Source organism: Aulonocara stuartgranti (assembly GCF_965226115.1).
Source record: "Aulonocara stuartgranti genome assembly, chromosome: 4".
NCBI classification, from domain to species: domain Eukaryota; kingdom Metazoa; phylum Chordata; class Actinopteri; order Cichliformes; family Cichlidae; genus Aulonocara; species Aulonocara stuartgranti.
This window is the reverse complement of record NC_138942.1, coordinates 27,460,427-27,582,322: the sequence shown is the minus strand read 5'-3', so window position 1 is coordinate 27,582,322 and position 121,896 is coordinate 27,460,427. Positions and strand designations below refer to the sequence as shown.

Genomic DNA, 121,896 nt, shown 5'->3' with positions numbered 1-121,896 from the left:
TGCACAACAGCCCTGTGGAAAATATTTAACTTGCTGAGCATAAAAGAAGATATGCAAACACTATAAAGGCTGACATCCACCCTCGACCCATGTCTCTGCTTATATTTGAGACACACGTTCTTAGTACATATATAATCTATACATTGTTCCATAGGGGTTCCCTCTAAAAAAACAAACAAAAAAGCAGCCAAACAGAAACCCTTCATTACGAGCGAGATCTGTGTGTGTTGTGGGCCTGCAAAGGGGAAATCGGGAGGCTTTTTGGCTCGCCCAGACCATCACAGAGGCCAGGCTGGGTATGTTTTACTGATCCTGTATTTAACTAAGACCCAAAGTATTGTTATTCACTCTCCGGTTTCATCTGCGTCTGTCGTAAAAAAGAGGAGGGAGAAAGAAAGGGAATACTGGACCACTGGTAGGAATTCTGAATTTACTGGCATTCCAGTGTTTTACTGTTAGTTGTGCTTCATTAGTCCAAAAACTGTAATAAAGAGGTGATTTTTTTCATTACTGGCTTGTAGGGCTTTCTCCACTTTGATTGTGGACATTTATGGATCAGATGTCATGTTTAGCAGCTTATGTTTAGTTTCACTGACTCACCTCTTTCTACTGTGTTTCCTGTGGCTCGTACAGGATAGATGCGTGTGAAAGTATTATCGCAGTACAGTATCCTTGCAAACACAACCAGCAGAACAGGTCAGGTCTTTGGCACTCGTAGCATTGATAACCTGGTGAACACAGGAACTGAATTGCTCAACGTTTTCTAGGTGCTTGTGTTTTTATTGGCTGACACGCGTCAAACCTCTGGAAACTATTAAAACCAGCTCGGCCTGCCTCGCAGACGATCACACAAGTGTGCGCTCACTCACACGTACTGTAGACACATAGCGAAACACCCCGTGTTTCACAGTGTGAGAGCTGAGGTATCGAGCGTGTCCGCCGGCTGAGCGCTTAACTCGCGCCCCCAGTGTGATTTTGATGTAGCGACGAGCTCGACTTCACTTTTATCTGCAGCACAGCCAACTCAGTTCGCACACCCACACACACAGAGACACACACTTACACACATAAACAGACTGATGTCACGGCCAATGCCAGTTCTTACAAAAAGAAACTCAACCAAGCAGTGAGTAAAACCTTCACTCTAAACATTCCACTGAAATTACCCCCAAGCCACAATTACTGTCAAGTAATCTTTTGTAAACTTTTGTAGCAACTGAGGATTTTATTTTATCTGAAAAAAGCGAAAAGACCAGAAGAGCCCAAAACCAACAGTGAATTTATCCTCCTAAATGAGCCAAACTGAGCGTGATATATTACTTCTCTGCACCACAGGACTTCGTTCTTTTTAACAAACTATTAAAAATGAATCAGTGAGTCACATCATTTCACTAAGTGACTGCAGTTTACTTTCACTCAGTCACACATGTTTCTTCCCACTGCTGTCTTTTTCTGCAGCTGAAAATAGTCCCCAACTTTCTTCCCTCTGCAAAGCAAATGATGCTTTTTTACAGGAAAAACTGAAAGAATAAACAGTCATCAAGTGAGCTAAGGGTTGGAGGACGTGTCTGCATTAGAGAGTTTGCATGACCTGGAGTTTTACATTTGATTTTACATTATAAACTCTTTAACTGAAAGCAGAAGTTATTAAAACTCCAAATGTACGGTGGAATAAATGTAATTCAGTGTTATCTGGTCTTGATGAAGTTGGGATCTTATGAGCTGGAACTTTAACGAGCATGAAATGCAGCTGTCAAGTTTCAAATCTGAGCTTTTCATCTCTACTCAGACTCTGATTTTACTCTTCTAGCAGGAAATATGCAGGGCTGCAAAATATGGTTACGTGTTTTTGAAAGTATATTAAAAAAAACCCTTCACCAAAACCAGGCAGCTCACAAGGATTGCATTTAGTATAGATTCATTTGGTTTTGGTTTTTCATTTGGTTGGTTTGTTTTTTTTAACTTACTTTAAGACGTTAGCAATGCAGTAAAAATCAAGTAAGAGTAGCATGACTGATGTTTACTTTGAATACATATAGAGGAGGACGCATGTTGGAGCATATGATTATTTAGGGGTAGGAATTTGTATTGATTTTTAAAAAGGCTGGACATGAATGACTTGAGTTTGTTATATGATATTATACTACAGTATATTTCTAACTTGGCACCTCATTCTTTTTCTCTTAAACATACTTTCTTTAAACACAACACATTCTAGGTTCAACTTGAAAGAAAGGCAGATGTGAAATGTTAAAGTGAGGTCAGAGGTCAAAGGTAACATGATATTTGGATGCGAATTATATGAGATTTAGAGTCTGCATATAGCAGTGTTATTTCCTAAATGTTGCCAGTTCAAACAAAAACAGCATCATTTTAAAGATAAAAACCATTTTATGAAAGTTTGACCTTATTTGACCTTGAAGGAGAGGTCAGATGACATCATAATTTAAATCTTTATATGGTACATTCAACATGTTGACAATATAAGCCACACTATATACATTACTTGAATCATAGTTTATAAGGCCTTTTGTCCGTTTTGGACCAATAATCATTAAGTTGACTTTAAAGACATTGGTGGATGTAAACCGAATTTGAATGGACTGTTGAAATGACTCTAGCAATAAATAACATCTTTATGTTTTTAAAAATTTTAAAAACATTTCATCATCATGTCAATAATATGTTTTTTCACATGTCAGGTTCAACATACGTAACAGTCACCAAGGTTTTCTCCTACATTGTTAAATAAAGTGTTATATTTTCTAAAAATGTTCTATATTATCTCTTTTTTATATAGATTTTTAAAAATTTATTCCATAAGGAAGAAAAAGTCAAGTATACTATATGATATTACCATAAAATGATAAGTAGACAAATGTTACAGAATGATTAAAACTCATATAAACATAGTACATAGGTGCACACAGGTACATATCCTTGGAGTACCAGTCTTCTTTATTTTTTAAAGCTTGGATTCAGCAAAACAAAATCTATAAAAAATGGCACATTTTATTTGCTGACCAATGATATCAGGTTAGCATAGTTCAGTCCCTTCCAATATTATTATCTGCGATGATGACTCGATTGTTGTAACTGTCTCCAAAACATTTCTAATGTAGTGTAGTTAATGCAGTTTTAGAAAAGGCAAAACAATCATAGGTGTCAGAAGTGAGATGTTGGTATGTGTCTAAGCTTCTGCTTCGTCAATTTTTAAACACTTTTGAAAAACAGCTTGGTGCAAAAATGTTTTCTATTTATAGATTTTCAACACCTGCTGCCATTAGCTTTCTGCTATCACACCCATGCTAATCCAGATCACTGAGCTACATCTCTCAACCATGTTTGTGCTGTTAGTGCCGTTCATAGCATTTTAATTATCTGACAAATAATATGGCCTAATGTGTGCTGCAGCCCATCCAAAAGGCAAGAAGAAGGTCTGGTGAGAGAAATTATGGTATTCTGACTTTGTTTCTTTGATTAGTAGATATGTGAATTTGTGCAATATACTCAAGTTAATGGATGTATCTAGCTAACTAATACCTCCACACTCCTAGCATTAGCTGATAACGTAGCACGGCATCTTCTGGTCTAAATATGGTCCAAAAAAAGCACTCACTCAAAAGAGATCAGAAACATTACATTTACAGTACATTTAGGCTGTGGCCATTTCTTCTGTGTATAAATCTGTTTCTTCTGCATTTAAAAACATTTCTGTGAACACTATATTTTTACATATTTAAATATTATCAGCACTTAGCAATAAAAGTTTATGGGTTAAACAAATACTGATATCTGTATTTTACATTTTTACCTCCCAGTCACCCAAACACTCTGAGTGCATCTATTTAATTTAGACGATGTTACGACCCGGCTCAGCTAGGCGAGAGGGGAGGTAACATAAATGAGCCCAAAGCCAGTAAGGTCAGATTAAAAAACTTAAGGTTTATTACTGAAACTAAAAACCATTAGTGAAGCGAATCACTAGGCAAGTAAATAAAGCCAATGTACTCTCACATGCTCAAGCAACACGTTCAAATACCAAGAACACTACTCATAAGGGCTGTAAAAAAAGTATAATATGGGTTGATGAGTCACTGGCGCTCACCTGTGACCATTGACATCAATACTGAGGTGAGTTTTTGAGGATCTCCTCAACTTTTCTGTTTGTAAGCGTTCCTGTGTTTGTTGTTGTTAGCATCAGTTAGCCTCTGTTAGCTACTGTTAGCTGGTGCAACTTTTAGGACATTCAAGAAGCTGGCATAATGTTAGCTTATAACCAGCTGTTGTTGTTGTTAGCCGCCTCATTGTCAGCTGTCAAGAGATGGGAGTGTCACATGTTTAAACTGCTGACAATAAGTAATTGTATGTTAATGCACATTTTTGTGTGTTAGAGCCCAGATTTTAGGCTTGAGGTGAGGACAAAGAGGATGACGTTTTATCCAGACCCCTGTCGCGTTGTGTCTTTCCTCCATGTTCCCACTTATCTGATGAAGCGGACCCCTTATCAGATGATAAAACACAGGTGTGATCCTTCATATCTTATCGGATGATGAATTAAAAATGAACGCCTATGAGTTTTTTCTCCTTTGGAAATGTCTAGCCATGTATGTAAAACATGAGTCTGAAGGGTGATGCCGATCTCAACCACAGTATTCAAAACAGCAGGGCAAGATGGCGGCTTCCCTGTACCAGTGTCCACTCCACAAGTTCATCCTATAGAAGGAAGACGTAATTACACAGTAATCTGTGTATATTTATGAGTACTACATTCTTTTTTCTATAAATAACCTCAAAACCTGGTGCTTTAAGAGTCAAAAATATGGAGTCCACAAACTTAATGGGTGACAGTAGTTTTGTCCATCGTTTAAACACCATCTATGTTTGTGTCTATGTTATGGCTTGTTTCAACATAACATAGACACAAAATCGTGTGAACTGGATAAAAAAAAAAATTGAGAAATTTACTAAAATTAGATATATCAAATGTGCTTTTTGACTGGCACTACACTTTGATAGACTACTGGCCTCTTGTGATACATAGTTTCAAGCAGTAGGTTTAAACAGTTGTCCCAAATTCCTGTCAGGGATACATGTTTTGTGACTCTGGACAGTGTAACAGTGACGGGGAACAACACATGGTGACAAGCGGACCTCATCCTACTGGTTTGAGTAGTGGCTGTATAACTGCAGGCTGTGAAGTTACGTGAGGTATCCCCCTACAAAAAAAACAGACCAAGCAGGAAGTGGGATATTTTCTTTCCAGTCTAATGTGTAACCCTTGGGGCTGAATAACTGTTGCATTACATGAGAACATCTGATGCTATACACACACCTCAGCCTCCAGTCTAATTTCCCAGAGAGTCAAAATTCCCCCAAAACTAGCTCATCTGGACACGTTAATAGCAAATAGCCACAACTCCAAGCAGTCATATTGTGTTACATATTTTTGTTGATATTCCCTGGAAACTGATGACTTTGTGATGAGTCTCATCCTACTGTAGTGTTTATTATGATGAGCTGTCTAACATCAAGACAGAGCTGTGCCATTGCTGGAGAAAGTAATTTATTTAAACACATGGTTGCTGTTACTATTATCGTGATTAGCCCCAGAGATTTACTGTTCTTTAGTCGAGTTTTTGGAAATGGCCCCAGTGTCCTCGTCTTGTATCAATTCAAGCCAATTATTCCCCAATCCCTTTCCCACTGTCCTCGCTATGAGTCACATGTTTATGCATGATTCTCTCACCAGTTTTAGGCAGATGCTGCCCTTAATCACTATAAACAGATCATTGCGGTGTTCAAGCTGAATGAGGTTTATAGATCAGATCGGATGGGTTTGTTTAAAATACAAGGTTTTATTGCAGAGCTTATGTGGGAGATGATTGAGCTAAGCAGGAAGGATGGGGAGCTGGGTTTTAGTTCTGTTTGGATACCTGCGGTTTTAATGAGATGATCCTGCCTCCAGCCAGCTCAGTCAGTCATAGCTCCCGCTGTCATGTGTGCGTTGTTAGGATTTACGTGTTCTGGCCGACAACGCAAAAAGCAGCAACGTCTGGACAGCACATGTAGCTTCTCTGGGGAAGAACTGAGCAGCGCGTACTGGTACATGTACTTTTTTCTCTTCAAAGCTTACAGGTCATTGGTCACGATTCTCCCAAGGCCTTGTCGCACACACAGATTTTTTCCCCCAGTGAACTACAAATATTTGACCCACTTACTCCCCTGTGCTCCCCTTAACATTAACTGTCACAGTATTGGTATCTGTGGTAGGAAATGAGCAGCTCGGTAATTAATGCTGTACACTAGGGCTTGTCAAAGGAGTCATAAAACATCCATAAATCAGTGAGACTGGGTGAAATGCACCTTAGGTAAGAAAGTGTTTGAAGGACTGTTTCACTGCTGCTTTTCCTGGCGTCAAATCTTATTTGTCTTTGTGCTTAACACAAGTTCTCCCTTTTTACAGGAGAGGATTCGATCTAAAAGTAATTCTTTGGTTATAGGTTGCTATAACTGCTTACTGCAAGTCTTTGTATCTGAGTAAGGATACCGTCTTGCTGAGAGGTTGGATAACAAAATTGACACCACTTGCATGTGTGTGTGTGAGTGTGTGTGATAGAAAGGGTGTTTGTAGCTAATTAGTTTAATTTTCAGAATTGGAGGGAGGAAGCTAAATTGGAGGGAGATGAACAATGACAACTTTAGTAGCAACAAAGAAAACATTGCCCCAAAAAATGATAAATAATTCACAAACTGGTCTCATCTGGCCATTATAACCACCGACAAGGAAACAAGAGAGTGGAACACATCCTGACTTCATGCAGGATATGTGAAGAAGAAAAAAGAAGGGTCTGCCAAGGTTAGGATGAGTCCAGGCCAACATTAGAGATTTACTGGGTATGAGAACTCAGCTGCAGGAAGAAAATGCATATCTAGGTTTTTGTAAGCAACCGCAGTAATTACAAGACTTCAGTGCAATTAGACAACAGCGTATATTGTGCATAATTATGGACGGCTTAAACAACTAAAAGAAGGAGGCAGTACTTCAGCTTAAAAAGAAAGCAGCTGCTGTGAAACCTCAAAGAAGATGTTGGTTTAGATTAACATAAACATTAAAAAAAGAAAAAATCAAGTAACTTCACACTTTCTTATGCAGCCGCAAAGGGATTTATGTCTCCTCCTAAGATCAAACCTGGGATCTATTGTATGCTAGGCAAATGTGAAGACCACTGCACTATGGAGCCACTAACAACTCTGAGTTGTAATTATTTTTGAGAAATATAAGAACGATTTTTCGATTTCAAAATCAAAAGCCAGTGAAACCCCAACTGGCCTCCAACTGGTAATGACATTGCAAGTCTCATTTGTACTTTGCTTCCAATTCTAATGAGAAAATGCTACCATGCTAACATTAAGATGATAAAAAAAATATATAAACTGATAAACATCTGTATGTTAGACAGTGCAGGACATGCGGATTGTTGGTATGACAAAAAAGGATGCAAGCAGAGGTGAAAGGGGGCCCGACTGACCCGGACTGGAATTTTTAGCGTTGCTTCCAGTGACAGCATGGAGATACAAAAAGAAAAAACATCCTTTCATTGTTTAGATGTAAATAAAGTTGCAGTTGCGGTACTTCGGTATTTAGCTAGTGGTACAGAAGAGGAGCAAGCAATGTTTTTTTAAGTGACAGGTAATTAGTTTTTTTTTCCAGTGGATGAGAGAGTTGCTTCCCTCCTCCTTTGAATTGGAGAATGGGTCATCACTGTCGTTTGTGCTTGTGCACCAAATGATGTGCAGAGTACCCAGCTTTCCTGGAGTCACTGTGTAGGGCGCTGAAGGGTTCGCCATCTGGTGACTCCATGATCCTACTGGGTATTTAAAAGTGTATGTGGCACCAGTACACCCTAGGTCACAGGCCTGGAAAATATAAATATGTACTGAGGTTGGACTAGGAGTGCCTGGCAGAGGCCTTGGTACACCAGATCTTCACCTCCAGCAGAACTTAGACAGATTTCTTAGGGAGGCTGAGGACATTGAGTCCAGATAGACCGTTTTCTGCACCTCCATTGTTGAGACTTCTGCACAGAGCTGCAGCTGCAATGTGGTTGGTGTGTGCTGGGTGGTAACCCCCAAACCAGATGATGGACATTGGAAGTGAACTAGTGTAACCAATTCCATCACACACCAGAAGGACTGTTATCAGGCTTGGTTTTCCTGTGGGACTCCTAACAGGTACTAACAGACCAAGCAGAGCACAGCTCTGGTGGTAGCTGAAGCACAGTCTTGGGTGTAGCAGGAGGTTGGTGAAGCCAAGAAATAAGCCTTTTGTAGCCCGGTGGCGCCAGTGTTCGGCAGCCTCGCCTCTGTCAGTGCGCCCCAGGGTGGCTGTGGCTACAATGTAGCTTGCCATCACCAGTCTGTGAATGTGTGTGTGAATGGGTGGATGACTGAATGTGTAAAGCGCTTTGGGGTCCTTAGGGACTAGTAAAGCGCTATACAAATACAGGCCATTTACCATTTTTACCATTTGTATGGCCTCAAACTGATGTTGGCAAAATATCAGGTGACTCAGAAGAGGAATTGGTGCTCCACTCACACAGGGTATGCAGTGCAAAGTGCAACTCCTTAGTGGCATGGCCCCTCGGGTGTATGAGATTTACCCTGACTTCCTTAAGGCCCTGAATTTTTTAAGGCTGTCTTTGTTGACATGCCTCTGCAACACTGCATGAAAGTATGGGGCGGATTCTCTGAACTAGCAAACTGAGGTGGTGGTTTCCATTTTTTAGAAGGGGGATTGGGGATGCACTTCAACTATAGGACCCCACGACTCAGCCTGCCTAGAAGGAGGCAACGAATTGGACTCCAAAAATAACTGCTCATTGTTCTGTAACCAATTCTGTAAAACTAAAATTAAAAAATTAAAGTAATTATTGTGGACATGATTTCTAGGCAGAATGAAGTGGTGGAAGACTTCCACTATGGTGGCCTCAGAATCTCATCTCGCCTTTTTGCAGATCATGTGATTCTGTTGGCTTCATCAAGGGGTGGCCTCCAGCTCACACTAAAGTTTGCAGCCGGGTGTGAAGTGGTGGGAGTGAGAATTAACATCTTTAAACCTGAGGCCATGGACCTTAACAGGAAAAGGGTGGAGTGCTCATTCTGGGTCTGGGATGAGTTGCTAACCCAAGCAGAGGAGTATAATTATCCCAGTGTATTGTTCAGGAGTGAGGGGGAGAGGGGATATTGCTAGACAGACTGGGATAGATCTTTTCACCAGTCTGTAGGATAGAATGATAAAGAAAGGTCTGAGAGTAAAATTGAAGCTGTTTCTCCAAAAGGTGGCTGGTCTCTTCCTTAGATACAGTGGGGCAAAAAAGTATTTAGTCAGCCACCGATTATGCAAGTTCCCCCACCTAAAATGATGACAGAGGTCAGTAATTTGCACCAGAGGTACACTTCAACTGTGAGAGACAGAATGTGAAAAAAAAATCCATGAATTCACATGGTAGGATTTGTAAAGAATTTATTCTTAAATCAGGGTGGAAAATAAATATTTTGTCACCTCAAACAAGGAAAATCTCTGGCTCTCACAGACCTGTAACGTCTTCTGTAAGAAGCTTTTCTGTCCCCCACTCGTTACCTGTATGAATGGCACCTGTTTGAACTCATCATCTGTACAAAAGACACCTGTCCACAGCCTCAAACAGTCAGACTCCAAACTCCGCCATGGCCAAGACCAAAGAGCTTTCGAAGGACACCAGGAAAAGTATTGTAGACCTGCACCAGACTGGGAAGAGTGAATCTACAATAGGCAAGCAGCTTGGTGTGAACAAATCAACTGTAGGAGCAATCATCAGAAAATGGAAGCCATACAAGACCACTGATAATCTCCCTCGATCTGGGGCTCCACGCAAGATCTCATCCCGTGGGGTCAAAATGATCATGAGAACGGTGAGCAAAGATCCCAGAACCACACGGGGGGACCTGGTGAATGACCTGCAGAGAGCTGGGACCAAAGTAACAAAGGTCACCATCAGTAACACACTACAACGGCAGGGAATCAAATCCCGCAGTGCCAGACGTGTTCCGCTGCTGAAGCCAGTGCACGTCCAGGCCCGTCTGAAGTTTGCCAGAGAGCACATGGATGATACAGCAGAGGATTGGGAGAATGTCATGTGGTCAGATGAAACCAAAGTAGAACTTTTTGGTATAAACTCAACTCGTCGTGTTTGGAGGAAGAAGAATACTGAGTTGCATCCCAAGAACACCATACCTACTGTGAAGCATGGGGGTGGAAACATCATGCTATGGGGCTGTTTTTCTGCCAAGGGGACAGGACGACTGATCCGTGTTAAGGACAGAATGAATGGGGCCATGTATCGTGAGATTTTGAGCCAAAACCTCCTTCCATCAGTGAGAACTTTGAAGATGAAACGAGGCTGGGTCTTCCAACATGACAATGATCCAAAACACCCCGCCCGGGCAACAAAGGAGTGGCTCCGTAAGAAGCATCTGAAAGTCCTGGAGTGGCCTAGCCAGTCTCCAGACCTCAACCCCATAGAAAATCTGTGGCGGGAGTTGAAAGTCCGTGTTGCTCGGCGACAGCCCCAAAACATCACTGCTCTCAAGAAGATCTGCATGGAGGAATGGGCCAAAATACCAGCTACTGTGTGTGCAAACCTGGTAAAGACCTATAGTAAACGTTTGACCTCTGTTATTGCCAACAAAGGTTGTGTTACAAAGTATTGAGTTGTATTTTTGTTATTGACCAAATACTTATTTTCCACCCTGATTTACAAATAAATTCTTTACAAATCCTACCATGTGGATTCATGGATTTTTTTTTCACATTCTGTCTCTCACAGTTGAAGTGTACCTCTGGTGCAAATTACTGACCTCTGTCATCATTTTAGGTGGGGGAACTTGCATAATCGGTGGCTGACTAAATACTTTTTTGCCCCACTGTATAGGATAAAGAGTTCAGTCATTAGGGAAGGGCTGAGAGTAGAGCCAAGAGCTCCACATTGAAAGGAGCCAGTTGAGGTGATTCAGGTCTCTGACAAGGATGCTGGGAGGAGGCCCCCAGGGTACACGAGGACAAGAGATTGAAGACTGAAGAGATTAGATCTTTTGGCTGGCCTGGGAAACATTCTGTGTTCTTGGATAAGCTGGAGGAGATCTGCAACACATCCGATTATATTTACGGTGATGATGCTGATTAGATTCACTTGTATACTACCTTTCATACCAGCTTTATAGTCTCTAGGGGCTGGAGATCAGCCATATAGCTCGTGACACATTCTGTCTTGTTGTGTTTGGGGTCATTGTCCTGTTGAAAAATTAATTACACAAACCAGATAGGATGGCATGTCGCTGCAGGACGCTGTGGTAGCCATGCTGATTCAGTGTGCCTTTAGTTTTGAATAAATCCACAACAGTGTCACCAGCAAACTACCCCCACACCAACACACCTCCTCCTCCATGCTTCACGGTGAGAACCATGCATGTAGAGACCATGTGTTCGCACAAAGACACAGTGGGTGGAACCAAGATCTCAAGTTTGGACTAAAGACCAAAGCACAGATTTTCACTGGTCTCATCTCCATTCTTTGTGTTTTTTGGTCCAAACAAATCTCTTCTGCTTGTTGCTTTTCCTTAGTCATGGTTTCTTAGCAGCGATTTAACCATAAATGCTTGATTCATACAATCTCCTCTGAACAGTTGATGTAGAGATGTGTCTGCTGCTGGAAGTCTGCGTGACATTTATCTCGGCTCTAATCGGAGGTGCTGTTAACTTGTGATTTCCGAGGCTACTCTGAGGACTCTAAAATATGAGACATATTTAGAGTCATCAATTTTTCCTGTGCAAAGATAAGATACACCTTTATTAGTCCCACACCTGGGAAATTTGTTGTGTGACAGTAGAAAATGGACAGGGCAAAGTTACGGCAGCAAAAATTAAGATAAACAATGGAACAGAATAACAGAAAAGAATAACCTACTATATAAAATAGAATAAAATACTATGTTGTCAGAAAAATTACACTTAGTGGTATTGCACGTGTGTGTGTGTGTGTGTGGATGTGTGTGTGTGGGTGGGTGTGTCTGTCTGCACGTGTTAGGTCAACTGCAAAGTCTTTGTTGTGGAGTCTGACAGCTGATGGAAGAAAAGATCTATCTATCTATCTATCTATCTATCTATCTATCTATCTATCTATCTATCTATCTATCTATCTATCTATCTATCTATCTATCTATCTATCTATCTATCTATCTATCTATCTATCTATCTATCTATCTATCTATATACATATATACATATATATATACACATATGCTGAGGCTGCATCCTCTGCATATATTTCTAGCAGCTCCTGCCTCGTGGATTGCTAGATGATTACACCAAATAATGTGGTTGAATGACATCAGACAAAGCCTTTCTCATTTCAGCTTGTGCAGATAAAGAACGTTTCTAATTTTCTCTAATTTCATGTTTGCTCAGTAATTAGAGTTGCTGATTACCCAGCGTGGGCCAAAAACTTAGTTACACTTAAATGCACTTAAATGCCTCTGCTGTAGAAAAACTTCCCTTTCCTTTTTCAGCTAAAGAAAAGTCATAAACCACAAAGGGGAGAGCTGCTGTGAACAACCAGTAAACCCTTATGGAATCAGACCTGCAAAACATTTTGGAAATTTGCAAGCTGTGGCCTGGGCATTTCCTCAGGAAACTATGGCAGGGAGCCTGAGGGTGGGCCATTTTTGCTGTTTTGTGGTTTTACACAATGCATGCATCTACAGCGTGTATTTCTGTAAGTGAGGAAATAGATGCAAAATACAAATCTAGACCACACTGGGGTTTGCCTTTTTTTTTTGTATTTATTTTGGGTTTTTTTAAACAAAAAAGTGTCTGTTTTGTATTTTTAAATACACACCTTTTAACTTCTCTTGTCAAACTTCACCTCTGAGGAACTGCAGAACAGGAATAGGACTTTCACACATCCCTCAGACCCAGTCTTATACGATCTTCTACACCATTCAATCTATTTTAGGTGGTGAAATGAGCTTCCCATTTTTATTTGTCTTCCTTCACCAACAGGCACAGCAGCTTCATAAATGGGACGTGCCCTCTGAGAAACAGGGGAAGAGCACCGTAACTTTAATCGCCACACACACAAACACATAGAGGCCTACACACACACACACACACACACACACACACACACACACACACACACACACAAAACTGCACACACTTTTTTAGTACCAGACAGGCTTCACCGATTGCCAATGAGTCACAAACGGGTGCCACAGTGAGCACAGACAATGGCACAGTTACAATTACTGGACTGAAATGTGTAATGGCAGGCGCACCTGCAAAAAGCAAAGAGCCATGTGAACCAGGCCACTGCCAGAAAACAAAGAGGGGATTTGTTCTTTTTTTCCACTCTTCTATCTTTTCTTTGTTCCAGTAAAGAACAAAAACAAGAGCGTTTCTGCGTAGGGTGAAACATTGACACTGTGCAGCAGCTGTGGCGCAGATCGGCTCTGACCTACACATAAACCTTCACGTTTAGATTTCAACTCTCACCACAATTCTCTGTCATCCTGCATCGTCCCTGTTATGTAGGACACATGCAGCATTAACTAACTAATGCTTCCACTTTCACACACTGAATCAGAAAGTGAAGAAAAAAAAGAAGAGGTAGAGAAACACTAGTGAGCGCTATCAAGGATTCAGTGACACAGGTTAGACGAGTTCAAGGTGGATGACTCAGGGCTATCAACAGATTAAGAGTTCATTTTAAAGTCATCATCGCAGCAATTTACTAAATCTGTACAAACCTGATGCTTCCTTTACATTTCTTGGGTTTTAAGTTAATCTACATCTAAAAATAACAAACCATTTGCAGTAAGTTGTGCTCTCCTGCTCATTAAAAAAAAAAAAGCACGGTTATAACAGGCTACAGTGCTTGATGGAGCTTAGGGGAAGCCCTTTCGTAAGTTTTGGAGGCCAGCGGCTGAGTAACAATCATCGAACCTGACAGGCCTCTCCGGAGTGTTTCTGGGTGGAGCAGATGTATGGTTGTTGCACAGCACGAAGCATCACACTTAGTCCAACACTCAGATTCACAGTTGTGTTTAATAAAAAAAAAAAAAAGGTGTGAACGCTCTTTTGCATGCAGCCATTTCTATATTAATGCAACACTTAACACCAGGCCTGTTTCTAGGTCATGAGGTTTGTGATCTGACTTTTATTTACCAGAATTAAGTATATGGGCTTCTTAAGCAGAAAATTCAAAAAGAACTGTTAAGATAAACTTTGTTTTACCTCGGATGTGAGCCAAAACAATAGAATGGGAACACATAAGCGTGAGACTATCTTACAAAGTTAAAAAGCTTTCGCTTTATTTCACTGTTAGATGTGCCAGCGTGGCCAGTATGTAGGACGTATGTATGTTCTCAAATGGTAAATGTAGTTTGTAGATCAGCAGCAGCGTTATCAGTTGAAAGTTTCCTGTTGTTTTCTCCCTTTTGATGTATTTCCTCTGTGCCATTCACGTTTGAGCTTCATTGTCCTGCAGTTAATGTGCTCTTTTGCTGAGATGTGTTGACCTAAATAGATTGTTGTGAAATTGTTCTTAGGTATCCGAGAAGTAGCAAAGTCATGTCTTACCGGCTGATTGCCAATAAAGAAAACTGGTAAAATGAAATTTATTTGTTGTTTTGTTGTTATTGTTGTTGTTGTTGTTGTTTATGTGTGTGTGTTTTGTGAAACTCAATTTAAAACACATATTTCTTTTTAAAACAGACTGATACTAAAAGAAGCTACAACCTTTGAAAATTCACCATCCACAGCATTCAGTAAAACTCATGTTATAAAATAAAATAAAACTAGACCTCAGTTAGTTCTTTAGCTAACAATGTCTTTGTAAACAGAAGATTTTCACTTTCCCTTAAAGGGAAAGGACAAGAACAAGGACTAGCAGATGTTTTTCATGATCACTATGTTAAATGTCTAAAAAAAACGAACTAGCATAGAGCTGCTAACATTGCTATAAGCCCAGACAGCATCAAGGATAAACTTGTCCTGTTTCTAGGTAAATAATACACGACTTCTTTAAGTGTGTGTGTCTGTTTTTAAGAGAAACATCCTCCAAAAAATGTTATTTTATGATAAACTACTTAACCTTGGAAGTAATGTGTTGATTTTTAAGCTAGTTAGCTTGAGCTAAGTTGAGCTGCTAAAGCTTTTTTTTACTTTTATCAATTTCTCACACTTTTGCTCGTGTTTGTCTTGTTTTAGAGGAGTTAAAAAAACAAAACATGTTCTTATATCATACAAATTACACCTCACAGGAAACCTGTCATTTGAACTGGTTATTGTCTGACTAGTTAAAAGATATTAAGCTAATGCAACTTTTGCGATTAACATGAACTTGAAATGGTAGCATCTCTTCTGAAGTAACCAGCTGTAAGTGTGTTAATGTTCTTCTGACTGGCAGCTTTGGCGAAACTAAAAGCTAGCCGTCGCGGTTTTCTGGGCTGTGTCACAGATGTCGTTCTCATCACTTAACACCAGCGTTTGGAGCCTTGCTTATAACTCAAAGATGCTTCTTTAGACCCAAAGTACAACTCTTTACTGCTAAGATGACAGAGAGGGTTATTCCTAAAACTCTCAGTGATCATCAGAACAGAGGTTTAGCAAACAGTCAGCAAATGTCATCACTGCACATAACTGTAGATTTTTATTTAGTTGTCAATATTCTATATGAACAAATGCCCGACAATAGCACGCTGACTAACAAAGCAGCAAAGTTAGTCATTTGACAGCCCAAATATCTCCCATAAAGCTCAGTGGTTACAAGAAGACACAACCTGAGAGAACTGTACCCTCCTCCACGTTTTCTCAGGCTGCCATCAAAGCTATTTAAAGGTTCCCACACACAGTGCAGTCCTGGCTTTCTTTGGCCTCTTCAAACACAGCTCGCTTTTCTATTCTTATTCTGCTGTTAGATTGTAACTCTTCATTCGTCTCACAGGGTGAAGTTAAAGTTAAAAAACAAAACAAAGGATACCTCGTGACCTTTTTTACTTGCATTTCCCAACAGAAAAATTTGTTTTAGTTGATATTTGAATCATTTCTGACTTCTCAGTGTCTGACTCAAATTTGAGTATAACAACATGAATGCAGTTCAGAGAATTCATGAATTTTTAGTCTTAAAACTGTTTAAAAACTGTTTGTTCTTGTTTTGTTTAACATATATATGTCTGTAGAAATTCCAAAACTTGTAAACATCTTTTCCTCCTGTCACATTGTCTGTTCTGTGCACAGCTGGAGCCTCCGTGTCTGTTTTCATTGTGTCGGAGAATTCCAGTGTTGAGGCTACGAGTGCGCTTTTCCTGGCTCTTCACGCTTTCCTCCCGAAGAATCGGAGAAGGTACCAAGCGTCATTCTGCCACCAGTGCACTCCACTCTAAGGTGGGTGTGCCTGTTTTATTTTCCCATGACATCACTGTTTTGTTTTTTGCTGTTGATGTGCTGTTTTGGAACACTGTGCATGTCTGGACAACAAGTTACCTCCCTGAAGGAAATATGGCCGTGCTCCAGGACTATATATTACTTGGAAATGGCAAATCTGCATGCATGTTTGTTTGTAAAAAAGTCCTTATGCATGCATGAAACTCTGATGTCAGGAGTTGTTAACTTAACTTAGAGCAACTTCCTTTTTAATGCAAATCCTAATTTTGTATCTATGGTTTGCAGCGCTCTATTTTTGCATATAAAACCTCACTTTTATTTTACCACTCAAAAAAGTTTCCCATGATCACTTAGGTTGTGTTTCTTTCTCTTTTGATGCCTTTTGTTTCAGTGGGCATTAAAAACATTTTCACCAAAAGACCAAACCTGTCCCTTCCGGTGCTATCCACCGGTCTGTGTCGAGAACAGCAGCAGACAGTAATGGGTGGTTAACCACATAAGGGTTCACACTTTGCAGTAAATTGCTGTAAATCAGCAGACCTTAGAATTACCCACTCAGTACAAATTAAATCAAGTATAATGATTCAGAGGACACATATTTAACCTTCCAGAGTCATGCACACACCACCCCCACCTCTCCTTTAACCCTTTTGCTATTTTTCCAACTAATTATGACTAAAACGCTGCTTTCCTTGGGATTTTGGAAACAGTCCAATGGGATTTTTACAAGTCCCCATGAAAGACAAGAAGTGAAATGAAAAGGAAGTAACACAACTTGCCATGCATTTTGACAGGAAGTCATTATTTACTAGTTTTGGTCTGCGTGTGTGGGGGGTAGGAATGACGTGGGTGTCGCTTAACCCACTTGATTTTACTGCTGATACATTTGATCTTAAAAAAATCCCCTTGTAATGGACTGGCTGCTTCCACGGTAGAGGAGCTCTTTCTCTTTCTCTCTTCTCCCTCATGCAACGACGACTGGCTGCTGGCCTGATGGACATGATGGAGAGCAAACACCGGCCAAATCCCCTTACACAATGTTGCAATTCCCTCAGTGTTTGTGGTATTAACCAGAATCACTTGAAAAGCAATTAAGACTGCATTGTTTCACAGAGTGATACCACTGGCATGCCTTGTGTGTCTAGACACAGAGATAGAGCTATCTAAATTACTGCCTGATTTCTTGTGAAGAAGAGAGTGGGATTCCTGAGCCCTATTGTTTTGGAGGACAGTCCAAGGCCTTGATGTGGGCTCTGGGAGCAGATAAAATACCTAGAGACGGATGTCTGTGTGCTCATTTATTGAAAGCAGTTGAGGAAACATATGGGCTCTCTGACCAGCGATGAGCCCCCATGGTTTCCTCTGATTGCACAGGAAACGGGGCCGGTACATACTGTAAGAGCTGCTTATTCAAAATTCACAAGTGCTATTCGGCACCGTGACTGACAAAAGTCTGTGTGCGCGTGCAGAAGCCACAGAGGCAGGGAGTGTAAACAGTTTGGAAGTCTGCGGCCTGAGGTCAACCAGGATCAAGGCGAGTCCTTAAAAAGCCCGTAAACAGTCAGAGTAGGTTTGTTTTCAGCTTGTGTCCAAACAACGAATGACGCGGCAGCTGGGAAACTGAATTTGATTCATCATCCGCGTGACGCAGTGAGACGAGCTTGAGCTTAAGAGCGAGGGGACGTTACTGGACAGACCTAAGAATAGGGGCCCGACAAAAGCGCATCATCCAAGAAAACAACCCGAAAAACACCCACAGCTTGTTTGTTTATTGAGTAAAATAGCAGCTTAATCTTTCTCACGGAGGAAGCGCTCATTCTTATCATCACTCTATCAGCTAAGCATCTATGGAGAGGAAAGGGATCTCCTTTGCACTTTCACACCTTAAATTAAATCAGAAGGCTTTTGAAGACTCGTGGCCAAACCGGGAGTGAGAAAAAACGAGCCTGGCTGCCCTTGTACCCATTACCCCACGCCTCCCACACACATACACTCATAGCCCCTTATCACAGTTTGTCATCGAACACTCATATCCTCACATTGTCCCAGAGGAAAGCTGACCTCCCAGCTGTAGATATAAACTCGATCCAGCCCTCGTGTTCCCCATCATCCTCCTCCTCCCTCTAATGAAGAACAGCCACAGGGTGACAGGGCACGAACGCTGCACTCTGAGGCAAAAAGCTGTTTTCGGCCTCTAAAAAGTGGGCTTTCCAAAGATCTAAAAAAAAAAAAAAGAGCTAGCCTTCCCCAGCCCAAACTAATGTTTTCCTCAGACTTGGGATGCAGCTGTGGCCTTGCGTGACGTCCACGAGGAGGGGATCGACGGGAAGGTTGTGAGGTCAGCAGAGGGCGTTCGCATAGGCACCGGCCCAAGTCTGGAGAAAACACTCCTCTTGTCACCGTGGAGATGGAGCGAGAGACTCACCTCTTTCTTTCTTTCACTATCTGTGTGGTTTCACTCGATGTGTTTGGCTTCACTGCTTTTGTTCTTTTGCTCGGAAGTTTACTGTGAGCTCTCGGTAATCCATCACTGCTTTTATCGACAGATGCGATCGTTCACTGATTAAAGCAGCGCTGCAGGCGGCTCATAATGAGCTCACATTCAGTTCAGTGATATCCGAGGGCAGTGATATCAGAGTGTGTTAGTTGACGCCATACTTCTTTTTTATTTTTTTTTATTTGTGATCGCGGCATTCGAGGTGAAAGCAGATGCTTGTATTCCTCCTAGTTGAGTCTTAAAAGGAGCATGTATGCATTTGTGTGTTTAAATACACCACACACACACTTGCTTATTTACGACTAACTTTACTTGTTAAGACAGTTAGTCCTCTTCGCTCTAGCTTTACACGAGCACAGCTAAACACACCATGCCCTGCAAACCCTGCTGAGTCCTGTGGTTAGCATTGTGGTAAGTGTGGGGCCAGCTGGCAAGGCTATCACGTGGGCATCTTTTGCTGGAATCATATTTGGGTCATTTCTTGGTAACAGCTGATAGCTGATACCCCTCATGTTTATTTTAATTTTACTTATTAGCACCACAAATTGCTGATATTGTAGATATCGGTGTGATACAATGGTTTCTTGAGCCCCTAGATTCTGGTGTTCTAGAGATGCAGATCATGCCATACACACAAATGCAGGAAGTAGTATACAAGCATTAAATGTGAGTATGTGTTGGGACTGAATTAAACTTTCTCAAAATTTAACTGAAGGTATCATAGAAAGAACAGACACAAAAAAGGACAATTTGTTTGTGATTAAAAAACATTACAAATATGTATACATAGTATAGGGAGAGGGAATGTAGCCCTAGTTATTATATACTATCCTTTAAAATGAAATTTTGAATGAAATGTTTTGGGGGGTTTAAAGTTATTTAATACAGTTTTATATAAAACTGGATATTGTTCAGATAATTTAATCAAATATCAGAGTTAGGTTGATTTGGTCAAGTATTTATATCCATAACCTATTTTTCAGCTGACCAGTATTTTTAGGTACTGCATGCCAGCACTTTACTCCTTGTAGGTCACTGCTTGGCAGCCAGTTTTCACTCATTTATATCAACAGTTTCACTGCTTTCCTGCTCACATGCACAAAGGTCATATCTTTTAGGCTGTCATGTGACAGTTAAATGGAAAGATTGTGATTAATGCCTCGGTAAAAAGGAAACTTAAATTTCTTACGGAAACGCTGTGATAATAATAAAATATTTGTTTAAATGATAGCATCCTTCTGAGTCTTTTTTATTTTTTTTTTTGGTAGGTACATTTTGCATCTCTATCACATGCAGGCATTCACGTTATTTTGCAAAGAGCGCAGTGATAAGAATACATTTACTGTACATGTGAAACTTTGTGTGTTTGTTTGTGTTTGTGTTCAAAACGTGTCTGCGCAGGACGGGCAGACTGTGGGTTCGCAGCTTTCTTGTGAACCACTCGTCCGACAGTGTGAGTTACCATTTGTCACAGGAAATGAAAGGCAAAAAAATAAATAAATAAATAAACAAAAAAATCATAGTGTGAATTAAAAAAAATGTCCTGACTACACAATTCTTTTTTCACAGCCTTTCTAAGGCCTGTTTGTCTGTTTCGGTTTTAGGGTTAAAATCATACGTCTTGTTATGGTTAGTGGAAGGGTTTTAAGACTTAGCTGTAAGCTGGTTGGTAGAGTTTAGAGGTAACAGACTTTGGGAAAACACTGGAACCACAGCAGAGCTTTAGCCAAAATGTGAGAACCGCTTGTTGAGAAGACCTTAAATTTAACAGGTACGAGCACGCAGGGTTGAGGTTCTCTTAATTTACTGTAAACCTGTATTTTTCATTTCTTCTGGGGAGACTCTGCAGACCTGGTGATTCCTGATAAGATAAGTCAGCTAGCTGCAAACAAGTCATGCTTCTCTTCCAGCAGGGCGTCTGCATCTTCACTATCACTCCTCTTGTCTTATATCATAGTTTCCCACGGATCGTGGGACTTAACAGGACTCTGTGCTTGCTAAATATGGGGATTACATTCTAAAGTAAACCGTGGTTGATTAATGCTCAGTGGAAGGCCGAGAGATTACCAAGGCCGCTATCTACGAGGAAAACAATGAGATAAAGACACAAAGAACAAGAAACAGAGCAACGGTGTGAATGGTGTCAAAAAGATATGTGCGCACTTACTTTCTGCCTGTAGTTATTTTTTTCTCAAGTGATGTAAGACCTGGCCTCGCACTGTATTTGGATTCCCATCATCATAGTTGTGATATTAACAGACCCGATGTTTCTTCTTTATAAGAAAATGCATTTTGGGGAATAGCTGATGCCTGTGAGATGTTAATACATCAGACTGTGGGAACCTGTGTGTGCCTGAATCATAGCATTATGATATTAGACATCAACAGCTGAGTAATAAGTGACAGCTAAGACGTGGCAGATGTGGCCTTGTAGAAAAATGTCCTTGTGTGAACTACTCACACCCCAGTAAGATTCCTAAAACTGAGTTAAAAACAGCTGTACTGTATTCAGAGTTGTCTTGCAGAAACTGTGGGGGCATGAGGAGCACGAGGTGGGGTATGACCCAGATTTGTGCTTCAGCTTCAATCACATGTCAACTTTCAGCCACAATTCTCAGATTCAGAAATACAAACAGTGTGCCACTTTGCTTTGCGGTTTGCTTCTGAAGGTGGCAAGGCTGTCGCCCAGTCTTGTTTTTACTCTTAAGTATCTCCGTTTAACTTTTTTTTTTCCATTTCATACTTTCTCTTTGTGCGCGTTCGCACCTGCTGTTGTGTGAATGCTCTGTGGTTTTCAGAACAAGACGAAGAAGAGACGCTAGAATGCAGGATGCAGGAAATTTCCATGAGCTGATTAAATATTCTCACATCATTGTCGTGTGCCTTCCTCTTCCCTTCCATGAGGCTGTTTAGTGTATATTCCAGACAGTCAATTGGGAGTTGGGTGTTTTTTGGAGACTATTTTGTTTTGCACTTCTGCAGTAGATAGAGTGGGAGGGGGGTGGGGGTGGGGGGTTGCTGTGGCACGATTGTTTGTGCTGGATATTTGAATAAATTTTGGACAAAACTAGAGAGAGAGCAGAGAAGAAGTTAATCCATGTCCAGAAGTGAGCATGCCAAATCTTATCCCTAAGCAAATAATTCAACAGCATAAATTTAGGCCTCAACAAAGGCCTCAGTCAAAATCTATATGACTGTAAGGCTGATTTGGAGCCAAAAATGATTTATCTTTCTATAATATACAATAAGCTATCAAAACATTGCAAATGTATGATCAGTAACACAGTGTTTCTATCTGCTAACAATTCAATAATAGCAGCAGTTTCTAACAGTTCACGTTACTTGTTTGTTAGGAGACATTTGTTTCCAGATAAACGTTCAATAGTTACACTTTTTCTTTAAGTCATCTTGTGGGTTTGAGCTTTTTTTTTTTTTTTACATCTTTACTGTTGATATTGTGTCTCCTGCTTGGTTTAAAGCCAAAATTCAATCCAAAAGTTTTCTTTAAAAAGGTATAAAAAGCATAAAAACTCAAAACTGCAGTGGCCCTAAGAGGTCAAAAACACTGCAACTTAAGAAAAAGAAATTAGAAAGAGACATAGAAATAGAAGGAAAGCTATTGAAAAAAAATCCACTGCACAATAAAACACATTAAAACTGAATAAAACACAATAGAAACAAACAAACAAAAAACCTGGGACACTTAAAAGTAGCAGAGAATTATATATATAATATTATGATTATTCATATAATACTGTAGATGCATGTTTGCTGTTCCACAGCTATTACCTCACCAAAGACAGTTCAGTTGAGGTTTGTTTGTTTATTTCCATTTTGTGTTATTAATTTAATTCAACTTTCATTTTGCAGTGTTTTTCTATTTTCTGTCCTTTGACCTTTCGGGGCCACCGTGCAAAACAAAACAGAGTCACGGGGAACTACAGAACTGACTGATCATTTTCTGTAGGCTTACTGAGAAGCTGAGAAAGTTGGCCCTTTCTCAATATTCACAGTCACAGTCATTGCATGCCCACTGATTAGCACTACTTTAATGTTAAACAAAAGACAAAGAAAACAACAGTGTACAGTTTATCTGGCTATATCTGGTAAATAAGGCCTTTGCAGACATCATTTCATATGTGACGCATATGTGAATGAGCTCCGCGGCCACTCTCGCTTCTCTCTCGGCTTCATCAGCTTGGTTCTTAATTTGGAACAATATTAAAGTATTTATCTATTAGGCATTTTTGACATTTCCAGGAAGAGAGCTCACTGTCCCTGAGCCTGTGTGCAAGAGGCAGCTGTTGCAACACTGTGCAGCACAGACACGCATACACACATAGACACACACACACACATAGACCACTCTTTCTCACCAACATGCTATCTTTGCCAGTAAGTCTATTTTGCTGCACTGTTGAGAACCTTATGAGAACAAATCCACATATCAACCGAACTTTACATAAATAAGGTCATCTCCGCTGGAAGAAAGGAATGGCAGACACAATCTGTCAGCTTCATCTGCAAATCATTAACCTCTTTTTCTTTTCTTTTTTTAAACATCAGTTGTTCCAGTATTGGGTCCCACAGTACTGTTGTGCCAGTGCTAAGCTGGCACTTAATCAGCCCTTTTATAATAGAAATACATAGAAATATATGGCACCTCTTTTTGTGAAAAGAGCGAACAGAGACGCTGTTCTTGTGAGCAGCTCTGTCGAGCACTGTCACTGGGATGTCTGAATACAAACAAATGACATTTATGTATAACTGACCTATGTTTGGTTGACAAAATGCCATCATCGAAAAGAAAACAACTGTCTGTCTCAAAAGGGCTTTAGTGGTTATGCCACCACGCCTGAAGGTGAAAACCCCTGCATTTGGTATGGTAATCTGCCCCGTGAGCAGCGGCTGAATCAGTCACTCTGAGCTAAACAGAAACCCTGCGACCCTTATTGGACTTTTGATGTAAAGGTTGTCTCCCATGGGAAAAACTGCTTCACAGAGCAAGCTGCATGCTAAAAAGTACATGTTTTATCAGCTCTAGTGACAACATCACTACAGCTCATACATACATGATTATCTCAAGGGGAGATTGTTGTGTAAAGCTCGGCTTTACTCTAGTTACTGTAGTTGCTGCGTACCAAAAGGCTCTGAAAGAGTCCAGATTCTTAGGAGTCTGAATGGTTGGCCAGGGAGCATCACAGCACCAATAACTGAAAGCAGGACTTATGGCTGATTTAGACTTCTGCGGTGAGTCTTTGTAGACTGTACTACATAATCTAAACGCTGGGACTTTTTTCCCTCCTTGGTCCCCTCTCTTTGTTGTGGTCAGACTTTTTTTCTTTGTTTTTCAGAGCCGAACATATTTGTCCCTCAAGTTTTTCCACTTTCTTTGCACATTCCCTCACGTCCATTCCCATAGTTTCGGCAATCTCCCTCCAGGAATTTGCTGACATTTGAGAGTCCTCATATTGAGGCGATGAGTGTTATTCTCTCGCTGAAATTCACAAACTGCAGCGACAAAGTAGCCAAGTATGTGTAGGAGGAATGAAGAGTACTGAACGGGCCAATCGCAACAGTTACCGGCAACACGTAGTTATGCTTCCAGGGATGTGCATGTGAGGTCAGTTCTTCACAAGGGTTTGTGGTTACGAGGTAGGCAGGGCACAGATTTAACACAGAAGTATAAATTCCCTTGTGAGCTGCCCGCCAGTCGCTGTGCTGATATTGTGCACAACTCTACAGTCCAGTATTGTTTTAACTCCCCTAAAGCCTCATGAACCCAAACTTCAAACTTCCAGCAGATGTTCAGTACTACATGTATTCCACTAGTGAATCTATTACTGTTTTTTTTTCCCTCCCTCCTTGGTTCCCTGCCTTCATGGGGCAGCTCGACTAAAGAAGGCCGTGGGCTGTTTGTTTTACGCTGAAGCCTGTTTTTAAAAAGTTCCTGAATGCTGGCTGGGAAATGGAGAGGCAGGAAGAGAGCAGGAAAAAGAGCCAAGAAGAGAAGAAAAAGACTTTTAAAAAATACGACAAAAAGTAAGAAAGGATGCCAAAGAACACTTGCGAGAGATATTGCTCATGTCACCGGTTTTGGCCTCCCCTTGTCTCTGTAACGTATTTCTTGCGGTTCAGAAGGTGAAAGGGAATTGAAGTCAAAGGCTCAAAAGTTTGCTTTGACCCTGCCCCGGTGTCACCAGTTTATCGCTTTTGATGATTTCCATGAGTCCGGGTGGAAGACAGTGACGATATCCGTCTGTGTCAAAGTAAGGAGGATTCAGGATGGAGGCCTGGGGATTTTGATGAGCTTTGCTTTATGAGAAATGTGGAGTTCTGCCAGGGGATGTGAGGGACTCAGAAGGGGGCCTGTGACCTCAACCGCTTCTCTGCTGTGACTTAAGAAGGGGGTTGTGTGAAACGGGTGCCTCCCTCACTCGTGGTTGTGCGTGGGAGGGAGGTCACGGACCCACCCTCCCTATAGAGAGCGCGGGCTGATGAGGGGAAAATAACAGGGTGAAGTGGCCTGAGGGGAACGCTGTAGTGGCACCCTCTAATCACAGCCGCCTCACTCACATATGGATGAAGAAAATATACGTTGTGCAGGGTCAAACAAAGGAACGCACACACACAGAGCAGATTCTTTTATAGTTAAGACATATAAGTGAGTAGGGCACACACACACACACACTGGGTGTTGTTAAAGCTATAAAAGTTCAACTAAAGTACAATTCTGTTGACCTTTTGGCACAAGAAATTGCATCAGTGACCAATAAGAAGTTACCGATCTTTGAGAGAACAGAAAATTGGAGGCATAGATAGGAAAATTGCTCATAAATGATAAACTAAATTAAACAAATTAGGGAAAAGATCATAAAACACTGTGGCTGATAACGTGGCTAACTAGCATGTTAGCTCACAGGATAACCTTGGTTTAAAAGGTGTATTTTTGCATTTCTTATTTTCTGACATACAAACGCTGTTGATATGTAGACGGTAATATCAAACATGGCCAAAGTTTCAAATAATGATGTCACTTTATGAACAAATAATCCTTGTGAAACAAAAGCTCAGATTTCACTCAGTTTGGTCTGTGGGAGACGATATTCCTAATGAGCTCATTCCGAGCACATAGCTGTTGCTTTAAGCAAATCCCCACCCAGCTGGTGTTCAAACCTTCAGTTTTGGGAGTGGCAGCCAATCAAAAGAAAGGTAGTGAACATCAAAGTGCTTGCGTTACAAAAAGATGAAGCTTAGTATAAGATAAACAAAGATTACTTGGAAGTCTGAATCATGCATCTACTTGAGATCAAGAATAAAAATATGTACAGGACCATGTGAAAGTCTGGAGCTACGCCTCCATCTTTATATTTAGTTTTTCTAAGGAGATTTTTGTCATTTTCTTAGAAGAAGACGTGAGCAGTAGTTCTCCAGGATTTCTGGAGAAAGTTTTTCTTTGCATATTGGCCAGTTTTTCCTTGTACCTGACCATTTTCAGAGGAGTGGGTTTTTGTCTGTTTAACCACGTAACATTCACCTGTGAATCAATCAAACATCAAAATGCACCTCAGGAATGAATCAGTGTTGTGTCTACCCATAACAGACAACTTATCTTTAGACATTTTTGAGTAAACTAGACGGGTAGAGGACAAAAGTACTGTTCTGTGTCTGTAAACGATCACAATGTGTGATCTATTCCTGTGGCACACAGAAACCACACTGGCTGAATTTGCACCGTTTCAACTACACGTCATTGAACATAACCTTTAAATAGACCGGTGGGATTTGATTCACAGCACAACAGACTTCAGACAGATTTGCTTTATCTGAACTTCTTGTCTGTTTTACTTCCATTTCACATGACTCTTTTCAGAAAGTCGGGGGCTTAGAAAGATGAAAAAGAGACTTCACAAAGCTTAAATTGCACAAAAGAAAGAATTCAGTAGAGTATTTGTCGATCCCATGTAGCTGGTGCAGCGTGTCAGGGATTTTGGTATCGTGTGATGGAGACTTGGCTGCCAAGCACAGAAAGGGCAGAAGGGCTAAAAAGTCTTTTGTTACACATGTGCACATGGTCCCATGTGTTTGAGAACAGATGAAAAACTGGTGGTTTTGTTTGAACGGCGTAGCTTGAATTAATATGTGATGTTCTCCGGTCACAGCTGAGAGCCGGTCTGTGGCCGCTTGCACGGGCCGAACAGCTTCACACATTGTGCTATTCATCATCTCCTTCAGGAAGATTTATTTCCACTCAGTTCCTGTCTGACGTCTTTATTGCCAACATTTGTTCCCGCTGTTAACATGTTCAATGACTTTGGTGTTTGTGTGTACGTGAGTGTGTTTTAAGTCCAGCATGATCAGATCAGAGGAAGGTCCAGGCTGTTGGCTGGATCTCACCTCTGGCTCACAGGGAAAAGGGGGATGACCACTTTACTGAATATCTTCATTGTGCGGTGTAGGCTTTATGGCTACGTTAGGCGATTAAAACAGCAAATGAGACACGTGCGAACACAATCACAGTTAAAGATTGATATTTATTCATACCACTGCCTTTAACAGTTGTGTTTTTAGTCCTTTTTTCTGATGCTCTTGTTGATTCTTTAATCTGTTTGGGGAAAAACTAAACGTTCGCAGGATTTGAGTCTCAGAGCTACATTTAGTTATGGTCACTATCACTGAGTCTGAACACAAATTTTTGCTTATGACTCAAGTGTGCGAAATTGCCACTGTCAGCCATTTGACGTCAACTGTTTTGCAATGTGGTTACACCAAAAACACATGCCAGCATCGATAAAAGGAATGAATAAGCCTGGGGGTATATGATTTTAATGGATTTCGAAATTAGAAATCAGTTGCCAGGTCCCAACCCTAATCACAATAAAAGATCTGAGTGTCAGGGATCTGTGTGAAAAATAAAGACAGTTTCTTCAAAGAAGTTGGACCAAAAGCTTTTGGTACCATTGTCATTAAAACCAAACAGAGAAGAAAAGCACTATATAAATGCCAGTCCTTTTGCCATTTGTGGCTCTTTCATCATCATAAAAATGTGTTATATAAATGATGAACATATTAACAACAGCAGAAGCATATACATGTAATCTAAAAGAAACGTGGTGCAATAAATATTAGTTTGCGGAAGCAAAACCATGATGCCTGCAGTTATTTAGCCATAAATTAAAGTGATACAGAGAGTGAAACCACAGGAGGAGCTGGATTAACCCTCGTGGACAAAGAAAATAATTGATCCTCTTAGATTAACAAAGAAAGTCCCAGCCTATCTCAGCTACCATAGGACGAGAGGCAAAATATACACTAAAATATACACTCCAGTCTGTTACAAGGAAACAGATACCCATCCAAACTCACAGCCAATAACAATCACCAATTAATGGGGAAATAAAAGATTTTGAATTGCTTTGGCACCGCCATCCTCTATGTATCACATTTATTTGATTGCAGAACCAAACGTTTCCTGAGCTTCGATCAGATTGTTGAGCTATATCATTTGCAGCGCAGTCAATTCTGAAGATATGTCCAAATGCGCAGTCCGAAATATGTCCGAAATGAGCTGTCCTGTGGGCAGCCCTGTGGAAGCACTGCTTTCGAGATCGCCCTTTGGTAAAGGTATTACCTCTAAGATCTACCGTTTACTGCAAGATCAGTTAGCTGACCCTCTTTCCAAAGTTAAAATGGTAAATGGCCTGCATTTGTATAGCGCTTTTCTAGTCCATAGGACCCCAAAGCGCTTTACACTACATTCAGTCATCCACCCATTCACACACACATTCACACACTGGCGATAGCAAGCTACATTGTAGCCACAGCTGCCCTGGGGCGCACTGACAGAGGCGAGGCTGCCAGACACAGGCGCCCTCTGACCACCACCAGTAGGCAAACATGGGGTTAGTATCTTGCCCAAGGATATTTGGCATGCAGCCAGGGTGCAGCCTGGGATCGAACCACCGACCTTCTGATTAGTGGCTGACCTGCTCTGCCACCTGAGCTACAGCCACCAGCAAGTTAAACGTTGCTGGGCCCAAGATCTGGTAGTGGACGTATCTCCAGCTGAATGGGAGTCATGTCTTCATAATATTAATATGTATAAGGAAATAGGCAGCAGATTTATCCAGTTAAAAATAATCCACAGGTGGCGTCGAACACCACAACAATTGCACAAATGGAACTTGATTCCTCTGGACAATTGCTGGAGATGTGATGGCCAGGCTGCCTCGATTCTGCATATTCTATGGAGCTGTCCGGCACTTTGGGACTGGTGGGAAAATATCATGGAGGTCATTTTCAGTGTTCTGAAAAGAAGATATCGCATCTCACCAAAACTGTCCACGCTTGGTATAACCACAGGACTTTCTGAGTGCAACTTCTCCCCCCATTATAAAAAATGGATCATCCTGGCCCTTACTACGACTAAACAGGTCTTGCTAAGACACTGGCGGGGGGGAGAGACGGAGTATCTAGACAGAAGCTACACAGACATTATGGTAAATGGCCTGTATTTATATAGCGCTTTACTAGTCCCTAAGGACCCCAAAGCGCTTTACACATCCAGTCATCCACCCATTCACACATTGGTGATGGCAAGCTACATTGTAGCCACAGCCACCCTGGGGCGCACTGACAGAGGCGAGGCTGCCGGACACTGGCGCCACCGGGCCCTCTGACCACCACCAGTAGGCAACGGGTGAAGTGTCTTGCCCAAGGACACAACGACCGAGACTGTCCAAGCCGGGGCTCGAACCGGCAACCTTCCGATTACAAGGCGAACTCCCAACTCTTGAGCCACGATCGCCCGATATATATATATATATAATAATCTTTTTGGAGCCAGGGTTTCTCTCACGAGAAGACATTTTCTAGTACTAGTTTGTGTTTGCCATCACTTGTAAATGTGGATTGACTCAAACCTTTCGTCTTGTCAGCTAGCTGGCGGCAACATAGCAGCAGGAGTTGTTTGTCACACCCTAAAAAAGGTGACTGATTTCATGACAGATTTGATGTGTCACAATCACATCAGAGTTTACATTGGTCCTGAAGATAACACGTGAGAAGCTTACAGTCCTGTTATGTGTGGTTCACAAAATCTACTTTAAACCATTATTAGTATTGTCCTGGACACCACCCCCGTCCTCCGAATTCCTCCTGACTCCAGTGTAAAATTATCAGATGAAGCCAATAGCAATAAAGATTTTCTCCTTAAAAACAGGAATCTGTTTGACCATTTCACAGCTTGAAAGGCAAAGTTAGAAAACATAAACATTCCTCTGTTTCATACTTGTTTTTCTTGGCTGGTCGGTTTGTTGGACCGGCAACAATAAGCACAGACACCAGAGCCTTTGAGAAAAACACTCGCTGTAATCGGCATATCTTTAGTCTTTTAATAGCTCACCATTTTTTCCCACACACACATCAAACAAAATGCATTCCATCTTTAAAGCCTACAGTCTATAAGCTGTCTTGGCTGCTCATAAATAGTTTTCACTCTAGCTAAAGACAGCTGTTGTTTCTGAGGAAGCTGGTTAACAATATTTAGTACTTATGCCAACACACAGGACTTGTCAGAACGTGCTTGCCCTTTGTTACACTTTCTCTTTGGGATTCCAACGTCACAATGACAAAGAGCTACACCCACGGGCATCAGTCATAGCTGTTACTTAATCACTGATGAAGGAATTTTTCAAGCGTTTCTGGCCAAGTTTATAGGTCCCACAATTCTCATGGTAGCTGTTTGTGCAAATGCCTGTGTGTATGTTTATAGGGTGTCTACGTGAGCAGTCACATGCTTGCATTTTGGTCTGTGTGGGGGGCTGAGTAGGCAGGTGACCTGGATTTCCCATCACTGGACACTTATCCCCAGGAAAGAGAAAGGGAAGCTGCAGCGGGTCTGTAAGCAGAGATCCCCTCATTGATCATTGGCACTGTGACACACTGCAAGCACACATCAAGTGATTTGTTGGCTAACACTGCTCGAGACACCTTGGTAAGAGTTCACACGCCATTTAAAAGAGACAACTTTCATGGTGTCACTCCTGCACACAAACAGATTAAAATAAACACACAACATTTCACTAGAATTTAATGGACTTGCGTATAACAAGGATAAGTGGGTCTTTAAGCTTTGGGATGGTGAAAAGCGGGACTTGTACTGATACAGAGAAAAGACTTTGGGTGTTGTCACAAAATCAAAACATCAGTTTCTGAAAAATACAAGCACAACAATTGAATCAGCGACACAGGATTGTCTGTTCCAAAATGATCTTACTACTTACCCTACCATTAAAAGAATACCTTAATATCCATGTTACTGTTTATATTTTTGAACATTAATATTTACACAAATCCAGAGGTGGGTAAACCTTTAGCAGCAATAACTTTAAGTAATGGTTTTCTGTGTGACTCTCATATGGTTGTTTGGTCTTTTTTAAAAGATTCCTTCAGTTCATTGAGGTTTGTGGACATTTTCTTTAATGCACACCTCTCTTATGGTTTCACTGCAACATATATAATGAGTTGAGGTCTGTTTAACGCAATTAACCCATCTCAAAATCCCTGAAATGTCTCTGTCAATGCATTTCGGGCAGTTTGTCCAAAGTTTGTCCATTCTGCACTCCAGATTGAGTTAAATGCGTTAAAACAAATTTTTATTGCATAAATCTAACATGTTAACATTGACAGCCCTACTTAAAAGTAGAGAGGTTGTCTGTCTCCTGAGTCAAAACTGAAGTGCTGTGGTTTATTCTGATTCAAACCTTTAGAATTCAAATTCTTTGCAAACCTGGGCTGTTTCCTCCTGGGAAACAAGCCATACATGAAACAAGCCATACTTGTTTAGTCTTTTTCCATTTGCATTGTCATGACATTTAATATGTAACAGACTGACAGAGTCTGAGATATCGCGCTTGGGTTCTTTGCAGTCTCTCTCAGCATTGCATGGTCTACCATTGGGGTCAGTTTGCTGGGACATCCATTCCTGGAAAGACTGTGGCATTGTGTTAACACACACCTGAATTGTGCTGCTTTTATTGAGGCGCTGACATTTATTGACGGCTAATTAATGGAGAAAATCAGATGATCAGCACCTGGCTGCTACTTACCATCCTAATTCCTACAGAATCAGTACGGGTGTACTTGGTCTTTCACAGGACTAGATAGAATTTTGCAAAAGCTTCATTTTTTTTATGATTCTGCATTCATCAGTTTTATGGATGCAACACCCATGTACATGCTAATTAGCACTAACAGCTCTATAAAATACTAGAATTTCTCTCGTCACGTACAGTTGTTATGAAGAACTGATGTTATTCATAGAGACTAACCTCATTTTTTGTACCACAATGTAAAAATGTTTTTTAATATCTATTTATCGTAGGGATCAAGAGTTATTAACCAGGCTCAAGTGGGCTTTCAGGAAACGTTCTGCTCTTTTTAGATACTTTTTGACGTATAGCTAATATCTATGAGAATTCCTATAACACAGTATCCAGCATTACTTCAAAGACCAGCTTTCAGTTCTTGTCCATGTAAACAGGATTAACAGTTTGCCGTAGCATACTCATAACACACCTTAGCTACAATTAGCTGACTTAGCTAACTTGTGTAATATCAGCTAGGTGTAAAACATTTTAACAAAGCTTAGCATTCAGCTGATAAAAGTGACAGTCACACTCAGCAATCATTTGGTCTATTTTTGTCTGCAGCTGCCTGAAATGTAAGACTTGTTATGGTCAATCCATAAGAGAATAATTTCACACACTCCAAACACTTGCACGTTTGCTTGTATGAAGCTTGTGAGGCCACTGCTATTAAATCAGAGCAAGGTGATCTTCCATTAGCCTTTTCTGCCAAATGCTGGTAAACTCAACAAAAGACTTGTGTCTTACATCATCTGTGCAATGTGTAGTGTTGTACTGCGCATCTAGATCGGCATTATTCAACAGACAGCTGAATGAAAACTAGAGCCAAATGTCGTTTGTCATCCCACGTCTCCTACACGTTTCCAAAGCAAATGGTCCCATTCCAACAAAAATAACATGCTCAACACATTAGGTTTGAAAAACCTGTGGGCAAAACTTGGAACAGAGGCCCTGTATCTCAATCCATCCACACCTGTGTTTTAGTGGCAGCGCTGTTGTTATCCAAGGATGTCAGAAAGGTCACGGGCTTGAAAAGAGAGCCCAGCTGGGTTTGCTGATGTGACTCCGATGGAAGAATGTGTCTGTCAGCGTTGAACTTGTCCAGTGGGACTCACCCCTGGAATGTGTTTAGTGTCACGGCTGAAGGTTTTAGGTTTTGGCTTTGGTGCCTGTCTAAAACCACTCCTGCAACGTGCGTATGAGTCTCTGGACATGTAGCTGGAGAAGTTATGAAAATGTGATGGCTGATTTCAGAAATGGTTGATATAAAAAAGTATGCCGTTGTTTTAATCTTTAATGTTCTGTAGGAGTTCATGACAAGAACGCACAAGTGTTCACAGTTTCTCTGTCAGAGGGGTGTTGATGGATTACGAGGAGAGGAGTGTACGTTTGAGGCCCTCAGAGTAGCAGCCTGACTTCTAAATACACATCTGAGCCACCAGGGGTCATGACCCCAGGGTGTCAAGGGACCAGTTGCTGTGCAGGGCCTCTTCATGCACAATGGAGCAAGTGGGGGTGAGTGCATGTTCTTAAACCACTTGCTTCAGATGTCAGAGAATAATTTACACTCATGCTTTCATGTCACACCAAGAGCTCTGACATATGCTACATTTCCTTATTTAGAAAAGTGTTACTGTCGCACATATGTTATTTTAAAGGATAGAAAACCCCAAAATTAGTATGAAGTATATGGGGTTTTAGAGCTCTGATTGGAGAACACGTTTTAAGTTCCCCTTTTCCTTTTCTGTTCACCGCAGCTGTTTGGAAAATCTTTGCCCTGTGAGTAAATGGAGAAAACTGGCTGTGCCGAGTTTCAGTGTAAGCAAACCATCTCACGCTTGTGTTTTTCAAGGATTACCAAAACCAGGTGGTCTGCTCCCACCAACCTCTGAGATTTCTCACATCCCGTCTTCGGAAAACCTCATGAAAGAAAATGTGCGGCTGCAGCTTGGCCGAGCGTGTTTATACGCTGGATTCTGAAGTATCATTGCCCAGGCTCTCTGCCATCTGCCCGCTTACATCACGCATCCCTCCAGCCGAGATGTTGTCTTTTTGTTTTATTTCTCAGGAGATTTTTATCCAAGCAAACTCTCTTCATACCACATTCATATTTTTTTTTCCAGTGAAATACATCCGTGTCCCTTTCAGACAAGTACAAACAAGTTGCCAAAGCAGTGCCAGTCCAAATGATGACAGTTAAAGATTAGCATCACATCTGAGGCCAGCCTCAGATGGGAAGTGAAAGAGTTCAAGCAGAGCAGTAATGTGTTGTATATTTTTTGCATTGCTGCTGTAGGTCTTAAACTGTGCCAGAGTATCTCTCTTCATCATCCACTTGAGACTGTGAAGGCAGCCAAGCAGACAGGCAGGACAAACCCAGCAAAAGCTCTCCTGTGACTTCTCATTACAGTCTAATAGCTTGCTAGCTGCTCCAGCCAGCATCCTGACCTCTGACTATCACTCAACATGGTACCTGCTGAGCCTTAAAGCACTACATCTACATTCTTTCCATCCTTGGGCCTCTCCGCACAGCGGCTCAGGGGCGAACACTACACTTCAGACAAACCGCTACTGTCAGACTCAATAAAAAATAATGTAGGAAATGTCAACCCTGTCTTCCACAGGCATTTGGCCGAGCACAGCAGTTTTCTGAGTCAAAGAATACCAGAAGAACACTTAGTTCACTTAGTTTAGCAGAGCGCTGATGCATTCTGACACTCTGACCGAGGTGCAGCGTGTTACTCCGTCTTACATGGCACACGCTCCACTCGACAGCACGCTGAAAGAATTCCCACACCACTTGTGGCCCTAAATGTAAACAGAGAAATAAATGTAGAATTGAATGAAGGCCTTGTGGCAACCCAGTTTCAGACGCCTGGAACTTGATGTAAAACATTTCTGGTGTAACAGCGCCCTCTATTGGACATTTCAAGAAACTCCATCCATCTCTTTCTGGATAGGGTACACAGTTTTCAGTCAATCTGTAATCACACAGCAATCACTGTGAATGTTAATTGGAGTTATATGTGTCCATTCATTTAGTCACTTTTTTAACTGCTTGTCCATTTTAGGGTCTTGGAGCCTGGAGGTTATCCCAGCTGTCACAGAAACAGGATGCTCCCTGAGCAGGTTGCCAATCTGTCGCAGGGCTGAATAAGTGAGACAGGCAACTGTACACTCTCCCAAACTCACCTGTGGCTAATTTACACTCACCAGTTAAAATAACAAACATGTCTTCTTAACTCTGAGAGGAAGCTGGAGTACATGCAACATGCAAACTCCACACAGAAAGGCTCTGTTTTTCCAAAATTGTCAAAAAAAACCTGATGTACATAGAGATCTGTGTGCATAACTTCCAAACTGTAAAGTTACAGAAGCTGGATGCCATAAAAGCTCAGAAAATCAAAGGAGGTTTTATTGTTACTGAAGCCAGTAAATTGTTTTAATGAGGTGTTGAGCTCGCTACAAATCAGTTTGCTAATGGCAGCAGCTGTTTTTGGCTTTTCATTGTAGTGAGAGACTCAGTTTTAACTGTATCAATCTGACAACACTTTATAATAAGCTAAAAGCTGTAACTTCTCTGTAATTAAATGGAATTTCAATGTATTTTATTTGATATTATAATTTATTATTATCTACATAAAAATACTTAAAGACAGGTCCACCAGAATAAGGGGGTAACAAGTCAGAATTTTACAGGAAACAAAGAAATTATATTTGCAAATATACTGTAGGTTAATTAAAGTAGTCTTTAAGTAATTTTAAGTACAAAAAGCAAAAACAAGCAATATCTCCCCATTTTAAATACGCTGTTAAGGGCGCAGCCCATGTGGAGTGGCTTATCTTATCTAACTTCCAGGTATTTCACAGACACTGCTTACCTCTACTTTTTTTCACAGTTATGTTCAAACAGTTTATTGTGAAAGGGAAAAAAAAGTTAGACTTGGCTCCATCATGATAAGGTCACATAGGCCTGCAAATCTTTACATAATTTATTTATTTATTTTTGGAAGTCGGTAAGGCAGAACAGTCCTTATCACATTTACATTGATCAAATAAAAGGATAATTGAATAATAAAACATCATCGAGCAAATCAAGACAATGCATATTAAACAAATCTGCAAAAAGAAAAGAAAAAAACATAAAGAGACAAAATTAATCGGCTCCAATAATACATCCTGTGACCCAAAAAGTATATTTGTGATATAAAATAGGGAAATATTGCTTGTTTTTCTGGAAGAAATTACCATAAAATTGCACACTACCTAAAATTATTTTTGCAGTACTTTACTTACACTATAATTATTCATTTGTTTTCTGTAAAAACTGCCCAGTTACCTCTGTATTCTTTAAGTATTTGTAGCTAAATATAATTAATTTCAAATAAAATACACTGAAATTCCATTTAATTACAGGGTTGATTACACTTTTACCTCCTGGCTGTATTATAAAATGTTACCACTAGTTCAGTTAAATTTGTTGATCGCTGTTCTGTCTCAGGGTGTTTTTAGGGAAACTGGGTTCAGAGCGAGAGTTAATGATGACTTAGACCTCTAAAGTAGAAAAAAGGTAAGCCTTTGAAGAGTCTGCTCATACAGCACAGAGACGGGCTGGGTTTGTGTTTCTCTTTAAAATATAATTGAGTGGAACTCTACAGAGTATTCATTCAAGTCAGAGCAATTCAGGAAAACATTTGAAGAGTGAATGCAGAGTTTCCATCCATAGGACTGCATACTTTTAACAGTATTGTGGTTAATGTGATGCATAATGTCCAACAGACATTCAGGACACAGTTCTAGGGTTGGTAAATGCTAAATGGACTTAGTTGCTCTCTACTCTAACTAAACACTCAAAGCTTTTTTTCTTTAACTAGAACTCAAATACACAATCTATTCATACAGTTATAGCTTTATTATATTGTATATATATTTTATGATTGATTTTATTGGTGCTTCTGTGGTTAGCCCTGGTTCAATTTCAGGAGGAGACACAAGCTCAACCTCAGTGGGGTCACAGACCCAGATAAATGGGGGGGTTGTGTCAGCATAAAAGCCGTGCCAAATCAAACATGCGGATCCATCTGCCATGACAATCCCTCGGGCATTAAGGGGACAGTTGAAAGTACCTCTTATATTTATTTATCACCACAAAAGAGTGACATTATTGGTAGAATTCAGTAGTCTGTGTGAAAAGATGAAGAGAGGTAGGAGTGCAAGAGATGATCAACTTCCAACAGACACAGAAAACCCCCTGAGGAGCAGAGGGCAACAGGAGAGAACGAGCGAGAGTGAGAACAACAGGTGTGTGTTTATGAGGACACTCATGCCCATCCATTTTCTTCCACTTATCCAATTCGAGGTCCCTGATGGGGGTCTGGAGCACATCCCAGCTGTCACCAATCTATTGTGGCGCTAAAACAGAGACACTGACAATACAGTTCAATTCAATTCTAAGCAATTTTAATTATATAGCACCAAATCACAACCAATTTGCTAATGTTTTAGTAAGGACCCTGCAATATTACAAAGGACCCCCAATAATCAAACAACTTCCCTATGGGCAAGTACTTGGCGACAGCGGGAAGGAATTATTTTTCAAAGTATTTTTCATACTTTTAAAACACATTTTCACCAGATTATATCTTCATTAGATTGCTGCCTCTAGCTTTAAGCTATAGCTCCGTGTTTATGGAGGCAGGAGCTCCGTGCACATTTAAATGATTGTGTGCCACCCCATTTTTGAGGTCTGCGGGGTCCCTCTTTCTGCTATGTTCCTGTAGGCTGTGTTCTCTAATTATGTCGATGACCTGTAGCTAAAGAGTTTACCCCTTTTGCACCACAAGATGTCAGCACTTAGTCAGAGCACCACTGTCTTGTAACTGATAGCTTGTGCCATTCATTGTAAACGGATCCAGTCACTGAGCAGAGTGGCTGAAGGGACAAGAGCGCGTTGAGATAACGAGATGCAGGGAACAGGTTGCATCACCGCCTGCATGCTACAGAGCTGTTTGTCAGCCCGTAAATATTGTGTTAATGACCAGTTCAGCTCGTGAAATTTACACATCTCGCCCTCCCCTAAACGGTGTGAGCGTGCGTATGTGTGTGTATCAGATGTGTGTTTGGCTCAGCACATCTGTTTTTTTCTCTTCTTCTTCTCTCTTTTTCTCTCTTCATCCAGTTATGATTCATGATACCTTAAATTACACGTTATATTATGTTCACTGCCCTGCCAAGATTTTAAGGGAATCAAGATGAGAGAGGGGGCATTGTGAGAAAACAACCTCAGCTCTTTGAAGCAGTTTCAACCTCTTCCAATGAAAAACACGCTCGGAGGTTGGTTTTTTTGGGAGGGGGGGGGGGGGGGGGGGGTGTTTTTATCACTCCCTGAATCATGTGAAGTGCTCGAAGCTTTCACTGAGATAAGAAAACATTTTAACTGAAGGAGCCCGCAACAGTTTCATAACCCAGTTTCTGACCTGCGCGTATTTGCAGTGTTCAAGAAAGATCCAGTGAGACCCCCCCCCCCACGCCGGCACAGCTCCTGCCAAATGATGTTATTACACCGGCCCTTCGGAGTCTGTTCAGTCTCCCACTTTCTCATCTGCGATACAGACAAATAAAATCTGTACAATGGGCGTTTTTGTTAGATAGCAGGGTTGTAATTTTATTTTTTTAAAAGGCCTTGTTGATTCCCAGATTTTACGCGTTTTATCATAAAGAAAAGAAGAAAGGCTTCATAGAGGGGGCCCCGGGTTTAATGTTGCATAGCTTTTTTGGTGACCCTTACAAAACAATTACCAGAAATAATAACATTAATTTATAATAAAGAAAGAAAAGAAAAGCGGAGGCCATATTTGTCACTGTAACATCGGGACTCATTCATCGCCACCTGAGTTCATCTGACAGCGTCTCCTCCACCGTCAGTCCCCCAATAAGTGACTCCAGCGCGTGCAAGCTCGGGAACCGTGCCGCCCTGAGAGTGGCCTACCTTCAGCTTTTGTAGTGATTTGACGCTCTCGCCTTATTGAAACCACACATTGCGCTCGGGCCTGTTTCCAATGTGAAGACATGCGTGATGAATTTGGGAAATCATCTGCAGCTTTGCTGGTACCGTATAGCCCACCCAGTCCGGACCCGGTCTCTCTCTTTCTCCCCCCGCGCCTCCCCTCTGCCCCGGGGTATCAATACGATTAGAGGCAGGAAATGTGGGAATCCCCAACAAAGGGCTCCATCATTAAACACAAACAACCAGAGGCCTCCCAACAATACCGAGAGCGCCCTCCTCTCCACACTTCTCTTTTATGTCTGAGCGAAGTGAAAATCTATTACTTTCATCCCAATATTACCAGTCTGCGTTCAGCTGCGCATTATTAAAGAGGATAATCTGGCGAGGTTATGACGGATTTATAGGTGTTCAAATGGAGAGCAGGCGGTGTAGAGTTTCGCCCAGCAGATTACGCAGACTGCACATCAAATATTGTTTCTCCCTGCATTTCACACGTGGTCACATCTAGCAATATGTCCCTGAGAGAAACGAAAGAATTCAGAATAAAATTCAGAATAAAATAGATATACGTACATAAATAAATAAAATAAGATATGAGATATAAAGGGCGCATAGTCTCTTCTTATCGGTTTATTCAAGGAAGGCGCTCATGCAAGGCAACAAATTATTATTTTCACAGCTGCCCAAAAGCAGTCATTCCAGTGTTGTACGTCTGAAAACGTGTAATTGTGAGTCAAGTGTGCATAAAGTGCGGCTGCAGGAGACTTCGAGAGGGATTAGGGTTTAAGTCCTCGCCTCGCGTAGAGAAGTGTTTGGGGATTTTCCCTCTCACACTTTAAATTATAATCTGATATCCTCCCTCCAAGGCGTCAGCCGGCAGATTCGGAAATATAAATGTGTCATTTTGGTGTAAACTGACTTTCCATCACCACCGTGCTTTAGATTTGATCGCTTTTCCTGTTTTAGTTGGAAAATAAAACGAAGAGTGGAAAAAAATACAAATAAAAAATATTTTAAATTCTTTGTATTTTGAGTCAAATCTCATTAGGTTCCATACAGAGTTTATTAAAGACTGCTTCTAGTGGCGAAGAACATACTCAAACTTTAATATTTTGCGATACAAAATTGTGATTTTAACTTATAGCCGTGAAAAGGTCACGCGTCACACTTTTCTCCAATTAACGTTTTCTGGTGTATAAAAAACACTCTTACTTGTTGCATTTTTATATATAGTTGCCAATGTTTTACGCAATTATTGTGAAATTAATTTTCCGTGGAAACTTTATTATTCCGCTCCAAACAATCTTTCCTCTGATTTCCTCGATGGATCTCTGATGTGTCCGCGTGGACTTGGCACTGATGTGCTGATGATGAGAGTGCACTGGCTGGATGGCTGGTATAGGCCTCTTTGGTCTTTGCGCCTTTGCGCGGTTTTCATTGGTCAGGAACCTTTCCCTCGTGCCTCGACGTGACATCACAAGCACCCGACCAGCAGGAAAGCAGGAGAGTTTACAGATGGTGCTGGACATCTCCGAGGACGCACGCACTTTTACGCACAGCCAGTCCTGGCCGCTTTTTTTGCGCTAAAAGTTGTGAAAATAAAAGGATATCAGCGTAGATGCTTTGCGGTTTGGAGAATCTAAAGTAGGAAGTGGACTTCTCTCGGATCGTGTATTTGTGAATGGAGATGGGCCGTGCATAAAAATCTTTTTGTCGCCTTTGAAAGAAGAGCTCTCGCTCTCCCACCTGTTGCCAGGTGGCGTTGGCTTTAAAACCGCGGATATCTACTATGATATTAGGTTTGGAAATCATGGAGGATATTGTTATCGACGTGGTGGGGGAAGGACTCAAAGACAGCGCAGAGGAGCAGCTTTTACCTTTGGATGAGTCGCGAAGCGAGCACGAAGACGGCACGGAGACGTCCAGCAGCCAGAGTAAAGACAGGGAGACCTTCAGCCCTGCGCCGGCGTGTCTCCCTGCTCCTAAAACCAAAGGTCCCGCGTCGGTGAAGCCCCCATACTCATACATCGCTCTGATAACCATGGCCATCCTTCAGAGCCCAAAAAAGCGGCTCACCCTCAGCGAGATATGTGACTTTATCAGCCACCGCTTCGTTTATTACCGGGAGAAATTCCCCGCCTGGCAAAACTCTATCAGACACAATCTTTCGCTCAATGACTGTTTTGTAAAGATGCCAAGAGAGCCCGGGAACCCCGGGAAGGGCAACTACTGGACGCTGGATCCCAACTCCTCCGACATGTTTGAGAACGGGAGCTTCCTGCGGCGGAGGAAACGCTTCAAGCGGCAGCATTTTCGCTTCGACCCGCTCAAAGAACAGCACCTGGAGCCCAGCGCGCTCCACGGCTTTCCACACAGCGCCTACGGGCTCGGCACGGCGGCCCTGCAGCTGCCAAGTCTGGAGATTTACCCCTACCTCCATCACCACGCGCCTTCGCAGTGCGGCCCCGCCACCATCCCACCTGTGAGCAGTATCCTGCCGGCTCTCTCCAGCTTCTTCTCGCGCAGCGCCCTGTCAGCCAAAGCTTTCCTTCAGTCTCAGCCGGGCATCGACGCTTTCTCGCCGGCACAGTGCACAGCGTATTCCTCTCCTCTGACCTCCAGCGCCGCATACGTCTCCCCCGCGCTCTTCCACCCGGCGGCTTCTCCGCACTTCCTCAGTTTACACCAGGAGTACCAGAAACTACAGACTCAGCGTGGCATCGGCGACCTGGCCAAACACATCCACACCAACGATGAATAATCCCCCCCACTCCCCTCTCCTTAAAGCGGACTTTAATTTGTATTTTCTCAGGTAAACGGAGACATTTGGAGCAGATGCTTGCAGTGGAAATTGGATGGATCTGTTTTTGTTTTTTTACAAGAATGTTGCAGAAATGCTCAAAACTTTTCCTCGATCTCCCCAACTTCATGGCAAAAACAACAGACGCCCTTTAAAAAAAAACCTGATCATGAATTATCATCTTTTGTTTAAATATTTAAATGACGAGTTTCCTTTACGTCTTTTTTCTGTAAAGAAATAAAGCTGAGTATTTAAACCTTGCGTTAATTTGTATTTTGCACACATGCATGTCAGGAATCATGCTTTTTGAAATCATTTAAATGTGCGTGCACGGTTTTGTTTGCTAACAGCTGTTATACCTGTTATTATTTTTATCTCTGGGTTTAAAGGGTTTTATATTCCTCGGTTTCATTTTTATCTAAATTCAAATTATTCATAGTAATGTTCAGAGGGGCAGAGAAAGTAAGCAGTCAAATTGACCTACATTAAATCAGTGCGCAGTCTTTTTTAGCCTTATGTCTTACACGCTCTCATTTTAAACACGTGACTCTCTTCTGCTTTAAATAACTGATCAAATACAAGCGAAGGTAACACTCGTAATTTTGGGATTTTTTTTTCTAATTATGGGTCTCCAAGATCTTTTATTATTTATTTAATAATCTGATGTAATATTTAAAAGGAACAGTGGCTTGTTAAATAAGAAATGTCATTATTTTTCAAAGTAATGGAGAAAAGCAACATGATGTTAAAATAAATAACAGGCGGGTCGAGGTCAAAGGCACTTTGGATGGCCTCGTTTTTAATGCGCTTTAATAGAGAAATAAGAAAGGTTCTAATCACACCAAGCTTTTAAAGTAAGACTAAGCGCATAGCTTATATTTATATGTATAAATATGTATAAATAATATTTATACAAGCTACGGTGTGTGTGTGTGTGTGTGTGTGTGTGTGTGTGTGTGTGTGTGTGTGTGTGTGTGTGTGTTGTTTTTATAGCCATAACGCTGAAAACATACATGCCAATAATAATTGGCTTATTTTGCAGGACCACACACAGAAAATGTGTGCAACACATTTTCATGTCAGATATTCATAAAGGCTTTCTGCTCATTTACTGACCAGAGTTTCCACACAGGAGGTTTTCCCAAACATTCCTCAATTCAGTTTATGTTTTTTCCTTTTTATAATCATGGTTTTGTCGTCTTACTTAGAAACATTAAAGAAAAAAAACTTTTAAAAATCCGATTTGAGTATTAGACAGTTTTAAAGAAGTAACTTTATTTAAATTCTGTTTTAAAAATAACAGAAATAAATAAATTCTGCCTGCGTTTTAAGCAATGCCCCTAAAAACAATCCTCCACCTCACAGGTTTCACAATAAGAAAATATATCAATCAGATATCACTCTATTTTTAATGTTGTGTTTTTTTCCAATTATTTCTTTTCCATTCCCAATTTATCTTCCAATCTTTAAATCTCAGGTAAACCCAGTCTGATTAAATCAACCCCAATCTGAGGCTAAAATAAATATATCAGTCTTTCTGCTTGAGCAGAAACGCTGTGATTCAATCTGCGCGTACACAGAATAAATCTAAAAATATGTATTTCTGCTCATTTTCTGCTATTTCAAATTATCTGATTTATTTTCCCCTTTCCTTTTCATTTAAGTGCACGCAGCACTGCCTCGTAGTGAGAATGACAGTAGTAAAATAATTCGGGGGTTGCAGAGCATGGAAGTATTTATTTAATTCTATTCTGACTCTGCTTTAGATGGATTACCACGCTGAAGCTCTTGGACGGGGCTGATGGCTCGCACCACACACTTAGTCCTTTAGCAGGCTTTGGCACCCAGCGAGGGACTGAAACAAATAAAAAGATTGTTACCTGATGGCGAGCTGTTAAGCTGCCCACTCCTAAAGGAAGAGCACATGCTTGCGCTGCATGTCTTCCTCTTTCTCTGCACTCCATTCAGGAAATGTCTTACCATTTTGGGATGATCAGATTTAATTCAAGCTGTACTGAGGATTTGTTTTTTGCTTTTTCTTTCTGTCTTTTTTTCCTCTTATAACCAAATGTCTAATATTTCTGGTGCTAATCTTAAACAGTGTGGCAAGAGCTGTGGTTCAGCTAATCCGTCATAAGATTCCTATCATGCACCGGGGCCCTCTTTTGCTATTAGAACTTATCTGATTGGAAAGCTAAACGTGCAGCTGCACATATATACTTTTAGTCAGCATCTGTGCTTTGCTTCTAATAGTGCTGTGCTCTACTAGAGTGTGGTGACTCTTCAAAAGTGCTAACACAGGGTCTTTATTATGCACTTTTGTTTCGCACAGAAGGTACTGATGCAGCTTATAAACAGCCACACGCATGCTTAGTATGTTCACTGAACTCTATTGTTATATGACTACAAGGATAAGGGAACTAAAATGTAGTCTGAACCATAAGTAGCTCCAGCATAATAATTGAATGCTTACACTGTTTTTGTAAAGGGAGCGCTTCATTCATAAAAGGATCTTCTTCAGGCTCCAGGGTGGATGTGCAAACCTTTTTACTCTTACTCTAGTTTTATTTATTTACTGCCCGAATGTGTGCGCACACTCATTCTTTTCCTGTAGGTATGACTAAGGCACAGAAACGCTAATAACCCCATGAAATCATTTTCTTATAACAAGCTTGTTCTGCTGGTGGGGAGCCAAACAGAAAAGTGAAGCAGACAAACGCTGTCACAGAGACTGATTGGCAGCCAGGAAGAAAGAGTCAGGGTCTTTTACTTTCTTTTTTCTTTTTCTTTTTTTTGGAGGGAGAGCACCAGTGCACCTGATAAAATAAGCAATTCAGACACCCCGGGCTCATACTCATGTGCACACACATCGGTTTTCCATACTGAGGGAGGTAAAAGTTGCCAGTGCAGTGCTTAAAGTCTTTTTTACTCTCCTTTTTTCCCCTTTGTGCGTCATTAAGTGTGACATGTTTTATTAAGTCTTCACTCGTGCTACGAGTAATACCTCTTTTTTTTCAATCATTAACAGCAAGATTTTCCCACTTTCAGCCAGACCTTTCTCTCTCTCTTTTCTGTCTTTTTATAAGGTCACCTCAGAGTTAAATACAATCTGCAAAGTCATTCTGAGTTATGAAACAAGGGGATTGAGTTTCGCACCCTAAACGGGACCACAGAGAACTTAAATCAGTGTCATATTAAGATGATTCATCACATAAGTGGATGTGCAGCTATGTGACAGCGTGTCAGCGGTTGCGTGCCTTGTCGCACCAGCTGCGGAGGAGTTTCCGCTCAGTTCCACGCCGATGACCAGTCGGGAGCTATCTCGGCTCGTATCTGATGCGGAGCTCGCTTCTCTGGGAAAAGTGAGTCGATTCGGTCAGAACTCCATTCATGCCTGACAGCATGGCCGTACCCTGCTTTCGTTCTCCGCTCTCAAACGCCAAGCCAAACAGGCAAGATAAACTCATTGGCGGAGCACCCCGCCTCGCTGCCTTCGCTTCTTCTCCTTCCACACAGCGAAAGCGGGGTGAGCGGTGCATTCTGGGACAGCCCCTGCGAGTTCAGCCAGGACAGGAAAAACAATGCGACTGTGTTGTTTGAAATGCGTAATTTGAAATAAATTCCCCTTGAATATTTTTCTTGCCCTACACTGTGCTGTTTCTTTTAATAAGCGTCTTTATTAAGAGGCTGCCTACGAGTCGTGGGTTAAGAAAGTGTCCGAATTTGGGCTGCAGTGGGTTAATTTCACTATGGATGAACACGTTGAACCGACGTTAGTGTTATATTTCATATTTCTGTCAGATCGCCGGATCAAAACATGCCCTTCATCTTGTGCGAGTTCTTTCCAAGGGTCGCTTGTTTTAGTGTAAATATGAGCTCAAATTGACCTAATTTGGGAAATGTTACCCCCGTAGCCATGTAAACTCTGCGTCGGGTAGATCCACTGTTGCAGATAAAGTGGTCAGTGATTTGTGTTATTTCACTGGGGTGTTTTGAGTTTTGTTTTTTTCTTTCGTGCAGATTCAGAGTGGGGTGAACAGAATGGCTACTAGGTGCTGTGGTTTTTCAGTTATCATTAGTAAATCTCACACCTTTCTGCTGAAGCGGATCACAGCTGAGGTTTTCTCTCCTCTCACTTTAATGGCTGACTTCCACGGGCCTTGCTCGCTCCTTGGCGTTTGCTTTTCCTGGCAGGGCCAATCCCCGCTGCCCTGCTTCAGGGAGTTATTCAATTATAAATCTTCCACCCTTCTTTTGCTGCCTTTTCTCTCTCTCTCTCTTTCACCGGTCTTTGTGTTACCCAGCCAAGCCCAGTAAAACGCACTGCTCCGCTGGTACACCCCTCTCCAGTCTCGTGCCCAAGAATTTATTATGCTCAGGGTGGTGAAGCGGAGTGCGGTGTGTTTTTGGAAAAGGGACCCCCCCTCGAGCCTCAGTGCCAACAGATGACAGTGACATATAGCAGGAAAGCCACCCAGAAGGAGAATGATCTCACACCTCAGCCACGCGCTCACAGGGAGTGGGAGAAAATAAAGAGTAAAAGATCTACAGCTGGGGGTGGGTGAGTCGAGGGGGGTGGCGGGACAATAAAAATCAGAATGAGAAGAGGAAAGGATGGAGAAACACAGAGGTAGAAAAACAAACAGCAAGTGAACAATCCCTTGAAGCACAGACTTATTCAAATACTTTAGGTTACTTGCTAAACTCGGACGCTGTAGTTTAATAACTTCCAAATAAACCAAAGTATGTTAAACCTCTGAGATATTCTCTTCCTACCCTCAGACCTCGGCTTGTCTCCGTCAGCCAAAATCTGGAGGAAATGCACTGCCCCATTAGGCATCTTGAGAAAATCCACAGTTGCGTTCAGGATTATACAGTACATAGATCGTTCTTTTTCTTTTTTACCACATCTGTTCTCAAAAAAACCAAAAAAATCTGCAAAGCACTCGATCTGTGCTTCACTGGGTGGCACTCGGTCTTGGCCTTGCTCCCTCCTGTGCTGCTCTCAACCTTCCTGGTGCCCTTCTGTTCCCCAGCTGGCGGCCTCATGCCCTTGCCCTGCCCATGCAGCTTGGCATTACCCTCTCCAATGTTTTTTTTTTTTTGGTGTGTGTCTGAAGCAACACGTGCCGGCTTGGCGTCAGCGTGTGAGGTATGCGCTGCAGGTAGAAGTCAGCTTACCACGAGAAACGCTCACCCTTTACAGGCCTCAGATCAGTGTGATGTCACCCACAACAGCCCCTGAACCACTTACTGCACTAAATGAGAGCCATTAGCCGTACAAACAAAGACTTAAAGACTCGGTGTCATTTAATCAAAAAAAGGGAGCAGGAAGCACAATTAACATCAGGGCTAAGGTGTGTCAGAGAGGGGTCAGGTTATAACCATGCAGGCTCATGTTACAGTCGCGCAGTCAGAGTCCCGGTGGTCGGTGTAAACCTAATGAGAGTCAGTAACCCCAACCTGGCTGCAGCCCGCCCGCTCCGTCTGATCTCCGTGGAAGACAAAGTGGTCTGCCTTCCACACCAGGCATCGCTATGAAGAGCAGGGTACGCTAGCCAGTTAATAGTTGGAAACCTCTCTTTCTCCCTCTCCGTCTGCTCTTTTTCTCTATACCGCTCTCCCCCATTACATTTGGTTTTTCCTCCCTTCAATAACGTCTGCAGTGGCATATTACAACTTGGAAATGGATTTTAAAAGGGAGTAGAAAAGGGTGCCAGAATGGGAAAAACATGGATTGGCTCAAGGGAAGCAGATTAAGTGGGCATGCCAAACCTCACGCTTTGTAAGAAACAAGAAAAAGACCCCCTTTTTACATTAATGCCCTGAGTTGAGGACCAACCGCATAGTGGAGGGAAATCAAAAATCCCACCCTCTTCGAAAGGGAGAATGAAAATTCCAGGCGGTGAATTGTCACCTCATATGGATCCTTTCCCCTTCGGTGTCCCTGGAGTGAATAAGGCTGTAAGGTGCCGTAAGGTGCTGTGAGGCTGTCAGTGTCATTGCTGCAGGTCTCTGTGTGCTCAGGGAACTGTAAAGCCAATTCACAGGCCTGCAAACATCCTGTAACAGCAACATAAATCCACTAATTCAGGCCTTTGTGTTTGGTAATGGATGTTGTGCCGTACTATGTAGATGTGATATGATAGGATTGATTGCTCTGAAGATCACTGAGGCTGCTTTCTAGCACCGCCCTGCCACCCAAACTGTCGGCCGACGAGCCGCTCATCCCATGTTGCCTCTGTTGGTGGTCCCTGGTGTAAGCTATATTTTCCCCTCACTTCTCTCTCTCTCCCTCGCTTTTTTATAGCTAACACAAAATTGTTCCTAATTCGCTGCTGCTAGAGGGGGGTAATTTGCGGCTTTTGGCTGAGTGTTGCAAGCCCCAAATTTGAAAAAGCTGCTGAGTTGAAGGCGTTCTGTGAAACGCGGTAGGAGCAACAGTAGGGAGAGGAGACAGAGAGGGCCTAAATTCAATCAGCTAAAAAGGGAAAAACAGCAAAAACATGATAATCCTCAAAAGGCTGAAGGCTGCTATGCAATAATAACTGTAGGGTTATGTAAGCTGTAGCCACCAATAATTATGGCTCTTTTAATGAAATGACGACTTTAATGTCTCCTCTTTTATTCCAAGTTAATGCGATTTCCTTTTTGCTCATATTTTTTTGTCGTACTATCTTGGCTAAAAAACTGTAGCTCGTACTTCACTTGTGTTTATTTTGTCTTGTCTTAAATTCCTTTCGATTAAAAACAGCTACAGCTGATTCTCTGCTGCAAAAATGCTATCTATGAAAGCAGAAATGGTTGCTTCTTACTAATGGCAATTTAATGACGAGCCGTATTCTGGTTTAGCTCTGTATGATGGTCAGCAGGAAGCAGTTCAGTTTGGAGCACCTCAAGGACCTGTGATCAAGCCACTTTTATTTTCTCAGTAACAACAATTTTCTTCATTGCTATCCAAGCTCTCTGCAGCTGTGGCTCGTCTTACCAAGATGTACTTAATTAACTCAAAATCATTTTTAATATTTGGCAGTCTTAGGTTATTAAACTCTGACGAGCTTCCTCCAAGTTGACTTCTCTTCAGTCAGCCGAAGACAAGCCAACATAAATAGTTTCCTGTTATAATTAGACATTTAAATAGTTATTTGACTCAATAATTGTCTTTCTTTTATAAAATTTTGGCATGTTTGCTAGTATGTTTGTTAACATTTTTGTTCTTGGGTAAACGAAATGCACCATTCTCATTTGTCCAAGCTAAAGCTATCACCAGCAGCTAGCTAACTTAGCTTAAGGTAACGACTGCAAACAGTAAACTAAATCCCCAGTTTGTGTTTTAAATGTTTTTACATTCACTTAAGGAACACCATATGTAATATTTGGTGAGCTGACTTTTGTTACAATTGGATAAAGCAAACATATTTTCCCCTCTGTTTAAAATTGCTTTGCTAAGCTAATGTTGACATCTATTGTTTGTAAAAGCAACAGGGACTGTGATGATTTATTTGATTTGATTTGATTCCATCAGCACAGTACCAACACTTTTGGAATCCAGTTATTGCAAAGCACTGACATTTGTAACCAGTAAACTAATTAAGTGAATTAAGTGGCCGGCTTTATCAATATTTCATTTGGATCAATGGTACTTTTCAATATCAGAAGATGCTATAGTCGCATTTCTGCAAATGAGCAGCTTTGATAATTTAAAAAAAATAAATAGAAGTTATGATTTGAAAAAATTGTTTTGGTAAAGGTATTGATAAGCTAACAAAGATTTTGAGACAGCTAGCTAAAAATAATAACATAAAATAGCTTTTATCTCCAAGTTGTTCAATTTTAAAGCTGAAAGCAGATAAATGAAGAAAAAGCTAAAAGTAGTATATGGCTGAAAAAGATGCAAGTATTAAAATAAACAGCTGGGGGAAAAATATCCAGATTTGTCTAAACTGCTTAACAACTCTAAAAGAATAAATAAATAAAATATTTTTTTTTATTCTGACCTACTGTCTACATGACGCTGGAAGGTCATGCAAACAGGAAGTACGAGTTTGGTTGGCCACTAGCTGTGTTGGTCACAGTGTCTGGATCTCTCTTTACACCCAGTGCTCTACTTTCCCAGAGTGAAGGGGGCTGAGAGCTCTTCCACGGCCTCGTCGACACAAGCGCCCTGAGAGGTGCTCATTCATTTTGATTAACAGGGCCTTCCTCGCTCTCATCCCGTCCTCGGTGGTTCGCGCTCTCCTTGGGGGAAAAAGCCCACATGGATGTTTTTCTTTTTTTATCCCACATGGTTTTTCACTTCCACAACAGCACGTCATTACCCGCGTGTTTAAACACTTAAGAACAGTTTAAAAAGGAAGGAGAGGAGGTGGCGGTAGAGGAGGAGGAGTGAAAAAACACTCACGAGCAATGAACAGTTCTACATTAACTCTGTATCACTCAAGGGAGCTGTAAAGGCTGCCCTGTAAGCGAAATGAAGTCAATAAATAAATGTGGCTGTTGTCAGATGTCTGGAACCGCTTGAGAGGGTTTCAGCAACAGGGCAGCCCACCATGTTGAAATGAAGGGTGATAAGTTTGGGCGGCCCCGCGGAATTAAACGCTACAACTTGCTGAGTGCCATTGACTAATGAGGGCGGGTTTGCCGCATGATAAATTCAAAAACAAGAGGAATGTTTGATCTGCAAGAAACCACAGTTTGTTGAAAGTCACAATGCCTGCTCAGCTCCGGGTGGGAAGAGAACACCATCACAAGACAGAGGAGGTTTATTATTTTATGCAGATCCCACATGAGCAGCCTCTGATAATGAAACTACTCCCCCAGAGGCCTGCTTTCACTACAGTCAATCAAAGCACATGTGACAACAAACAGAAGAAAGAGACAGGAACTGTCAGTGGACCGCTCCAGTTCATGACTTCATTGGATTCAAATATCTGTCAAAACGCCAACTTGCTGTGATGCGACTGCAACTCTTACTTGGCAGGCCGGCCGCGTAAGAGAAAATATAAAAGATGTGGAAAAGCAGTAGCAGCTGGACGAGTGTTTTGCCAAGTTAAAGCAATTGATCGCGAGGGTCCAAGGAAGAATGGGTGGGTGAGTGGGTGGGAGCATGGTTCAGAGGAAGCGGCAGGTGTGGGGAAGAGAAAACACAATCACATCTCAAGTCAAACAAATCCGTCTCCACTGATGGAGATGGATAGAGGGTCAGCATTCCAATCCTTGCTGGAGATCCCCACCGCGTAGCCCCGGGTCCTCGCTCTCACTGCTGCTGCTGCTGCTGCTGCCACTGGGCCAAACATCTGGACGGACGGGGAGAAAGGAAGTAACAAAGAGGAGTGGAGGGGAGAACGTTTTCCAGAGATGAGTGAAAAAGGTGGGATGAACTGAGGTCAGGAGGAGAGGTGAAAGGTGTTAGAGGAACAGGCTTGTTTATCTTGGGTACTCCCCGTGGAGGAGGGAGCCCACAAAAGTGAGCTTGTGTTGGTGGGGGAAAGTTCACACCCTTCTTGTGGCTGCCTTTTATTTCTCTTCATCTTCATCTGGTTCACTTTGTCTCTTTGGAGCATTTTTCTATCATCATCTGGCCAGCTGAAGGTCAGAGGCTGCGGTAAATGGGGTAACATTGTGTTTAATCCTTCACCCAACACTTCAGCCTCTTCTATCAGTCATCCTTCACAGTGCAGAAGCCTCTAACTGCCTGCTAAAAACTTTGCTCTTTTATTTATTTATTTTTTCTTTGTGTATTCCCCAGGAGTCCTATAAAAGCCTGTGCAGCTCTTGTTTTCTCTGCAAGTCGAAGGATGAACTAGAGCTCATAAAGAGAAAACTCAGAGGGCACACTGAGGTCCTGGGCTCTGTAAAAGGCGGGGGCAGCAGCTCTGGTGCTGGTATAGTGGCAGTGGAGAGAAATGTAGAGTTATATAGACACACACACACTCCACACCTTGGGAGCATTTGATCCCCGTGAACACTGCACGGCCCGGAGAGGACACGCTCTGTAAATTTTCCTCGCTCCTGCGTGCTGTGTTCTCTGTAACAGCAGCCTGAGCTTGTAAAAATAAAAAATAAAAACCACACACATGACACAGGTGCCAAAGTCAGGAATGTAAAAAAAAAAGTGAATGATGAAATATTATCATGGTGCTTGCTTGTTATTTTTCTTTATTTTTTCTTGGTGTCGTGTACTTTGAGAGAAAGCGTGTGCCAAAGTGTTAGCGTGTGTATTCCACGTGTATGCAGTGCTGGGATTTGTTACTTGTGACAGTTCTGGATAGAAAAATATATTTTTTATTTAGTATTATTAGCAAGAAATGGTTAAAATATCAACCTTATGATGAATTGTTATAAGTGATGGACACACTGTCCTATTGGATTATGAGTACTAATGCAGTATTTGGCATAATAATTGGTATGTTACTGTTTTATTTACCTCCGAGCTCATTTACCTATCCTGTTTTTCTTTCAGCTCTTTTATTAATTGTTCACATTTACACCAAAATCCAGTAATATTAGCTGTTTCAGTAGTTTATCTGTTACTTTTAGCCATTACCTTTTTATGTGCTAATGTCAGCTATTTAGCTATTGCTAATAGCTAACAGTTTTAACTTAGCTTAGCTGAACACTTTCAGCAGTTCCCCTGTTTACTTGATATCAGTCTCTTAAGTTTTATATTCTGAAGTTTTATTAATTTCATGCTTTTGCAATATGTAACATTTTCTCTCATCCTCTCTTAATTTTTAGCTAGCTATTACCGTTTATCCATTAGGCTACTCTTAGCTAACAGTGTATTCCCTGTTGACTTGCTGACCTGTTTTCTTGTGTTCTGCTGATCATATAAATCAGCATTATGCATATGTTTTAAACTATATAGTCCAAAAAATATTTTTGTGGGACTGAAAGTTTGTTCAGAATAAGTTTTACTAAACCTCTCAATTACACACTGTTGTGGACAACAAGTAGCCTAGCATAAAATCACATTTCCACTGTCCAAAGCCACCAAGCAAATATGTGAACAAATATATTAACCAAAATGTGCTTGTATGCCTGAGATTTCTTCTTCTAAATGTGCTTAGTTACATTCTGCTGCAGCTTGCATGTGTGTGTTTTTACTGCTGATGGCACAGTGGAGGATTTATTTGAACAGATGTGAACTCTCAGTACCAGAGTGACCTCAGGTCCTACTTGGCTACACTGCAGCTGATCTCTCTGCCCTGGAAAAATAACACTCAGTTTAACAGACTGACCTGTGGAGGAAAAAGCTCGCAAACACACTGTCTAATAAGTCGAGGAATAAGTCTACATTTCCTCTCACAAGTTAACTGAATCTCTCTGTAACCTTATCAGAGCGTGCCTTGCTGCAATGTGGAGTGCATATGTCAGGGCATGTCCTTGTCTTCTGTGAAATATCTCAGTTACAGTAACCAGACAGTACAGTAAAACCAGAAGTTATATTCCTTTCAAAGTCAGATATATGGCTCGGGATTTATACTCTCATTGACTGAAAATGGAGGGTTTTATACCAAATGCACTGCACATTAACAGCGTTGAGCATGAGTTAGAGGAGTCCAGAGGTTGCCGACAAGAGCCATAAAGGAAGTGAATTTATGTCTCAGAGTGATACAGGCGGGAGGTCAGAGGCAGAGTTAAGTGTGTAGGGTCGACAAGGATGAAGAGACAGCAATGTTTGGATAGAGGACAGGGGAGAGTGATTCTAATTTATACCCCACTAATTGGAAACAGCAGAGTCCTGCACCTGAATCGCATTTTCGGCCCTGTGGCCAGCGCTAGGCCTGGGGGACGTGGGAGGGCGATGAGGGCTTTGGGGGGGTGGAGGGATGGACTGGAGGTTAGGGTCAGTGTCAAAGGCAGCATTGTTGTTTCTATCCCTGCAGCCAGGACAGAGGTTTTGTGGTGTGTGCGTGCATGTGTGCAGATTTGGAAACGCAAGATGCCCGTGTCTGAGCAGAATTAGTGTGTGTATGTTTGAAATGTTCTGGGGGTCATGTTGTTGTGACAGTCTTGAAAACACACCACACACACACACTAACGAGGCCGGAGCCAGAGTGAGGACCACCCTGGTGCAACAGAGCGAGAGGAAGGAGGGGGGAAAATCAGCTTAATGTGTCATGGTTTCAATCTGACACGATCTAACATATGACATGGCTGGACTTCAGCAGTCTTAGCTTCCTAGTTAAATAAATATGACAGCCTCCTGAGGTAATTACCATGCTGTAACCAAGTTGAGTCATAGCATCCGTTAATTATGAGATGGGCCGTGTGATTACAATCCCTTTTTTTTTGTTAAATCCATGCTGCGAGTGAGTTTCTGATGTCTGTAATATTTCAGTGAGTGATGGTGTATTCAGATGTTGGCTGTGACTGGGGTCTGGCATTGTGCTTAAAAGTGAAGTAATCTTGGAATTTAGATTGAAAAAACACTGACTTTGCTCGATGGGCTTCATATCGGCACGATCTGTTTGCACTGCTAAGCCACAAGTCAAATCCGGGCCTATGCCAGAGATTCCCACCCAAGGGCACTGGCGCTGTCCCACAAGAAGGTAGTTAAGTGAGGTCCATGAACTGTATATGAAAGGTGACGCCAACTGTGTGTTTGTGGACTCGAGATGAGCAGTTTGTCTGTGACTATCTTATTTCATTTCATTTTTTTTCAGGGGGTGGATCTGCCTGAGAAAAAGTAAAGAAACAATCCCTCATACTGAAGTGAGCTGTCAATCAAAAAGTAGCCAAAACTTAAAGAATCCTCTGTTTTATTATTTATTTTACTCTGAATGGAACCATAATTGATAAAATGAAATTCATAGTCACTGAAACTTGTAATTATTGCTTAAGACTACAAATTAATTTAGAAGGGCCATAAATAAGGTGAAAATTTAATTTTCTAATAGTCTTCTACACAATCTGCCACCAGAGGAGTCGCCCCCTACTGACCACTAGCAACAATGCAGGTTTAAGAGACTTCCACATTAGCTTCACTTTCATCTGTCTTTTCTACACATTCTGAGTATCTCAACTAATTTGGAAAAAATACAAAGTATGTAATAGATATTGATTAAAATATTCAGAGAGTCGATACATTTGAAACATTTGCTACATTTGAATTGCATGAAAATATGACTGAATTTGAATGAATTTGGCTTGTAGTGTAAAAACATTTTGAAAGCCCAGAAATAGCAGAAGAGCTCTACATAAATGCCAGTCTATTTAACAATATATATAACAGAGTGAAATGGGGCAAAATAAATTTGTCTAAATGAGCCCATTAGAGTAAGGTAGCTTGCGGTCGGAAAGGAGCACTCAGGTTTTTCTGCTGAAAAAAAAAGGGGGTAACACGGGCTCTGAACTAGAGATTTATGCCTGTTTTTCTAACACTGCTGTGTGTCTTTGTGCGTGCGTGCTTATGTGAAAGCAACGCATCAATTCAGTGCTAAGTGACGAGCTGTCAGCTTTCACAAAAGGACAGACAAAGACCCCCTTAATACGAACGATGCACAGTGCAGATAAACACACATAAACCCCGAAAACCAAATTTCTTGAAAAAAAGGGGAAGAAATGGCGGCTGGATTTAGACATATGGGGAACATATTGGTGGCGGAGATCTGATCACACGAGTTTCCTCTGAGGAGAAGAGAATACAACAGGATTTAGATGTGGTGGAGGCTGTTTTGTTTCCCTTTAAGTGTGTGTCAGTCGTCTGCCCTCCTTGAGGATGTGAGAGAAAACGTTTCTCTCTGCTTCATCGCTCCTCTTGATCGACAACTTGATAGCCTGCGCACATGACTGAGTGTGCGCAGGCCAGAAAGACACACGCGCACTCGTCCCACTGTAGTGGTTTGCAGAGAGACAGTTGTCCTATGATACTGCTTTTTTTTGTTCTTTCCACCTAGCATGTATTCTGTTGACTGAGCTCTGAGCGCACATCAAAGCCACCACAATCTGTCTGTTTCTCTCACGATTTGCCCCCCCACCACACCACGTCGATCTATGACTGAGCACAAACCATGCACAAACTAAAACACATTTGTATATGTGTATGGTACGGGAGGGACTCTGCATTTTCTTTGATCACTGTTCATCTGACATTGAATTAGTTCCTTTGTAGCGTTCAGAAACACGATCGATTTGTTATTTGACGTTGAAATCCTTGATTTTAAAATAGCCGCTCGTATTCTTTCCCTTTGACAGATCATGTTACTTTTTTGTGTTGAAAAGACACAGAACCAAAGTTAGTGCGTGCGGGGTATCCCCAGTTTTTTCCTCGCTGTCTTATCATTTCCACATTGATTCCACTGCCCTCTCTGGGCTGAAGTAAAGCCACTGCAGCTGCACATCTTAATCTTACTTTTCCCTTCATCCTGCCTGTCATGTTTACTCCCTGTTTCTCTCCCTCCTCTCTTCTGCAGGATGCATGGTTTCAAAGGGACCACAGAACAAATCAGAGGCCCATCCCTGCGCACCAATGGCCTGTCTCTCATTTCAGATGGAGATTGAAGGGCACGTCTGCTCCGGGGGCGCCCACCGCCCTGAGGGCCTCTGCGTCTCCCCTGCGTGAGAGCTGGACCGCTACACGCACCAAAAAACCCGTCGACCCCCGCAATCGGCTGTCTGGTGAGCTCAGTCGCTGGAAAAGCCCTAAAAAGCCTCGCCTACATCCCTTGTTAGCTCAAGGCCGTGTGTGAGTGGAGTGTGTTTTGGGTTTGGCGTCACTTTGAAAAGATATGACAATAAACGGGCCCTGGAGCAGGAGTTATTATGTGTTTGGCTGAGAAGCGGGAGCTCGTGTTGCCTCGACGGAAGCTGGATCTTTCCCAGCGTTGTTTTGAGGTGCTTTGGGTTTGTTAGTCATAGCTTACTGTAAAGTGCCTCCTGAGACGCTCCTATTTAGAGATTGTTTTGTGCGCCTCAACTCTGAAGTGGTATCACGGGCCAGCTCCCCTGGCTTTTTCCTGGCGGAGGATGTGTATGCATCTGCAAAAAAAACCCAACAAAAAACCTACAAAAAAAACCAACCGAGGCAACAGAAGATCAAATCCAGGTTTGGACGACGCATTGTATCAATGCGAGCTGTGGCTCCAATCTCCCAGAGTATCTGTCTCCAGCTCTGGTCTTTCTAGGCCTCCATTAAGCTCCTCTAGCTTTCATATGACACGCCGATACCCATCATAAGCTGCATGACAGCATATGGACCTGAGTGACATTTGATGTACGTGGCAGGAGCGAGTGCAGCTCCTCTTTGCGTCTCCCATTCATGTGGTGGAGGGAGGATTAAGACTTGATCCAATAGAGCAGAAGTGGAGGAGAACGAGCCGGGGTCAGATCTGCCTTGAATTAAGTCAGTGTTGCAGCAGGAATAATACAGTCACCTCCCCCAGAACCCAATAATACTACTGAAGGATAATGTGTGTGTGTGTGTGTGTGTGTGCTTGGCCTGTGCCGAGGCTGCGACCAAACCACAGGCTGGTGTCCTTTACAGAGAATAGGGGTCTCTGTTGACGGTTCAAACACAGCCCGCGGCCCCAGCTTCAAAAAGGCCCCCAATCATCGCACCCACTTACAGCCAACGGCGCATGTCACTTAATGTGGACCACACTATCCATCAATTATGGTGACGCTCAGGGGCCATCTAACACCCGCACCGCAGCTCCGCGTAGTGAGTTGTCTTCTTCTCTGACTGAAGCCCCCCTCCAACCCCTCCTGCAATCCTCAAAGCCCATCTGCTGCAGGAGGTGCAGCGTGAGGCCGCTAACTCCTCAGAGCTGTCACACCAGCAGAGCTCAGGCTTTTCTGCTTCTTTCATCCCGCGATGTTTCGCTCCCTAAAGCTCATCCTCCTGCAAACGTGGCCTCCTGCAGTGCGCTTTAATAGCTCACTTCACCCCTTTTCTCATTCTGATTGTCATCCTTTTTGCACCATTCCCGTCATGCCATAGATTCCCTTTGAAGTGTCCCAACAGTAGGCTTATCCGCACGCCTGTAAGACACACGAGCCCGTGACCTTACCCTCCTACTAGCTGTTTATCTGTCCCTTGGCAAGCGAACTGAGTCAAACTGGAACTCATTTATCGTCATCCGATTCTGACATGTTGCCACGGGGTATTAGTTAAGCCCCAGTGCCTTTTTGGCATCCAAGTGTCAGAACGTATGTTAAGGTTGTACGAGTGAAAATAAATGACTCAAATGTGGCGACCATATTGGGAAGTTCTCTTTTAACAGACGGATGCCGGCGGGGCGTACAAACCTGAACCAGACCGCACATCCGAGTCTCAGCCCTTTTCCTCTTTCTCCCGTCTCCAGTTGCTGTCCGCACAGGACATCTTCCTCTGTCACATCTGGAGGGGGGTGTGGGCGAAGAGGCTCGGGTCAGGCCGGAGGGGACGAGGGGTGGCTCTCGTTCCGGCCGATTCGCCGAGCTGTCCTCCCGCTCGAGTCAGCTGCTCGTACACGTGCAGAAGCTTTGGTGTGCATTCATGCGTGTGTGTGTGTCCATCAGAGCCCTAACCTCAGCAGCTGTGTGTGATTTTGTATTCATATCATCTGGGGGGCTTCTTTCTTGTTGTAGTTTTTTTTCCCTTTCCTTCTTCTTCTTCTTCTTCCTGTCTGTGCTGACACCTTGTTCTGTGCGCTGGAGGCCCTTTATGGTCAGATCATGGATGGGAGCTGCTTCGTGTCAGCTGCACTGCCTCTATTTCTGAGTTTCCACTTCATCTGGGAAATAGTGCACAGACGCTTTTCTATTTTCAGCAGTGTTTCAAATTTAGGAGAAAGGACATCCATGCTCTTTTTTTAATAGCTCATCTTTGTCTTCCATGTTATTTCTGCCATTTTAATTTCTTCTTCTTTTTTGGTTTTCAAAGCAGTTTTGGTATGAAGTGTTACTAATTGACATTCATGAAGGTTCTCTCATATTTAAGTGCACAGCCTTAATTCATGCATTTCAAAAAATAATTGGTGGGAAAAATTATCCCGTAGCTATTGGATATAAAATTTCAACTAGTTTAAAAAAATGTTTATAAGCCATATTTGAGATTTTCAGTAATGCCTATATTCATGTACTGCAGTTAGTAGAGCAGTCTGTAATGGCAGAGAGAGACATGGTACTCAGAGAGTTTAAAACTTTGAGAAATCCTTTTTAAACCTTATTTTTGAGAGACAATGATCAACCACTTTAGGCACCTTTGACAGCTGATCACATGAAATGTTTTAAGTCTGCTCTGACCATTTAAATTTGAATTAATTTAGGTAATACTCCAAAATAGCTCCCCAAATATGTGCCCACAGGCAGGGCCGAGTGGGAAGACTTTGATAATAGATTGCATAGCTGATGAGTATAGTGTCAGACGGCTCACTGTAACTACCTACAAAATACTAAGTTTGTAAGAGTTAGTAAAAAGTAATAAATCACAGCTTAAATGGTTTAAATACAAATGTGACTAAATGATTTTTAAAAAAGAAGCGTTTGGAAAATATGTAAAATGTTAGAAATCAGTCAAAAAACATCTGGTGAATTTTAAAGCTAACATAAGAAAAATAAAAAGTCTGGACTCACTGTTTAAAATTTTACATTTCATATTTAAACACTTTAAAATTAATTTCTAACACTGCAGTAATTACATTTTAAAATGTAGAAATAATTAAATGAAGCATCACATAACTTTTTCTTCTTCTTCTTCTTCTTCTTTGTTTAATGATTATTTCCTATCATAGTCTGGACCCGCTGTCGAATACTCCCCGCTGGACACACACAGACACAGACGCACAGTCGGACGGGGCAAGCACTGCTTGGTAAACAATCGCAGCCACACATGCTCACGCTAGGAAGGAACATGAAAACAGCACTAATGGGAAAAAGATGAGAGGGCTCACAGCGAGCACACCCAGAGAGGAGGAGGAGAGCGAGCCGGCAGTCGGACACCGCTCGCTGCCTCAGCCCTGCATGCCGGCACACAAAAACAGCCCTCAGATAGAAAGATAGTTCCTGAGGTCACACTGTTTAAAAAAAAAAAAAAAAAAAGGAAAAAGATTGGTGGGTTAAAAAGCACTCAGCTGATTTACAGCCTCTGTGAACTCGTGTGATTATTTTATCCGAACGTTATATTATTATAATTTTGCTGTACTACTTTATTTCTTTCCAGCTATTAGAGCTAAATTACCTTAAATTATTTTTGCTTTTTTGTCAAATATATTTAGAATGTTTTATTTACCCACAAATTCTTCCAGTTACAATCTGGCAAACAGTCATATTTATTTGTAAATAAAAAAAAAACTAAATAAAATTTTAAACATGTTTAACCACTTGCCATAATGGTCGTGCGCTGTTCCTGTAAAAAAAGAAGAAGAAGAAGGACGGCCTTGTGCTGTGAGGGGAAAGAGTGTGTCATCTTGTTTATTTTCCTTTGGTTTGCTGTCTTTTTCCAGGCCATGGGGCGCGATGATAACAAAAAAATATTGCGGGCGTCCGTGTCTTCACGGCGGACTGCCCTCCCCCACCACCACCACCATTACCACCACCAGACTGGATCCGACGGGGGACCGCAGGGCCCTCGCAGCAACATTTTTGCCGTGAGGGAGAGGAGCAGAGAAGTTACCGCCTGTGAGTCAATGACGGCTCGCTGCTGATTCCCCTCACATGTTTTGCTTGTTTTTGGGGGGCTTTTTGCTTTTTTCATACAGGCACAAATCAGCTCCCCTCTCTGTCCCAGTGAGGTCTCATCCTCCAGAGTTAATACTGGCCGCCGTCACAAGCTACGGAACTGGTCTTGATTAGTGCTACTGAACTGAGATACTTATGTACGCCACATCCTTCTGGAAAAACAAAAAAAAAAAATAATAATTACACTCCCAAAAAATTCTCATTAATTTTTCTCCAGACTTCCAACTCCGTCTCCGCGCTCTCTGCCTTATCCGTGGTGTGTATCCACTAAGACTGAATAATATTTGGACAGGTGTTCTTTCATATACATTAACTTGAAGGAGTCTAGCGTGCAGTTTCATAAAGCAGGGGGGAAAAGAAGCATATCCTGGTGAGTGGGTTCTGAAGTTGGTGCTGTATGCTGTAGTCTGTACTGTATGTGTAATCCCTAACAATAAAAAACTGTTTAGCACTAATTTTCCTGTACTTTTAAAACCTTTTTTTCCTCCCCGTTTCAGACAAGAGGAGGCCACATCTGGAAGACAGATGTAGTCCCAGAGCTTGTTCTCTCCCTTTGACTCTTGCTCTCTCTCTCACTGCTTCTCACTCACTCTCTCTTTCTCCTGTCCTTCCCTCCCTCTCCTCTCTCTTTGGGAAACATGAGAGCCGGGCTAATTCTCTCTCTCTCTCTCTCTCTCTCTCTCTCTCTCCCTTTTTCTCCCTGCCTTGCTCTCTCCCTCCCACCCTGGCCGGACCACCCACATTCGGAAACGCCTAGCTGCTCCTGAGGCAGAGCCGCCGGCAGCTTAGAGAGACCAAGAGGCAACAGCGAACAAGAGAGATGTAAGGACGGGCCATGATGGACGGTTTAAGCAAGAGTGTCAATTACTGCCGTGTCAAAGCCATTGTGTGCTGCTGAGAGAGTCTGAGGGACTCATCTGCTCCAGCGTGAACCCTGGGCTTTTGTTCCTCGCACCACAGATATCTATATCCATTCATTTTAATCTGCAGTATGGTAGAAGCCATTGTAGAAAAGCATCTCAAGAGAACACATACATACTACAAGTAACCACAGCTCATCTCTGTGAAGAACAATCACTTCAGATTAAAAAAAAAAATCACACTGGAGTGTACTTAAAACAGCAGCTTTTATTTGCTTGGTAGGCAGTAAATGATTATCTTTCAGTTCACCTCAGAAAACTTCAAACTTCTATATAAAGGTCAATGTCACCACCTTGTGGATTCTTCTTGGTATTGCCTCCTAACAAAAGTGTTTCAAGCCTTCCCTGTGCCCTCTCTAAAAAGCATAAAACAGGTTCAGGAGTTGTTACTTAATGATAAATAATTTCTTTAGAGATCAGTAATAGTCCACTCATAAGGACGAGCTGCTTGCAAGGTTATGAATAATCGATTTGGCTGTTGTATGATATCCTTTTTATAGGAAAGTTAAAAGGATATTCAAAATTTTCACAGTAATGGGTTTAGATGCAGTTAGTTTGACGAGCTAGTGTAGCGCTAGCTCTGCACTCTAGGTCAACTTTTTTAAGCTTGTTGATTTTTACGTTTTCGCTGACTTTTTTCATTGACAGAGGAAGGGAGGGAAAAGGGAGGGGAAAACACAAACAAACAGCAAAGTCAGAAACTAGCTTGTGAACACAGCAGCTTAAAAGTTTGACATTTTCCTCAGAAGCTGATGGAGATCAAAAATAGAGCTAAAAGGAAAGGCAAGTTGGACAGAACCAGCCACCCCCAAATAAATTTTATTATGTGTCTTTTCACTGTGTTAAGAACCAACTATTTGCCAACGTGAAAAAAAAAGAACACTGCTAGCAAGCTTGGTTAGAAAGCTGCATTCATCAGGACATCTCGGATGCTCTGTTAGGTCCCAGTCACAGAGGCCTCCACAACCAGCTGATAACTAACGGTCTTTAGGAAAAAAATGTGCATTCCCTGATCAATTGGCAAGTGGCTGCAGAAGGTTGCGTGCTATCACTAGTTGAAATAAGGTGTGTCCAGTGCTCCACTGAAAACCTCTGATTACTTTGGTTACAGCAAACTGCTGCAGTCTCCCACAGTTTGCATGGAAGACAAGTTTTCGCTACCACTCAGTGGTTTGTTTACAGACGAGATGGCGTCTTCATGTACTTGAAGTACAGAAAGAGGCAAAGATCTGAGTCATGCCGACAATATTGAATACTAAGCTAGCAAAAAAGACAGCGGCAGTTACATTTGAGAACATACCAGCCGAAAGATTTTTCAAATCCAGCAAACCCGTAAATAATTGTCCTTATTTACGGGTTAAAACTGATCTATAAAGCATTATTTGTAATCAGGGAAACATGTTATTTTGTGTTAGTGGGTAAGCCCACAGCCCAGTAATACAGTGGTTTGTGGAACACAGTAGAGTGGCTTTAAGGTGCAACTTAAACATGAGATTGCTTCTCATTTAGTTTTCTCTGTTTTTCTTCGCCCCACTTCAGTAGCCACAGACCCCACAGTGGCCCCAACCATACCTCCATACGTCCCTCCCACGAACAGGCCGACCAGTGACCCCAGCAGCGACTCCCTTCTCACCAGAGAGGACAGCCACCTAATCCACCCAGTCAGCTTTTCCCACAAGCCCCCGAGGAAAGACGGAGCAGAGGTGGAAGGTGAAACATCAGTAGAGGGAAAAATGCTATCTACATCTACATTCAGGTCACCTATGCTCCTCTCTGCTTCTTCGCGGACCTCTTCCAATTCTTCCTCATTCTCCAGTTGGGAGTCTGTGGGAGACACCTGGTCATTCAGCTCCTCTCTTCTTTGTCTCACTATCTCTGCCTGCCTCTCTCTCACCCTTTCCTCAGCCTCCTGGTACAGAGGGCAGCTAAAGTGTAAACCCCCACTCTTCATAACTGCCTGCTCGACTTTCTCCAGCAGCTCCTCCACCGATGTCCTTCCATCTTGTTCTCCACTGCGGGCTTCCAGGGTGTGGTAGCGCTCTCCACATCTCTCCACCAGCTCCATTAGGTCCTTTCGCCATGTGACGAGGTATTCTTCCAGCTGCTCGTCCTCATCCAGCACATCTGTGTGGGTGAAGAGTATGATGGTATTTCTGCTTACAGCAGAGGAACCAAAGAGCTTCTTCAGGACATCCAGTGCCTTGGCCTCTTCATCAGCCGGCTGGTTTGCTGGGACACAGAGCAGAAAGGCGTGTGGTCCAGGGCTGGATGAGGCAATGAAGGAAGAAATGTAATTTCTTCTTTCCTCTGAGTTACAACCTGAACCGTACCAGGCTGGACTAGAGACTATCACCACCTGCAGAGACGTGACAGAAGCATAAAGAAAAAGCAATTACAATTGATTACAATGCACCTGTTTAAAAAAATGTCTTATTTACAAAGATTTTTTTTTTTACTTTGGTATTCTTAAACTGAACTCACTACGTGAATGAAGTTCAGTCTGTGTGTGCATGGCAATTCCAAAATTTCTTCACAAATTTCATGGATATTTACACTTTTATAAGGATTAAAGTCAGTAAATTCAGAGATTTACTGAACACATTTTTCATGTTGGAAATAAAAGCACTGAAAAAATATGAAAAGACTGAACTACATTGGACTGCACTGTTGAGATACCTTTGCATCTTTATCTATAAGTGTGTTTAGGACTTACTCTTGTCTTAATAATACACTAACTCTATAGCAAACCCTAATATTACAGCCTTACAGAATCCACTACATGTTAGCATCAGTGGTTCTGCTGATCCACTGAAAGTTACTACAACCTGCAGTTTGCTAGCTCCCTTTGACCTGTAAATTGTTCTTGGATGTCAGAATTTGAATTGCAGAAGCCAGTTTAACACAGATTTATGGATCAATCTGTTACCAGTGAAAGCTATGGAACCAAGGAACAAATCTCAGGGCTCAAACACAACTAATTCAAATTACTACTTGAGGCTGGCTCCAAAAGCGAGTCGATCCTCTGCTGTTAAAATACTCGACTCAGAAATGAAAATAACACATTTACAGCTAAAACAGTTTTGGTCTCAAACATTTATTCACATCCTTATAACAATTGTATGTTTGTATAATCCACCTATTTGAATTTTTTAAGGCTAGTCAGTTGAGTTCTTGCTTGTGGCCCTTTGGCCTGTTTTTAATAGCTTATCTGACAAATAACAAAGCTTTCTGTGTGGCACAGCCCGTCCGAGAAGTGTGCACTCCAGTTTTGGTTAGTAAAACTTGAGTATTTTATTAGTTTATTACAAGGCATTAGCCAGTATCTCTGTTCATACAGTTTACAGATGCAGGTTGGCAAGCAAGCTTGTTAGCATTAGCTTATGATACAGAAATTCACAATCTTGACCTAATACGGGCACTTCTGACTCGGAAAAAAACAAAAAAACAAAACATTGGTGGAAGCCAAACCCTAATGTTAAAAAATTAAGATTAAAAAATGTGGGTCACAACCACAGTGGCTACATCCATCTTTTATTTACAGCCTGTGTATATCTTAATCTCCCTCCCCTTCATCCTCCTGTCCTTGTCCATTGTCAGCAGTTCCTTCACACTAATAAATGTATCTTGCCTTGTTTGCTTATATTAGAATTACACTAGGCAAGCATTTCACAGCAGTATAATAATAATAATAATAATACATTTTATTTAAATAGCGCCTTTCAAAGCACCCAAGGACACTGTACAACAGATAAAAACTGGAAATATACACAATGGTAAAAATAGAAGATAAAAGTTAAAACATACAGAAATTTAAGAATAGGCAATTTTAAACAGATGAGTTTTGAGGGTGGACTTAAAAAGAGAGAATGAACTAATATTTCTGAGGTCCGGGGGTAGGGAATTCCAAAGTCGAGGGGCAGAGCAGCTAAAGGCCCTCCCTCCCATTGTGATCAGACGAGCAGAGGGAACAGAGAGAGAAAGAGAAGATGATCTGAGGCAGCGGGATGGGAGCTTCATCTGTAATAAGTCAGAGAGGTACGGTGGAGAGAGAGAATGAATAGCCTTGAATGTATACAGAATTATTTTAAAATGGATGCGAAATTTGACCGGGAGCCAGTGAAGTTGCTTCAGGATTGGGGAGATGTGGTGGGTAGAAGAAGTCCTAGTAATAATACGGGCAGCAGAGTTCTGGACACGTTGGAGCTTGTTTATAGATTTTTGTGTGAGGCCAAATAATAATGAGTTGCAGTAGTCAATTCTAGAGATAACAAGATTATGGATGAGAATGGCAGTGGCGTGAGGTGTGAGGAAGGGGCGGAGGCGATTAATGTTACGGAGTTTGAAATATGCTGCACGTGTAATATTATTGATATGTGAGTTAAAGGATAATGTGCTATCGAGAATGACACCCAAGCTTTTCACAGAGGGAGAGATAGGGACCAGCGAGTTATTGATGGTGAGAGAGAAATTGTTAATTCTGGATAGCAGTCGTTTAGTGCCAACCAGAAGAAGTTCCGATTTATTGCTGTTGAGTTTAAAAAAGTTGGAGGAGAACCAAGAATTAAGTTCAGCTAGACAGAGGATGAGGGAGGGTGGAGGAAGAGTAGAGTCAGGTTTGGTAGAGAGATAGAGCTGGGTGTCATCGGCGTAGGAGTGGAACTGAATATTATATTTACGAAAAATATGTCCGAGTGGAAGAAGGTAGATGATGAAAAGAAGGGGCCCGAGGACAGATCCCTGGGGCACCCCAGTGGATAAAGGAGAAAGCTGAGAAGTGAAGGATTTTAATTGAATGAACTGAGTGCGGTCAGATAGGTATGATTTAAACCAGGCTAGTGGAGTGTGAGAGAGACCAATAGAAGCTAATCTGCTAAGGAGAATGGGATGAGAGATGGTGTCAAAAGCTGCACTCAGATCAAGAAGGATAAGGATGGAGAGGAGACCAGAATCAGCTGCTATAAGAAGGTCGTTTGTTATTTTTATAAGAGCAGTTTCAGTGCTATGTAGAGGACGAAAGCCAGACTGGAACTGTTCATAAAGGTTATTATCAGTTAGGTGAAGATGGACTTGTGAAGCAACTATTTTTTCAAGGATTTTTGAGAGAAATGGTAGATTGGAGATAGGACGAAAATTATTAAAGTTGTTGGGATCTAGACCAGTTTTTTTCAGAATTGGGGTAATAGCAGCAACTTTGAAGGAAGCAGGAACAGTTCCAGTGGTGAGTGAAGAGTGAATAATAGCAGATATGAGGGGAAGGAGAGGGAGTAAGCAGGCTTTGACGAGGACAGTGGGGATAGGATCGAGCTGGCAGGTAGAAGGCTTTGATTTATGGATGAGATCAGCAATATCAACTAAGGATGGAAGTTGAAAAACAGAGAGGAAGTGAGAAGGGGGAGAAGTTAGGACAGAGAAGCTACATTGAGCATTAGGGTCCAGGTCTAAGTGTATTTTATGAATTTTATCAATAAAGAATAGCATTAGAGCATCACAGAAGTTAGATGAATAGAGATGAGCAGTGGATGATACATTTATTAGTATCATCCACTTTGCCTTCCTTGGAGGCTGTAAAACAAATTTAACTGCATTGACCACCCAGCAGATTCAGGTGTTTGTTTTTGCTTTGGTGTGAAGGCTAATGGTAGAATTACTGAGCCTATTAACCACATTTGTTTGTTTTTTATATATATAGTTGACCACATGAGAGCAACAGCTGCAAAGTGATGAATATATTTAGTATCAGTGTGCATCAAGATTTCACACCATAGAGTACATATAACAAGGCTATGATTTTACAACTAACGTGTTAAAACAAACCCAGGTCTGTTGGCTCAGTTTCTTTTGGCTGGTGCGAGCGCTGTAAACCAAAGCCTTGAGCAGATACGCCCCGAGAGTTTCACAGTTGCTTATTGGTTTTTTTTGCAAAATTTTGAAACCCAGTCATGCTTAATTTTGTGGGTTTTCTTAATCATTTAAATGTGCCTGGTTGGTTAAGCACACATTTCTTTTTTCCTGTGAGGTAAGAAACTCAAATGAATACTGCAAAACTGGCTTTTAAATGCATTCGTGCTCATTGTTGCGTCTGAGTACATCAGATTGCATTTCAGATGAGAGGATTCAGTGATGTCGACATGCAAGAAGGTGTTTACAGGAAATGCCACTGGACAAAATTCAGACCGCATCTATCATCTGCACGATTAAGCAGCAGCACGTTAACAAGAAGAGAGAGATTTATTAGGAGTTACATTTTCTTTCACACAAACATGTTTCTGTTATTAACCATTGTAACCACTGGTGTCGCCAAAACAACCAGAAATGGATCCTTAATATTTATCATGTTTATATGTTTTTAAACATATATGTTTAAAATATTAACACAAGCCCTTAAATCCTTCATGTAAATATGCCACACAGACTAATTTTCATCTGCAGTCAATGGCAGGTTTATGGCAAACATTAAGACAAACATGAATTTGATGGTCAGTTTGTCGTCTTCACCACTGTAGCTGACAGTTCTTCAGCAACCTGCTACTTGATTTTAGCATGTAGCTGTAAACCAATCAGGCATAACATTTTAACCACTGTCAGGTGAAGTGAGTAACACTGATTATCCCTTGATCGTGGCAGTTTTTAGTGGGTCCTGACTCCTGCCCACCACCAAAAGCTTCAACAATGAGCACATGAGCACCAGAACTGGACCATGGAGCAATGGACGAAGGTAGCCTGGTCTGATAAACCACATTTTCTTGTACATCACATGGATGGTTGGCTGCGTGCGCATCCCTTAACTTAGGAACATCTAGGCTCATGATGCACTGTGGGAAGAAGGTGAGCTGGCAGAGGCAGTGTGACGCCTTGGCCAATGTTTTACACGCAAACCTGGGATCCTGCGAACCATGTGGTTACTTTGACATACCTACCTAAGCATTGTTACAGAACATGAACACCCTTTCATGGAAACAGTATTAACTATGGCTGTGGCCTCTTTCAGCCGGATAATGGACCCTGCTACCAACCAAAAATGGTTCAGGAATGGTTTCAGGAGCACAATGAGTTTGAGGTGCTGACTTGGCTTCAAAATCCCCAGATCTCAATCCAATCAAGCATCCGTGAGATGTGCTGGACAAAGAAGAACAATCAATAGAGCCCTCCCCCCTTCACATTTTGATGCTAGATCAGGCCTTCAGGGGTCTAGTGGAGTCCGTGCCTCGATGGGTCAGGGCTCATTTTGGCAGCAAAAGGGGGACCAACACAATATTAAGCAGGTGGTGATAATGTTATGCCTGATTGTTGTATAATCATATTATGAACATACATCTGGCAGGTTACAGTAGGTGGACTAAATGTAGGTAAATTATTACTTTATAGACTAAACTTAAAACTAAATCATATTTAATCTAAATTGTAATAATTTTGTCTGAAACAGGCCTCTTATGTAATGAGACACTGAGTCTCAATGACCACCATTATAAAAAAAAGTTAACCAAAAAAAAAAAAAAAAAACACATAAAACAACAGAGGACCCAAAATTGAACCCTGGGGTACTTCGATATTAATGTTAACTGTTTAGGAAATTAACACATTAATAGATAATAAAGTTTTTGTTTTTTTATTGACATTTATACTCATATTTTAAGGTATTGTATTTTGTAAACATCTGGCTATAATGTTTCAAAAGCACAAAAGAGACATGCAGACTTCAGAAATAAGCAGGTGAACTTATAAAGGACCACAGTCCATACTCGTCAGTTATTGTTACCTGTCTGCCCGCGACTTCCCCTCTGTGTTTGCTGCACTCCTGGACAGCATCATCATCTGTGTCCTGCTGGTAGTCTTGCAGGCCGAGGATTTTGCATATTGCAGTCTTCTTCCCTGCCCCACTCCGGCCCAGCACCACCAGCCTCAGCTCTGCTCAACAAGAGAGAGAAAAAAACGTTTTCATGACACGCTGCACTTATTTCATACACTGAAGTGTCCTCACTTTAAAGGGACCGAGTTTTTAAATTCACTTATAGCCCAAAATAACTGCCATGTATAAGCTGTCTGCTCTTTATCGTGCGAGTTGTTTACAGAGATAAGGCCCACCCTGTTTGCCGGGTGTGCGTGTCGTAAGCTCGTCTGCTACATTGAGCTTTGAAGCGTTTCACCTCAGCTGGCTGCGCCCTTTGCAGCTGCTGCTTCCCGTAAACCGACCGTGGAGGAGCCGCGCCCCTAACTTTCCTTTCTTATTTCATGGTTTCTGCCCCCGAAACGCCACATGCGAGACAATTTATCAAACCTACCTGACTGTGTAGCAGATGCTGACATTTCTGTTCCTGCTCGCTGTCGTATGTAGCGTTGAATCAGGCGTAAACACACACTTCCTAATTCCTGCGGGCTGACTCAGCCCTGCCTCTGACACTGAAGTTCACTCCGCCAGAGGTGAACACAGCTCCATCTGTTGTGGGAAGTGTTGATGGCACCATGCGCACATCAGGGCATGGATGTCCGAAGTTTACAATTGTTAACTCGGGGGGAATAATTTACTCAGTTTAACTGGATGACTTTATTTATCAAATGACCAGTTGGTTTTTGAGCATAGACTTCTTACTCATAAGGTAAGACAGATAAGCCATTTATAACTGCACCAATCCATCTGCTGTTAATGCAAATATCTAACCAGCCAATACTCAGTGCATTTAGAAATGCAGACATGGTCAATATGACCTCCTGAAGTTCAAACTGAGCATCAGAATGGGAGAAGAAAAGTGATTAAAGTGACTTCGAACATGGTCTGGATGTTGGTACCAGACGGCCTGGTCTCAAACTGCTGATATACTGGGATTTTACCACACAAACACCTGTAGGGTTTATACAGTTGTCTGAATAAAAGAAAATATCCAATGACTTAGTTAACTGTAATTTAAATAATTACAGCCACAGTATGCACAAGATCTGACTAAACAACGCATCAAACCTTGAAGCTGATGGGCTCCAGCAGCAGAAAACCACACATGGTGCCAGTCCTGTCAGTTATGAAAAAGAAACTGAGGCTACAGTTCACCACAATCAGAGAGTAGTGGATGGTACCTGGTCTGACGAGTCTAAATTTCTACTGTGAAAACTGAATGGTAGGGTCAACATTTGACATAAACATGGAAGCATGGACACTCAGAATTCATTAAAAAATATTAGCTGAATCTGGGAAGTGATCATTTTAATGTTGCCACATGGTTCAAGTTTAAGCCGGCGGTGAATTGTTGGAACAGCTCTTCACGACAACAAAGTCACACCTAAAGGTGTATTCAATCAAGTTTTCACATGTTATATACACAGTAAAATATTACATGTATAAAATGAGTCATTTATACAGAATAAAAGAACAACTAAGCAGATGTGAAATATATTACATTATGTCAGTGATTAGCAGGGAACTTAAAGGTTTCTGTACACTTCTGTAAAAAAGAAAAAAGTTCAATATGTAGACATGTATTGAACTCTCATGCAATTAACGTGCCACTGAAGAGCTAAGCATACACAAACACACACATTCAGTCCACTACATCCATCCATAAAACAGACAGTTGTACAGTAACAGTAAAACCAAGCTGACGTGCCTTGTAAGATTAACATGTTCCATTCAAAAATACAGCAATTAGAAATCTAAGAGAAACAAGTTCTTAAAAAAATACACTTTAAAAACACATCGATGCTAAAAATATCCACATTTTTCAAATGCCAAGCCGAGGCTTAAATTAAAGTCCAAAGGATCTCCCTGGTCAAGTGTTTCTCCCAGATTTCCAGTCATCTTTTCCTCAAAGTCCAGGCATGATGTAGGCGATGTTGTCCAATGTATTTGACTGACAGAAGGAGACAAGAGCTTTGTTAGCAGTTAGCGATAAAAACCACATATTATACATTGAACGGTTATCAAAAACAAGCAGAAACGTTTAACAGCAGAATCTGTGAAGAATTGAATGAAGCTGATGGTACGATACCAGGACGTTTCGAGGACATCCATTTAACTGTGGTATCTGTGCTGTGAGACAGGTCAGCGGGCCCAGCGCGCACAAGATAGAGTCCAGAAGAACAGACAAACTCCCGGATACAGCCACCATCCCCTAGTGCGAGAAAACATGGCTTACTGGTTTCATTGCACATTAACAAATTCAATTTAAAACTTTGCATTTATGCTTTTATTTCTAGATAAAAGCTTTTATAGGTGTGCGCATTTAAAACTCACCTCTGTTTCCTGGAGCCGATGTCCAATTAGGGACAGAGACTCTCCCAGCAGCTGCAGGTGAGCCGCTGCATCGATGGGATCGACATCTGGGACTCGAGCCGGGGACAGGGACATGGTGCCAGGCGCTCTGGTTGGAGACACCACTCCTGTCGATGTCCCTGCAACTTTACAGAGAAAACGGCACTTACAGACGGCAGCAAAGATCCAACAGTGAGTGGACTAAAAAAAAACACAGCGCTCACAGTCAAATATACCTTTGCTTTTGGTCTCGCTGGACGTCTTGTGTTTGACCGTCGTGGCTTCAGCTTTGTTTTGTTTGTGCTGCAAATACTGAGCTTTCTGCCTCCAAACCTACAGAAAAACACACACATGAAGCACACCACCAGCACTTAAGTGTAAGCCACACTGGATTATAGCAAAAGACAAAAACCTACCAGCTTGTCCTTTTCAGGCATCGCCTTCCAAACCTCTGCCAACTTTTTACTCAGTTCGCCAAACACTGCAGATTATATGCAAACCCATTCAGTTTATATGTTTTTTTCTTACCGTTAGATTTAAAGTGCTTCATCACAAATTATACTGTATTTCAAAGTTTTTCTCACCTAGTCCCGGCTGTTCTGCATTTATGTTGACCCTGTACTCCTTACAGAACACCTGATACGCTGTTGTGTTTTTCTTCTTGGGCTTGATGACAGAAAAACAACAACAACAATTGAGCACATCATTAACATTTCCTTACAAAGAACGAGAAATGTAACTAAATACTATCTCACCTTATCTTTATCCTTCTCGTGCTTGTCTCGATCTTTGTCCTCCTTCTTCTTCTTCTCTGTCGTACCGTCGCTGCCTTGGTGGTGGTGCGGAGGGATAGGCGTGCCCATGGCATACATAGGGCCCACAGCACTGTGAGTGACCGTGAGATGGGAGTGACTGTGGCTCTTTGATGAGTCTGGTGACAGTCATACAAAGATAAATGGGCAGATGTAGAGTTAATTACACTGGCTTCAGAAAAGAAATGGGCCCTTTTGTGAAACATTGTTATGGATGGAGTCAGTATTAATACTCATCAATTCAACTGCCCAATAACTGCATTAATTCCCTTCTCCTCTAAGGAAGCAATGACACAATCCTGTGTTGGTCTCTGATGACAGTTTAGTACCTGAAACAGCCTCAAACAAAGCACAACGCTTTGCAGAATATGCAAGAAAACGGTTCCTGCTAAAAGTGGAAACCACAAAAACACGATCAAGTACAACCAGACTATGAAGGAGGAGATACTAGAAGTTGGTGTTATGCAGTCTAAAAGCAAACAAATTTACACCATATGACAGGAAGAGGAAATTACTGATTAGGTTAGACGGTGGGAACGCTGGGCTTTAAGCAGCTGGATAAAAAAGTTCAACCCAAGATCCAACATCCCAGGTGGATTTTTTTTTTAAATCACTAACAATATTGTGCAGCTGCTGACTGCCACTAATGGCAGTAGCTAACTGGAAAAGGAGGATGGCAAATAACCTTTATTTACTTAAACTTATAAATGCTGCTGAATACAAGTAGCATTTTTCTATATCATCAGAAATATTGTTATTGAGAATCTGGAGCCTATAGCACCCTCCTCCCAGTGGTTTTTAGCTCACACTTAGTTCAAAGTGCTTCAAAGTGACTAACTCAGAGAGGGCCCTCATGACTAACCCCACCCGTTAAACATGCCTCCAGGCCGGTATCACTACTAGAAAAAGAGGTGGTGGCTGCTGTTTAACCTACATCATTTTAAGCTATAAAGCTTCAGCAGTCACATCAATTCATTTCAGCTTAAGCGTGCTGTAAAATGTAGCAGCAGTGAATAGGAAAAGAATCACTGGCTTTTCCCCTGCCAACATTACAGCTGTGTTTACATTACAAAGAGCTTTTAAAGACTTCAGCCTCTAAATGCCACCTCCTTCCATGATATCATTTGCGAAAGCTCTCGGTGAGAACTAAAGGATAATGAAATGCTTCTGCTTCAAACCTAGCTAAATCCCACACTAGACGGTGTCCTCCAAAGCAGAGTTTCCTGGCAGAAACCTTCAAATGCCATTTCCCTTAGTCATCAAAAGCCACTGTGTTGACAGCATTAATCAGAAGACAAATCACATCATGAGACATTCAAACCGGTCAGGTCCCATTCATCAGTCTGCTCAGACTGTTTGTCATAATGTTGTTTGCCAACTTCACACACTAGTTTTTATCTTAATGTACTTGACATGACAACAATATACTCTTACCACAGTTGTTTATTCTTTTTTGTTGATCACATTTTTATGTTTATCTTTATTTTGAACACTATGCACAGTGTAGTTTGTTTTATCTTTATCATTGTTTATTCTATTACAGTTGCATTGTGTGGTTACTGCTGATCCTTGTTTCATGCTGAACTGGGCTTTCATGAGGCAATCACTTACCTATGCCTCACTGACTTGAGGTGAACACTGAACCTGAACATAGGAAGCCGATTTTAAAAATGCTTTATGAAAACAGAGGATATCAGACACCTGAAACATTTAGTTTGCTAGCCCTAGAAATGTGTCTGTCACCCAGAGAGGAACAGCTCAGGCTCCACTTGCCCTCCTCACGCTGTCGAGCACTGAAATACTTTCCAAGTTAACTCATTATCGCCTTGCAGCTGTTTGTTTGTTTTTCTGTCTTTTTATCCAACACAATGACAGTGGATTTGATTTTGACATCTGACAGTATGTTACTATTTTTTTTTTTTAAATGGAGCATAAACTGAAGCTAACTGTATCTCAAGTAACTACAGACTTATACAGACATACACTGTTACCTTCACTTGAGGTGGAAAAACGTTCATATTTAGCCAGTCCTCTTGGACACTTTGCTTAAGCAAACAGCCTAAACTATTTTTAGAGAATGCTGAGTTTTCTGGAGTTGCCCTGATGTTTAATTTATTTTTAACTTAGTGTATTGCATTTAGCTGCGTTTTCTGAAAGACTGATTGCACCACATTAATACCATGACTCAGGGTAGTTATACCAAAGCGCATGACTTTTGTATAACTACCCTGTAAAACACGAATTTAAGTATCACTGTATCAATGTTAGTGCATTTCCTAAGGTTCCTAACATTAGAAAAGTGTATTAGTATAGTAAATCAGCACGTGTTATGTTGTTAACAGTTATGGTTACAGTTATGCTGACACTTTTAACAACTAACAAAAACCATGGGGAGAGTTGAAGCTGACTAAAGCTAAATTTTCCAAGTGAAACCCTGATGCAGCAGGTTTCCTCTTGTCAGCCATAAGGAAACCAATTATTAAATGTTGGCATGAAACCACAATAACTGCTGGCAGCTAGACATGAGTCTGGCTAGCTGGCTAACTAGTAAAGACGGTCCCAAAAAGTGTAAACTGTGTTTTTATGATCATGTATAAACAATAGAGACGCCTCTGTTTCCACAGTTTGATTCCAATACCAAAAATGCAGGACAAAGTGTTTCCAAAAAAATGCTTCTGAGTGAACTCACCGCTAAATCCTTTGCTGTGCTTCTTGTCCTTCCCACTTTTCTCCTTGTCTCTGTCTTTTTCTTTGTCCTTTTTCTTTTTGCTTTTCTTGCTCTTCTTCTTCTTTTTTGACAAGTGCGTATATGAATCGTCTATAACCAGTTCACCTGCCTCCAGTTCTGCCCCAGAAGAAGAGCTTTCATCTCCCATGCCACCTCCATAATGTCCTTCATACCAGAGTAGAATAACAAATATTAATTTAAGAAAAAATAAAAACTGAGGAAATGGATAGTGTGCTGTGTATACAGAACTGTGCAAAAGTCTTAAGTCACTTTTTTTTGTAAGTGATTAATCCAAATTTGAACATTTTTTGATCGAATGTACAGATTCATCCTACCTTCCACTTCCACCTCTTTCCCCACCACAGGCAGCGGATCTCTATTCTGCTGCAGCTTCTTCTTGGGCGACTTTGAAGGTAGTGCCCCCTCCCGATCCTTCTCTTTCTTCACCCCTCCTTTGGAGGAGTGCGGCGTGCATGGGAAGCTCTCTCCCTCCTCTTTCTCTGGCGACATGATGAGCTTCATCTTCAGCCCATCCGCTTCACGTAATGTCAAGGGCTCTTCTTTGGGGACGCCGCCGTGGAACAGAGAGGATTTGGAGGAAGAGGAGCTGGAGGAGTGCTTCTTGGAGGAAGATGATGACGAAGAGGTGGGACGGGAGTGAGAGAAAGAAGAATGGCTCCCCGTGCTTCCACCGCCGCCGCTGCTCTCACGTTTGCGGTCCTTGGAAGAGTGCGAAGAGAAGGACGGGTAGGAGGGCTTCTTATGCAAGTGGGGGCTGGGATCTGAACCTGTGGCCAGGGGAGAGGTGATAGCCTGCAGGAGACCCATCGCCGTATCTGTGGGATGGGATGATGAGGGAGAAGAAAGGGGCGGGGAGCGGTCCGAAGACTTGTGCTTCTTCTTGTGGGGAGGAGGGCCTGAACCATCATGGTCTGTTGAGAGAATAAAAAGGAAGAAAAATACAAGCTCAATTACAAGAACACAACATGACAATATATCTTCCCAGTGTTAAATTAAAACACAACCACTCACCTCTGTAATGGTAGTCATCGCTATGCTTTTTCTTCTTTTTGTGTGATTCTCCTCCCAGCATGAAAAGTTCTGAATCCTGATTTGAAAAATATCAAAACCATAATAAATAGCTTCCATCATGAACACTGACGGTGAGCTACTGATGACAAATAACTTACCTTAGGCCTTTTCTTGGAAGACTTCCGTACTTCAGCAGCAATCTCCTCCTCTTCCCTCAACAGATCTTTGTACGACCTCCTCTTCTCCCTCTGGCTGCGACCAGCCACGAGCCCCCTGTCTCCCTCCATTCCCACATCTAAAATGCACAAAATCCACGTCATATTTCTGGCTTCCACAAGAAAAAAAACCCTAATTATTCTGGTCACATGTGCATCTCATTCAGAAGAGCAGCGATTAGACTAAAATGCAGTTTTGTTACAGTTCGTTTGTGTTTCTGGGGGTACTAAAGTCACACTTCATTACCAATGGCTTCTCTACCCTTGATCTCCTCAAAAGCCATGGTCTCCCCTTTGCCAACACTTGATATGAGATGTCAGACAACACACCGACCTGTTAAGTAAAAACACCAAGAGCAAAAATCAAAACACTAGTCCAGACATTAAATAACATATCAACACCAGGGGGAAAGAGAGTCAGAGCAGTTTCAGTAAATGTTACAAGTGAAAATAATAGTCAGGTATAATTTCCTTGCAAACAGATTATGTCTTGCTTTAACTATTCCCGGTTAATCCTACACTCAGCCCTCGAAGCAGCTTGGATGTACCTAAAAGTGCTCAATGAGTAGCAGTTACTTCAGGAAAAATGCTATTTGTGTTATACTGCATTTATAATATGGCCCCACTCCTATAAAAAGAGTTACAGAAAATTACAGCTAAAGAAAATTTCCCGCCTACTTTCGTAAAGATACACAAACACACCCCCCTCTCTATCCACTTTCACCCTGTCGCTTCCCAACATTTAAAGGCTCCCAATCAGTCATGCCGAGTGTGCCTTGAGCTAGCCGGCGAACAGCGCTAAGGAAAGCCCGAGGCTTTTCCCACAAGCTAGGCCGCGGTCAGCTCAAGTGGACAAAAGAAACCCGCGGGCATGCGTTTAACTCCGCTCCTGTCTCCATCTCCTATGCAGTGCAAGAATGTGTAGTTTGGAAACACCGGGAGGTGAAGAAAAATAATTTTTACTACCTCCAAGAGATCTCCAATTTACGCGGGTCCCGTCGCCATCTTTAGTATCGGCGAGACAATTAGTGATGGGTCGTTCGCGAACGAAAAGGCTCTTAGAGCCGGCTCTTTGACGTGAACGACGCGAGCCGGCTCCTTATCGCGAGCCGTCACGTGGGTTTTTTCTTTTTTCTTTTTCTCAGCCTCTCTCTCGCACTTTTTTTCCGCTTCACTCTGCACGCGAGCCTTGTGCTTTACGCTGGGCAGAGGGGGGGAGGGGCGGTAGTTACACTCAGTAGCACAGGAACAGAGACAGAGAGAGAGAAAGAGAGGCAGGGACAACAACATAAGAAAGGTATAGTAATCATCCACAACTATTTTCGGTTGCAGATGATAAAGGATTCAGAAAGTTTATTCATGCAGGTCCATATGACAGAGAATGTGCATCTTCTGTTTGTTTTCATATTATAATTTATATTTAATTGTGTTGTGGTTTGCAGTGTTTTGTGTTCTTTTCACTTTAAATTTGTAAAAGGAAAAAGCTGAAAATTTAAATAGTTAAAACTTGAAATGTGAATAGTTGATTTTTGTATTATATGATTTATTTATTACATTTTATGTGGAGTGAATAAATAAAAGTATATTTACGGTGGCCCCTAGAGACAAAGCACATACAAACTTCAAATCACGTACGAACTCTGAAGCATGTACAAACTCCAAAACACGTACAAACTCCGAAGCACGTAAAAACTCAGAAGCATATAAAAACTCAAAACACGTACAAAAGACAACAGAAGTGCTCCAGGATGCTGGGCACAGTGTTGAGCCTTTGTTATCTTGTGGCTACACAAGCCAGCAAGTACCAACGACCGGATTTGGTGTGTGGTAATAACAGGTAAATGAACTTTTTTTTTAAATTATTTGAATATATATGAGTGCCTGTGTATAAATACACAAACAATACACACATGCTTTCAATTGTGTAATTTAAGTGATCTAGTAGCTCTGCTTTGGAAGTTCAGTTCATGCTAGAAATGTGTTTTGGAGTTTGTACGTGTTTTGTCTCTAGGGGCCACCGCATATATTTATATATAAACATATATAAATAAAACCACTTTTTTTTACGTTAGTAATTCCTTTTGTGCATAATTTTATATTATTGTTAATAATAAATTAATTAAAGCAACAAAACAACCTGAAGAGCCGGTTCGGAGCCGAAAGAGCCGGCTCTTTCTAGTGAGCCGAACCGAAAGAGTCGGATCTCTAAAAAGAGCCGGAAATCCCATCACTAGAGACGGGGGAGGGGCTTAGGTAACGTAGCCAATCGGCGTAAAAGTAGCCATATTAGCAAGCCTTTGATTAAATCTCTGTATCCACTGAAACAAATGACAACTACAAAGGCCCTCTCATATAAAGACACAGACAAAAATACTATACATATATCCAAAGATAACAATTTATTGATTTACATCAGTTTCTAACAACCAAGTCAATCTTACAGTACAGTTCACACAGACATGCAACACAAGAGGAAAAGGCAACGATACAAAGAGGCTGTCCATAAGAACCAAAAATCACAACAGTGATAAATGTTAAATTATTTTGTCTCAAATAATCTTTACTGGTAACCTGCAAGAAATTAGCATGAGCACACAAACACAATCGCACGTTGACTCAAATGCTGTCACTCGCGCAGCACTTCCACTAGCTTCCTGTTCTCAGTGTGTTTTGTCCTGGTGAGGGGGGTTCTTATATGATTAGCATCTAATCATTTTAGCCAAGATAATAATGTTGTGTAGCACTGTTAGCACCCTGGACAAACTGCGAAACTCTCACCGTTGTTTAAGTTCAATCACCAAAACGCACAATTTTTGGCATTCATTAATTTAAAAATAAAAAACGTCAGCATAACATCAAAACAACACTCATTTAAACACACACACACATATATGAAGCCACATGCAGTGGCTTTGTACCCCACCAGTGAGGTACAGCCCACAGTTTGAGAACAACCAAATAATTACCAAAACAAACATATATAACAAAAAGTACAACTGTTCCAAAGGGCAATTTATCTTAACGCTCAGTTTAAGAGATGACCACAGCGTGGTGGTTCAGCTCGTGCTGGCCAGGTCGAAGCTAGTAAAGCAGAAGCTTGTGCCCCCCCCCCAAAAAAAAGAGGCGCTGAGTTTCACTTCTTCAGTGTTTTATCTTCTACCTGTCGCCCAAATTCTGTTTCTGTAGACTGAGTGATGTAAAACTGGCCAATAAGTCAGTCACTTCATCCACCTGTAAGAAAACCACAGAGCTGTGTAAGAGCTGGTGAGAAAAAAAACACAAATCTAAAATACATATTAAAGTTTTGTTGCGTTGTCCAAATATTATGCGTCCATCTGAATAGGAGAATTGAAGACTGAGTGATGAGGTCTCACCTGCTCTTTGGTGCGCGTGTGCTCCAACTGTGTCGAAATGTGCTCCAGCCTCTCTTTAGCTTCACTCTGGCCCATTAAATTCAGGTATTCTCTCAGCATCTGAATAATCTGACAGGCAGATAAAAAAAAAAAACATAAAAATTCTCCATCAATGGGGAAGAGCGGCAGAGTCAGACTGCGTGTTTCCAAACTCAGTTTGCATCTACTATTCTAAGAAAGTAAAGCCATTTTCTACCTGTGTGACTTCCCCTCTCAGTGTTTCTAAGCTGCGTGAATCTCCCTCCTGCAAAATGTTCAGCTTAGAGCGTGCTAGATGCAGTGGGGTCCTGCCAGCTCGATCAAGGGCATCCACGCGGGCTCCTTAAGAAAAACAATAACAAACAAACCTCTCAATTACCCATTACCTTCAATTGCCTTTAAATTCTAATTAAGTTATCATCACATTTCCTCATTTATTAACTCAGATTAAAGATGGCAGCCATGAAGAAATCAATTATCAAGCTAACGAGTTTCCCGTCCAACATATGAGCTACATGGTTTGTTTTTTTCTAGTGAGGCCTTTCTGGTCAGATGGGAATATGGCACAATTTGGGGAAAAACAACAGACATCCACAGGGCATTTGAGTCAAGAGCCTCATTTGGTGTTGTAGATCAAAACCAGATTGTATATAAAAGATGGACAAAGTCACTGTGACATCACCAACTGTTTAGCGAAACCCTGTTACGAAGGTTTCTTGCAGTTCTGAAACCAGAACTGAAGAGTGAGGGGCAGTAAGGCCAAGAAACAAGAATACTGCAAGCTTAGAGGCTGATGGAGGCTCAATCACACAATAAAGTGAGCGTACCGATCAAGGGAGGTGGGAATATTATTTGATAGATTTCTATAAAACCAGATGCGTCGCCTCCTTGTGGCCATTAAAATGAGTCAGAGGTTCTGGGCACTTCCATATTTGCATAGTTTTTCAGATCTGGAAGCTATGTCCATCTTTTACATACTCAGTCCATGCTCAAAACCTGCCTCAAGCTGTCTTTCTTCAGGCTAATATTAGCTTGTGTACTTTATTAATTTATTAGCTAACACCATAAATTAGCCACCGCCAGAGTCAAGTATCATGTCTAATTTAAAGCTAGCTGGCTAACTACAACCCTACTAACACCACATTGTACTGCATGTTGTCTGGTGTATTACCATATCAGGACACTCTGTGGTGAATTATTAGCAGCTGATAGACAAATCTCTGATCGGCTGATGCATATGCACTGGATTTTAATTATCTGCCAGACTTGAGCGTTAAGTTTTTGGACAAACTACACTGGTAAAAAACAAATGTCATTGTAACTGGAGTACTCCACCCCCATTTCCACTGTTCCAAGTGCTTAAAAAGAAACATGCATGAATTCTTACACGTTTCCTTAGGGCGATACACCTCCTTATAATATCTAAAGCAATATAGTTCTGGTAATTGTTTCACAAAGATGGAGAATTTAGCTGCTGTACAAAAGTCTTACCTCCCCTTAGCAGTGTGGTGATTACAGGCACATGGTTGGTACAGGCCGCTGTAGGAACATGGGGTGAAAAAAGTGAATTGTGAAAGAAATACACGATCCGATGCAGAAATCTGACTTCAGTTTTAGTTTTGAGTTTTCTGGGTCATGGTCTCTTACCCAGATGGAGGGGGGTATTCCCCAGACTGTCTCGCTGGTTGGGGTCAGCACCGTGGCTCAGCAGCAACTGCACTATAAACATAAAACAGACATTGGGAAAGAACAATGATCAACTGATATTAAATCCAGGTAAAGGTAAGGACATTTATGAGCATCAGTCAGAGTTATATGAAGCACAGTAAACAAAATCTGCCACTGACAACCTACCAATGCTCTCATTGCCATTGCACGAAGAGAAATGAAGAGCTGTCCTTCCTTTGTCATCTGCTGCACAGGGGTCTATATCATCTTGCAGGAGCTTTCGGACTGAGGAAGAAAATGTGAATTTCAAAAAAAGGAAATAGAAAAACACAACTTGAAGTCATCCCTCCCAGACAGTGCTCGCAAGGTGTTTTACTGTATTCGCCCATGCTTTTCTTTTGTTTAAGCAAGACCCCATGCAATTCTCTCCTTCTGGGTATAAATGAAAAGTCACTCACTCACCTCCAACTACTTAAAAATGCAGCAGCTAGGCTTTCTGATGTTTTAGCAAATGTCATCACATCACCTCAATCCTGACCTTTCTCCTTGTAGAGTTGATCTTTAGGCCTGATTTTAACTTGTGGGGTGAAACTTTGTGAAGGCTATGATGTAACCTACACTGAAGTGGTCAATGTCGTTGGTGGCATTTGTGCTGGTGCATTAATTACAATGTGGTCACGTCGCAGTGTTTTACTGGCTATTCCAAGAGTAAAAATTACATTTAAAAGCCCAAGGCTCACAAAAAGCACATTTTTGTTAGTATTACTAATTATGTTGGCAATTTGTCTTTCATGTATGTCTATGCCGTGTTTTCCATGTAATCTCTAATGTTACCCTGTTCTGTTTTTGGCTTTAATGTCAGCCTTTCTTTTTAAATTTAATATTCTGGCTTTTGCCTGTCTGTCAACCCTGTTTTAATCTGCTACATAAAAAAAACATTGTTCATACCTGTGTCAATATCATTGCTGTTTGCTGCTTCCCTCAGTCTTTTGGCAGCTGTTAAAAGAAAACATTCAATGACAGGGACATTAGTATTTCTTCCGGATTTCATGGAAAGAAGCAAACTGCACTGCATTAGATGTGAGACCTTATACAGAGGAGCATTTTATCAATTAACAACACAGGAATAAGAACTTCAATACTGAGAATTATGTTCTTATTCACTGTGACACATCTTCTCAGCATGCATTACTTACTGACATGCATTTTCACTGTTACCATACCAGCTCTCAGTTTATGTGACATTAGCAGTATGAGTTAGTGCTGGTTAGTTAGTTTCAAAAGAATTTGCAAATTGATGATGATTCATCTCATGACATAACCTTTATAGGTTAAAAGCATCGGTATCGGCAACACTCGACCTGTTATTCACTTGGTATCGGATCGATACCAACATTTGCAGTCTTGCACAGCACTACTTAGTTTGTGCAGCGACATTTTCAAACACATAACTACAACTCCGCACACACTATTTCTTTTACCATACCGTTGCTTACCATAAACATCTTTACCGATGGGACCCAGGTTCCGCACGGCTCTGTGGTGCCGCCTGGCCCTGCTCCCCGTTATCTTCCCCAGTTTGCACGCCACATCACCCGCACCGAACTCTCCTCGCCCCGGCTCCCACAGCAAGTGCAGGTACCTCAGTTCTTTGTCGTCTCTCTGTCCGAGTCGACCCAGCACCACTTTGCCCTCCCCTGTCCCACTCATCCCAAACCCGACAGCACCGTTGCCCATGTCGTCCATCCCGTCCACGTTACCCCGCTGCTGCTCCCTGTCCGCCGCTCCCTCTACGGGTCCCTGCTCCACCATGTATTCCCCCTCCGAGCTGGACGGGTCATTATCCGAGGCAGGGATAGCGCTCCACCCATCCATACTTTATCTTGGCATAGAGAAGCTATTTTTGCGCTGTACTCGTTGCATAAGGTACCTTACAACTCCTGCTGAAGCTAAAGGGAAATAAAGCCGCGAGTAGCATCGGGAGTCCGCCTCGTCTGAAGCATGTTTATCTTGCACCGACTCTTCGGGCCGTTACACAGCGTCAGAAAACACAGTTACTCTCCCGGTGGCGTCACTGCATCCTGGAAAAATATAAAGTGTTTAAACTGCGGACGCCTTTTTCCTTCACACATCAAAATGTCCCCTATTGCACATTTTCCACTTCATCGGGTAAAAGCCACGCCCATCATACAGCCAACAACCTCGAAGTATGAATCACCAATCAGATTAAGAGATGCTCACTCACTTCCGTCCAATGGCACGATCGCAATCGAGCAGCCAATCAAACTGTTCCAGTGCTGGGCCGACGATTGCGCTGGGCATGCGCACTGAGAAATGCACTAATGTTACCCAAAAGCCAATAATTTAAATAAAAAAAAAACAAACAAAAATAACTAGAGTTTCCTTTTTGATGTTTGTTTAATCATTTACCATAATTTTTATGCATAAATATTTGTGATACCCACCCTCCACCTGTAGAGCTTTACATGATATATAAATCTGCATGATATGAAAATAACACACAACATCCTGTATACAAACACTTGTGAAAATAATTACTTGGGAGCTTTTATGGGACAGCGTACCTCTCCCTAAAGTGATGAGCAGTGGTTTCCAATCTGCAGGTCTTGACTCCCAATGATGGTCACATGATATATCTAAAGCATCAGCAGTCAGCTTAGAGAATAGGAAATATATCAACGTGATATAATAAAGGATAATTGTAGTTCTTTGTTTTATTTAATACTTTGAATACTAATAACATAAAGAAGGGAGAATTAGTCTTTGGTTGAAACAATCAAGCAGCAGAACTCTCTAAGAAAAACTGCTTTGTTTCAAGCCGGTAAACAGGTTGTGAAACACAGATCTGTAGGATGGCATTCTGTCCAAAAAAGATTTGGCCTCGTGGAGGTAATGACTGCAAGTGCTGGAGGTAGCAATTCTGAAAAATCTTACAGGTGCATGCTGCACGCTTAGGTAAAACAATCATAAGTCAAGTTTCAGTCCTGAAGATACGGATGCTCCAGCTGGTGCCAGGTAATTTGGAAATGTCGAGTCAGCATCGGATGTGCCTACGTCTTGCTCGGTGTGCGTCAGTCCTGCGTCATGAACGCGCTGTCGCAGCTGGCTGTTGCGAGGGATCCCCTGCTGCTTCAGGTATCCCTGCTGGCAAAACAGTGGTGGCATGCGGTGGGTGAGGGATAAGTGGAAGCAGGATTCTGAAAAACCGGAGGACAGAAGGGAATGAGTCAATCCGCCAGCTGCTGAAAGAAGTCATGTTATTTGTCTGATCATTTCTTAATTCCATTTAAATTTAGAACAATGGATTACACAGGGAATACATTAAATTACAGTAGATGTCTTTCTGAAAGTGATTTTTACTATTATTACCTTCACTATTATCTTCTTCAATACCATTGCCAACACAGTGCAGAGGAGCTACCTAAACATAAACTGAAAGCATGCTTTATTCACAGGTGTACTTCTTCTCTTAGACGTGTTTCTCTGGAAAATTTAAAAACTGAAAAAGTAGGAACATACCATTCTTTTTTTCCAGATAAGCTGTTAATGTGTGCATTACCTGCATAGAAGGCCCTGAGGTCAGTCTGGAGACAGTGCTCCAGGAAGCGTCGCAGTGGCTGGATGTGAGATATTGGAGCGTCCCATTCTGTGAGGAAGTCCTCCACTATGTGATGAATGGCTTGGGGGCGCGGTAAAGGCCAGCCGTTGGGACGTAGCTTCATTTCTTCCACTAGGGGGAAAAAAAGATCACATTTTATTTTTTCCCTGTCAAGTATAAAGCGAATCTTTTTTTGATGGTGACACCATTCCTACTCACCAGAAGGTAGTGTTTTATAGTAGTATAAAACAGGGTGAAGAAAGTTGGATTTCCAAGCATTAGTCCACTCTGTTTCTGCCCTGCTGCGCCCCAGATAGTCTATTTTCTTCTTCCCATATTGCATGACTACAACTATTAGTCCATGCATGGAGACATCGTGGCCAGAAAGAGAGGAGAGCTGAGGCAGGGCCTGGAGTGGAAACTCTTCCAAGTATTCACAGTGAGACCTTAGAGTCAAGTAGAAAGGAGAATAAAATATATAATGAATATCAACAACTGCAGCTTTGTTTCTTGTGATGATGTAAGGCGGTGTCATAGTTTGGAGACTTTACTCTTCTGGCAAAGAAGGACAATAACTGCCTAATATTGAAGCAACTGGACATCAATTTAGTTTGTTCGAAGATCAGAGTGAAATGAATGTATTTGATTAAACAGGTATTCTGTTCTAGTAGCTGCAGCTCCAGCAGTGTAAAACAGGCTAAACAGCAGATTATAATCAAGGATAAAAACATTTTCTCAACAATACAAGCACATTTGTTTGACAATGCAACTTAGGCATGTAGACATGATCACTTTGAGCTCCCACAATTCAAACTGAGCAACAGAATGTGGAAGAAATGTGATTTAAGTGACTTTGAACATCGCATTGTTGCTGGTGTCAGAGTGTTTGAGAAAGTATTGATCTACTAGGATTTTCCCCACATTACCATCTCTAGGGTTTAAAGAAAATGTCCAGTGAGCAGCTGTTCTCTGGCTAAAAATGCCTTGTTAAAGCTGCTTTAAGCCGATAGGATGACAACAGTAACTCAAATAACCACTTGTAACAACCAAGATATGTAGATGAGCATCTCTTAATGCACAGCATGTAAAAACTTGAAGCAAATGAGCTACAGCAGCAGAAGAAAAACGTTGCCACTCCTGAACAGGAAACTGAGGAAAAGATTACACAAGCTTACCAGAATTTGCCAACAGAAAACTGGAACAGTGCTGCAATTTTTGGAAGGTAGAATCAGATCATGGATACCCATGTTTTAGACTGCATACTTATTACTTGTAAAAGTGGCCTTTGACTACAAGGGATGCCCCAAAAAGTTAGCTGCTCCCCCCAAAAGTCAGTATGAATTCTGAGACTATCAGGACATGTAACCTAATAAGCATGAATGAGCAAGAGTGGAAAAAAGAGAACAGCTGGAACAAGCAAGCATGCAATAAATACTTACCCTCGAAGAAGTATGACATCTCCAAGCACCTCAAACATCTGGTATGGCCCCGAGGCCTCGTCGACCCGCTTCAGAATCCACGACTGCAAATGTGTTGCCAACAGTTGTGTTGATGGCCACGCGTTCCTGTGGTAACGGTGTTCAAGTAAACGATGTACAGCTCGTGCTGTGTTAGACAAAACACAGTTCATGTTAAAATCATCCTGATCACAGGTCGAACTGGCACAAAATTCACTTTTCTGTCGTACCAACTACATTTGCAATAGATCATCTGATGCCACGGTGCCTTTAACAAACGGTGACGGGAATTTCAAAATGTCACAAAACAACAGCAGTCTGTCACCTGTGTAACGGAATCCATGCACAAAGCCGCCAGCAGATGAGCGATAGTCTCTGGAGTGAGATGCAGTTCCCAGCACGAACAAACCCGGGGTGTTCTTCCCTTCGTACCAGGGCGTCAACTCAGGCAACCTCCCTTTGGCATTTTCACTGTTCGGTGGGCAGGCGGAGCTGAGGAGAATTTTTTAATACGATATGAGCAGGCTTATCTTACATATTGTGCTGAGATAGAATAAGAAGAGCACGTAACATCAGCCTTCACCTGTCAAATATGCTGAAGTTGAACCGGAATCCGAGGCATCGGATGACTCGATCATAGGGTTTTCGCATGGGGAAGTTGTCGATGTGATGCCCCGGCAGTTCTTCCTGTGTCGCATCAAAACTGTTCCTACTGTGCATGTACTTATTTAACGTGAGATACAGCTGTTTCCTTTTCTCTTTCTTCTTTCCACCCAGTCTCCTCTTGCCTTCCTCCTTTTGTTGAGCGATAACGATCTTCTCCAGACGGGCCTCCGCCAGCCCATCGAGGGACTTCAGCTGATACGTATCTATCAGCTCATTATTCACAGCTCTGGATAAGCAGGGGAGCAGGTTTAAGAAATAAAATGGGACATAATAAGTAATGATTGTTTTGAAACCATCCTTTATTTTACCTGAGATCTCCCACGTAATGCGTTTGCCACGCAAGGCGAACGGGGCTGGAACTGAGCATGTGCACCCGACTCGCTCTTCCTAAGATGCTCTGGGCTGTTTCAAAAGCAGAGTTTCCCTTTCCCAGAATGAGCACGGCCTGGTCCTTGTAGTCGTCGGGGTTAGTGGAGATGGACTCATAGCCCTCAACCAGGTCTGCACCGACAAAGTCCACCGTGTGAGGAACCCACAGGCCCGTGGCTACCAGGAGGACGCTGATGGAGAGAGGACAAGAGTGCAACAGAACAATCCAAACCAATGCAAATTTCTCCTCCGAGGATCATCAAGAGACAAAATACCTGCACGTGTAGTCTGACGCATGTTGGTCAGTCAGGATGTAGTGTCTTCCCGTTGCAGACTGCACTGCCCTGATCCTCCCAACATCAACACCATACTGTACCCTCAACCCTAGCTCCCCCACAAACAAGGACAGGTACTGAGGGAAGGCGTCAGCGGGCGGGTAAAAGTCATCGCTGACCCTCTTGAAGAGGAGGTCAGGTTTATCGCTCAGCAGCGAGTTCCAGTCGTGGCGCAGGTTGAACTCTCGGTTCCCCCTTCCGGTGTAGATCTTATTGATGCTGATGAGCTTCCTGTGCCTGGGATACCTTGCCATGCACAAAACAAAGCAGAGAAGACGTCCCTCAGAGTTTATACGGGAGGATAACGCGTGTGTTATGTTGAAAGCTCGCCCAAAGTTCCTTACTTGTTGAAGAAGCTGCCGGGTCCCGAGTTCCTCTCCAAGATGACATAGTTTCTCCTGGCCTTGGAGAGGAAATATCCCATCTGCAGTCCTGCGGGGCCGGCTCCAAGCACGCAGTAGTCGTACCGGCGGGTGACATTGTGGTGGCGGTTATCAAAAGAGCTTAAAACATAGCCAATCAGGATGAAAAGGATGACAGAAGGAAGGCTCGGATCCATAACCTGATGAATATGAGGCAATGATGGAAGTAAAAAAATATATATATATTAACACGATGAATATATAGGTAATAACAATGAAACATTCGACTTTTAAACCCTTTTGAGATTATTTGCGACATGATTTGTTATCCTGCGTTATCCTGCTGGAAGCAGCCGTCAGAAGATGGGTCATAAAGGAATGGACACGGACAGCAACATCAGTCAGGTAGGATATGACATTTAAGTAATGCTCAGCAGCTACTAAGGGGCCCAAAGACAATATCCATCACACCACAAAACCGTTAGCACTAGGCAGGAGGGATCATGTTGTTTATTTCCAATTCTCACCGCGCCTTCTGAATGCTGAAGCATAAACTGAGACCCATCAGTGCAGGCAACACTTTTCCAGTTTTCTTTAGCCAACTGTGGTGTATCATCAGTTCCAATACAAAGCTGTTTACAGGTTCTTGTGCAGTGCAGTCCCACTTGATGTAATCCATATGTATAAGGGCACGGCACTACATCTGAACCTAAAAATCGTACAAATTTTATCCAAACCAGTTTTCTACACTGTATTTTTTATCATCGAACATTTTGATTTATCATCTTCCTCTTGCGTCCTCCCTATGTGCCACCTGCCCACACAAAACCAACCTATTTCAATAAATGAACAATTTTCAATACTACCTGGATTGTTATAAACAGAACAAGTCTGAATTTTATGATAAAACGTATTTGTCATGTAAAAATATCGAACAAGTTTGGTCAAGTTAACTGTGTCCGAGCCCAGCCTGCGTAGGTATTTGGGAGAACGGGCTCCATGCAGGAGCTCCACATGAAGCCACATAAACGTATTCGGTATAAAACCTAAAGGGAACCCAAGGCGATAATTAGTAGGGCTGAAGCGAGTAGAACCGTGCTAAGAGACACAGGTGTAGGGTCCGCAGGGGATCCCGGGCTCTCCGTGAACTCTCCAGCCGATGTTATATCACTCCGTCGAGGATGCAGCCACTGCCTTCGCCCGCTCAACCAGATGTGAGAACAGCTAACGTCGTCAAACACGGAGACCTCACACCTCACCTTTCAAATGGCTCGATCCTTCACGCGCAGCATCTGGAGTTCACCGCGTGTCGATCCGGTCACGGCTGCTACATGTTTACTGTCCTGCATCTTACACAGATTTCTCTGTGCGAGAGAGAGCAGCAGTCCTCCACAAATCCACTGGCACAGCCCAGTTCGCCCCCGGATGACAAACACCAATGGAGGGGAGCGTGCATCAGGGGGCGTGTTTACGACCGGAGCAGGCGAGAAAGGAAGGAAAGACTCGTTCTTATAATGGGGAATTACTCAACAGTTACATAAATAAAGTTTGGAATAACAAAATGTGTCTGATATAACTTTATCTAAAAAAATAAATAATAAAACGTGCTTAGACAATTAGCTATAAGTCATAATCTGGAGTAAGTAAAAGTACAAACATTTTAGCATCATAATACACTTCCATACAGCAAAAGTAGGGGAGAGCGGGGTAAGTTGTCACACGGGTAAGTTGTCACACTGTTCATAACTCCAACACTAGAGGCTCTATCTCAAAAATGAAATAGCCACTTTGTGTGACTTCTTCTTCTATAGTCAACCTCCTGTTCACATGTGGTCAAGACTGCTCTAATCTGAGGTGAGCACATCTTTTTTATTTTTTTGACCTAAAATGAAAAATAAATCACTTTAAATTTTCTTCAGTACAACTTTGTTAGGTATAGATGTTACAGATTATTATTTTACACAAAATAGAGGCGACATTAACGTGTCTTTTGATACTTCAGCTGATGTGCTATGTTGAGCTAACCCTGACATTTAGCCAAAATTAGCATAAATGTCAGTTTGGGGCAAGTTGTCTCATTAACTTTGGGGCAAGTCGTCACATGTGACAACTTGCCCCAGTACAAATAAATGCTCCAAAAAATTGTGATATTGTAATTCATTTGTATTTGTAATAAGGTCTTTGAAGAAAGGAAGGAGAGGCAGGAATTAAGGAAGGAAGGAAGAAAGTAAGATGGTTCGAAATTATCAACGAAAGACAGAGCGTGGCAGAACACCACCTGACATTATGTTAAAGGCAGTCAGGCAGGTAAAGATGCAGAACAAATCAATCACAAGTACAGCAAAGGATTTTGACATAAATTACCGCACTGCAATTACTGACAGCGGACTACCAACTCCAGAGGACATCCAGCCATATCCAAAAGCTGGCCGCCGAAAACCATCCAGCAAAGGAAGAAAACGACGCAAATCAGCAATTCTAACCGACACGCCAGTGAAGCAGCAACTAGAAAAAGAAAAGAATAAGGCTGAATCTAGCAAAAAGCTGTTTCAAAAGAGAGGGACGCGAGGGGGGAAAACATCTGGACCTATGAAGAACAACGCAGCTAAAAGAAGAAAAATAATTCAAGAGTCATCATCAGATGATGAAGAGTGCTTCTGCCTTGTCTGTGTGGAGCCATTTTCAAACAGTCGTCCAAAAGAGACCTGGGTAAAATGCGTAAAATGCAACAAATGGGCCCATGATGCTTGCACCTCAGGCCAGGCAATTTATGTGTGCCAGAATTGTGACTATGAAGTTGAGTCTGATTAATCAGAAATAAGGCATCTGTTTTGTTCAGAGTATAAACATGTTAAGTAAAGCAAGTTATTTGCAGCATTCCATTCAGTTATGATGGATTTATGTGCAAGCCAGAGAACATTTGAGTTTAAAGTTCAAACTAAAGTTTTCTTTCTACTTAATGTTTTGATTAAAATGTGTATTGGATTGAAATAATTGTTTTTTTCCAAATTCTCTTGGCATAATTGTTCAAATTTCCAGTTTTGGTTTGAATTTAACAATTAAAATCAATAATCATAATTAAGTATTTGTGTTCATATTTTAAGATAATCTAGTGTGACAACTTACCTGCCGATGGGGCAAATTGTCACAAGTGCACATTCTCCTTTCAACAGTCTACAACTCCGTAATGAGATAAGATATGAAAATGTAATCAATACATCATATGTGCCCGAGACTTCCGTCTTTCATTTGGTGAAACATTTATTACGTTGTGATGTATGGTGCTCAGTAAAAGTTAGTCAGTGTGAAGAGTGTGACAACTTACCCCGCTCTCCCCTACTCATGATGCAGTGTGCCCCCTATTTGGAATAATATACGCTAAATTATTGCATCATTATTATTCTTTAATGAATAAAGCACTTTAATTATACAGCTACACACTGCTGGGTAGCTTTATCTGTAACTGCTTTTCCAGCAGTGTGGGCCAGGGCCCCCTGGTGGACAGCGAACGTACTGCAGGCTTAAGTGATAACAAATTCAGTTTGAAAACGCTAACAAGTATGTACAGTTACATTTTTATATACATATATTTATCTATATAAACATTGTATTAAAACCGGTAGCAAGAACAGGTTAGTTTGTGATATTACTCATTACTCTGACCTAAATTTACTGCTCTGAGGTTGAAGTTGTGTCCCAGTGGCAGGTGGGTCACACATTGGCCGTAACAATGTCCACGTGACTGAGCAGCACTGGCATTTTATAGCCAACAAGACGTATTGAAAAAAACCTGGTAATTTAGGGCAGCTGTGGCATAAGCCTTACATTGGGTGGTCTTATAAATTTAAGCACTGCTTATCTGTTGATTTATATATTTTAAAATTTCAAAATAACATGTATAGTTTTTAGATAATTGATATGATTGTATATTTAAAAACAAGTTAATATAGAAATACTTAAAAAATTTCAGCTATGTGTAATCAATATTACCTCTGTGGCTGGTTTAATCAATATTACTGTATATAAACATTTTGGGAAACTATGTGTGCTGCCGTGCATAAAGACCAACAACCAAGCATCTACTGAAAGTGAGAAAACTTTATTTCAGAACACAAAATTAAAGAACGTGAGTTGTTTTTTAAGGGTAAAAAAGCAATCCAAGAAACAGAGAAATAACTGTTTACACTGATTTCACATAAGTCCTTCCTTCCTGCTTTTTTTTTTAAATCTCGACATTATTCGTGCCACGCCTCGAAGCAGTTCCTGTCTGCAATAAGACACAGGGCCACATCGCACTCCCTACACTTCCAGGGGGTAGACTGATATTCCTTCTTTATCAGCCTGCACTGCACGCAGGTCCTTCGTCCGTACGAGGCCCTCTTGCTTGCATCGGGTTGGTTGGAGATCGGCACGGGGAGGTGGCCACTCGGGCCTTTGGTAGGGGGGACGGCGACTGTTACGCCACACAGCTGGGCAGTCAGCTCCTCCAGGAAGGCCCTGTGAGTCATGGGTTCCTCGTGTTTCTCTCTGCAGAGCTCCTTGTGAAGCAGGAAGCTGTTGGTGGCTGCAATCTCCAGGAAGTGTAAGAACAGTAAACGGTACCAGCGTGATGTTTTGTGGTGTACAGAGTAGGATTGTGTCAACTGTTCTAACATATCAGCACCTCCCATGTACTTGTTATATTCCATGACAGGTGTCGGGCATGGAATGAATCCGACGGTCGACTTGCCATCCTCACTTTTCACTCTCCTCTCCACGGTGTGTCCAGAGAACGCCTGGTGGACTGTAGAGCAGATGCTGACCTCACAGAAGTCCTTCCACTTCACATAAACCACAGGAGGTTCGCGGATCCACCTCAGGGTGCCTTTGGGATCCTTTTTTGTCAGAGCATTTGAATGTGTGGTTGGGCAGCCTCTCCTGTTGTCTCTGTATGTTCCACACGCTCCAACATTGAGGCTCAGCAGGTCTCTAAAGAGTTTTGGACTGGTGTAGAAACTGTCCAGAAACAGGTTATAACCACTGCCCAGGTGTGCAGACTTTATCAGGGTCATAACAGAGTCGTATGCAAGCCCAGTGCCTGACTCAAACCGTGACTTTCCAGTGTACACAGCAAAGTCCAAGATGTAACCGTTGCTGCTGTCAGACAGAACAAAGAGTTTGAAACCCAACTTGTTTGGTTTTGCTGTCCCTTTCTGAATCATTCCAGCGTGGTTCTTCCTCACTATTGTCCTCTCATCAATCAGAAGCTTCTGCCTAGGGTGGTAAAACGTATTGCAGGCGTGTTTGATGGTGTCCATTAGGGGGTTCAATCGAAACAGATGGTCGTATTGCGGCGTTCCCTTCTGCCTGTCATTCTCAACATCTTCCTCGGGATCACTCATGTGGATGTTCCAAGATATCACCCGATACCTGTCCTGTGACATGACGTCAGCCGGAAACAGCACACTGAATATCGTGTTCTTTTTCCAGTAGTCACAGATGTTATCCAGTTTCACCAGTGAAAAGAAGAAAGTGAGTCCGACATAATTTAGGAACTCTGGGACGTCGAGGTCAGTCCATGAATACTTTTTGCCTTTTCCAATGTTTTTGGCTGCTTGTTTGTTTGTGTTCTCACAAAGAGTTGAAATGGCTTCATTGCTGAGAAACAGCTTGAAGAGGTCCAGCGGCATGTGTTTGTTGTTTGAATTCAATTGATGTCCGGGTGGTCGGGCTGGGACGAACCTGTTAGGCGGCGGACAAATGTCTGGATCGTTCTCTGTTTTCCAGGATTTGGCTGTTGAATGTGGAGATCTTTTTCTTTTATGGCCTCTCGTTACACTGAGTGAAGAACCGTCTTCTTCACAATAAGCAGAGTGGTTGGCATCTTCTTCACCAGAGGTGCAAGGCTCTGTGTGCCCATCCTGTTGATCATCATAACTGAAAGAAACAGAATAAGTATTATGGTCATTTATCTCAGGCCAGTGTTTTTGTGGTTCAAATGTTTCGCAGTATAAACTATAAAGAATGGTTGAAATTGCCTGATGCTGTTCCTCCAACCCATCCAGACTTAAACCTGTAGTGTAGGTTTGCTTATATCCTGTGCCTGGAAGGCCCCATCCCCCACAAGAATGTGTACTATGAAGACTATGGCTAAAACCCTAACCCCCACCGTCCCACCCACCCACAGACACACACACACAGTGTGACCAGATAAAGTCCAAAGGTGCAAGTAAAGAACATAGCACTCATTTCATCAGTTCATTTCACTGACCCAAACCCCTAAAATACACCTACACAATTAAGCACATGTTGATCTACTGCCATCAACTGTGTTATAACCACTTAAAAACTTCATTTTATTATTTATTCCTGCCACACGTCACGTGTCATACCATACTTACATATTATGCCATTTCTACTCCTCATTTATGTATTCATGAGTTTTCTCCAAGTGCAAAAATCTGTCCTGTGCATTATCATGCAATCACAGCTCTCTCTGAATATATTAACGTACTTTAAAAAATATATTTTTAAATATTTTATATGGCTGGCTTACGGTCTGCAGGTTTTTATACCTGCAGTCTTGCTCTAAACACCATCAAACTCTGCCCGTACTAAAGCTGCATTAGCTTGTAAATACAGTATACTTACTCTTCCGCTGGATCGAGCCCCTCGTCGTAAGCTAGTTCGTCCTCCGTGAGGAAACTTTCTGCGCCAGACTCTCCTTCGTCCTCGCTTTCAAGCAGTTCGGGAGCAGCTTCGTCGTCGGAAGCCATCGTAGCCATCCAGGATATTTTTTTTTTAAAAGACACAACTCCTCGCGTGAAGAGAGTCTTTGGCGTCACGAAAGTGAAGTAGTTATTGTTTCCTCTTCGTTTTTTCTCTTTTTTTCTTCTGCGCAGTTATTGGCGGTAAATTTTCAATTGGCAGGGACTGCTTTGTTCTGACATCACTTCCGGTAAAGTTCCCTAAAAAAATGGTACAGATGTTTTGTTCTCGGCTAAAACAGCTTTTAGTCAGCAGTTCACTACTTTATATGTCTGTGTGTAATACATCCAAATGGAAAGTTCTCCCTTTAAATTATTAAAACTAATTTATCTTTCTGAAATAACTTAATTTACTTTAAAATGTATTTTTAATTATTTCTAGGCAACGTTTTGCCAAATTTTGTTCATTGTCATTGAGTGGTCATATAGAGCGATGCAGTTCTGCTAGCTTTTGATTGGGTAGCGGACGTCATGGATAAGAAGATACTCATATGTGCGAAAGTTTGCTTGTTGTCTTGTTGTCTTTGCTTTCAGCCTTGAATTTTAATGTTTTAGAGCTACCAAATATCCACAGAGCTTAGTTTCCTGTTTAAATACAACCTCATCTGTATATATTGATGAAACATCGAAGCAAAGATTTAAAATTTATATTTCTCACGTCATAAGATATATTGCCACTCATTTTTTGCTTGTAACAAAGTGTCTACAGATACAATTTCAAAGCTGTCTGTGTTATGCAGATGCAAAAATGGTTCACAGTTTGAGCTAGATGCTCAAATCTTTAAGGTATCAGTGTTAAGTTGCTTACTTTAAAAAAAAGAAAATCCTCTGAATACAGTCAGGTAACAGGACTGGACTGAAAATAAGTGAAAAAGCAGACAATGTGTAAAGAAGAACAGCTTTTAAAGACCTGCAGAAAGCCTGGAGAACTACTGAAATAATACTAAGAAAGTCTGTCTCCTTGGAAGTAAAGTGGTTTTGCACAGTAGTGTATAAAGCTTGATTGTGCCTTTCAGTGTTGTAGCTATACAAGAGTTACTACACACTTTTTACATGAACAAATTACAAAAATGTACTTCTAAACTATTAGAAGTTATACAGCCAGCAGATTTTTTCGGGGGGCCCTTATATTGCGAGGCAAACTTGGAGCCAATAAGCTCCTCGTCTTTTTGGGGCTTCTTGGTGTAGCTTCTTGTGACATTAAGTTCAAAACCTCTTGTTCTGTCCCCTGTTAATAGATGTTTTTTTAAATGGAAAAAAACAAAAAACAACTACAAAAAAAATGCTAACAATTGACAGATAATAGCTACAGGTTTTGAGAATACATTACATGCTACTTTGTTTCTCCATAAGGACTCTGTAGCCACATGTAGCCAAAGCCAGCTCAAACATGATTCAAGAAAATAAGCTTTAATGCCTCGTCATGTTTTCTGATATTGCTGCTGTGTCCACATCTCCCCTGTCATGTGAAGCATGACTCAGCAATCACACTTCTCATTTGACTCAGCAGCTGGAGCTTCACAGCTGTATATAAGAGGAGGGAGGGAGCTGAGAGGCCATGCACTGAGGAGCAACCGTTCAGAGGAACTGACCGGACACGCTGACAGCCGCCAGCTCTAAGGATCGAAGACTCAACTACACTTTACTGAATGTGAGTGAAATGCATTATATATGTATACTCTTACATTTTGTGTACCTATACTAAACCAATGAAACCATTTGAACAGATGGACACGATGAAGAGTGCGAGAAAGAATGAGACAGGAGAAGTCGGCAGGTATGGGAGATCACTTTACTGGAAATTCGCAGCTTTTGCACTTAAAGACATTTTAGGACATGTTGAATGATTGCTCCCTTTCTGTGTTTCCCTTCTGGCCTCAGCGATTTATCAGAGCAGATTAAAGCAGCCACTAAGGACAACCACGTGAGGGCTGAAAACACACAGCTGATGCTGAGTTACCAAAAGGGAGAGATCACTCTGGTTCAGTATAAGGTGAAGTGTGCACAGTGGCTGGATACACAAACCACTTTCTGTTCCTTTTCTTTTTTTTCTTATAAGTGGATGTCTATCTTTATGCGTCTTTTAGGTCCTGCTGTGCTCCCTCTACGAGATCTACAGGGCTCTGGAAGATGAGATGGACAGGAATGCTTCCGATCCAGCCGTTGCACCAATTTACTTCCCTCAAGAGCTTTCCCGTGTGGAATCACTGGAAAGAGACCTGGAGCATTTCTTTGGATCAGAGTGGAGGAAGAGAGTGATCGTCCCTGCAGCCACACAGAGATACAGCCAGAGACTGCGACAGGTGAGCACCGCGTTTTGACGTGATTCATGATTCATAACTCAGAGTGCACAAGAACCAGCGCAACACTTCCCCCTTCTTACATTCTCAGATCGGCAGAGAGAACCCAGAGCTTCTAGTGGCCCACGCCTACACTCGCTACCTCGGTGATCTCTCAGGGGGACAAGTGCTGGGAAAGATTACCCAGAAATCTCTCGGTCTGAGCAGCAAAGAGGGGCTTTCCTTCTTCCACTTCCCCGGTGTGAGCAGCCCCAACCGTTTCAAGCAGCTGTACAGGAGCCGGATGAACAGCATCGAGCTGACGGAGAAGGAGAAGGCCGCGGTGCTGGAGGAGGCCGTGCAGGCCTTTGAGCTGAACATACAGGTGAGAGACCTCAGGACGAATTTTTCTGTGCAAGCCCTGACCAAAAATGACACCAAGAATTGCTCCACAGTTCTCAGTGAACTCAGCTGAAAGAGGAACTGAAGCTAATGCATGTAGAGCCAAAATGCTGCCAACACGCTAATCCCTTTTTTTAACCCCTTGTTTCCTCGTAGGTTTTTGATGACTTGCAGAAAATGCTGAGTGTTGCAACAGAAACTGCGGACCAGCACAAAGACAGATCCCCAGCGGCCGTCCTCCCGTCGTCATCCATCGTACAGTTCACCGTGGGACTGTGTGTTGCGCTGGCCACTATTGGAGTGGGAATGTATGCTTTGTAGGCTCTACCTGTACTTATACTGGTTGTGAATCATAGATTGTACATAATGGCTTTAGCTTCTGGGTTTGAAAAATGAAGGCAAACAGGAGAAGACGTATGAATGATTTTAAAAGGAAGTCTTGAAGGTTCATGGTCTCAATCACCAGTTTAAGGCATACAGATAAAGATGAAAAGAGCTATTGTTACATCACCTAGTTGTTCCTCTTGGAATTCTCTTAATTTAAAAAAATGACTCAATTTTCTTCTGAATATGACCTCAAACCAGTGATCAGGAACACAGAAAAGTCCGGAAAGTGTTTAGCAAAGTCATGAAAGGTTGTTTGTGTCGCCCCCTGGTGGTGACTGAAGAGATTGTAGTTTTAAAAGGTGCTTCCACCTTGGCTTCACATTCCAAACCCAGAAGCTACAACCATATTTTGCACCGTCGATGGTTCTTGCAGAATATAAATTACATTTTGTGATGTTGCAAGACTTGAGGCGTCACTAACCAGTGAGTGGGATTAAAAAGGCTCCATCCATCTTTTATATACAGTGTGTGACATGCACATTTTGCACTTTACTCAGTTTGGCTCTGAAAGAGAAATCGTGACTGACAATCTGTCAACTCCAAGCCAAAGCAGTGATTTTACTTGTCATTTGTGTATATTCATCAAATCGTGTCTCTGTTTATGATCTGTTTAATAAAAAAAAAAGAAATACTCTCAACATTTTAATGTGAATTTCAATACTTTATTGTTATTTATTTTTTTAAACACGGTATGCAGACATTAAGTAACATCTTTAGCTTGATACAAAGCACTAGGACCATCTTAGCAGTGACTCTTCATCCACCCTGTTGGCATGCATCCTGCTGTACAGAGCTACAGCTGAGATGAGACACTATTCTGGCAAACATAACACCACAAATGAAAACTATTTACAACAACAACAATATGGTTATCTCATAGAGCACTTTTCTCTACTTGACTCTGTAGAGCACTTTTCTCTGCATGCGGTGCTGAAGCTCCCCCCTCCTTAACATCAGGTGGAGGACTTTGTAGATGGCGTGCTCTGGATATTTCTGCAGGAAGGACAGAAAGAGGTCACTAACAGGACCCAGACCAAAACTGATTCTTTTGTCAGGCATGTAAAAAATGTTTCTGAGGTCTGTTTTTACATGCCTGACAAAAGAGAACTGAACACTATTCCTGTAATCATCCCAATGGAACACGAAACACAAGCTGGGCACAGAGTCAAATCACTGTTGTGTCCCCAGGTTGATATTCTCACCTGTTTGGTGAAGTCCTGTATGATGCTGTGCTCTGACACTTGCGAGCCGATGGCGAAGCGTCTCTTCAGCTGCTTCTCGATGCGAGAGATCATTTCCTGGTCCTCCTGAGAAGTGAAGCCTTCCGCTCCTGGACACAAAATGTGGTTGGCATGCTTAGCTGAGGCTTAACACTTGGCTTCCAGCAAATTAAAAACATAAACAAAAGATTCTTTAATGGAATAGCTAATATGGTTCAGTTTAATGAGGTAGATCTATCCACTAGACCCAAAAACATGACCAACGCCCACCTGAAAGGCTGCCAGACAGTGCAGCGTCCAGCGTGGAAACCTGGAAGAGCCTCAGGGCCTCATCCACCTCCTCTTCTCCAGCCACCGCCTGCAGCTTCATCTTAGCCAGCGACTCTGCGATGCGCACGACGGCCTCCAGCTGCCTGAAAACCCGAAACATCAGACAGACGATGAAGCGAGAAGATCCAAGTACTTAAGTTGGGGTAAAAAGACGCATTTACATGATCATTTATTAAAATAAATAAAAATCTACCTGACTGTGATGGGGATGGAGGCTCTTTTGTCGCTCTCCCTCTCGTGCTCTCGTGCTCCGCTCCTCATCACCACGTATCTGTTTTTTAGCTTCTCAGCAGCTGCAGCAGACAGCCGAGGACCACACTTACTGTAAATGGGCAAATTATTATTATTATTATTTATTTTTTAAACTAAGTACATGACAGTGTGTGCGATCAAACTAATATATGAACTCCAGGACACTTACGTTCTTGCATAAGCGATGTATTTCTTAAATGTGGTCAGCGGGATCTCGCCCTCGACACCCTCGGTCTGCGTCTGCGCGCTGAGGTGGACGTTCATCACGTGGCGAGCCAGCGTCTGTAAACAGACGCGTTCAAACAGTTACACTCTGTAACAGCTCCAACCACACGAGGGTTTAACGCCGCAGACCTTCGGCCTCCTTACCATGTCTCTCTGCTGGTCGTGCTGGTCCTTGATGATGAAGATCATATCGAAACGGGACAGGATGGTGGGCATGAAGTCGATGTTGTCTTCGCCCTTTGTGTCGTCCCAGCGGCCGTACACGGAGTTGGCTGCTGCCAGCACAGAGCAGCGAGAGTTCAGGGTGGTGGTGATGCCAGCCTGGGAGGAGAGCCCACGTGTTAGCTTGCCTTCAACACAGCGACTGCATTTTACTTTCCTTAAATGCACAAAGAGGCGATACCTTAGCGATGGAGATGGTCTGCTGCTCCATGGCCTCGTGGATCGCCACTCTGTCATCCTCTCTCATCTGGACAACAAACACAGTGTTATCTTTAATAATGAGGCCGGAGATCAACTGATAGTTTATTTTGTGCCAAGTTTGAATTCTTGTTTGCAACTTAGCAACTTGTGCTGCTTTGTTTTTACCTTGTCAAACTCGTCGATGCACACGACCCCGCCGTCGGCCAGCACCATGGCTCCCCCCTCCATGATGAATCCTCGGGTGCTGGGGTCCCTGAGCACGGAGGCAGTCAGACCGGCCGCGCTGCTGCCCTTACCGGAGGTGTAGACCTACAGGGGACAGAGTCGAGGTTCAGGATCAGTGTGAGGGGTTTACACCGGATTTGTCATAGTGACGACAATCCATTCAGGATTACTTACCCCGATGGGCGAGCATCTCTCAACAAACTTCAGCAGCTGAGACTTGGCTGTGCCGGGATCACCCAGCATCAGCAGGTTGATGTCACCTCTACGAGTGAGACCATCAGGCAGCCTGCAGAGGACAGAAAACGAAAGCACTGCTGGGTAAGTCAGGGACTTTTACAATAAAGGTGGGTATCTATGTATTGCGCTTAAAGCTCACCTCTTTCTTGAACCTCCAAACAGCAGACAGGTAATGGCCTTTTTCACATCATCGCTGCCATAGATGGATGGCGCTATAGACTGTGACAGAGAGTTGTAGACGTTAGGAGAAGCAGCCAGTGCCCTCAGTTCCTCCTCTTCCTGTGGGGAGACGGATCCAGTGGCACCACGGCCTAAAAAAGGAAAAAATATCCACACTTAAAGCCAGCTCTGCTCGCCTGAAACGCATCACACCCACGTCTTAATGCAAAACCTCTTCACCTGCGCCTTCTGTGTCCACCTGGATACCGACCACTCGCAGATAGGACGCACGAATACCCACGCCAACCCCTCTCTCTTTGCCTTTGGCTTTTGGTGCAGCCATCTTTTTGATGGAGTAAATACCCATGATGGTCACCCTGTTTCCTGGGACCACGCGGTCACACAGATACCTGAGAGACAGGTGGGAAAAAGCACGAGTGTAAAAGCAGCACAGCAGCAGAAAAAGCTCAGTGTCAGTCACACAGGTGCTTACCTGTCGCAGTAGAGCTGCAGGTGACGGGGCATCTCTCCGTGCGGTACAGCATCCGGGGACTCCTGCAGGCGAAGTGTCTGGAAGTCGACGCAAACGCAGCGGTCTGGGATGATGAAGTAAGGGTCCACAGGACACTTTACCCTGCCAGCACTCTCACTGAGAAAAGAGGGAGCCTCGTTAAAGGTGATTCTGGGTGAGGAACTCGAGCGGAGGGACGTTACCCCATCATAATACTCACGAGTTGCACTTGCGCGGCAGGGCATAACCCTGCAGCCCTGGAGGCAGGGGGATGTTGGGGATGACGGCGCGGCAGCCGCGACACTGCAGACACACCTTGGTGGCCTTGGCTTTGACCGCCGTGGCAGAGATGATGATGCCGTGCACCTTCACCAGACGAGACACCTGCTCAGACTGCAGTGGACAGAAAAAGAAAAAAACAAGAAAAAGTGTGATCAACCTGTCAGTAACTCCTACAGTATGACACACAAAGAGGCCTGAGAGTACCTTGAGGCTGCGGATGGATGCGTGATGAGCGTCGCTCTTCAACGTGACCTGGATGTCCTGCACAGCCTCTTCCCCGACAGGCCGGGGACGGGTCACCTCATCGGCCACCTCCTTTGCGGCTTCCTCCAGCTGTAAATTAAAAGCAGACCTTCAGACAAATGCGTCGGACAGATGGATCGCCCACCGGGACGGAGTTTGTGCGGTGTGACATGCTCACCAGAGGCAGGTTCTCAGTCGGCAGCTTGTAAAGACAGTCTGACAGATCCTCATCGAAGCTGGCGAGGTCCTCCATCTCCACCTCCAGCCAGTACTCTCCCAAGGTGTAGTGTCGCTTCAGCTCATCTCTAGTTGAATTTAGGTACAAGTGAAAATAATGCAAATTCATAGGCTGGATGAGCCCAAAATTGGCACATTTAGAGCTTTAATGGCAAATGATTCAGATGCTTCACAAAAGGATCACAAATATAACTACTGTTGGTCTCTACATGTTATGAAGCTCAAGACGTGCTAGAGCAGGGATGTCAAACTCATCAGCCACATACATCCTACTTTAATCTTAAGTTGGCCAGAGCAGTTTCCTTTTTCCCCTTTTTTTATCATTGATCCACTGTAAAACAAAACCAGATAGTAGACAGAAAAGTTCAATTTAGTCATTTAACTGTTTAGCTATTACTTTGGTATAGAATGGATGACCATGGGGGAGGTCTTTATTCACAAGAAAAGCTGTAAAACTGATAAAAAAAATATAGTTAAAAGTCCAACATTTACACACTCCTTCACATTTTCCAAAGCCTTTCCTTGGGCTACACTGGAGTCTTCGTCGGGCCGATTTTGGCCCTCGGGCCTTATGTTTAACACCTCTGTGCTAGAGTCTACATTTTCCACAAATTCAGCAGCCCCTGTATTTAGGCCTCCTGCCAGACTAATGAGCACTTTAAAAAAAATAATCTCAACAGTAACTTTGTAACAAAGACAGTTCTTATTAGCTATATTACCCATATTGAGATCAGATCCTGAACACTCAGGGTGCGGCTGTGTAACAAACAACAGCACGGTGCGATCGCTGTTACCGTACCTGTATTTATAGGTGAAGCCGGTGCGGTCGGTCCCCACTCTGAATTGTCGCAAGAACTCACGGAACCGCTTCTTGATCTGGATCCGCTTCTGTCCACCTTCGTCCCCGCCGGGGCCCTCTCCACCTCCGAAGCTGTCACTGTAGTACACTCCTGGGTCGTCAAAGCCAGACATGCTGAATGAACCAGGTCGCAAAAGACACGAAGAAAGCGGAGTGTAAGGAAGCAAACCCAGACAAAAACAACTTTTTCTTCTTAGTAAGAACTAAGCAGGATGTAAGGTGCCGCACACAAAGCCTCCTTGCGGCGTCTCTTTCGCGGGAAAAACTGAACTCCTTCCCTTCACTTTCCCGCGAGCCGCCTCTGCTTGGCGTCATCTCCGGCACTCTGATTGGCTGATAGGAAAGGCCGTGCATAGCTATTGGTCGGCGTGGCTCCTCGGAGGTGGGTTGTCAAAGTAAAGGTGGAGCTTGTGAGCACTGATGGCGCGAAAAAGACAGCAGGAGGAGGGTAGAGGGAAGCGTGGGGAGCAGGGGCGGAGCGTGGGGGTGGCTTACTGGGCTTAAGCCCGGGTTGTTTTGTCAGAAGCCCGGGGTCTTTTGGAGTGTAATTTTTTCATAGTTAGATGCCTGGCTGACAACTGTATAAAACAAAAAGTAAACACAATATTCGAAGCACGTAGTGCACACTGTGGGAATTTACGACTGTGCGTGAATCCCCCCTGATATTGGTATGATCCGAGCTCAGGCATTAAGCGACTGAGCGAGAGGGCGGGGCAGCAGAAATCGCGCTGTAATATCCAGTTAACTGTCCACATTTGTACTCTGTTTTTCCATTTATTATATTTTTTTTTCATTAATTTGTCTGAAAAAAAGATCCACGTAGTAACCAAAGAGAGCCTAAATCAATGGTCTCTAATAGCAGCCAAATTATAAGAGCTTTCATTAGTGATGGTGAGATGAAGCCTTGTGATGAACTGAAGCTTTCCATCCAACTGGTCGACTCATGGTTCGAAGCACTGTGACGATTCATTGGCTCTACTGCGCCATCAAGTGGACGATTAAAGTCAGATAGGCTCAATGATTATAATGATGTGATGTGTAAACCTCTAAACTTAATAAATAAATTGTTTTCATGGTTATTTATCCCGAATATTGTCTCAGTATGTCTGATACAAAAGAGAAAGTGGAAACTATTAGGACAGAGTTTTGGTATGATTGTGTAACAACCATCATGGTTGTAAACCGCCATGAGTCTCCCATCAAAGTCAAACTTATAGACTTTGGCCTCGCATGTCCTGCGTCTGCAGTGATGCCTGGTGACTGTGTGGGAATGGTTGGTTATTGTGCACCGGAGGTTATGCTTGGCCTTCCTTATAACGAAGCAAGTGACATGTGGTCTCTGGGGCTGGTGGCTGTGGAGCTTGCTACAGGGGTGCCACTCTACCCTTCGGAGAATGACTATGATTATCTGAAATTCATCATAGAGACTCAGGGTCAGCCACCAGATCATGTGCTAGTCTCTGGCGTGTACACTGAAAACTATTTCATTGGAGACAAATACAAACAACAGCGCTGGACATTTAAGACGGAAGAACAATTTAAAGGCTCTGTTCCAGGGACAGGACATGAATCCCTGGAGACAAGATACATAATACTTACACGTCTGGATGACCTCGAACAGCTAATGATGTTTAGACGAGGACCAGAAGCTGGCCAACGCTTATTTGTCAGCCTAATTAAACAGATGTTGGCCTTGGATGCACACCAGCGGATAACACCCTCTCAGGTTCTCTGGCATCCCTTTTTCAGCCCTGGCCTCTCTAAAAGGTTCCCATGTACCAACATTGAAAGACCATACTGAATCAGTCTCCAGCATGGCATCTTCCACCCTGGACAAAAGTGATAAAAACACAAACTGGGGTTGGAAAATGACATTAACAGCAAATTATACTGCAAAAATTAATTAAGCTGCTGCAATAATGATCACTTTGGCTTTTTTTTTTTTAATTTTCACTCCCCCCACCCCAACCAGTCGTGGCAGAGGGCTGTCCCTTCCTGAGCCTGGCTCTGTTGAAGGTTTCTTCCTTTTTAAAGGGAGTTTTTCCTTCCCACTGTCGCTAAATGCTTGCTCATAGGGAAATCTTCTGATTGTTGGAGTGGCTAAAACTCTAGGGGAAGTAGCAATTCTTGTGAAAATTAAAAAAAAAAAGCCTACCAATCTTCAAAGTGCAGCAGCGGACACCTTACCATCACATCAGTCCTTCAATCAGACCTAAAACACCACGTTTACAGAAATAAATTCCATACAAATTGGAAATAAATTGTGTAATAATTGTTGTTTTTGATTGTTTATAAATATATAGTGCTACCCTTCAGCCTCCTAGTAGACATACCTGTATTATAAATGTAAAACTCCTCTGATTTTCAGAAAGGTTGACCTCTGACCTTGAAGTCAAGGTCACTGAGATTTTCAGTAGATGCAACCATGGTATTGACTTGAAAATTCTACACTATCAAAGACTTAGGTGCCCACAGCATCTCGCCATATACAAAAGATTAAAAGGTGTTTTTTCTAGGCTTTTATAAAGATTACAAAACACAAATAACAAAAAGGACAATGCTATTTTGATGTAGCGCAAAAAATGAAACAAACCCTAAAATTAATAAATAAAGCAATTTTTTTTTAATCTTAAACTACTGGATAACAGCTCTTTTCTAATAACATTGAAGATGCTGTTTAACTGCTTTTCAGCAGTAGTGCCCTACTAATTAAAGACTCAGCATCACGCCTCTGTGCTGGGTCAGGCCACAGGACTTCATCCACATTACATGCTATGGGCTCTCTTGCAAGGCAGCGAGGAAAGAATCGTTTAGCATGCCGAATCCAGCTCTGGCAAGATTCCACTGCTATCTCACCACAAGCTCCATTCAATGCTTGAAGTAGATTTTCCTGTAAGGGTTTCGGTCTTATACTTTCAATCTCCATGCTGAGAAAAACTCCTCAATAGGGTTCAAAAAGGGAGATTGCGGTGGAAGAAACACATTGATAAAATGCTGTTCATTGTGAAACCAATTGCATATTCTTGGACTTCGGTGAAAGCTCACATTGGCCCAAATGATATGGGATGCTCTGCCTGCTCGCGATCTCTCTAATCAAGCAAAGCATCCCGTAGACCATCTGGGAATGTTACTATAAGTTCATTGTTGTACAGCCCAACAGTAACATGACTGTGGAGAACCCCATAGCTGCTGATGGCAGCACAGATACCGTAGTTACAGTTCCACCACGCTGGCCAGGCAGTTCAATAATGGCACGTTGACCTACGACATTGCGACCTTTTCTTCTCCTTTTTGCTAGATTCAACATGTATGTTGTCTTTTACATTCTCTTGCTGCATTTCACGCAGTCAAATTGCATTATTCTGATGGACCATATCCACAATAAGTGTCTCCTGGTGTGAGCACCCTCATGTGGCCTTCCTTCAATTCTAAACAAAATACCAAAATACCATAAGTATACTTGTATACATAGCACATGTATACATTATACTATTTCATTTACAGAACTAAAATTAGTTTGTTGTGTAAAGAGAATCTTTGAGCTTGACTCAATGGTTAGGCCTCATGAATACATCTTCATGGATGAAGCTGTATTCAGTCTAGCAAAAAGCAGAAGAAGAGGTTGCAACATGTGTTTTAAATTTTGAGTGGTAGTGTGTTAATGATGAAAACAGTGTGTTAGTTCTGTAGCCTGTGTGCACCATTCTGGGTACAAGTGTTAGGCTGCCAGGGTCGTCGACCCAGTGTTTTGTGTTTTTGGTTCTTTGATTTTGTTTATTTCATTATATTCTAGCTTTGCCTTATAGGTCATAGGATTATTCTTAGTTTAGGTTATTTGTGTGGGTTTTGTTAGAGTTTTAGTGTTCTGGTTTTCTGTCTGTGATCCATAGTTGCTGTCTCCCCTGTCTGCTGTATCCCTGTGTCAAGTCTGCATTTCTGTGTTATGTTTCCTGTTTTACTTTGAAGGTCCATGTCTTATGTTAATGTGTCTGGTTTTGCTTCCCCTGTCTCGTTAGGCCTGATTTGCCCCAGCTGTGTTTCCGTCCTGTTTCCCATTCCCTGATTGCTCCTCTGTGTATTTAAGCCCTGTGTTTCTCTGTGTCCATGTTGTGATCTACCATCATGTATGCGGTGTGGCCTGCCTGCGGCTACTTTCACACTGCAGGTGAAAACGCTCAAAGCGGTCCGCATGCGCTGTTACGTTCCCCTGGGGGGGGGGGGTCTAGGCGGTGAGGGGGAAGTAACAAAAGTGACCGGGTCAGAAAAAGGAGTCAAGGAGGCGAAACAGTTTAAATAAAACAGTTTTATTGAAGTAAGTCAACTAAAAGAGACGGACAAGCCGTTATCACCATAAAACACAAACAAAACTCAGGCGTTGGTCAAATAAAGCAAAAAGTCAAAAGGAAAGCACAGCTCACTAGCTGGAAACCACAACACACAGCTCACTAGCTGGAAACACCACACAAAATGGCACTCGGGCCCAGAGCTCACCTTTCCCTGGGCTTAAATACTTTTAATTACTGATGTGAGTCAGCTGTGTTACAGGGAAAGGTGGCAGCTCAGGCAGAAGAGGTGGTGGGACACGCCCACACAGGCACCTTCAGGAGGAGGCCCTGCTAGGGCCGTAACAGCGCAAAATCAGACGTCACACACAACGCGCTCTGTTTAGACCCAAACCAAACAGTATTGTTTGACTGATGGCTTTAATATAAAGACTTGTTTCGGACTTTACATTTCCCAATTTTGTTTTAAGTTATAAAGTTATTGTGCTATTTACATATGGCCTAATAATTATCCTTATTGCTGTTTTAGAGAGGAGCGGTGCTTCAAAGGATAGTTGCAGATTTCTGTCAGAATCTGCAGATTATACAGTACAAATAAAATGTTCACGTTTCTCCAACGCTGTCTTCCCAACAGTTTCACTAACATCTATACTGGATGGCCCGGAAGCGTTCGCGATGTCTTCTTGGGCGCTGATAATTGGCGTCTGTCTTGTGTCAGTGACGTAAAAGACAGATTTAATGCGAGATGACCATTCAAACAGCAGTTGCTTTCTAAAACATCAGATTTGTATCGGATTCAGTACCACATACGAAAGTGACCCAGGTCGGATTTGAAAACATCGGATTTGTGCTGTTCACACTGTCACACCATGATCGGATATGGGTCGCACAGGGTCAAAGTCGATTTTTGATGCGCTTTCGCCTGCAGTGTGAACGCAGCCTAAGTTTTGTTCTGTTTGAGTTTAGCATTAAAGCTGTTTGAGTTCACGTTTGTCTCCACAGTCTGCACATTGGGTCCTCCATTTCACCACTCCTGCCTGCACACTAGTGATGTTGAGATGAAGCCTTATGATGAACTGAAGCTTTCCATCCAACTGGTCGACTGTCAAGAGATACATCACTACAAACAGGACAGTGGTAACAACAGTAGGCTACGGACAATTTTAAGTTTTAGATTTTAAATAGGTTATACAAATTTCAATGGGAGCCGGAAGGTTGCCGGTTCGAGCCCCGGCTCGGACAGTCTCGGTCGTTGTGTCTTTGGGCAAGACACTTCACCTACCGCCTACTGGTGTTGGCGAGAAGGGCCGATGGTGCGATATGGCAGCCTCGCTTCTGTCAGTGGCAACTGTGGCTACAACTGTAGCTTGCCTCCACCAGTGTGTGAATGGGTGGATGACTGGGTGTGTAAAGCGCTTTGGGGTCCCTGGGGGGGGGACTAGTAAAAGCGCTATACAAATACAGGCCATTTACCATAGTACGTCACGAGCTCCCTCGGTGGAGTGAAACGCTGCCGTCTGCTCCTTGCTCTAAAATATAACCGGGCACTGACGTAAACTCTTCTGTTTAATCATTTTCTGTTTGACGTTTATTCAGCTGTGTGAAACCCCGGAGGAACCCTCCCGAGGGATTAATAAAGTTAAATTATAAAGTTTTATATATATATATTAATTTATATATATATATATATATATATATATATAGATATATATGTATATAAATTAATATTAATTTATATATATATATATATATATATATAAAAATTAATATTAATTTATATATATATATATATATATATATATAAATTAATATTAATTTATATATATATAAATTAATATTAATTTATATATATATATATAAATTAATATTAATTTATATATAAAACACCCAGCACGCCCCTGCGGGCGGTTTATCCTTCAAGCTCGGGTCCTCTACCAGAGGCCTGGGAGCTTGAGGGTCCTGCGCAGTATCTTAGCTGTTCCCAGGACTGCGCTCTTCTGGACAGAGATCTCCGATGTTGTTCCTGGGATCTGCTGGAGCCACTCGCCTAGCTTGGGAGTCACCGCACCTAGTGCTCCGATTACCACGGGGACCACCATTACCTTCACCCTCCACATCCTCTCGAGCTCTTCTCTGAGCCCTTGGTATTTCTCCAGCTTCTCGTGTTCCTTCTTCCTGATATTGCTGTCATTCGGAACCGCTACATCGATCACTACGGCCATCTTCTTCTGTTTGTCTACCACCACTATGTCCGGTTGGTTAGCCACCACCATTTTGTCCGTCTGTATCTGGAAGTCCCACAGGATCTTAGCTCGGTCATTCTCCACCACCCTTGGGGGCATCTCCCATTTTGACCTCGGGACTTCCAGGTTATACTCGGCACAGATGTTCCTGTACACTATGCCGGCCACTTGGTTATGGCGTTCCATGTATGCCTTGCCTGCTAGCATCTTGCACCCTGCTGTTATGTGCTGGATTGTCTCTGGGGCATCTTTACACAGCCTGCACCTGGGGTCTTGCCTGGTGTGATAGACCCCAGCCTCTATGGATCTTGTGCTCAGAGCTTGTTCTTGTGCTGCCATGATTAGTGCCTCTGTGCTGTCTTTCAGTCCAGCTTTGTCCAGCCACTGGTAGGATTTCTGGATATCAGCCACCTCCTCTATCTGCCGGTGGTACATACCGTGCAGGGGCCTGTCCTTCCATGATGGTTCCTCGTCTCCCTCCTCTTTCTTGGGTTTCTGCTGCCTGAGGTATTCACTGAGCACTCGGTCAGTTGGGGCCATCTTCCTAATGTATTCTTGGATGTTCGTTGTCTCATCCTGGACTGTGGTGCTGACACTCACCAGTCCCCGGCCCCCTTCCTTCCGCTTAGCGTACAGCCTCAGGGTGCTGGATTTGGGGTGAAACCCTCCATGCATGGTAAGGAGCTTTCTTGTCTTTATGTCAGTGGCTTCTATCTCCTCCTTTGGCCAGCCTATTACCCCAGCAGGGTACCTGATCACGGGCAGGGCGTACGTGTTGATGGCCCGGATCTTGTTCTTACCATTCAGCTGACTCCTCAGGACTTGCCTGACCCTCTGCAGGTACTTGGTGGTTGCAGCCTTTCTAGCGGCCTCTTCATGGTTCCCATTCGCCTGTGGGATCCCCAAGTACTTGTAACTGTCCTCTATGTCTGCAATGTTGCCTTCTGGTAGTTCAATCCCCTCAGTTCTGACTACCTTCCCTCTCTTTGTTACCATCCGACTACACTTCTCCAGTCCGAACGACATTCCAATGTCATTGCTGTATAGCCTGGTAGTGTGGATCAGTGAATCGATGTCTCGTTCACTCTTGGCATACAGCTTGATGTCATCCATGTACAGGAGGTGGCTGACAACTGCTCCGTTCTGTAGTCGGTATCCGTAGCCAGTCTTGTTAATGATCTCACTGAGGGGGTTCAGGCCTATGCAGAACAGCAGTGGGGACAGAGCATCTCCTTGGTAGATCCCGCACTTGATGGTGACTTGTGCTATGGGCTTGGAGTTGGCCTCTAGTGTTGTACGCCACATCCCCATTGAGTTCCTGATGAAGGCTCTTAGGGTCCCATTGATCTTGTACAATTCTAGGCATTCCAGTATCCAGCTGTGGGGCATTGAGTCATAGGCCTTCTTGTAATCAATCCAGGCAGTGCACAGGTTGGTCAGTCTGGTCTTGCAGTCTCGGCTGATTGTTCTGTCTACCAGTAGCTGGTGTTTTGCGCCTCTGGTATTCTTGCCAATTCCTTTCTGTGTCCCGCTCATGTATTGACCCATGTGCCTGTTCATCTTAGCCGATATGATGCCTGACAGGAGCTTCCATGTAGTACTGAGGCAGGTTATTGGTCGGTAGTTGGAGGGGACCGGTCCCTTCTTGGGGTCCTTGGGGATCAGGACCGTCCGGCCTTCAGTTAGCCATTCCGGGTGTCTCTCGTTAACTAGCAGCTGGTTCATTTGTGCTGCCAGACGCTCGTGGAGTGCAGTCAGCTTCTTCAGCCAGTAGGCGTGAACCATGTCGGGCCCTGGTGCTGTCCAACTCTTCATACTGGAGACCCTTTTTTGGATATCTGCCACTGTGATGGTTACTGGACCCTGTTCAGGGAGGTCGCTGTGGTCAGCCCTCAGATCCTCTAGCCACTGAGCATTGCCGTTATGGGTTGCATCCTTCTCCCATATGCTCTTCCAGTATTGCTCCGTCTCCAGCCTTGGTGGTACTGTTCTCTTATTGTTCCCTTGCCACTGAGAGTACACCTTTGCTGGTTCTGTGGAGAACAGCTGGTTTATTCTCCTGCCTTCTATCTCTCTGGTGTACCTCCTCAAGCGGCTGGCCAAGGCTGTGAGTCTTTGCTTGGCAGTTTCCAAGGCCTCAGGTATGGACAGCTTGCTGTATTTCTTAGGCACCTTATTTGTCGCACCTTTCTGCAACTCCGTTAGTTGGCTAACCTCCCTCCGTGCTACTTTGATCTTGCCCTCTAGCCTCCTTCTCCATGGAGGGTACTGCCCCTTGTCGCTGTTCAACTTGTAGCCAAGCATCTCACTGATCACTGTTGCCGTATTGTAGATCAGCTTGTTAGTGTCGGTAATCGTGGTTGTAGGTATTGCCCATAGTGCTGCATTAACATCATCTAGCAGACCTTCTGAGGGAACTTCACGTAATCTTGGTAACCGGCTACGCGGGATCCAGGTTTCAAGCTTGGCCATGATCCTATTTTTCAGGTCAGTTCCTCTCGCACTCAACGATCCTTCTCCTATCGCACTTGGGGCTATGTACCCAATCTCGGGTGGGGGTGATGATATCTCCCCCCTGACCTGGCGTCCTGACTCCTCCTTGCCGTACCTCGTCAATCTCTAGCTGTGAGAGCAGTCCCTTCTTTCGAATGTTGGAACACTGAGCTACTAGTTGTTCGCCGTCATTGTGGATGTTGGGTATCGAAGAATCCATAGGTCCCTCATCCTATTCATGTAGCCCCTTCCGCCGGGGTTACTTGCATAGTAGCATTCCAACAACGCCCTGTTTTCGTCTCTTGCCCACCGATGCCTTCTTGTTCCAGTAGCCCACTTTTCGTCAGGGTGCCCTGGTTCCTCAACACCTGACGCGGACCTTGTTGATCCGGGCGACGTCCGAGCCGGCATGCCTTCATATTTATCTGTCTCGCTCATGTCTGCGGTAGGCTTGCTTAGCATAGGGGGTCTAGCCTTAGGACCCTTACTGGATACAGATGCCCCAGGCAGGAATCGAACTTGCGATCCTCTGTTCCAAAGGCGTGTAGTCTAACCACTACGCTATCCAGCTGATTGATTGATATATATATATATATATATATATATATATATATATTTATTTTTTTTTTAACCCAAGTAGCAAAAGACCGCGGGGGTTTGAAAATGATGTGTCAGTCGGCTCAGATATTTCAAGTTTACACAGCTACATTCTCACCTGAAAATATGTTAAGTTTTTTTTTTTTGCAACCCAGAAAGAGAAATAAGAGTAATATTAAAACTAAGTCGCTGCCGCCATTGTTGGAAACTGGAATTGGCTGGGCCCGCTATGAATTCTGCAATATGGTTTTTCAATTTTGTTGTCTGGGTGGAAAATCGGGAAAAATTTGGGAGAATGGTGGCTCCGGGAGATTTTCGGGAGGGGCACTGAAATTCGGTATTCTCCCGGAAAAATCGGGAGGGTTGGCATGTATGGTTGTGGCAACATCACTAACCTTGTCAAACACCTCAGAGTAAATCATATCACAGAATATGACAAGCGTATGTTGAGGTGAACTGAAGAGGAGGACAGGGACAGGTGCTGCTAGGGCGAGACAGACGTCTCTCACGGAGCCCTTTAGTGCTGCTGGCAAGGTGTTCAAATAGCGCACAACTTCAGGTTTTTTATTTCTATATGATGAACTCTGCATTATTAAGTGATAAGAACAAGTAATCTGATGTCCTGTAATCATTATGATGCTATAATTTGAGATACAATAAATAAAATAAGCTTTTGTACAAAGTATCGGATCAGTATCGTCGATACCACCCTGAATATTACTTGGGATCGAAAAGGAAATCAGTGGTATCACACATCTAGCATTTAGCATCTCAACTTCAGAGGAGAATTATGGACTTTTCTTATGAATAAAACTCTTCTACTCTTTGAAGGATGTTTAATGTTTACCACACATGCTGATAATCTATGCACACTATGTGTCACCATTATCCTCACAGTCATCAGAATCACATTTGCGGGGTGGATAAATGCCCTTTCAGAAACATTTTCTCACTCATGAAAAGTGTTTAATCAACTGCCCTTTTTGTTCCAATGCAAACACTTTAGCAAAAGTGCTTTAATCAGTTAAGCAAGCACAAAAATAACATTCACCTCCAGTGACCTACAAATATAACTAAAATTTCCATCACCATCATTCATGGATCTTGAGTAACAGGCAGCGTGACCCTGCAATTTCAAGCAGTTTTCTGAATCCTTCTGATTCCAGCTCGTTTGTTCGATTCATGAGATGATGCCGTGCTTCCTGCCAGTCTGGATGAAAGCGTCAACACAGTGGTCGATGTCTTCGTCCGTGTGTGCTGCCGAAATCTGAACACGGATTCTGGCTTTTCCCTTTGGTACGACTGGGTAGGAGAATCCAATCACATACACTCCTGTGGAGGGAAGACACTACTGTGACACTGTATAAACACAGTGGCAGATTCACATACTCTCTGCTAAGTGAGTCAGTTTCATCTACATTAAAGAAAAAAATTAAGTTAACGTGGACGTGCCAAAAAAACTGCAGTTCCTTGAGCGGCCACTTGAGGCTTTCTCCAAAAGTGAGTCAATCCTCAGACTCCCAGAAATGAACATGTTTTTTAGCTTGGTACAAAAAACTACTTTTGGTCTCTAGTTGTAGTTTCCCCCTTCACAACAACAGTGCAGGTGGTGAATTATTTTATTACTCACAATTTTAAACTGTAATAAGGTAAATTTAAGCTTGTGGCCACCTTGACTTACTGATAAATGGCTGTACGGGAAACAGGATGTTCTAGCTTGTCCAGCAAGTCAGTGTGGTCAGTTGATGAGTGTAAAAGCAGTATTTAATTTCTTTCTTACTTAGCACTAATTAGCTTGTGTAGCCATAGCACTTACTCAGGTTAGAGCTTGCTAACCAGCCTTGCTAGCATAATAAACCAATAACTTAGCAGTTGTCATTCATCAAAACACGGTCATGTCTGACTTAAAGAAAAAAACAAAAAAAAAACAACAACATGGCAGAGGCCAGAATTTGAACATTAATTCTTTGAAAATGAATGGCTAACATTCCATCTATTATATACAGTCTATGGTCTCACCAAATTTTAGCATATCGTCAGCCATTAAAGAGGCCAAACGTGCATCGCCAAGCATCACAGGGCAGATGGGGTGAGCTGAGCCTGCAATGGTGAAGCCGGCTTGCGTCATCTTGTTCCTGAAGCTGATTTGACAGCAAAGAGAAAACTATTATACTCACAAATTGGTAAAACCAGTTGTAAGCAGTATAAACCTTATCACTAAGTGCAGGACATCCTATATATGATATTAGTATTGCTACAGATAAATCGATTGGCGTTTATGATGTACACAACACTAAAAACATAGAAGACTTCCACTGTTTGTAAGAACAAAACATACCGCATCGTTTTGGCCGTCATGCTTTGGGCAATCTCGTTGGAGGCAAGCAGCAGTTCCACAGCCCGTGTGGCACTGCCCACCACAGGAGGGGGGAGCGCGTTGGAGAATAGGTAGGGCCGTGAGCGCTGCCTGAGTAGGTCAATGAGAGGCTTTGGGCCGACTGTGTAACCACCTGAGAGAAAACAAAACAACTACATCACACCTTGGATAAGTCTGTTAGTACCTGCTCGGATCACTTGGAACCTCGGTTAGAAGGAGTTTCAAAAACAGTACCTGGGTAACAGGTATTATTAGCTAATGGAAAACCCTGAAAATCGAGTAGGTACTAATGGAAAAGGGACTTTACACTCGCATTTATTACAGGAAAAACTTTGAGTAAATATCAAAAGTGGAATTGTCAGGTGGGCCGATGCACTACACTAAACAAATGCTTCTTTTCTATGTCTGTGTTAAATGTACAATGTTTTACTAATTTATACTTAATAAAAAGATGTTATGAGAGCCTTCATGTTAGAATGGAGTCATACCTGCTGCTCCTCCCAGCGCTTTGCCAAGAGTGGAGTTAATAATATGAACTCTATCCATCACTCCAAGGAGTTCATCAGTTCCTCTGCAAATCAGAGGGAAGTGGTAACATTAGTTCGTCACCTCTTGATAATAGAGATAGCTAAACTTTATCAAGAGCCCAGTCTCACGGTAGTTACTGTAAGACGGGGCTTTGGCGACACCTAGTGGTCATATTGAAAAAGACACTGAATAAAAAAAAAAACTGCCCTAAAAGGCTGTTCATAACAATCCACTCTTCTCTTAGAAATTAAAAATGATATTTGGGCACTACACTTTTATGATTAGGGGTCTTTTGTATTTTATTTTGCAAAATAACCGATTTATGATTTTTCAGTTGAAGTCTTTTCTTACCCACCTTCCCCGAGGCCCTAGGAAACCTGTGGCGTGACATTCGTCTATAAACACCATGGCTCCGTACTGCTCAGCCAGGTCACAAATCCCTCGCAAGGGAGCCACATCTCCATCCATAGAGAAGACCCCATCTGTCACTACCAGACGCATACGAGACGACTGAGGACAACAGAGAGCGCAGGTGATTGGTGTGTGACCTCCTCTGAGTAAGCTGTCATTTTTCACTCTCTTCTAACACACTGCAAGGAGAGTTGGATCAAGAAGGAATGTTTTACTCCACGCACCTGAGCTTCTTTGAGTTTGGTTTCCAGGTCACCGAGGTCCATGTGTTTGTACCGCAGCCTCTTTGCTCGACACAGGCGAATGCCATCGATGATTGAGGCGTGGTTTAGCTCGTCAGAGAGCACTGCGTCATCTGGGCCCAGCAGCACCTGTTGTGAGAATAATTCAGAGTTATACTGATCGTAACAGGGGAGGTCCTTAGCTTCAAATCCATTTGGACCTACCTCAAAAAGTCCCGCATTGGCATCGAAACAGCTGGCGTAGAGGATGCAGTCCTCTCTCTCGTGGAACTCAGCGAGCTTCTGCTCTAGCTTTTTGTGGAGATCCTGTAAATCACGCATTACGCAAAATTAACCTCATGAATTAGACAGCTTTGGGGTGATATGCGTGATCTTTAAGCACCAGACCTGCGTCCCACAGATGAACCTGACAGAGCTCAGTCCAGCACCGTGTGTCTTCAGAGCATCGATTCCTGCCTGGACCACTTCTGGATGACTGGACAGCCCGAGGTAGTTGTTGGCGCAGAAGTTCAGTATACCTGAGAGAATTTTGGATGCACAAAAGGAAAATTAAGGTTAAAAAAGAGAGAGAGTCACTGTCCCATAATAACCTCTTTGAGCATGTCAAAGCTGGGAGTAGAAGTTCTGCTTGTAGTTTTAGGCTACAGACGAGACAAGAGAGAGAAGACAAAGAGTGACAGAGAAAACAATGCATGGGACTGTGGCACTGTTGGGCACATGAAATGAACGGGGTCGTTTTGGTGCACGAGGGGTCACGACCTAAAGTCTGTGGCCCATTCATAAATCAGCAGAGTCAATCTCTGGCAAGGGTTCATGCTGAAATATAAACACTGATCGGCTGCTTTGCTGGAACAATAGCAAATAAAGCAGAGATTAACTGGTGCAGTGCAGTTAAATGCTAGAGCCTTCACAAGTCAAACAATGAACTTTGCATTGTACAAAGCACAAAACAGCTTTCTGTTGATGATATAAAGACCACTTTACAAATTATTTTGAATTATTTAAAGCTTGAATCTCATACTTTTGCTGTTACGAGTTCTTGGTTAATGTTTTTCCAAAGGCTGCGCCGAGAATAGCTTCAGAAGTGCAAAACAAGGGAGTAGCAGGGATTACTTCAAGTTCACCGCTGAGATAAGAACGTGGCAGAACTGAAACCTTACCTGGGACGGTGCGTTTAAGGACCATCACCGAGGAGGGTGCTACTGCTCACTTATAAAACTGCTGTAACTGGAAACTCCTAGTACTCACTGCCACGACTGCCGTCCACGCTGATCTCAGGACCCTGCTTGGAGGTGATGATCCTCTCCGATTTCCACGTCCCCGCGGCTCGGATCGTCTCCAGCTCGTGTTCCAGCACCGCCCGGGCTTCAGCGGCAGCGGTGTAGCTGCGGCTCAGGCCCGAACACCGCAGAGCCCCCCGGAGCGGGCTCACCAAACTGCGGGCAGCTTTTCCGAGAGACATAGCGGTGAACTCGTTATGCTGTTAAAGATATATGAACCGTGGCACAGAAAGGCTCAATGTAAAGAGCAAGCGTGGTTGCGTCACGTAATAGGGGTAGGCGTCTGTCTGGAAGACCAATCAGAGCGCAGGGCCGCTGGCAGGTGGCTTGTTTGGGCCAATCGCATTGCAGACAGTTTTTTTTAACTGGCTGATATCCACTTTGGTAGTTCACAGTCTGATGCCTAATATAAACTATAACAACATTTTACTCCTTTTAGTCACGTTTCGTACGTTCCAAATACTTTGTACATCACAGGAAGTACTTTGCGTTTTAAATATAGTACATTTATAGCAAAAAAATGTGACAATACAGTATGTTACAACTAGAAAAAAAAACATTGCTTGTTTTTGAGTGTCGGCACCGAGATCGAGAGATACCCCCCCCCCCCCCCCCCCCCCCCCCCCCACACACACACACACATTTATTTCAGTGTGTTGAAAGTGCCTTCAGTATCCAGACTGAATACACATCACGCTAAAACACAAACAATAAATGAACCATGCATGTGTTTTTTAAATAAAAATGTACTATTCCTTTGCCACCATTAAGTATTTTTTTTATAATCTGTGATAGTACTATATGGGTACCCAGCTGTCACCAGCCTCACATCCAGCCCAGGTGGACACTGAAGTAGAGCGGCTTCTCTGGCAATCGATGGGTTGCTTCTTGGCTCCTGCAGTCTGGATGTCAAAGTATCCTTGTGCAAGATTTCAAGACCTGAGTTGATGCGTCCATCGGAGTTTGAACATGTGTATGAATGAATGTATGTGCGAGATGCTTTGAGTACTTGGGTAGAGCAGACCAGTCCATTTACCATTTACTATCAAAATTAGAAGAGACAGCCTGTGGCAATATAGAAGGACAGGACCAGTCTTTGCAAATTTGTAAATAATGTGTTCTTATGCCTCCATTTTTTTTTTTTTTTTTTTTGGTAATGGCAAGAAAAAGTCTATAAACATATTTAAAAAAAGACAGACTGCAAACACACAAATCTCCAGTTAATACTTTTAGTTTAATATGACAGCAGTGTGTCATCACTTGTTGTTAAACTTCAAGTAAAACATCTTCATAGGGACAAGCTGAATGTGAAAAAAACTCATAAATTTTCTTCAGCATCCGACATCAACAACGACATAAAGCCTCAAACTATTACCACAAGTTATGGCTGAGCTTCTCTTACAAGTGTTTGCTACTTTGACAGGGGCATTTCTGTACCTCATCAACATCTTTAACAATATATATATATATATGTATAGATAACAGCAATATAGTACATCATCTATGTTGCAAAATTTGTAACAATATTCTCATTTAACAGCAGGAATGTAACCATAAAAAAATGTGCAAATGTTTGCTTGTGGATCAACCCTCGTAACAACGTCAAGTAAAAACTTCGGTCTTTCCGCAGACATTAGTTTTAAGTTAAAAAACACATTTGCTCCCCCCAGCAAAAGAGCAGGGTACACATATACAATGTCATTTGCCATTCAACTGTTCATTAATAAGAAATCTCCATTATCCAGCAGGTGGCGCCGGAGCTTCATGAGTAATGTTAGTTTTGGCAGGTTTAGGTGAGACTTTAAGACTCCGAGTTGTCTTGCGAGGAAGCTCTCAGGGACGGCAGACGCTCGGCCGCTTTCGCTCTCTCTGCCAGAAACCTGTCGAACTCTGGGGAGGCAAGCAGGAGTCACTTTAACAGACATCTATAGGAAAGTTCCTGCACTGAGTAAACAAAGCCACAACTTTGGAGTTAAAGTGAGCTGTGACCAGACATGTGAGTGCTTTATGTTTCATTTTTAGTCCTTGAAGTAGTAAACATTTGGGGGTAAAAACAAAAGTCCTTCTAACCTCCTTGGTTACCTTGGTAGAGGTAACACGGGGAGCTATTTACCAAGCATTAAAGAAGCTCACTGCAGTTCACCAGTGGCTCAAATATTTTAGCAGCAATCTGAATGGACAATAGGTTTTGTCTATAGCTTCAGCACAGACTGCATATAAAAGATGGATAAAGCTACCAAAAAAAGAAAACAAAAAACAATCCCATTTTCATGCCTTAACCTGAGAATTTTAGCTGTCGCAATGAGTGTAGAGTGGATTTGACTGAAAAAACAAGGATATATTGATAGTAGTGAGCTGTCAATCAAAGCCAGCCATGATCAAATGCCGTGTTCCAGATACACTGGAATATCTAGGCATGTGTTGGAACTCACGAGCGATGTCAATCCCGAGTTAGCACATTCCAGAAAGAGCAATGAAAGAGAATATTGGTTCCTAGCAAGGTAGAGACCTTCAGGTATCACTAGCTATAAAGCCTTTCAGAAAACACATTCAGTGATGCAACCTGATCAGCGCTCTGCTATGGCTCATTTAATGAGTAACAAGTACACAACATTTGCAGTACAGATCAAATATTTAGAGTTTTACTACTGTTTAAATTCAGCGCTGCTATCTTGGATTTCTAACTATGGGTATGTTGGTCCACTCTGACTTGAGGGAGTGTTCCACTAAAAATTCATAATTTCCAACTTATTCAGGAACGCAGTCTGAAGCATACATACCATGCCATGTTGAAACTGAATTTAAAGGAGTGACCAAGATCATAGGTTCAGACTTCTGTTTGAAAGCAGACACTGCCACCTGCTGGCCATTTGACAAAGGCAACGCTTCCATAGACTATCTCCATTGTTTTATATACAGTCTATCAGCTCTAAAAGAGGGTGTGTATTTCACTGCAAATATTCCATTTAATATAACCAAAGAAAGTTTTCTGTTTAAGAGTGTGTGCCCCATGTATTAACTTGGTTATAAAATCTGCTCCTTTGGAACAGGACATATGGGTAAGGATCCTCACCTTCACTGGTCACACCATCGGAGTCCTCAAAGTCATCATACTGTGTCATAAACACAAAATAAGTATATTTGATTATCCTTTAAGATAATTGTGTACCAAATTTCAAATTAAACCCACCCGCTTAGTCCTTTCTTTTTATAGTCAGTCACCTTTATGTAGATATATCTAAACATTTCTAATACCTTGGATTGGTATCTGCAAAGTCCACCAACATCTTTTCTTTTTTAAACTTTTAAATACGGCAAAGTAGATTCGATGAATGAATATCATTCCCAGTTCAGACTTACCTCATCATCCAAAGCAAGCCATTTCTCAATATCATCCATTACACTGGACTGGGTGATAGGAATCTAAGAAAGAAAGAAGAGACACAGATTGGCTACATGGATAAAACTTCATCAAGGTTGACAAAGCTACGAAGCCATGAAAACAAAAACGAAAGTCAACCGCAAAAACAACAACAAAGAAAAATCACATGTGGCTAAACATAGCATTCAGTGAGGAAGACTTCGGGTGTGACAACAATGCAGCATATCAAAAGTGCAAACCGAACAGTGTCATGCTCTTACGACGCCACAACTGGTCATGCAAACCTTTGTGCTCTATTTCAGTAACTGAACCACCAAAGCCAAAAAGTGACCCAACCCAGACCACAGCAAAGTAAATCAAAACTGTATGAAAAGAACCAAAAGACAGAGGGTATGAAAAGGCGAAACCAACGTAAAGCCAGGGCACGTTTTAAAATTCACACCCACCATTCCCCTTTTAATCATCCAATCTAACTTTGGTGAAGAGCTGCGAGTGGAAGCTGGACTGCCATCCTTCACGTACAGACAGATTTCATTCAGGAGGAAAACAGTTACTCAAACAAAGTAACACATACTCAGGCCTGTAGCTCAGATATTATGTACAGCACTTGGTGCTCTGTCATATACAAAAAAAC

The 121,896-nt window shown here is 42.4% G+C and overlaps 11 protein-coding genes across 30 annotated transcripts in view; 3 read left to right on the top strand and 8 right to left on the bottom strand.

Annotated features, from left to right (window-relative positions):
• The first annotated feature begins 363 nt into the window (after positions 1-363).
• LOC309704787 (uncharacterized protein) lies at positions 364-63,144 on the top strand. Of its 10 annotated transcripts, none has more exons than XR_014276372.1 (6): positions 364-415; positions 16,337-16,483; positions 35,200-35,285; positions 56,352-56,556; positions 59,652-61,419; positions 63,057-63,144. XR_014276372.1 is itself a non-coding variant. In XM_082530207.1 (6 exons), the coding sequence occupies exons 1-5, from the start codon at positions 4,090-4,092 to the stop codon at positions 60,377-60,379; spliced, it is 492 nt and encodes a 163-aa protein (XP_082386333.1). In that variant the 5' UTR covers positions 4,007-4,089; the 3' UTR covers positions 60,380-61,419; positions 63,057-63,144. The 10 variants fall into 10 exon arrangements, 6 of the variants coding, with proteins under 6 accessions (XP_082386333.1, XP_082386332.1, XP_082386331.1 ...); XM_082530207.1 differs by lacking the exons at positions 364-415; positions 35,200-35,285 and adding an exon at positions 4,007-4,134 and having other exon boundaries at positions 59,652-59,729; positions 60,363-61,419; XM_082530206.1 differs by lacking the exons at positions 364-415; positions 35,200-35,285 and adding an exon at positions 4,007-4,134 and having other exon boundaries at positions 59,652-59,970; positions 60,363-61,419.
• On the top strand, positions 40,423-42,190 carry foxd7 (forkhead box D7). The gene has a single exon (XM_082529326.1). It carries the CDS (start codon positions 40,924-40,926, stop codon positions 41,893-41,895), a length of 972 nt encoding a protein of 323 aa, XP_082385452.1. The 5' UTR covers positions 40,423-40,923; the 3' UTR covers positions 41,896-42,190.
• Positions 61,706-69,941, bottom strand: LOC309704784 (GTPase IMAP family member 7). The gene is made up of 3 exons (XM_082530194.1): positions 69,797-69,941; positions 69,274-69,422; positions 61,706-63,873 (listed from the first exon to the last, which is right to left on the bottom strand). The coding sequence occupies exons 1-3, from the start codon at positions 69,819-69,821 to the stop codon at positions 63,019-63,021; spliced, it is 1,029 nt and encodes a 342-aa protein (XP_082386320.1). The 5' UTR covers positions 69,822-69,941; the 3' UTR covers positions 61,706-63,018.
• Positions 69,942-70,689: 748 nt separating this feature from the next.
• On the bottom strand, positions 70,690-77,722 carry hmgxb4a (HMG box domain containing 4a). Its single transcript, XM_082530193.1, has 13 exons — positions 77,508-77,722; positions 76,789-76,875; positions 76,485-76,621; positions 76,327-76,402; positions 75,630-76,226; positions 75,256-75,459; positions 72,510-72,685; positions 72,339-72,420; positions 72,171-72,235; positions 71,991-72,087; positions 71,737-71,900; positions 71,492-71,614; positions 70,690-71,353 (listed from the first exon to the last, which is right to left on the bottom strand). Exons 2-13 carry the CDS (start codon positions 76,823-76,825, stop codon positions 71,309-71,311), a joined length of 1,803 nt encoding a protein of 600 aa, XP_082386319.1. The 5' UTR covers positions 76,826-76,875; positions 77,508-77,722; the 3' UTR covers positions 70,690-71,308.
• hmox1a (heme oxygenase 1a) lies at positions 71,929-98,852 on the top strand. 7 transcript variants are annotated; one of them, XM_082530201.1, is made up of 7 exons: positions 71,929-71,946; positions 96,666-96,806; positions 96,883-96,932; positions 97,037-97,148; positions 97,243-97,458; positions 97,547-97,819; positions 97,993-98,852. In XM_082530201.1, exons 3-7 carry the CDS (start codon positions 96,883-96,885, stop codon positions 98,155-98,157), a joined length of 816 nt encoding a protein of 271 aa, XP_082386327.1. In that variant the 5' UTR covers positions 71,929-71,946; positions 96,666-96,806; the 3' UTR covers positions 98,158-98,852. The 7 variants fall into 7 exon arrangements, with proteins under 7 accessions (XP_082386327.1, XP_082386325.1, XP_082386321.1 ...); XM_082530199.1 differs by lacking the exon at positions 71,929-71,946 and adding an exon at positions 77,823-77,838; XM_082530195.1 differs by lacking the exon at positions 71,929-71,946 and adding an exon at positions 95,279-95,346.
• On the bottom strand, positions 78,918-83,805 carry ankrd54 (ankyrin repeat domain 54). The gene is made up of 8 exons (XM_082530878.1): positions 83,098-83,805; positions 82,550-82,597; positions 81,788-81,886; positions 81,581-81,652; positions 81,425-81,472; positions 80,151-80,275; positions 79,916-80,023; positions 78,918-79,772 (listed from the first exon to the last, which is right to left on the bottom strand). Exons 1-8 carry the CDS (start codon positions 83,474-83,476, stop codon positions 79,698-79,700), a joined length of 954 nt encoding a protein of 317 aa, XP_082387004.1. The 5' UTR covers positions 83,477-83,805; the 3' UTR covers positions 78,918-79,697.
• On the bottom strand, positions 84,001-89,864 carry foxred2 (FAD-dependent oxidoreductase domain containing 2). 2 transcript variants are annotated; one of them, XR_014276543.1, is made up of 11 exons: positions 89,669-89,863; positions 88,392-88,609; positions 87,988-88,293; positions 87,652-87,903; positions 87,261-87,569; positions 87,003-87,169; positions 86,660-86,825; positions 85,440-85,666; positions 85,182-85,352; positions 84,992-85,054; positions 84,709-84,819 (listed from the first exon to the last, which is right to left on the bottom strand). XR_014276543.1 is itself a non-coding variant. In XM_082531172.1 (10 exons), exons 2-10 carry the CDS (start codon positions 88,604-88,606, stop codon positions 84,587-84,589), a joined length of 2,046 nt encoding a protein of 681 aa, XP_082387298.1. In that variant the 5' UTR covers positions 88,607-88,609; positions 89,669-89,864; the 3' UTR covers positions 84,001-84,586. The 2 variants fall into 2 exon arrangements, 1 of the variants encoding a protein (XP_082387298.1); XM_082531172.1 differs by lacking the exon at positions 84,992-85,054 and having other exon boundaries at positions 84,001-84,819; positions 89,669-89,864.
• On the bottom strand, positions 92,493-95,327 carry LOC309704782 (piggyBac transposable element-derived protein 4). The gene is made up of 2 exons (XM_082530192.1): positions 95,040-95,327; positions 92,493-94,325 (listed from the first exon to the last, which is right to left on the bottom strand). The coding sequence occupies exons 1-2, from the start codon at positions 95,171-95,173 to the stop codon at positions 92,645-92,647; spliced, it is 1,815 nt and encodes a 604-aa protein (XP_082386318.1). The 5' UTR covers positions 95,174-95,327; the 3' UTR covers positions 92,493-92,644.
• A 19-nt stretch (positions 98,853-98,871) lies between the features above and the next one.
• Positions 98,872-103,718, bottom strand: mcm5 (minichromosome maintenance complex component 5). Its single transcript, XM_082530191.1, has 16 exons — positions 103,367-103,718; positions 102,509-102,635; positions 102,292-102,420; positions 102,026-102,198; positions 101,788-101,943; positions 101,535-101,704; positions 101,275-101,446; positions 101,073-101,184; positions 100,839-100,982; positions 100,654-100,719; positions 100,395-100,571; positions 100,195-100,307; positions 99,967-100,095; positions 99,714-99,856; positions 99,426-99,553; positions 98,872-99,216 (listed from the first exon to the last, which is right to left on the bottom strand). The coding sequence occupies exons 1-16, from the start codon at positions 103,537-103,539 to the stop codon at positions 99,115-99,117; spliced, it is 2,214 nt and encodes a 737-aa protein (XP_082386317.1). The 5' UTR covers positions 103,540-103,718; the 3' UTR covers positions 98,872-99,114.
• A 10,140-nt stretch (positions 103,719-113,858) lies between these two features.
• On the bottom strand, positions 113,859-118,162 carry gcat (glycine C-acetyltransferase). Its single transcript, XM_082530797.1, has 9 exons — positions 117,849-118,162; positions 116,988-117,118; positions 116,805-116,906; positions 116,583-116,729; positions 116,303-116,457; positions 115,908-115,990; positions 115,381-115,552; positions 115,062-115,183; positions 113,859-114,374 (listed from the first exon to the last, which is right to left on the bottom strand). Exons 1-9 carry the CDS (start codon positions 118,060-118,062, stop codon positions 114,223-114,225), a joined length of 1,278 nt encoding a protein of 425 aa, XP_082386923.1. The 5' UTR covers positions 118,063-118,162; the 3' UTR covers positions 113,859-114,222.
• A 933-nt stretch (positions 118,163-119,095) lies between these two features.
• The window catches only part of tom1 (target of myb1 membrane trafficking protein), a 10,591-nt gene continuing 7,790 nt past the window's right edge, over positions 119,096-121,896 (bottom strand). For 3 of the 4 annotated variants that reach the window (XM_082529464.1, XM_082529465.1, XM_082529467.1), the window contains 4 exons: positions 121,709-121,774; positions 121,241-121,303; positions 120,954-120,993; positions 119,096-119,770 (listed from right to left, as the gene is read on the bottom strand). In XM_082529464.1, the coding sequence (XP_082385590.1) occupies positions 119,682-119,770; positions 120,954-120,993; positions 121,241-121,303; positions 121,709-121,774 (258 nt within the window). In that variant the 3' untranslated portion in view covers positions 119,096-119,681. The remainder of the gene's footprint in view (positions 119,771-120,953; positions 120,994-121,240; positions 121,304-121,708; positions 121,775-121,896) is intronic. The other variant, XM_082529466.1, reaches the window with a different exon arrangement.

Excerpts from the sequence above, each read along its gene's own strand:
- ankrd54 (XM_082530878.1), bottom strand. The coding sequence starts at position 83,476 with ATGGATGGGTGGAGCGCTATCCCTGCCTCGGATAATGACCCGTCCAGC. Across the intron at positions 80,276-81,424 it reads CACCACACTGCTAAGGGGAG|GAGCCCGCGTGGATGCCCTT; the intron begins GTAAGACTTTTG and ends GTTTTTCTTAAG. Across the intron at positions 79,773-79,915 it reads ACACGCGCACCAAAGAGCAG|GTGGATGAAGTGACTGACTT; the intron begins GTGAGACCTCAT and ends GTTTTCTTACAG.
- foxd7 (XM_082529326.1), top strand. The coding sequence starts at position 40,924 with ATGATATTAGGTTTGGAAATCATGGAGGATATTGTTATCGACGTGGTG.
- hmgxb4a (XM_082530193.1), bottom strand. The coding sequence starts at position 76,825 with ATGGCTTTTGAGGAGATCAAGGGTAGAGAAGCCATTG. Across the intron at positions 76,227-76,326 it reads CGATGACTACCATTACAGAG|ACCATGATGGTTCAGGCCCT; the intron begins GTGAGTGGTTGT and ends TTCTCTCAACAG. Across the intron at positions 72,686-75,255 it reads GCACAGCAAAGGATTTAGCG|ACTCATCAAAGAGCCACAGT; the intron begins GTGAGTTCACTC and ends GACTGTCACCAG.
- LOC309704782 (XM_082530192.1), bottom strand. The coding sequence starts at position 95,173 with ATGGCTACGATGGCTTCCGACGACGAAGCTGCTCCCGAACTGCTTGAA. Across the intron at positions 94,326-95,039 it reads GGGCTCGATCCAGCGGAAGA|TTATGATGATCAACAGGATG; the intron begins GTAAGTATACTG and ends TGTTTCTTTCAG.
- LOC309704784 (XM_082530194.1), bottom strand. The coding sequence starts at position 69,821 with ATGTCAGCATCTGCTACACAGTCAG. Across the intron at positions 69,423-69,796 it reads AGCATCTGCTACACAGTCAG|AGCTGAGGCTGGTGGTGCTG; the intron begins GTAGGTTTGATA and ends CTTGTTGAGCAG. Across the intron at positions 63,874-69,273 it reads GGGAAGTCGCGGGCAGACAG|GTGGTGATAGTCTCTAGTCC; the intron begins GTAACAATAACT and ends ACGTCTCTGCAG.
- hmox1a (XM_082530201.1), top strand. The coding sequence starts at position 96,883 with ATGGACACGATGAAGAGTGCGAGAAAGAATGAGACAGGAGAAGTCGGC. Across the intron at positions 96,933-97,036 it reads GAGACAGGAGAAGTCGGCAG|CGATTTATCAGAGCAGATTA; the intron begins GTATGGGAGATC and ends TTCTGGCCTCAG. Across the intron at positions 97,459-97,546 it reads ACAGCCAGAGACTGCGACAG|ATCGGCAGAGAGAACCCAGA; the intron begins GTGAGCACCGCG and ends TTACATTCTCAG.
- LOC309704787 (XM_082530206.1), top strand. The coding sequence starts at position 4,090 with ATGAGTCACTGGCGCTCACCTGTGACCATTGACATCAATACTGAG. Across the intron at positions 16,484-56,351 it reads CCAGTGCACTCCACTCTAAG|GATGCATGGTTTCAAAGGGA; the intron begins GTGGGTGTGCCT and ends TCTCTTCTGCAG. Across the intron at positions 56,557-59,651 it reads CCCCCGCAATCGGCTGTCTG|TCTGGACCCGCTGTCGAATA; the intron begins GTGAGCTCAGTC and ends TTCCTATCATAG.
- foxred2 (XM_082531172.1), bottom strand. The coding sequence starts at position 88,606 with ATGGATCCGAGCCTTCCTTCTGTCATCCTTTTCATCCTGATTGGCTAT. Across the intron at positions 87,904-87,987 it reads GCGTCAGACTACACGTGCAG|CGTCCTCCTGGTAGCCACGG; the intron begins GTATTTTGTCTC and ends TCTCTCCATCAG. Across the intron at positions 85,667-86,659 it reads GATGTCATACTTCTTCGAGG|GTCTCACTGTGAATACTTGG; the intron begins GTAAGTATTTAT and ends CTTGACTCTAAG.
- gcat (XM_082530797.1), bottom strand. The coding sequence starts at position 118,062 with ATGTCTCTCGGAAAAGCTGCCCGCAGTTTGGTGAGCCCGCTCCGGGGG. Across the intron at positions 116,907-116,987 it reads GGTTCATCTGTGGGACGCAG|GATCTCCACAAAAAGCTAGA; the intron begins GTCTGGTGCTTA and ends CGTGATTTACAG. Across the intron at positions 114,375-115,061 it reads TGACGATATGCTAAAATTTG|GAGTGTATGTGATTGGATTC; the intron begins GTGAGACCATAG and ends TTCCCTCCACAG.
- mcm5 (XM_082530191.1), bottom strand. The coding sequence starts at position 103,539 with ATGTCTGGCTTTGACGACCCAGGAGTGTACTACAGTGACAGCTTCGGA. Across the intron at positions 101,705-101,787 it reads CTGCAGCTCTACTGCGACAG|GTATCTGTGTGACCGCGTGG; the intron begins GTAAGCACCTGT and ends CCTGTCTCTCAG. Across the intron at positions 99,217-99,425 it reads TACAGGACTTCACCAAACAG|AAATATCCAGAGCACGCCAT; the intron begins GTGAGAATATCA and ends TCCTTCCTGCAG.